The sequence below is a fragment of the Phalacrocorax aristotelis genome, chromosome 7 (assembly GCF_949628215.1).
Source record: "Phalacrocorax aristotelis chromosome 7, bGulAri2.1, whole genome shotgun sequence".
NCBI lineage: Eukaryota > Metazoa > Chordata > Aves > Suliformes > Phalacrocoracidae > Phalacrocorax > Phalacrocorax aristotelis.
Window position 1 is genome coordinate 16,729,548 of NC_134282.1, and position 121,896 is coordinate 16,851,443.

The window sequence follows — 121,896 nt, forward strand, 5'->3', positions numbered from 1 at the left end:
CAGAGTCAGCTCTTTGCACAGTGGCAGGGCTACAGTCAAACCTTGCAGTCTAAGACCTAACAAGTAACAAAAGAGTCCTGCCAGCAGGTAGCACCTATGTGTATGCCGTCAGGATTTCTCCCCGTCGATGTTGTTTGCCCACCACCTTAGCACACACCAGCTGGCAGAGGAGATGGCTGGTGTCGTTCAGAGCAGAGGGGTGCAAGTAGGTTCCCTCCCTCCTTGCTCACAGGAATGGCTGCTGTGAGATAAGACAGAAGACAGCAGACGTTGCCACCCCAGGAACTCCGATCTCTTTACTTGCACCCCCAGAGGGAGCTTATTGCTGCCTGTGACTGCATTTCTGTCTGCTCTTCTTGAGGCTTTTTTATTCCTCCTTCATTAGAGTTTTCATTCCGCCAACCCCACGGGTTCTTCAATTTGCCTGGTGGTTGTTTCCCTGCTTCTAGAAGTCCAGCCTGCAGCAAGGAGCTTGCTCTTCTCTGGCACATTGGTTTTGACCCTGTCTGCAGTTCCTGCAGAAGTCCTGCATGCTGTAGCATCTGCATCACTGAGCAGAAAGGGAAAAACACTCCTTTGTTGAGCCTCATGTGCTCTATTGGAAAACATCCCAACTCCTACAGCTTTTCCAGAAAAGCCCTGCCTGGATTCCTAGCATACTGCATCAGGGACTTGGTGTTTCTAGGGTCTACATTTCCTACAGAGACCTGCCAGAGACAGCAGGAACCTGCGGGTGCTGCTGCTTTGCTTCCACTGGGGTTGTAAGCAGATGCCAGCTGGTGGGTCCTGCCCAGGCTGGGGGCCGAGCACCGGGCAACCCATCTGCTGGGTTTGCCTCAAGGTACAGAAACTGCCCTCTGCTCCTGTCTGGTTCATCAGCGAGGCCCAGGAGGAGGTTTCATGTCAGGAACCTGAATTTTGATGTTGTTTCCCATATTTAGGTATTTTTTGTGTTTGTTTTTCTCTTGCTCTGAAACTGGGCTTTGATCCCCTACTGCCCTTCTTCACTACAGTTGTCCAGGTCCTCCTCCTTGAGGAAGGACTTTTCCAAAGTCCTCGCATCACCAGGTCCATCTGACCATACCAGGCTGTTCCTGACCAGCAGACAGGCTGGGTTAGATGAGCTGGTGACACATTCTATCTGGAATATTGCACAAGTCCTGTTCTTACCACGATATTTTTGTACTTCACCTACCACATCACAAAATACCATACCTGCAAAAGGAACATCACTGGCTCTTGTCCAGGAAAGTGAAGAATGTGATTGACGTAAGAACTGCATTTTCACATCAGGGCTGATAACAAACCATCTCATCACAGTTAAGAACCTCTATCTGCATTCCCAGCAAGGATCGCCAGGACTGAGGGGTGTAAAGACAGCCTTTGCCAATGCCCTATAGTTTGCAGGTGGTTTTCAATGAAAACAAAAAATAGAGAAGTTGAGAAAGACTCTATCCTGCAGGAGGCAGGAACATCATGGACTAGCTAGTGCCAAGGTTTCTTACTTGCCTGCCTCCCAGGAAAGACCAAGCTATGTGACAGCTGCTCAGTGCTAGTGCTAGTGCCTGCCACAGATTCACCTCCTGCTGCAGGCAAGGGCTTTGATTTTTTAATTTGGGAACCACACAACCTTGTTCAGTAGGTGGGAGGGGTGGGATGCTGGTACTCCCGTCCCGGCACTCCTGGCTGCCTTCAGAGCCAGCTCCCCCAGCAGGAAAGCAGCAGGGGAGCCATGAAAACAAGCTCAGCCAAAGGAAAAAAAGCAAGAAACAGCATTCTTATTACAAGGTAAACAGCATTAACTCTCTTGGGGGAGTAGAAACACCAAGACAGTGATAGGCTTTTCTGCCCACAAGCTGTGGAAGGGTGGTGGAACATGCTCCACCCTCCCCTTGTGTAACACTCCCCACACAGCAGCTGTAAATAATCATTTACCTGTGTGTGCTCCTCTTTTGCTGCTTTTTTTAGGGCCTTTCTTCTTTAAAGCTGCTCCTGGAGGGGTGGCTGCACTGAGGTGTGCATGGCACAGCCTCAGTGCCTGAGCTGGCAGAGCTCTGCCACATGCGACTGGAGCTAGGGCCGGTGCACCCAGGGTTACTCCTGTAAGCAAAGCTGCCAGATGCAGTAAGGGGGAGGGGAGAGCGTGGGCTGCATTTGTTGTTTTTCCAGTGAAAAGAGCTCAACGTTTCATTTTAATTATTGTTTTTCCCAGACCTGCAATAGCATTTCTCCATACTTCACAATTTTCTAGAAAAGGTCTGGTAAAAACACATTGGCCGAAATGTATCTGTCAGCAAGCCAGGTCTGCTTGTTTACCTGACTCCAGGATTTCAAAGCAGGTGCTCTGGGGAGTTGTTTGACCCTTAGCTCACTTCAGGTGCTCAGAGACTGGGGACAGCAAGGGGAAGCCAGTCCCTTCCTATGTGCATTTTTTTTTTTTAATCAGTAAAAATGCCCTCCCACCAACCCAGACCTACGGGTTGTCTCTTTTTGTGGAGGTTTACTGGTCACTGGCATAGTGTAACATGCCAAAAGCATCCTTTAGGGACTCTGCATGGGATGGGTGCTCTAAGAACATGAGCAGAAGTGCAATCATGCCCAAGCACACAGCCCTGTGCAAGGAGCAGGGGAGACCGAGGAGTAACAAAACCCTCTGTGCTACACTCCTTAAGGGAGGGACGTGGCCTTGGCCCAGCAAGCAGAGTCTGCACAAGAGGGAGTCTAATTTACAGTGCCCTGTAATTTGCTGATGCCGTAATATGTTTAGCTTGGGGAAAAGGCTCTGTTGATGTTAATGTGTTTGCTCACATTGGAGCTGTGGTATGTTCCATTGACATGAAAAACAATACCACACTGGGCTGTGGCTGGACCATCCTTGTGAAAATAACGGGGCAGTTACTCGGCTGGGGCTGAGCTGCTGGGCCTTCCATGAGGTGAGAACAGCCCCCTGAACCCTCCAGAGCCAATTAGGATGTGCCAGCCTGGCATCTTCAGCAGTAATGCTGGCTCTTCGTTAAGAGCTATTGCCCAGGTTAATTAGACTCTAAGTGTTAGCACTGGATCAAGCAATATTTCCATAAAACTTTGGAACTGGTCCCAAATCACTGGTGACAGTGTCAAAAAACAAAGCTTCACCCCCATCTACAACCGTTTCCCTAACTGCTGCTTTCTGAGTCCAGGAAATGATGGTAAGGATATTGTTGGTAGTACCAACAATGATAGCAGAAATAACGCGAATGATCTCAAGGCACAGAATGGGGTGCCAGGGTGATATACCCTGCATGGACAATAGGCAGACAGACTTGCACCAAGGGCAAATAATTACTGCTCTGTGATCTGGTCCTACCTTTGGATACAATGTTGTCATGGCTCAAACACACCTCCCCATTTGCCTAGCAGATTTGTCATTAATAATTTCTTACACCTATGCAGCACTTGAGCTCATGGGACTGCTCCAGGCTGTCTGCTTCATGTTTCAGGGTAAGTCTGCAGGACTAAGCCCTGCAGACAGAAAAAGTACTTGTCTGAAGGTCAGGCCAACTCCAGAGTGGGGATTTATCTCCAAAGGACTTACATGGCTCTTGACAGTTTTATCTGCACGCCTGAAGTCTTCATCATCTTCAGAGAAGCCTGGTGGGTTAGCACAGTGTGTTCATTCTGCTTACAGATGGGCAGCAGGTAAACTATAGCCCTGAACCTTAAATCCTTGAAATCAAGGGAAGTGCCTACAGATCTATGAGGCTTTGGACTTGAGTCTCCTGTCATCAGTGCTGATGCTCTAACCTTCCTTCTCCTCCTCCACAAATGCACCATGTGCTCAGGGAGCTCCGTGTATCTTGGTTGGGGACTGAACAGCTGGGATGAGTTCTGTGGCTCTGGGCGCAGGCACAGGATAAAGATGGACTTCTTTGTCCTCAAGCTGCCCTGGAAAGGGGGAGGTCTCCCTTGTTCCATCCTCGCTGGCCACGTGCTCTTGCCTCCTTCTTTTTGCCACCTCTGGAGCACACTGAACTGAGAAATAGTTCACTGCCAGGTTTGTCATGTGGTGGTCAGACCAGCAGAAGGCAGGGAGCAGGGCTGAGACCCTCCAGCTCAGAGGTGGGGGACAAAAGCAGAGCAGTGGGCTAGGATCATGCTTTTGGCACTGGTGAGCCGTGGAGCATGGCAGGCCAGCAAAGCTCCTAGGCTTTCTGCAGAATTTCTCAGAAACTGGAACATAACGTGAGTAAAACTCTGGTGTATTATGCTGCAGAGAAATGACCAAGCTTTCCTTGAACACACCTAATTCTACTGAAGGCATGAATTTCTCCTGACGCAGAGCAGCTCTTATCACCACGAGACCATGCTTTAATAGGAATTTCCTTACAATTTCTCCCCAGAATGAGGCTCAGGCCAGCTTTGAAAGGTTATGACATCATGACCCAAATTAGGAGCACATGAAAACCACGCTTATAGAATTGCACTTTGCACGAACCTTTTTCCAAAGAAGGCAGATCAGGTGTTTCAGATCGAGGTAAAAACATTAATTACAGCCATAGCAGTAGTTCAAAATGTGATAGGCCTTTTATAACTTGTTTGTTACTGTAGATCACAATGTCAGTATTGCAAAAGTGTAGTTTCTTTCCACCATAATCAAGTTGTCTAGCACTGAATAATGGAGTAGTGGAGGCTGCCTCTTTTTATCTTGGCATACACAGAGCTCAGCAGTGTGTGTCAACACTGAGAACACTTGAAGGATTGCATTGCTTTGTCTGCTTGGACCCAAAAACACAAGGACTTTGGAGGGAATTCAAGCTGATTCGTAAAGTACCTGCTTTAAGCCAGCTTACCCCCTCCTAATATTGGCAAACTGGCTTATCTATGTCCTGGCTTTCAGAAGGTAGCCCTCCCTTTCCTCCTATTATTCACCTGGGTAATGAAATCCATGCTGTGTGAAAGGGGCAGTGATACACTCTGCATGCGAACTGGCAGAGGTTTCCATCAGCGCTCTGATAACCCTAATTCTTTCAGTATTATATAAATGATACCTCTGAGCAGTGGCTTCAGTTTAGTTGTTACCAAGTGCTGTACAAACAGCTCAGAGCTTGAAAAAATAAATCATGTATTAAGGGTGGGATAGAACTAAATATATACACTTAAATCAACTTGATTATGCATGACTGAAGTGCAGTATTAGCTCTGGTGAAGCAGGCAGTATAGCCTTCGGTGTCCCTGAGCCTACATAGAGAATTGCAGCACCTGGGACCCCCTTCAGGATGTGACTTGGCTGTTTCTACTGATTTTAAAGAAGGGATACCTATGGAAATGATAACACAAATAAAGCACATAGGGTCGTAGGACTGACCACAGTCCCATCCCTGTTTTGGTCAGTTAAGCATTCCTTACAGAATAGCTGCAGATGACACATGAAGTGCAGGGTATGCCCTGCTCCCTTCCTGCCAGAGGGGACATGTGCAAGTAACGCAGCACAAGTATTTCCATTAAGAGATTTAGAGAAAAGCTTGTTTGGGACTCTCTTGTGACATGGGTGATTTTGATTCACATCTCCTGGACGTCTGGTAGCTAAAAGCAGTGATTACAACATCTATGATTTCCCATGGAAGATTCCTGGAGGACATTTGAGTTTTCACTTTTTTGTAGAACTGAAAGAAGTTCAGAAGAAATGCATACAAAAGCTAAACAAACCCTCTTCCTTCTCCTGGAATTAATCTGCAAAACAACTCACAATGCAGCTAATCGAGACCGGAAAGGTTCCTCTCAGAGTTGTGCCTTTTCCACTTGAGAGCAATGAGGTGATTTCCTATGAAAGGCTGTTTCTGTCACCATCTGTAGCGGTGTTTTTCTTCTCAGGATAGGTGGCCACAAGTATTTGTGGAGACCACCAGTGCAGTTGCTGATGGACGTGCCATCAGGGCATGCTTTAGGAGACATGGTAGTGTTAGGCTGACAGTTGGACTCGATGATCCTAGAGGTCTTTTCCAACCTTAATGATTCTACGATTCTATAATGTCCAGCCTGGGATACTACAAGGTGTCCCTCCCCACAAGCACGGCACACAGGTCTGCTCCTAACACCGCTAACTCAGCACTGGCTCCCTTCCTCCCCATGCTCCTCAGAGCCCCCTCAGCAGTGCAATCTCTCCCGTGTCTGAGATTTTTTTTCTTCTGGTGGATATTTCTCATGTGGATCTAATTCTGGCAAAAGACAGCTAACTCAAGCTTGTAGAGGCTGCTGTATGCTCAAACCAGAGGAATGGGGTGGGGGCAGTGTCAGCTTCCCACACGTTATCTCTGGTTGACCAGCGTAGGTGAGGAAGGAAGGCTCTGGGCTCCATCCAGCCCAAAACCTGTGGGACGGCTAAGGATGGTTACTATAATGATGATATCTACTTCCAGAGAAGACCAGAAGAATGTGGTAGGTGCAATCTGGGACACATTCCCACACCCGCCTCTGTATACTTGCATTCATTCAGCTTGAACATCCAATTAAGCTTGATGGTAGCAATTAAAAAAAAGAAGCAGTATCTGTTCCTACTCATCTGTGAAAACCAGTTAGTGAGATTCTGTTACAGATGATCAGTCAAATTTTAAGCTGACTGATGAAGTTAGACTCTCAGGATAATTCTGCGTTTTGGAAACACTGCGCATGTGTGTCAATGTAACATAGCACAGCCCAACGCAGGCAGCCTTCCAGCAGGGTGAAGTTTAACTGCTCAGTAGAGTGGAGAATGGGCATCTGTTCTAGGACCTGCAGGAGTAAAACTGTATTTGTGCGAGTGTACACATGTGTAGGTGACATATGCACATTGGACTAATTTTGCACGAGCGAATGCCAGAATGTTAGAGAAGATCACAGCATCTGCTTGAAAAAGGCTTCTAGCAGCATCACGAGAGTAATGAAATCTTGGGACTGCTGCTCTTTGTGGGGCAATTTCTGTTATTTTTATATGGGGTTGCCACTGGGAAAAAGGCTAAGTCCTTTTGTTTGTTGTAACAACACAGGAAGGGAAGAGGTTTTCCTTTTATCTTGCTATTACAGCTACCTTTGTCATCATATCCCTTTTCTCATCTGGCTGAGGTCTGTATTCAAACTAGATCTGGTCCATAGCTACCATTCAGTAAACAGTAACAAGCTACAGCCAGCTTTTATCTAGATTAAATTAAGCAAGCAGCAAATCAGAGATGTAACATGTTTACCTTTCCTTATGGTAGTGCAGGAAGGGGTATATTGGACCCTGTTAGGAAAGGGTCTCACTTGGTTTTGACGATAGAAACTCCCGGCTTTGAACAGAAAGCTCTTGAGTTCTGAGCTGAAATGTCCTAAATGTGGTTGACGAGCTGCTGACAATGCTAGTGGCGAGACCCGGCTTCATTTGGGTGCTCACACCATGTTCAAATGAAGAAATGATCCCAATCTCTCCAGACTGTTACTATTTGAAATGCCATCAGATTTTCAGATCTGGAAGTGCCCCAAGGCAATCTTCACCTACGGACTCTGGACTCCGATCAGCCACCAAAATTTTGACTAAGCCCTTTCTCTTTTTGGATAAACAAGCCACCCTTTGCCTCCCTGATCCCCATCCAACAGAACAGTCACTCCTGAAAACAAAAGCAAGCTAATTTACTGATCTACTCATTTCCCAACATAATATTCAATGTTGTGAGTCATCCAGAAAGACTCTCCACTTTTCCGTTAAGGTCAGAAGCAGTTTCGGTGGGGAGCAGGCAGGGCATGCTGCCCGGTCACAGCACCAGGCTGAGCTGGCAGCACCATCAGCAGAGTCCAGGTGGAGGAAGTCTTCCCGCGTCTGCCTCTGCCACAGCTCCTCCTGGCACCACTCGGGGAAGTATATTCTTTGCATCGATAAATCTGATTATCAGCCCAATTATACTGTGGCAACGTAGGTATAACTCACTGGAATCAAGTGCCAGAGGAGTGTAAATAAAATCCAAAGTCAGACCGTAATCTTAAAGGAGATCAGGTGAACAAGATCAGTAGCATTGCCTGAACCTCCTTTTTTAATGACTCTTTTTTGGATGCAAATAACGCAGTTTAATAAAGGTAGGTGCTGCCCCAGGACTCAATGTAATTTGGGTGACAAATGAGGGATGGCTGGGAGTCAGGGAGCTCTGCCTAACTTTAGAAACAGATTCATCTCTCTCTTAGAGCTGCAACAGCAAGGACTTTTCTTTGTGTTCCTGTCCTTAGACAAACTTCCTTTGTTCTGGTGCAGTTTCTCCTCCCCTGGAATTTGCTGTCCCAACTGCCTTGCTCAGTCATGCTCAGGCTTGCTCCAATGCCAGCGTCTCAGAAGTCTGATGAAACCTTAATGATCCCCACTCCCCGCATATGCCTGTACCCAGCCACCCAAAAAGAAGCCATGGAGCCGTTTTCCTGTGACAATGTTGGCTCAGCAGCACCAGGTGGGGGTGGGGGAGCAGGAATGGAGGGTTTGTACCCGCTGGAGCTGGGCCTTTGAGTACAAATATTGAGTGACTCAAATGTCCAGAGTGAGACTGACTCACCAGGATCAGAGGAGTCTTGTCCAAGTCCCATCTTTCCTGACTATAGTGTTTTCACACCCAGGCACTCCTTGACCGGAGTGGAGGACAGGGAGCCACCCAGAACAGCCACCAGCCCTAGGTTAGGGTACTCCCCTGGAATGACGTTTGCTGCCTCCAAACTGACCAGAACAGGAACATGAATTAAATCTTCCACCTCTCACGTGGACACCCCAACCGCCAGAACCTGCACAGGCTGCCTTTGCTCAACCTGGCCCTATTTTTGTCTTTGAGCACACCTGGGGCAAAGGCTGGGGAAATGCCCATGAGTTCTCCTTTAGGGAATCCAGTTTGAGCTGCTCCTTTGCAGGCCCTCAGCTCTTGGGCACCTTGGCACAGCTTGGTGAAAGCTTGGGATCCTGCTGGGTACATGGACACCCTTGAGTGAGGAACTATTGCCTGGGAGCCCAGCCCATTCCCACCAGCTGATACCAGTTGATCTGCAGTCTCAGTGGCTGACTCAGCCCAGCTCTTCCATGCAGCTTTATTGAGGAGCACATCTTAAATCATGGCGTGACTTCAGATGCAGGTGAATTAGACACTGGACAAAATAGTCACTCTAGGATTTATGGATTTGGGGGCAAGCTTAACTTCTGCCTTAGGCTGGGGTCATTGTCTAGAGGGCAACACCAAATAAAGTCTAAGGCAGCAAGATGCCTACTTCAAGAGCCTCCTCCATTTCATTGCTGCTCATGGAGATGCACAGCTATTTCTTCATGCAGAATCAGAGTGGTCTGAAATCTCCTGCATCATCCTTAACCCTTAGCATGTTCCTCTACACATAGAAAGACCTTTAGCAACAGACAGAATCAAGCCTAGAGTAAAAAAGCAGCTTTGTGTTCAGTGAGGGAATTGTCTACTGCTAGTGTCAGAGCCGTGTTGCTCAAAGGGCTAGTGTCAGGCCAGGTTTTCCACATTAGATAGGAGGTGGCATCATTAAAGAGAGCAAAGTTTCACTGGGAAGGGTTGTTTCCACCAGTGCTGCCTGCACCTGCCTGTGTGATACCCACTTTGGAGTTACAAGAAGGGTGAGCAGGAAGAGACCAGGCTCTGTCTCTGAGCCTCTATCTACAACCTCACCTTAGCTTCTTGATTTATTCTGTTTTGCTTTTGCTCCTGTGCTTTGTTGGAGCAAAACTCAAGTTTCAGGAAGTATCTGATTAAATTTTCCACATTTTGAAATGGAGTGACTCATTCTTACCGAGCCAGCAGCTGTTTTGTCCTCGCTCTGTGTGCTGAACTGAGCACACAACTCACTTCTGCCCCACGACTGGCCTCAGGAGTCCAGGGAGCCGGGGGGTCCGGTCAGCAGCCAGTGCTCATCACCTTCCCCCTCAAAAAATGTCCCTTTGTGGCTTTTAGACATATACATGAAAGTACATGAAAGGGTGGTGGGTGGGGGCTTGTGCTGAATAATAAAGAGCAGTCAAACAAGTCAAGCAGGTCTGTAGAAGCAGTTCAAGGCAGGCAAGCCAAAAAGATCGGTAAGGTGAGATGTAATTATGATCCCTCTTAGCTGGGACACAGGAGCCGAAAGATCCATGTCACAAACATCAGCCGTGCAGCCGTGTTACACTAAGGGGAATTAGGCCCCAAGTAACAACATGTTTACAACTTCACATTTGTCCATACTGAGCCAGCCCTCTGATGCCGTAACAATGAGTGCGCCGTACCTTGGCCAGGCCAAAATTTTTTTGGGTGTAAGAAGAGAAGGAGAAGAGGGACACAGGGACAGGCAGCGTTGTTTTTTATTCCTTTCTTGTGTCCTATCCAAAAAATATTTAACTGGAAAGTGATTTATTCAGGAATTTTCCCCTTTTTTCCATTGTGTGTCATGTGCTTTGCTGGTGTATTGATGATGAAGGGACTGCAGAGCAAGAGCTCACATCCAACAAAAGTAAAATGAAGGTTCAAACCCCAAGCGAATGGTCCCCAAACCTCTACTACCCTATCAGATACCATAGAGGTCAAAAGGTACCTTGGTTTTCACCAGAAAATAGCCTATGGAAGCATCCTGCTCATTAAGCTATCCCTCACTCTTTCTTTCTTTAGTTGTATGAAGTTTGCAGTCTTGGCTGCTCAGCAGCACAGCATGAAAGGGTGAAGAGGCCATCGTGAGCCAAGTGTCCAACCAAAAGCTAGAAGAACACTCTTATGCTATAACCAAAGACAAAGCTTAACCTAAATGAGCATTATCATCAGAGCAAAATAGTGAAAGCTTAACCCAAATGAGCATCATCAGAGTAAAATAGTGAAAGCGGCAGGTTCAAATTGTCCAGTCACTTCAGATAAGATCTGACTTTCTACAGCTAAAAAAGGAAATAAAGGGGAAAAAAAAGAAAGAAGCTGGGAAAATGCTGAAAGCTTTCAGGCTTTGCTCTTTCATCACAAGAAAGAAAAAAAGAGGGTCACGTTTGCTCCTTTATAAGTTGTGTTTAAGAGCTAGATTCTTCTTCATTTCGAGCCAAGGGAATTTTTGCTTTTGAGTTTGAAAAAAGCAGAATCAGGGTCATGATTTTTAAAAAGCTTAAATCCCAGGCGTGTTTTAGAAACAGATTCAAAAGCACATGCTCGCTGCAATTATCTCGCCTGCGGTGTTTTCGGACATGTGGACTTCAGGAAAACAATAGCCAGCTCTGTTATCAGCACAAAGGAGGATCAGTTTGGAATTACCATACCTGTAACGTCGGCAGCCCTCAGCTCTGAGGGTTTCCATTCCCACTGTTGTTCAGCTGTGAATTTACTTACAACATTCCTGAAATAAAAGAAAAAAGGGGGGGGGCATTCCTGACTGAAGTGTGGAGCAACTGGGAGAGCTGGCACCCTCTAAACAATAATTCTTAGCACAGGTCTTGCCTAAGATGAGGGGGATATTCTGCCAGTGGAAACTGATGGCTTTTGAAGCAGGAAAACAAAATCAGAGGGGCCGGAGGGGTGGGGGGCGCGGTATCTGAGCACTGGGGTGCTCCAGCTGAAACGCAGGCACTGCACAAGGGTAAAGAGGTGATGGGCACGTCCCTGGCTGCAATATTCTCCTGTACAGGAACCAAGACTGTTTCCATTCATTTAAAATACAGGACCATGATGAACCATTGCCAGACCCAGAAGATGGTTTAATAGAAAGGTTTGGTGATGATGGAAAATATCCTGATGCTACCTGGTGTGATCACTCAGAGGCACACACATCTTGGGCAGCTGGGTTGGCCTGGTGAGGAAGCATCTCTTGGAAGCCCTCAGTTTGTTATTTAGGTTAACTACATGTGACTCTCTTACGTATCTAACACTCCCAAGGATAATACTGCTGAACCTCAGAAAGTTAGGTGGGATGCAGCTAGGCATAGGCACTCAGTCCTTAAGGACTGAGGCAGAAAAAAAAAAAGGCAATGGTAGAAGTTTGGTGAGTTTTAGCAGGTTCTGTCTCCCCAGAGCAGGAGCTCCAGAGGAAGCAGTCCCCCTGTGTTGTTTGCACTGCAAACTACGCCATGCAGGTAGCGACGTTGCTTAACCAAAGTGCCAGAAACCTCTTAAAAACTTCTTAGAGATCTTGGGTGTCTGCCCCAAGGGCTGCAGATCCTCGGTGGCCGGGGCCTCTATGGTGCGTCACTGTAGGATGATGGGCCATCCTGTGGGTGGCTGCTGCGGCAGAGCAGAGCCCACGGCAGCCGGGCCAGGGTGTGGGGGGACACAACACTCTGGTATCTGCGGCAGCCATCTCGGCTCCTTTCATAATCGATCCGGAGAAACTGGGAGGAAGGCATGATTCACCCGACCTGCCTGACGCTCAGCCCGAGTGCCATATGGATGGCAGCCCTTCTGCCAGACTCTGCTGCCACTCCCCTGCCTGCATGGCATGTCACCCACACCCGGCACCGGCGTGTTCTCTGCTGCTGGCCCCTGAAACCCAGACCCAGGGCAGGATGCTGCAGCCTCCCTGCTGGCAGCTTGTGCTGTGAGTGCCAGGATGGGGCAGAAGCTGTGCCACAGGGCAGCACCCCTAAACCAGCACCCTGCCTCCTGCACGGGTGACCCCTTGGCACCCTGAAGTGAGAACAAGTTTGTGTCACCCTTATCCACACAACCTCAGCTGTGCATTTTGTTTCTCAATCTGCCTGAGGAGGACCTGAGATCTGTACCAGGTGTGATTCATGGGGACTCCAGCCTATTTGTGCCATTGCTATGGGTAAGCCCCATGTGATGATTAGCAATCACTTAAATAAAACGCCAGGTTTCTAGGATATTGAGTACCCATGAACTATGATAAATTACAGCCAGAGTGCTTGGGAGCTTCTGGACCCCCCCCACCCCCTGCCTCCAGTCTCTGGCAGAGGTACCCAGGGGCTCCCCCTGTCCTGTACTAACCAAAACTGTGATGCTGCATGGCAGGGAGCCAAGGTACAGCCCTTCCAGAGGGCTTTCCCCTGCGTGGGGAGCAGGTGGATAATCATACCTCCCAGGCAGGGTTATATTAAGAGAGAATCAAGCAAGTGAGAAAGGACTTGGGATGGGGAGGAGGTAGAGGGAGGTGATCCTGGAAGGGGCGGGGCAGGATGGGCTGCACTGAAGGGGGATTGGGAGAGGAAGGAGTGCTCAGAGGCTTGGCTGGGAAGGAGAGGCTGGTGAACATGTAGGGTAAGAAGGTGACATAGGAACCTGGGGACACTGGGAACAGCCTTGCTGGGGTGATGGGATGCATCTGGAGGAAGAGCCAGAAAAGGAAGGGAAACGTGGCAGATTGTTTCCCAGCTTTCTGCCACAAATGAACAGAGGTCTGAGAGACTCTGAGGACAGATATGGTGGTCTAGCTAATCAAGTTAGCCCTTCTCTAAAGTCTTGTTGAGCCGGTATCCCATCCATGGTGGTACGTGGGAGCCAGCCCCAATGCCCCATCCTTCTGTGCACGGGGCAAATGCACTGCCCACTGCTAACTTAGCATCTGCAGAGAGACCAAGTGAGTCCAGGCTGATGGCAGCTGGATGGGAGTGCCTGGTGCTGGGCTCACCCCTCCCCAGCTTGATGAAGCCAGATAACGGAGTCTGGGTGAACCGGTCCTGCAGGGAGCCTGGCAGAGCCAAACAGCCAACTTCTCCTCAGCTATGCACTGGTTAAAGTCAGCTCCGTTCTCAGCCAGAAAACCCCTCCGATAAATAAGTCAGCCAGCTGCGTATTTGCCTTCCAATGCTGGCCAACACTGACATGCTTTGCAGAGCCAGGCCCAGCTCCAGCAAGAGGGGGAGAGCCGAGGAATGCTGTGGCAGGGAAGTGGGAGGATTTATAGCTGTTTGCAATGGGGGTCGGGTGGGTCACCTGAGCTGAGGGGGCCTCCCAGGTCCTTTTTCTTCCTTGCCAAGAAAGGGTTTCCTTGGTTGGCCTCCCAGATAGTTGGATCCTGCAGCCCCCTCCCAGGAAGCAGGGTCACTTCAGAGCAGCTGAGCCTGAGAAATGAACCCATGGGTAGGGCTCGCATCTCATGGGGAGCAGGATCCTGCTGGCAATGAAACCCACTCAGGGGGCTGCAGGGAGCTCGGCAGAGAAATGAGCTGGGCTGTGGATACATTCTGTATCACCGAGTGTTTCTCTCTTGCCAGCTGACCACCTTTTTATACGCCCCCACCCTTCCTGGCTGCTCTCACACTAAACAGCAGCAATAAAAAGATATTTTTCAGGTGAAATGGGGCCAATGCCTGACCCAGGAGGGGTGCGTAGGGGTGGCCTGTTTTCTGGGTGCAATGGCTTAGAGTCACTAAATGTTTTACTAGCCAGCAGAGCACTCTGCAGGGACTGTAGCACGCTGATGTTAACCCCCCCAGACTAACAGACACATAGCTGAAGCTGAACATCTCCCACCTCTGCTCACAGCACCATTACTCGCTGATTTTTTTTTTCCCTTGCCAAGAATGCGGGAACCTGCTGCTCCTGGGCAGGTGGGGGCATTGCCTTAGCTGCTGCTCCGGGACAGGCTATGCAGGAGGAGGGCTCATGGTAACAATTTTCCACAAAACTGGAAAACTTTGCAGAGCATTTCATAACAATAGCTGGCATTTAGGTTTTTTCTCTTGGGAAAATGTCTATGGTTTGGGAAGTAGTTTTTGCAGGAAAAGACAGAAATCTAAGGAGAGTCTAGCGGGATCTCCTGTAGCCAGGCCGTGGGGACATGGTCAGTCTTTCTGGGTTAATGAATACTGAATATTTATGCTAACTGAAAAGCCTGGCAAGACGAAGGCTGCCTCTACAGCTCCTTGTGGTGGTAGTCCCACTCCCTGCGCTGGCTGCTGCTGTGCGGGATCTGCTCTCGCAGCTCCACCTGCAGGTGCTCAGCCCAGGCTGTGCCTGCACAGAGCTCAGCTCCCCGCAGCGTGGATTTCCAACCAGATAGCACTGGTCATGCTGGGCTTGCACAGCCTGTTGCTGTCTGGCCCTTTCCTTCGGGTTCCTGCCCTTCATTGCGACACTGGGGTGCCGCTCCACCTAGCTGTCCCACTGTCTGCCCCACCACGTGGCGTGTTCTCACGCTTCACCTTCCAAACTCTTTGAACTAGCCTGTAAGATCCTTCTTATCCTCCTTCAGATCTTCTCTCAAGACAGGATTTCACTGGGATAGTGAGGAGAAATTCATCATGTAGCTATGAGGAGAGGAAGGGTACGTGGTGGTATCTTTAGCTCCAGTCCCTGCTGGGACACGGGCTTCTGGTGTGATGTGAAACATTTGCCAACATCCATATTTTTAAACTTTCCAGCAGTTGTTCTGCTCATGGCTGGGTTTCTGTGGAGAAATGGGAGCACAAAGCCATAGGCAGCAAGTCCTGGGAAGGTGATCTAAGGAGCATGCAGAGGTTCCTGTGTCCATCTGCTCACGTTATCCCCTGCCATGTGCAACTGTCCCTGGAGCAGGCAGGAAGGTGTATTGCCCTCAGTGCAAAATCCATCAACAGTTAAGCCAGAGCCTAAACAACATTTCATCATTCTGGTGTCCCTCTTCACTCAGGACAGGCAGGGGATCTGTGGAAGCCTGCTTCCAGCTCCGTGCAGGGCTGTGGTGGGTCCTTTTTCCCACTGGTGGTCAAAGGGAGAGCCCGCAGCCCATCCAAAGACTGGAGTAGCTCTCACTGCCCCCTTGGTGGCTGCAGTGGTCGCTCTGCACACCTTTGAACCACAACCATTTGGTTACTGCATTGACCCAGGCAGTGTATGATTGACTTAGCACTGTACAAGGAGAGGATAGGTGGATTGGAAAGACCTTAAACATCCTCATCTGCAACTAAAACTGACATCGTGGGAGCAGCCATAACTGAGGAGGGGGCTTCTGGTCTTGCATTATTATTAATAGCAATGCAAAGCTTTTTAACAGCAATCCTACAAAACCTAGTGTGGGGCTTGCATATGCAATTCGTTTCCAGTTTGCTGTGTGTTGTGAAAGGCATCTGCTCTGAGATGTCTGTGGCAGGGCTTGGCAGACTCTCCACAGGTACAAATGTCAAGATACTGAAGCAGACCTTGAAGAAACTGCCCGGGAAGAAAGAGGCTCCTCAGCACAGGTCTGACTCACTGTCAAGTTAGATTTCACAGTGGCTGCTGGCTGCTGTTGCTGTACCAGATTACAAGTTAAAGAGGAGCACTGGCCTACAAGGCTTTTTAACTCAACAATTCTCCTTGGTACATGAAAACAAAGCTGACAAAATGAGCCAAAGATGGTCAGTTCATCAGGCTTCCAGCTCCGTTCAAAGCAAAGCATTCAGGCTGGGCTGTTCATGAGATGTGTATTGATCCCATTCACCTAAGAAAATATGAGCATGGTCCCTCCCGTCAGCCAGATGAGCACTTTGCACCCCATCTGTTTTGCCTACATGCAAGGTCCTTGCTCATTCATCCATCTGGAGAAGATGGCAGCAAGGACAGTTAGGCTGACCACCAGCCCAGAGTCTGGGAACTGCCAGCTCTGAAGTTTAGGCTTGGAGAAATCCCAGCACCTGTGATATATAAAATGGGGGATAATGATGCCTCAGCAAAAGTTGCTTAGAGCTGTTATGGGGATTAACTCGTTAATCCCAGGAAAGTGCTATAGACATCTGAAATGCAATGTTAATATTACTGCCTTCCATGCAGGCAAGCAATGTTCACTCCATTTGAGAACTTAAAGCAGACTACTCTCATAAAGACTCCCAGCCGAGTTTTTGCAACCTTTTGTGTGTATATGACCCTGTCAGGGCTGATGTGAACAGTCTGTGTGAAATAAGCTGCCATGATCCTGTCCATTTTTTTTAGCAGTGAAGCATGGTTCTTTCATCAGCTCATTCTTCTGATGCAGAGACCAATGTGTGAGATTTCAGGCCCCTGGACCAAGCCCGATGACTTTATTGGCACATCTGAGCTGCTGTTGGCTTGACTTCACCTGCAGGTTTGCAAGCTGTCCATTCTGAGTAAGCTGGGAAAAAGTACATGAATAACATCAATACACTTGCACTTTCACACATGGTAAATCCAAGCAGTACAGTCTGATTGCTTCAGAACTAGAAGAGGACAATTAGGAAGATACTATGCAATATCATGTGATGGGAAAAGAGCTGTTGCACATGGCTGGGAAAGTCAGCAGGGTAAAGAGGATCTCTGTCTCTGAGAAACCCCGGGCATGTGTAGCTGCTTACTAGTCCTGGGACAGCTTCTCACAGTTGGTAGGGTGGCTTTCTTGGCATTGCCAAAGAGCCAGGAGGGTGCCTAGGGAGAGGCAGTGAGCAGGGCTGAGCCAGGCTGCAGAGGGACCCGCCAGCACTGCTGCGCGGTGAAGAAAGGCCAGTAGATGGTGGTATGATCTTGGCACCTCTTCGTTATGGTGCTGGTGCAGCGAGGATGGATCATTGTGAGATGAGCAGAAGATATTGCCCGGGTTACCGGGCCCTCAGCCCAAAATCCTGCCATGCTGAGACCTGTCCCCTCAGCTACAAGAAGCTCAGAGTCCCAAAAGTCCACCATATGCCAAACAACCCTGGGTGTGCTGCTTACAGCCAGTCTTTGTTCTGCTGGGTCCCCGGCGTTTGTTACCCAGTCTCTAACCGAGTGACCTAGTGACCGTGCGGAGGAAGGAGGGAGGAATTCGCCTTCGAGCCAGCTGGTTCTGACCTTCCTACCACTGCCCTTTTCTTCTCTGTTTGAATTCAGGGGTGGCTGCTTACCCGCCTTGCAGGGAATGAAAGGCCGGTGAGTGAATCAGAAGGGAGGCATTGTACCCTGCTAATCCCCTTGAGCTGACACTTGTCAATAAAAAAAGGCGTGACTTTGGTCTCAAAGCATGTTTTCTGCCTCCTCAGTACAGCCAGGCATCTTTGTCCCCAAAAGGCTGACTGGCCTTTTTGAGAGACTGCAAACTATAACTTCAGATATCATAATAGGATGGCTCAACCCCTCTCTGTCTCGCCTGTGCTACCTCTCCTCTTTTCATTGGCTTTTGTTTGTCTTATACAGCGTCTAGCTCTGTTATGCAAGAATTATGCAAACTTAATCCTTATCTTTCCACCAAATTAATTTTCCTTTTTATGTTTCCCCATTACAGTGAGATGCTTCCCATGTGGCAAGGAGTCATCTTACTCCTCCAAGAGGGGATGAATTCAGTGCCCAGGCACCACTGTGTTTCTGTGGGAGTGGATGAGATACCAGAGAGCAGGGGAATTCGAGGGGCAGCAGCATGTCTTCTGGGCATGTTACCACTCTGGTAGGATGGGGCAGTGCTGGGTGGGGCAAATGCATGGGAAGGGAAAGGGAGAGACTTCATACCATGGGCTGCTATTTTTTGATCTTGTATTTTAATGCCTTAAATTCTGCCAGCATGGGAGCCTGGCTAAGCACCCCCACACCTAGGAGTGGGGAGGTCTCCCTTGTGTTCATCTCCTGCCTGTGACACCCTAGGTTTTCTGTGTACCCTTGGGGTGGCCTGCACCCAGGACAACCCTCACACCTTCCTCTTGGCCATACTTGTCCCTCCTCTGCTCTGGCATCAGTTTTCATCAATCGTCCCTTGCACTCCAGCCCCGGAGAATGAGCTGGGAGGAGGGCAGCAGCGTGGGGAGACAAGGAGCTGGGGCAGGAGTTAGAGAAAAGAAAGATCAGGGAGTTCATTCTCCTACCATGCCCTCCACAATCACTGCATCCCAAATTTCTTCTGTAATACAGACCGCTTGCTTGCTTGCTACCCTCCATGTCCTCCAGCAACATCCCAAAGACTCCCAATATACTCCTATGCTCTCTCTGCAATATGCCTATACTCTCCTTCTTGCCCTACTCCCCATTCCAAGGAGAGAAGGGAAGCCACCCTCACTGCTTCAGTTTACAGGGTGCTGTATCCTCCTTCTTCCCCCTGCACCCATTGTTCCCACGTGGCTGAGGACAAGGTGAGTGGGAAGCATTCAAACTTCCTGGGCAACTACAGAAATCATAACATTGAATAATACCCTCCCATGCACCCCAAGCCATGGGCTGCTTCTTACGCATGCAACATGCCTTAGTTTTCAGTGCACTTGAGGCCAAATCCTGCTTTATTTATGGCAGTTTTCCAATCAACTGGAGTAGACTAGGACTTAGACTGAGACACACACTCTCATTAATGTTTCACATAGCTGTACTTATTCTTGCAACATGATGGTCTTGTTAGTAGTTGGAAGGCTTCAGAAATGTGCAGAACAGATGCAGGTAATTTGGGGTTTCCAGTCTTGGGAATATTTTGTGCCCATTGAAGTCAGTGGGAAAGCTACCACGACTTCCAGTGGGTACTGGAATGCCTCTGAGCTATTTGGCAGAATAAATGTGACTGCCTTAATGAGTAAAGGAAGGCCGAGGTTTTCCACTTGATAAAAGAATCAGCAGCAGCGAGCTCTGGAAATGGTTATGTTATCACTTAGGTGTCTTTCACGCAAAAAAAAAAAAAAAAAAAAAGAAGTCCTGAATGTAGGAAAACTGGAGCATGTTCCTTACGAGGAAAGGCTGAGAGACTTGGGTTTGTTCAGCCCAGAGAAGACTGAGGGGGGATTGCATAAATACCTATAGATATCTAAAGGGTAGGTGTCAGGATGATGGGACTAGGCTCTTTTCAATAGTGCCCAATGACAGGACATGGGACAATGGGAACAAGCTGGAACACAGGAAGTTCTACCTAAATATGAGAAAAAACTTCTTTCCTGTGAGGGTGATGGAGCAGTGGAACAGGCTGCCCAGAGAGGTTATGGAGTCTCCTTCCCTGGAGACATTCAAAACCTGCCTGGATGCGTTCCAGTGCCCTCTGCTCTGGGTGTGCCACCTCAAGCAGAGGGGATGGACAAGATGATCTCCAGAGATGCCTTCCAACCCCCACCATTCTGTGATTCTGTGAAAAAAAAAAGAGGAAAAAAGATTTTTTGTTAAAAGCTCTGGGCATTGAGAGCACTGTGAGTCACCTTAGAGCACTGACTAGTTTGGAAATCAGGGTGTTTCTTAACTCCGTTTGTTATGGGAACATGCAGCCCAGGTCAGTCAAGCTGGTCTTTCTGTTCTGAGCAGAGAGCTTATTTGGCAAACTACCCAAAAGGCCCATGTTTATCATACTGTTATGGCACAACAAGGCCCAAGTCCCACCTCACGGGCTAATGCAGCTGTGTATGCAGCAGCGCTCATTTCGGGAGGACCTTTGAGATGCAGATTTCCAAGAGCTCCACTCTGCCCAAGGGGTGCTTCTTTCACACATCGTGGATGTTTCCATGCCACCAGCTCACATGTCAGACTCACAGAGGCTGTGCCTCTACTCCACTACCCAGAGAAGGCTGCAACCTCAGGGTCAAAGGCTGAGATTCAAACCTTTGCTGCACCTTTTCTCCTTCTGGTCTGTTGTGACATGCTTTCCCTTCCTCCAGTAAGGAGGTAACTTTTTCCCCTCTGAAAATGGGTTGAGAAGAGGGAATAAGAGTCTTCCATGCAAGAGCCAAACTTCTTGCATGGTGTGAAGCCAATTTGCCACCTCCAGTTACACTGATAGGCAACAAGGGTGCCACCTGCATGATGGGGGGGCTATTCCCAGGAGAGCTTAGGAATCTTGGCCAAGATACAGAAATAGCTTCGTATGGAAATTTTGTTCATTCATGAGACATTAGGGGCTTTTTAAAGAAGTCATGAAAGAAACAGCCCTTTGAGCTTGTTGCTCAGGGAACTGCATGTTTTCCTAATGCAGGAATAGGTGATGGAAAAGCCCCCTTCCATTATCAAATCCTTATAACTGGTCCCAGCCAGGGGTGTGTTTTCCCCGTAGTGTGTTTTCCATTTTTATTGTGTTATTTCATCACTTTAATATCCCTTGCTTGTATTTCTTCAGTTCATAGCTACAGAAAGTAACTTCAGCTGTAACTACCCTGCAGCCAAACTGATGTGCTCCATGTAGGAGGCAGTATCCTGTGAGTGACCTTACAATGACTTCACTTGGTGCCTCATAGTAACCTATAGATACTGATGCTGTAAAAATGGTTTTGTGAGAGGTATAAATACAAACACCATGAGATCACATATTCCAAACTATAACTGAATGCAGACTCTTGGAAAAAAATCGACTCAAAGACCTCTTGGAAAAAGCTGTCAAGCACAGCACACTTCATAAATTTTTCCACATCCCCAAATGTACCATGCATCAAACAGGCTTCTTTTAGAAAGTGGTGCTGTGAACCCCACAATGCCTGGACATTAGTTAGATTACTGGTAATCCATCTAGGATGGGGAAAGGGAAGGGCTATCTCAAGTCCTCTGTCCTTATGGTGTCCTGAGATGCCTGTCCTCGGGGACCTCCATGGGAACCATTGTGCAAGACTGTCAGGAAGGAGTCAAGTGCTTGCTCTGCAAAATGAGCCTGATGGCTTCAATCTTGTGCCAAGCAGCAGCTCTCCCTGCCCAGGGAATAATGAACCTGGCTGCTTGAGGACAGTCCCAACAGTAAAGCCAGTGACTGAGGGGATCAGAAGATGGGCCCACACAACCCAGTGTTGACCCTGGGTAATGAAGACACATACTGTGCAGGGAACTGTGCCAAAACTCTGTCTTTCTGGACTCAAGTGCACTCAACAGATCTGAAATTTATACACACACACGCACACCAGTTTAGTTTTTGCTCTCTTTTCTCTGTACTTCTAGGCAAGCCAGAGCAAGGACAGTCCAAGCAGGACTCCTAACATCTTAAAACCCTTGCTCTGGAGCTATCATCCTTCAGATTTCATTGGAGGAGATTAACCATCCTGGCAGATGCATCTGCTTGCAGTCAGAATAGCCAACATCTGCTGTGCAAATGATTTAGTGACAGTTAACCTGGTTGTAAAAGGTACCATAGCAATGACAATTACAGCATGGCCACAGGGATCTCAGAGCTCTTTACATCCCATCTCACACTTGTCTATTGGTGTCTGGTGATGCTGCATAAAAGCCTGGAGAGGGTAATCAAAAAGAATTATGAGCTTAATTAAAAAATACCATAACCATTTAACTAGGCATAATGATGCTATCCGACCTGGAATTTGCCCAGCACTCAAACACTCACTATTTCAAATGAGTAAAAATAGCCAGAAGTTGTTTTACGTTTTGGGGGAAAATGGTACGTCCAGTCCTACAGCCCCTCTAAATCCATGCCAAGGTCTTGGTCCAGCACAATCTTTCGTGCATCTCCCATCATACAGTAGCTGGGCACCAGGCCACCCTAGCACAGCCCCTGCCAGAAGCAGTGGCCCCAGCTCAGCATGCTGTACCCCAGCCTCTGCTGTACTGCATTTTTCTCCCTTTTCCCAGCTGTTGCTCCTTCATTATTCACTGGAGCAGGGACTGGACGCTGTGACAACAAAATTGGTGCTGCAATTCTGCAGAGTCCCTCCCAGACCAGTAAATAATTGTTGCTCTTGAAAATAATCTACCCAGGCTTCTGTTCAGCATCAGAGGAGGAGAAAACAGAGGCTGTACAGGGCCTCCACTGCTTTTAATGAGGTTTAGCCATGCTTGTTGAGGCTCTGTCTCAGCAAGGGGCAGCAGTTCAGGAACATCTGGCTTGGGAGGGATGCCAGAGCTTAGCCATGATGCAGGACCCCATCCCTCAGTGGGGTCAGCCCTGGTGGCCACCGCAGCATTGCCCCTATACGCACCATAGGCACAGAGCATGTGCTGGGTGCCCACTTGCACTTCTGGGCAGCACCTCCCAGCAGAATACCTTCCTCTACAACTCTGTCAAACACTCTGAGCTAAAGGTTTCCATGTGGTCTGTCCACCTCAGTCATTTCCATGTTTCGGGAAAGTTTCACCTATAATTGTCCTCCTCTATGTGGCTAAGATTTGGGACACATTCTTATCTCTGGTTTGTTGAGAAAACAAAGTACTGCCCAAGCCTGGAGGTTTGGCAGGAGGTGCCCACCTTGAGTGAGAGGTTTGCTGCTTTGCCCAGATTGGCCGAGTTACAGGTGTTGGAAAACCTGGTAGAACTTGCTGAGGATGCTTGTGGATGCTCACTGATGTGGCTTATGTCAATAGAAATTGTCCTAGATACATTAAATATTCCATACCCTGAAAACTCAGCATATTGATGCCTCAGAACCAAAATTTGTTGCTATATTTCATCTTCATTTTGTGTGGATTAATTTTGTACAGCTAACATAGAGCTAATAGTATTTCCTTCTTGCGCAAAGAAATTAATGAATGGCAGAGCAGCATTTAGGAACAGCATAAAGCAGTCAGAGAAAAGCTTAAAGTGAAGTTGTATCCTCAGAGCAAAATTTAAATGCTCACACTGAATAAGACCTGAAGCTGCATGCTGAAAAATTAGGAGAATACAAAACACAAAATTATTTCATATGACATGAACATCTACTCTGTGGTCTGGGCAAACCACAATGCTAAGGGGGAAGGAGGCAGAAAGAGTAAATAATGAACAATATGTCCTGGAGGCCTCCTGTTGTGCATTCATCTTATTGGTATAGCAGGAAGCAAAATGAAGCAACCTTAGCTCTGATGCCCCCTAATTTCAGAATGTTGGGCAGTACAACTGTCACAGTCTCATAATATTTTCCTCTTTTATTAATAAAATCATAGAATCACAGAGTTGTTTAGGTTGGAAAAGACCTTTAAGATCAAGTCCAACCGTTAAGCTGGCACTGCCAAGACCACCACAAATCCATGTCCCTAAGCACCATGTCTACACATCTTTTAAATATCTCTGGAGATGGTGACCCAACCACCTTCCTGGGCAGCCTGTTCCAATGCTTGACAGCCCTTTTAGTCAAGAAATTTTTCCTAGTATCCAATCTAAACCTGCCTTGGCGCAGCTTGAGGCTATCTCCTCTTGTCCTATCGCTTGTTACTTGGGAGAAGAGACCGACCCCCACCTCGCTACAACCTCCTTTCAGGCAGTTGTAGAGAGGAATAAGGTCTCCCCTCAGCCTCCTCTTCTCCAGACTGAACAACCCCAGCTCCCTCAGCCACGCCTCATCAGACCTGCTCTTTAGACCCTTCACCACCTTTGTTGCCCTTCTCTGGACACGCTCCAGCACCTCAATGTCCTTCTTGTAGTGAGGGGCCCAAACTGCACACAGCGCTCAAGGTGTGGCCTCACCAGAGCCGAGCACATCACTGCCCTGCTCCTGCTGGCCACACTATTCCTGATACAAGCCAGGATGCTGTTGGCTCTCTTGCCTACCCAGGCACGCTGCTGGCTTATGTTCAGCCGGCTGAAGACCAGCAACCCCAGGTCCTTTTCCGCTGGGCAGTTCTCCAGCCACTCCTCCCCAGTCCTGTAGCATTTCATGGGGTTGTTGTGACCCAGGTGCATGACCTGGCACTTGGCCTTATTGAACCTCATATGACTGGCCTTGGCTCATTGCTCAATTCAGTGAATATACACAGTCAACATTTTTTGCTTATGCCTCCCAAAAATATTTGTTTGTCTGGAGATGTATAAATCCCATTATTCTTCCATTAGTATATTCACCTTAAAAGTCCACTCTAGGTGTGTGTCTGCAAAGTGGAGACTCCTTTCTGTTTCTCCTCTGCTCATGACAGTCCTGACTAGGTCTCTCCCACAAAGAAGCCACTTCTGCACAACATTAAGCTTATTTTCATAATAAATTACTCTCAGGATTTTGGATTACTGTGGAATGGAGAAAAATTATCCTTCATTGTGCTTTACCAATTTAGGAACAGAGAACTTCCTTGCATGACAGGATAAAGCCATTTATTTGTGGTTTGCCTTCAGTATCCTCAGCTCTGACCTCCCTTGGGCTTTCATTAATTCTGTGGATCTCTGAGGTTCTATGCCACTTTCAGAAACCTGTCCAGGCTCAACCCTGATGTCTTTTCAGCTTTCTAGTATACTGGGTGAATGTCAAACTCACCTAATTTAAAACTCACTGTGGGATTCATTTCTCTCCCCCCATTCCGAAATGCCAGGTTGGGACCAAGGGGAGGGAAGGCAGCTGGAGGCTGGGACCTTTCTCCATTACTCAGGATTGGGTGGGGTGATGGGAAGGGGAGGTTCCCCTTTGCTTGTTTGTCATCATGAATCTATGACTCTGGATTGCAAACCTTTCACCCATCTTCTCCAAAGGCAGGCCAAGTTTTGAGTATGATCCCATTAAGCTCCCAAAAAGCCTGGGCTGATTTACAGGATAGCGTGGAAGTCATGCAAATCCCTATGCCTTTTGGCACAAATGCAGGCAATATCACACCTATTGGCTTCCAAATAGAAAGAGAATTTATGTAGAAGCTGCAGCCTTCAAAGTGCTGCTCAAACATTACCAGAGTCCTGGGAATGTGGCTCCAGACAGGTAAGCAGCTTGTGCAGAGGCTTGGCCCTGAGTCTGTGCTCTCCATCTGCCAGTTCAGATGCACATAGCAGACTTTTCCATATAACCATGAGCTTCCTCTTCCCAGCTCATGCCAGACTGCCTAATCACAGCAGGTGTGGCACAAAGAGCAGCAGCCTTCAGGTAGCAGCCACTAATCTAGTCAGCCCCGTTGCAATAGCTTTATTTGTTCTTCAAAAGTCTGGAAGATCTTTGTTTCCTTTTGTGGTAAAACCCTATAGAAAATCACTTGTTTAAGACTTGACATCTGATGGCTACACTAATAAGTCAGGTCTCATCCTAAAAATATTCCTAAAAAGATTTTGCTCTCTACCCTTCTGTGTCCCTAGTCTGCTCATTTAAACACCCTGAGGCCAGGCCCTACACAACGCTCTTAACTAAAACCCCTGCTCTCACCAGCTAGCAGTTGTCCTGTGAAAATAGGCCTGACTGCAGACACAAAGGAAATGGTTGCCAATCAACATAGTGTGTAAATCAGATGAATCTTGGTGTGGGTTTTTAGGCATCATAAGTTTCTTTTTTGTCTACTTTTCTCTGTGTCTAGCTGCTTTCTGGTTTTATGTTGCTAGAACCTGAGGGGACTGGGGTTTTTATTCTGCATTGGTACGGCACTTTGCACCCGTCCTGAGTGCTGCCATAACACATCTATTCTAAGATTTCCTGTGTATATAATAGGTTATGTGCCTTCCTGGTGTCATGATGAGGTGCATGATTAACCTATACATCTAATGCTTGGACCAGCTCCATAGCTGGTGTAAACCAGCACAGCTGCCTGGTTCTTGTCCTGTGATATCAGGATTACTATATTTAACCTGACAGTCACTGGAATACTACATGTGGCAAGAGATTTCTGTCTGAATTTTCTCATATGCACCTGTTATTGTGAGATCATTTGGTAGCAGGGAGAGCTGGTTCTGTCTTACCAGCTCTCAGTCCTTCAGGGAGAATGGTCCCCCCATGGACTCAACAGTGGCTCTGTGCTTCACTGACCTTACAGACTGTGCTGGAAATCAGCAGAAACCTCTTTGAAATAAATAGGTAGCACGGATGTATAATAAAAATCTGGCTCAATATATGTTTAGGGGAAGGATACCTCGATCTTTTCTCTCCTAGCTGTTCGGATAAAGGAGGATTAAAAAATAGCTAAACCAAATAGGATGGTTGGAGGCATAGGGGTAGAAGAGGGCAGTCTGTATTCATGGGTGCTTGCCCAGGCACTTCCCCTGTGATGTGAGGAGAGGCAGCATCTTAGTTCCCAAATGCAAGGGTTTATTGTCTCAGTGTCAGATTGCTGAATGTCACTGAAATGTCTCAGTCTCTAGTTTTGCTGTGCTAAACAGCAGAAATCTTCATGGCCAAACCACTGCAGAGAGACGAAGCGTTCCTGGCACTGGTAGCTGACTTCCATTGTATTTAGGGCTAACTCTGCTCACTTCTGCATTGGCTCTGCTCTGTGTTCAGGTCAGAGGGAACTCAGCCTTGACATAGCTTTTAGGCTGGACACACACAAACCTCAAGTAATGCTTTCTTGAGCACAGAAGCTCACTATTCACACAGAAATGTTTCTGTGCATGCAAAGCTGGGGGTGCAGTGCAGGGAAGAATGAGTTGCTGTGATGTTTTGTAATGAAAAAGTGGACACACAGTTAAAGAAAAAAGGTCCCATTTTCTCCTGGCCAAGCCTCATTGGGGAAACTCCAACAAAATCAGTGATGTTTGGCCCAGAAAGTGAGCATGTTGGCATAAGCATAAAACGAAGCATCCAAACGCTCACAGATGATTGATGAGAATTCCTAATGCCTTTACTGCCATTTCCTCCAGCTGCCTGAACTCCTTCCACACCGTCCTCCCATCTGAGAGCAGAAATTAGTCCCCTTTTCCCTAAATGCTAAATCTGGGGAAGACATGTGGCTGAGCAGGCACTCTCTGCAGATGCCCATGGGGATGGGTTCAAATATCAAGGGGCTTCTCTTAAAATAAACACGCTAGCTCAAGCGCCCCAGGAAAGCAAAACACCTCCCTTGGGCTCCCTTAGCAGGCAGTGTTTCCCCTCATGGAAGCACAAAGTGTGTGTATAATGGATACAGCATCAGTTAGGGAAAACCTTGCAACAGCAGATAGGCTGTGTGATTTGATATCTTCCCCACTGTAACACGAGCGTGTTATTTTGCCTCAGGTTCTCTACTTGCTTGTTCATCTCTTCCTGTCAATCTGATGCTCAGTTTGTCCTGGAGCTGAAGTATGCTTTTACATAGGTCCTTCTTCATCCTCCATCTACATCTTCTGTTCTTAGGGCAGGGGACCTCTGGGGCCTCTGCAAAGCCATGGTTAATGCCCTGCAGAGACCTGTCACAATTTATGAGGGAGGAAGAGGTCATGAGAGAGTCTGTTATGGATAGACAGGGTTATGAGAGAGACCATTGGTGTTCCTGTCAACCTAACTATCATGAGCTTGAAAAACTGAGGCAGCATCTCATTTCAGCTGAGGCGCTGGGCTCCTGGATTTGCTTACTGACTCCTCATTTCTGGCGAACGATTCTCAAAACAAGCTTCTTGGCTTCCATGTAACCCCTGGCTGGAGATGTGCTGTGCTGAGGACTGGAGCCAAAGGTGGTGGCAGTTTTTAAGCAGCTGGGGAGGTGACAGTGGCTCACCAAGACCACAGGCCTAGGGAGATGCCCTTTCTCATTGCTAGCAGGCACTGACCCTAATGTCAATGGCAACCCTCAGCACTGTCATCGCAGCTGGATTTTTCTGTCTTCTCTCCGCGGGCTCTGCCTCTAGTTGCTGTGCTGTCCATAAGCCATCCCACCTGGCCTAGGGACTCATCCTTGCATCTCTAACCGTGATGCTGCTCTTTGGGGAGAGAGAGGCGGAAGAAAAAGCTGTGGGTACAGCGTCTCCGTGTGCCAATGATATGCAGGATCCTGACTGGCAAGTAGCTTTCATGGCAAGTCAGAGAATATCCCCTGAAGCCCTACCTGGCAGCCAAGCTCTGGCCAATGCGGTATGAGCTGTTCTGCTCAGACGGTTAGTGCAGAGGGAGAAAAGTTTCCCAGGGTGACTCACAAATTCCTGGTGATGAATGTGCTGAGGTTAGTCTGAGATGAGGTCAGTTTTCACGAAGCAGGAATGCTGCAGAAGGGGGTTAGCTGTTGACTTGGTCTCCATCCCATGTATGTATGACGAGGCACCAGCAACAGCCCCTGTGCAGAGTCCAGCACTGGCATGCATCCCTCTCCAAGGGCCAGGCAAGTATAAGAAGCTTTGCCAGCTTCTCATTTGCCATCTTTCCCTACTGGATTTATATCTGCAAAATTGTCTGGAAGCAGAAGTATTAGCAGTCCCTCGGGATTTGGTCAGCGCTAATAACCAGCAATGTAGCGTGCTTATAGGCAGAGACAGAAGCAGAAAGAATAACAAGGAGCAGGCAACACTAACATCAGACTTGCTTTTATTTTAGCTTTCAAGGTGGTTTTCCAGATTTAATTGTGTTCAGTAGCCAAAAAGTACATTCATTTCTTTGTTACCTGCAGCATACTGGACGTCCCTGTAACTAAGTTGTTTTGATTTCTAGGTATTTGAGAGTTTAATAAGGTTTTGTGTTTGTTTAAGGAATTATTGCTCACCCAATTGAAAGATAATGAGACACTGTGGCCTTGCCAAGTGTTTTTATGCTTCAATAAAACAACAAGCAATTTACACAAGGCAATAAAATGGTACCCTGCGTCCCAATGAAGAAACACAAAGCAATGGTTGAAATGATGTCTAGCTCAGAAAACAAATCCACCCATACTCAATGCACTCGATAAAATTAACTAAGGACAAAATCTCCCGTATACTCTCCTTTTCCCAGAAGTTTGGAAAATTAGCACAAGATGTGCTTGAAAATCCTGTAACATATCAGCATAATTTGTCCCAAGGTATGTTGCTGTCTGCAAAACAGGAGACTGACCACTCATTAAGGTTTGATCACATACTCCATTGCCCCGATTTCTTTTCTGTTTGGGCTCTGTCACTTTTAGAGCCTTGCCTGGTTGTGTGAAATGCTGAAGGACCCCATCCAATTTAATGGTTTGCCTCTTTACCTACTCTCTTGCAGGTCTCAGGCATTTGATGGCATTTTCTACACTGGCATTCAGAAAATTTTGGAGGCTGTGCTGTCCTTCTGCCCTCTGAATGGCTCTTCTGCCACCTCTATCCAAGGACTGAGAGCATCCTTGACCCCTCAGAGTGACGTCTTGTTGCCTTGCATGCTTCTTGCAGAGTGTCAAAGGAGGATTTTGGAGTCCCATGTCACAGTGAGCACTCACGTCCCATGGAGACTGATGCTAGCAGAGAAATAAGAGCCCTGTTCCCTCAGAAGTGTGCTGTCATGTGTCTTGCCTCAGTTTGAGTCTTGAGTTTCAAAAGCCTGCCCGGAGCTCCATCTAAAAGACCTCCTGGCCATGAGGAGGCTCTGTCCTGTCCCTTCAGGGACTGCCATAGAGAAGAGGTTTCAAGTTCTCTCTTGACTAAAGCAGCAAGAGGAGGTCTGAGCCCAAAATGGGGTACAGACCCCCTTTTTTCTCTTACATCCCACTTACTCTTGGCAGAAAAGGGTTTCTGCTGGCTGTTCCAGTGGGAAATGCCACAATGAAGCCTGAGCATTATATTTTGCCTATACACAGCGATTCGCACCATCAGTGTTGCTGTTGGTAGTGTAGCAGGGGCATCACTGATGAATAAAGGCTCAATTCTGCCTTTTCAGATGCTAGCTGAACTGAGGCCCTGTAGCACAGGATGGCAAAAAGCATGGTAGAAATTCACAGCAATGCTGCCTTTGATTACTGCTGTGAGCCAGTGGGGAAACACAGTCTCAGGGGCTGTTCATGCAGCCTCTTTCAAAAACCATCAAACACAGCATTTCCAAGCATGCATTGTTTCAAAAGCTTGTAGTCATTTGTAACAGCTCTACTGGCACGAGACACCCCCAGATCAGCATCCAGCTGCAGCCAAGGACCTTCTGAGATACTTTTTAGGACTTCATCTCCACCCAGCCGGCTGCTAATCCCTTGGAAATGCCCTACACCCTGCTTGTAAATGCTCTGCTGACCTTTGCTTCAGGGCGCCCGCCAGCCTCTTCAGCAGCTGCTGCTCCGAGTGACCCTCATGGCTTATAACAACGGAGGCTGTTTAAAGAAATAAGTATCCAGTCCAGCCAGTTGCAAAGCCAGCTTCACAGCAATCTTTTCTGACAAATGATACAGTCAGAATCTTCTTAAACAGAAACATACCCTGGCACAAAGATTACAGCTTTCACATATCTTTTTTGTGATTAAAATCCCACTTCTCATAAGAAACGTCCCTCCTCCTTCTGTAAAGGATCCAGCTCACTTGAGCCATCCACTTGTCAAACTATGATGGATTAATACGGCAAGAGCTTGCTGAAGCTTTTAGCTCTCCTGTTCTGGGCATATGCTTCAAAAAGCACCCTTGGCCTGGCACACTGAGCAAATTTCACTCCTAGCCCTGAAGGCTTGGCCAGGGGGATGCTTGTGAGACCAGATCACTGTTCTCTGCAGAAATTACAGGGGTCAAAGAAGTAACCGCACTCTAATTTCTAACAGCTGAGATCTTTGATGTAAGGATACAAAAGCAGCACTGTCTGTGGATTACTTATTTTTCACTAGAAGCTGTATTACAGAAACTAGAAAATTTAGGAAAACAGAGTCCTTGCTACCGTATTCAGAGATCTTCTCTTGGCTAACCACCTAAATCTTTTTTTGGACAAGTCCCAAAGTTAATGCAATCTAAGAGAGATGGAGTGAATGCACACTAGGGTCTATTTTTAGTGATTACAGTAAGGCTGAGATCTGCTCCCCCCCAGTCCATCCTCAGCCAAAAAAGGCCCTGGAGAAACTGCTGAAGCTGTAGTGAACAGCCTGTGCCAGTGACACCCTCTCTGCTGGGACACTCGCCTTTGGTGCCTGACCTAGCAAATGGTGTCCCCATGCGAGGTCTCAGGGAGGAGAGTCAGGAGAACTGGTTCTTCTGTCATGAGTGATTTCAAGCTGTTTGCTTCCCTGCCTGGGTGCACAGCACCTTGTGTGTTGGGAATCTGTTCCCTCCAAAGACGACTTCTCCTCCCCTTGGCGAAACAGCCATTAATCACAGCAACATCAGCTTTCACAGAGCACTACACCACAGGGAACATAGAGGCAATTTCCCTTCCCATTCTTCAGCAGTGTTTCTCTTCTGCAATTTCTCTAATTATAGGGAGCACTTCAATGAGACAGGATATTTGCTCCTCTCCACTTCATTACTTCATTATCACCATCTGGATTTGCTGCTCTTGCCATATGTTCCCCAGCTGATGTTACAGTCACCCTCTGCAGTGCTGCCACCAGCTGGCGCGCAGCTGGCATCCCTGGCACTTGGCATGCCTTAGAAGGGAAGGAGAGGTTGGCACAGGGGAGATCAAGGCAGATTCTGATCTCACAGGTTTCAGTGTTGATCTTGAGCAAACAGTAGTCACTCTGCATCCTTACACCACTGCTCCACCATATTGTACAGTTTCAATACCCAACTTTTCTATAATTTATACCTCTGTGAAGCCAGAGTAAATATGATGCTGCAGAGGAATTCATCCAGCTTAATTCAGCTTTAATGAAGCCTAAAAATTGGCCATGGGGGAAGAGAAGGAAAGAGAAAAGGGAATGAGGGAACATGTCATTGCTTGGATTGGCAGAATTGTTCCCCAACTGAATGTTTTCCGCTGGCCTGCAGCAGCTTTGCAAATGATGGGGCTATTCAGCCACCTATTCCAGTCTCCTTCCTCTGCTCACCCCTTCCAGCTCTCCCAGACATTCCTCCAGCAGGAAGGGCTCTGCGTAGTACCTGTGCAGTGTCCAGCTTTCCCCAGTTATTGATACAGGTGCAAAGGATGGTGTGAGAGGAGGAATGATGGTGCAATCTCCTGCATGCCGTGTCTGGCCACAGACCCTCAATCTCCTGATTCCTTTTGGCTGGTGTTCTGGTTTCAGCTGGGATAGAGTCAATTTTCTTCCTAGTAGCTGGTATAGTGCTGTGTTTTGGATTTAGCATGAGAATAATGTTGATAGCACACTGCTGTTTTAGTTGTTGCTAAGTAGCGCTTACACTGGTCAGTGACTTTTTCAGCTTCCCATGCTCTGCCGGGTGCACAAGAAGCTGGGAGGAAGCACAGCCAGGACAGCTGACCCAAACTGGCCAAAGGGACATTCCATACCATATGGCATCATGTGTGGGCATCAGTTGTGGGGTGGTGAATGGTTGTATCACTTGTTTTTCCTGGGTTTTGTTCCTTTCTCTCTTTTTATGTTGTTTTCCTTTTCACCACCACCACCACCACCACTACGACTACTACTACTTATTATATAATAATATTATATTATTATAATAATTATTATTAGTAGTATTAGTATTATCAAATTATTAATCTGTTATTATTTCTACCCACGAGTTTCTTACTTTTGCCTTTCTGACTCTCCCCCCATCCCACCGAGGCAGGGGAGGGTGAGCAAGTGGCTGTGTTGTGCCTAGTTGCCAACTGGGGTTAAACCCTGACAGCCGGGCTTCTTGGTTGGGGCTGATCAAGTGTTGGGAAGTTTCTTGTGGGCTGGGAGCCAGGACGTACCCCCGCTGCTATGTGTTACCAACCTGGTACTAAGGAACGCAGAGTAACTGCTATGGACCTGCCCCCAGTTGAATCCAGGCTTGGTCTGTTGCACACACACAGTCCAACTCTGAAATCCTGGGTTTTCCTCTCATTTGCCCTAGGGTTGCACAGTTGGCTTCAGTACTCCACCTCCAGAATTACATCTGTGAGGAGAGACCAGGACCCCCACAGGTCTGCATGTTACATGAAATGTTAAGAATCCAAGCTCTGCTTCCTTTCCCAGGGGTAATTTCCCTTAAGACAGGATTTTGCTGAGATGTGCTGGGTTGGTTATTCCCTTCCCACATTCTGGGTGGGAAGCAGTGTGCCAGCAACCTGTCTGCCTAGCAGCTGTACTGAAGTGAGTTTTATGTGGATAGCATTAGCAGAGCATTTTGGAATTCTCTAGGATGAAAACTGCTGCCATATAAACCTAGCACCTTGCAGTAAAAATGATTCTGCCAAATGCACTTTGGAGTATATTTAGTTTTAACTACCTCTGGGCCTCTATCTTTGCATGTATAGATCTGCCCCAACATCACTTTGTCCTCATGAAGATTTTTGATTTTTAACCAGGGCAGGTCTTTGAGGAGATCAGGGGGCAGGCACAGAGCTACACTGACTTATACTTAACTGCACACCATTTCTTCCAGTTTCCCTTGGGTTGCAGATGACTGGGCTGTGGATGTTTATTTATACCTTTTGGTCAGATTAGTCAGAACTGCATTAATGTACAAGAAAGATGGACCGTGAAAGGGGAGCCACAGGGAACCCGTTATCTGTGAAAGAAGTGAGTTCAATATTTTTTATAGTCTCTCAGCCCCCCCCACCTTTTCATTGAATCATAAAAATTAAAATTGTGAAAGACTGGCAACACAAGAGCCTCTCCCTCTGCCTCTGCCATGCCGCCAGCAGTGAGAGCTGCCAGTCCCGCCAAAGGCTGCTCCTGGTTATCACTGCTGGTGCTTAGCTGTGCCTCTTCCAGGGACCTCCTCCCTGCAGTGCGTGTCCTACCACTACAGAATTTGTTTTTAATTTCCTCAGTGGACTTTCCCCTTCTCTGATTTCATGAGCAGGACATTGGGTTTCCCCCTGCCACAACTCTCCTTTCTGTCCCGTCGGGTTGCCCTCCTAGAGGGCCTCTTCCCTCTGCCTGACATTTCCTTCTTTCTTCCTGCAGTAAGTTGGGGTCTGGCTCACGTGGAGAGCTCTGTGGGGAAAGGAAATATTTACTCTTGGAGACCCAGTCTCTCACTGCTGGGCAACTCAGGGAGAAAGGTCTGTGGATAAAACCTTGCTGTTTGCAGGTTATGTTTTGACAGCATCTACCTGAGCTGGCTCAGCAGCCCCGTGGCTTTCACATAATATTATTTTTAAATGTTTTCTAAGTGCTGAATAATATTTTGAGACCTGACAAGAGCTTATAAAGGGAATGACAAAACTAATAAATGCACCAAGTTGCTCAGATTATGAGTTAATATGTAGGAAAAATAATCATGAGGTCGTGCAGAGGAAAATATAGCCACACTGGATTTGGGGGTAGTTAGTTTGATTTTAATGGGGGTTCATTTGGCATTTCCACTAAAAGATACAATCTGCTTCAGACAGCTCATGAGGGATCCTTGAATATTTTCCCAAACTGTGATCCTCCCATGTTGCTCAACAGCAGCTCAGTCACAGAATCACCTCACACTTTCATCACGAACAGCCCTGTTGCAGGCAGCAGAGCTGCCAGCACAAGGAAACCTGGGAGTCAAATCCACCAGATGTTTCCCCCAAAGGTTTTCATGGTCATAGTTTTCATGGGGAGCTCTTCCCTGGAGAGGTGGTGGGTTGACAAACATCCACACCAGCCACACAGGAGCCTGGGCCACTCTATCCACATGCTCTCACCTCCACCAACTACCTCATTTTGGGCAGAAATGGAGGTTAGCTATGTGTGGCCTGTCTCTTCCATCTGCTGTCTTTCTTCTCCCTTCATGCACCACCACAGGATACTGTAGTCATGTTGGAGAGAAGCGTCACATGTGGCTCTGCCCCTCCTAGATGAATTTCATGTCCTTCAAGCCTTACTCAGACAGGGCACTTCATCTAGCCTGTCCCACCCCCATCCCTTCACCGTGTGTGGGACCTCCCAGAGCTACAGCCAGACTCCGGCTGTGCGTGTACACGCTCTACACTTGACCCATCATTTTGGCAATGTCACAGACTTTGGTCCAATTACAGTAGTCATGAATTGGACCCTGTTCACCCTCTGAAACTGAAACTGCCACAGCTTACAGCTAAAGTTCAGACTGTTGTACAATGAAACCATTCACACGTCTCATTAACTCTAGACTTTGCATTGAAAATAAGTGTGTCATATGAGTCTACGATTAAATTTTCTCAGTTTATATAATTTATAGGTACCTTCCTGTTTATAACAGCAACTCTCTTTAAATATGTAAAACTTTTTGTGCTGTCAGTGTAGGAAAAGTTTTATGTAGAGCACAATATAATAGTTCCTTAGTGTTATTAATTGTTGTAATCTTAAATAATATAGGCCATGGAGGTATTTTAAACCCAAGCTCAAAGATACAGGCATGTGGCCAACCCTTCCAAGACACCAGTGCGCCTGTAGTTTTGTATTTTGTACTTTTTGAACTTTATTTTTATTAGGTTTTAATTTATAACAGCAGTAAAGTGCAGTCCAAGTTTCCAAGTAAGCAAAGTGTACAGGCACTTAAATTTAATAAGGTTATACTGTTGCCTACACATGGGAAGACACAAGAATCTTCTGCTTATGTGATTTATATGATTGTATTTCTCTGCTGAGTGTCAACAGCGAGCCTTGTGTTCTACTTGTCTGTGCTCTTGTATTAAGGTTTTATAACAGATCCATCACAGGGGTTTCTGTGTATCACAAAGCGCCTGCAAACTAAAGCACATGTTCAAAGCCTTGAGAGGCACAACGCAGGGGTCATGGCAGAGATGGCTTTGGGGAGTTAGTTTTGGTTTATACCGCAGAAGAGAAGCAATGGCCAATTCTAGAGCATAAAACCTTGCCCAAAACAGGCAGAGATATAATAAGTCCCAAGAAACGAAGCAAAGAGACAGGCCAGACCAGGACAAAGAAAAGAATAAGCTGTCAAGGCTGTCATTAATAATGGAGTGTAGCAGAGAGAGATGTAGGCAAGCACATGTCTTCTGCCTGGGCCAAGTCAACTTCACTGGATGCTGCAAAGGAGGTTATGAGATGACCTTGACAGCGTGTGTGAGGAAGGTTATGCAATTGGGTGATGCACTTAGGGCAACATTGTAAGCAAAGCTTTGCTGACAATCATTTTGCAGTCCATCTGCAGAGGTGATGTCTCTGCAGATGTCAAGAGGAAGTAATAAAAAAAGAGGCTGCCATCAGCAAGATATGAGATGGACATGCCTTGGAGAAATGTCAGGATAGAGGCCTGCTAGGACAGAGGACATCCCAGATTCTTGCGATTGTAGGGTATGGAAGAAGAACATACAGCATTTGATCATAGGTCAGATGTCTGATGGGAGAAAACAATACAGTCAGCTGCTCCTAGGTCCTGAACCTACAGAAATATTGCTAGAAGGAGGTAAAAGTGAAAAGGTTTAGGACGAAAAATTAAAGACCCCCTGTTCACCAGTGCTGACCTCAAGTTGTCAGCGACCCATCCGGAGCAATGTGTCAGAGGCAGGCTCAAATGTACAGTGGAACAGCTGTGGGGAAGCAGATTTGTAAGTCAGCAACAAAGAAACAACAGGTACAACCTGGAGGGGATGGGGTAGCATCCCCAGCATGCACGTTGTATTCTCTCCATCCCTATCCTGCTCTGTTGCAATGTGCTACATCTTGCTATAACGAGAATAATAATTTACAGAGAAAATTCCTCCTTGGTCATTCATCCTTTCATCCCTCCCATTTTATGTGACACTGATGATGGATTTTTCCTAGAAGGAGAGTCCCAAAATGCGACAAAGAGTTATTATTGCAGCACATCTATTTATTTGGTATTAATCTCCTGTCATCCACTGACATTCACAATCACTCCCACCCCTCCTTGAATAAAAAACATGATGGGTAGATGGAGGCATTCTATAGAATTCAGGTCTGGATTCACATCTAAATCATGAAGTACTTCAGTCATGGTTTTGATATATTCAGTAAACTTGCAGTTTTGTACATGAGGAAGGAGCAAGGCCCTTCAGTGTGGCTATGTTGTACTTTTCCATCTGATTCAAAGCTCCCTCTCTCACTAAGGTACAAGGCTGAAGAGGTCACCTGTGTTTGATTTGGGAATTATAGAGTTTGTCCACGAATTAAATATGAAGGCAAGCCTACAAATGAAACAAAGAGGACTTGAAACTTAGGTCTGCTTGTAAAGTGCATGTTGAAAAGCCATTTTGAAAGGCATTCTAAAATTCGCTCTTATCTTGTTGCCAAATTATCAGTGGTTTGACCCACATATCAGAGTTTTCCTCAAGAAAAAAAAAAGCTTCAGATGGATCTATTTACGTAGGAAAAGGTCTTTCAAAACAACTGCACAGGGGCCAGGATCAACATCCAAACACGGGCTGAGTTGTTACATTTTTAGAATTATTCCTTTCATTGGAGGCATGAGGGATATCTCAGGCATCCTGGGGCCTGATTCAGAGTTGTAACATCCTAAACTAACAATTATTCTCCTGGGTAAAATTCTGCCTTTACGCATGCAAGGCTTATAACCCAGCTTCCTTCCAACTCTAGGAAGGCAAGCTCACCTTGCCTACCGTGCTGTTGGCTGTACCACCTGCATTGCTGAATTGTTACAGTTCAGATCTTCTGCAAGAACAAGGCCCCCAATCAGAGGACCAGCAAACTTCTTTCCATTTGGTGGTTGCCTTTTCATTTAGGCAGTGAGCAGGGGCATAGAAAGAAGGGTGGTTGATCAATCAATTGCACTGGAATGACCCAGAGACATCCTTGACTGAGATCCTTGTATGTGGTGACTCTCTTTGAACTCTTTGCCACAGTTAGGTAGCAATGAAGTGTCAGGGTGAGGGAAAGCACAGATTATTGTGAACAAAGAAAGCATGACCCTAAGCAGGAGAACTGCAAAGAGGGGGTGGTGGCAGCCTGGTCCCGGAGTGAGTGGGTTCCTACAGAGAAACCCCTGGAGGAAGTGCAGCAGAATTGGGCTGCAGGCTGTCAGAGCTAAGAACCTTTTCTTTACTGTTTCAAAAAGGATTTTTAATGAAAGAAACATCTGGATGAGAAAATGCAGCTGTCTGAAATAAAACATTTTGGTTTACTTCATTCTCTCTCCAGTCATTCATGTACTTTGCATTCTTTCCTACGCAGGGCCTCAATGTTATCACTGCACGCGCAGAGATGTCGCTGACTTGGAAACAATACAGAATTACATAGAGTACTTCTGCAACTAGGTCATCTGAGGTCCTTCCTTCGGAAAGTGCACCCAAGGAGTCGGGTGCTTTATCACTGTAATTTGTGGCAGAGGTGACTCCCACTCTAAACTTGTGCAGTCATTAGTGGCATCTCTGTCATAGATCTAGGCAGCAAATCCTCAAGTGACCCTTGAGAAGGTTGAAGTAGCCCTCTCATAACATCACCTCCGTTTCCCAGGAGTGATGATAACCCTTTCCTTGCAAAAGGATTTATCTGGACCTGAGAACTTGTATCACATGGGCAAGTGGTTACAGCTTGTACCTCTCCCACTGGAGATCTCCCTTCAGCATGTTTGGTTCCTCCATTGTGAGACCCTCCCCAGCGGGCAGCCTACCAGGGCAGAAGGATGGAGGGACACCTTTAAAACATTTTGTGCCAATTCACAAGAAAGCAACAAGGAAGACTGATATTAAATCTTTGCCAGATCGGAAAGCTCTTCACCAAGAACTCTAGTAATCTCCAGCCATGTGGGAGAAAAACTTCCCTTATGTGAAACTGTTGTAAACCAGACTCCATAATCTGATCACGTGCCCAAACGGAGGGCATTGAGCCCTGTTTCTGATCCTGGACATAGCAGCAAAAACAAGGCACAATTTGATCAAAGCCACTAAAGCAGCAGTGGGGAAAGCCCAGCATGACCGTGAGGAACATCTGGCTTGATGCAATAACAAAATCTGGACCAAATGGGTTTCAAGCATCTCCCATTTGCAGCTATTTTGGTCTATGAAAAGATAGCTAACAGCTATAGAGTTATTCCTGAAATGTCTGAAATAACTGAGGCTACAGTCCCTGGTGAGACACCCCACTGAACACAATGCTGTATGCACAGACTTTGGAGTACTTGAGTCAAGAGCAGCTTGCAGTAAAGCATCTAACAGGATCCAGAATTTGCCCATTCCCTCTCACTCAGGAACAGCTCATTTCAGCCAAATTAACTGTATTAGTATGAAAAACTTCTTGCTGACAGGTGTTCAACACTGAGATTATTTAAAATGCCAGCTAAGATTTTTTTCTATGTGTCACTAGGGTGCATTGCCAAACATCTCGTCACAAGAATGCCTTAAATTAGCGAAAAAAAAATGAGTAACATTTTTGGCAGGTCAGGGCTTTGCAGCATTGGAAGAGAGAAACCTTGGAGGAAGTGAGACAAACACACAGCTGGGAGCTGAAAAGGCTTCACCAGCCACTCACTGTGCCCATTCCAGCCGATTTATTTGCAGAATTCCCAGCGGCGGGAGGCTGCCGGGGCAAGAGGGGCTAGGGGTGCAGAACCCAGCGAAAAACGGCTCCAAGCAACAGCCTCACAGCGGGGCAAAAAAAGCGTCCTGCGCAGAATGGCGCCAGCCGCGGGGATGTGGGGCAGCAGGGGGAGGAATGGGGCACGGAAGGGAGAAGAGGCAGGAGATGCTGCTGCTGCTGCCCTATAAACCACCCCGGGGACAATTTAAATTTCACGACGTCATCTAAAAACCCCTGCAGCCACGGGGCGAGCCGCGGAGCGGGGATACTCCTCCGCTGCGGGGGGGGGCCGGGGGCGCGGGCGGGGGCGGGGCGGGGCCGGGCCGGGCCGGCGGCGCGGGGCCCTTTAAGAGGTGCCGGCGGCGCGGGAGGGCGGTCCAGGGCCGGGCGTGCGGGGAGTCGAGCTGCGGTCCCGCAACCGCCTAGCGCAGCGCAGGGCAGCAGCGGAGCCCCTCGGACCCCGCCGCGCCGCGATCCGTTGCGGGGTGCCTGGGCTCCCATCGCACGGACCCCCGCGTTCTGCCGCACCGCGTCCCGCTGCTCGGACCCCGGATCCCACTACACCGACACCCATTGTACGGTGCCCGGCTCCTGTTGCACGGACCCCACCGCTGCGGGACCCCACCGCACAGTCTCCTATCGCAGCCCGCCTGCGGACCCCGTCGCACCGAGCCCCGCTACACGGTGCCCGGACCCCGCCGTTGCGGGGACCCCATCGCACGGACCGCCGGTGCGGCGGGCATGGCAACCGGGAGCCGGCCCTGGGGGGCACTGCCGCTGCTGCCGCTGCTGCTGCTGCTGCCGGCGGGGTGCCGGGCGGGCGGCGGGTGCGCGGCGGAGGGCGGCCCGCTGCTGGAGCCCTTCGACGCGCTGTACGCCGGCGGCGTGGAGGCGTACTACGGCGGCGACTTCGCGGGCGCGGCGCGGTGCCTGGAGCGGGCGCTGCGGAGCCGGCGGGAGCTGCGGGACGCGCGGTTGCGGTGCCGCCGGCGCTGCCGCGGGCAGGTGCGGTTGGCGGCGCCGGGGCCGGGAGCCGGGGGCGACCTGCCCTTCTTCGGCTCGGTGCTGCGGCGTGCCGGCTGCCTGCGGCGCTGCGAGGAACCGCGCCTGGGGGCCGCCTCCCGCCACCGCGCCGCCGAGGAGGTGCGCGCCGACTTCCAGCGCAGGGTGCCCTACAGCTACCTGCAGCGCGCCTACATCCAGGTACGCACCGCCCGCCCCCCCGGGCAGGGCTGACCCCCGCCCCGTCCTTCCTAACACCCCCCCGCCCCCTTCCCCCCCCCCCCCCAAAAAAAAAAAAAAAAAGGTTATTCTCTCTTCCATTCTCCCAAAACATCCCAGGTGTGGTCCCCCGCTTCCATCTCCCGCCAGCCGTCCAGGTATGGTCCCCCAATTCATTCTCAGTGATGTGCACGGTCAGTGGTCGTGGCTTGTTCCCAACACGCAGCATCCTGGATGACAGCTCAGACTCTGTCCAGCCTCGGCTTACCTGTCCTTCTCCCGATTTGTTTTTCTGGTTTGTGGGAGGGATGTTCTTGTTTGTCTTTTAGTGTAACGCAGCGTAATTCTGGAAATGATCTGTGTTCGGTGGAGAGTTTGCAGAGAAAAGCCCCCCCAGATCCTCTCCCCCCCAGTACCACCCTGATGCTCTCTGCCAGAGGTGTTTCTCTTTAAGGCAAACTGAACTGATGCTCTGTTCCAGGAGCACAGTGTGCGCAAGAAGCTGAGGCATATATAACCTTTGCTAATGGGATCTGATGATGTTACATGAAATACTATGCATAACACTACACAGTATTTAACAGCCGCTGACATCTTGAGTATTTGTCCTCTTTTCCCAGTAACTTCTGTCTTGTAGCTGTTACCTTCCCAGAGGAAGACAGTGTTATTCTTTGAACTTCTTTGCCAAAAAGAAGAAGAGGGGGGGAAAACCCAAACCAAAAAGAAACCCATGCCAGGATTGTTGAGGGTATTCTTCTTTTAGTTCAAGACTTGTGCCTTGTCAAGCCAGGCACCTTTATTGAGTCTTCCTGTTCATGACTAGTAAGGACAGAAACCGTGGGAATTCTATTTTATGCCAAACTGAGTGTTTAAAACATTTATGGAACATTTCCCGCTGGATTTCTACTTTATTTGAGCACATTCATAACCTTTTAGTTGCTACAGGGAACTTAATAGGTGAAGACCTGAACAGCGGAGCACGGGGAGGGTGATTCTGCTGAAATCCAGTTCCAGTTGGAGAAGCAAACATCTGTCCTAGGCAGTGCCAGTGCCTCTGGTGTAGTGCCTCTGGTGCAATGCCTACACAGCAGCAGAACAAGGAGGCAAAATCAGCTACTGCGTTTTAAAACCTTTTGTAAAATCATAGCTATGTTGTCTTCTCCGTACTTCCTTTTCTGTCATTGGCTTATTGTAATTTTTACAAGTCAGGGACTAGAACTTCATTGGCTTAAACTCTAGTGTCCATGTGCTGCATAGAGTTCCTGAAAGAAATCCTGGGAGTGAACTGGTACTATAATTTGGCTTGTACGCAATCCCAGTCAAATTGGCAGAATTTTCCTGTGGCCCTTACCCTGAAAGATGCACTGTTTAATGTCACCATCAGTGGGAAGTAACACTAAATTTGCCATGCTAAAAAATGGATTTCTTCTTCTGAATTCAAAGTCTTTCCCAGAGTCACAAAGGTTTGCTCACATTAAGTTCACCGAAAAACTTTCCTCAGAATTAGGGAATGGGTTTTTTTGTCTCTCTCATATCAATGTACAAAACTCATGATTATTTGGGAATATAGTATATTTTCCCATTTCTGCTTCTGCTGGGTCTGAGATTTTTATTTTCCTCATTTAAAAATGCATTGTAATCTTATCAGTGCAATGTGGTTAAAACAGCTTTGTTATGTGTGACTCATCTTAATTTGCTTTTGCAGTGTCTGGAGATCTTTTATTCATTCTAATGCATTGATTTTCCTGCTCTCGTATGGAGTAGTGGATGTTCTTGCTATCTGCATGGATGCCCAGGTGTTGGGCACTCTAGCCAAGGGAAGGTACTCTTTGAATAGAGCTGTTTGTTTTTAGTACCTTTTTTTGTTAACCCTTTCTAATACTCTTGGGTTTTGTAAGAAGGACTCTGATCAGCTTTGTCCCACAGAGCAACCTGCAGCGGTTTGTCCACATCCTCACCCTGCTGCTGCCTGCATGTGTGTTCTGTTTCCAGGATTGCTCTTTTGATCTGGCCCAACAAGTCTGTGTGCAGAAGAAAATGCCCCACACTGGATTTGCCTGCACTTGCACAAAACACGAGGTCTAATGCACTTACATGCACTCGGATGTGAACCATCTCCTCCTGCCAAGGCTGAGTGCCAAGGCTTTGGCATGTTCCCTAAAGGTTGGGGTGCATCGGCACGTGCACCCTCCAGGAAGAGCTGGGCTGCAGCATCTGCTCAGCTTTTCATCTGAGAAGGGGAGCTGCAAAGCGGGACTCGTGCAGCCCCCACCCCCAGCCTTGCTGGGGACATGTGGGCAGGCTTCATGGCTCCAGGGGTGGCTGTTTGACCCCTGTGTTTTGCTCCTTGAAACAAAAAAGGAAATGAGATGAGGTTAGACATCCTGCTGCATGTCCTGTCTGGCCCCTCCCAGACTGCGTGGGGAGCCCTGGATGATGGGCACTTGAGTGGGTGCCGGGCTGGACAGACCATAGAGGTTGGTGGCATTTGTGGTTTGAGAGAGGAGGAGCAGCCTGGAATGTGCTTCCCACCTCCCATTCCTGCTGACCATGCGCTTGTTTGTTCCTCAGGAGGGGAGAAACACAAGCCTTTGGGAGAGAGTAACAGAGCAAGGAATAGAATAAAAAAAATCGAAGGGTTTGGCTCTTGTGCTTTGCTTTGAAAAATGGTGCTTATTAAACATGAACTAATCCTTGCAACACCCCTATGGGGTATGAAAAGCAAATGCTTTTAGTCCTGCTGGACAGATGCACAGACCAAATGTTGGCCAGTACCGTGTGTGCTCTGCTGCTTTTGGGGCAGCAGAGCCACCCCGTGCACCCTGGGGGCAGGCACAGCGATGCCCACTTACGATGACATGAATTAGTCTCTGCAGTGAATTGTTGGGAAACTGATGTTAGAATTGGAAGTTTGGGACTTTCTTTGCTGCAGAGCAGACTGTAGCGGCTGCTGCATTGCTCCTGCTTCTGAGCAGATGCTCAAGATACTCCTGCACAGACCACAGTAGAGGTGCATGGAGGTGACCATGTAGTTAGGTTAAATACCGGTAGTATCGCTCTGTAAGAACATGTCCCAACAACATCTAAATCCATGTCATCCTATCAGTTCCCTAAATTATTTCCTAATTTTATTTTTTTCTCTGTATTTTTCTGAAATAGAAACAGTAGCTGTCTGAAGACCACTGTTCTGTTTCACAGATGTGATCTGAGTGGGCTTTTTTTGTAACTAGCATAATGTGAAGGGAGACTGTGGTGCACTGTGGGACTGGGACAGCTTGTGGGTTCAGCGGAAGATTTCTGTGGACTTTGGGCTCTGGATCAGGCCTCTGAGGTTGACTGCAGTCTCTATAGAGACTATAGACAAATATTTTTGAACAAGCAGCCCAAGTCCAAATGTGCTCACAAGTCTTCTTTGCAACTCCCAAATATGTATTTTAGGCAGGAAGACTCCTCCCTTTCCTAGGATAGCTGATATTTTCAGGTAATTTAGAAATACACTGGGTACAGCTAGCTGAGGCAGTTAGTGTGGGATGGGTTCTGAGAAGATGTGGAAACAGATGAGAACATTGGATTTAACTCTTGTAGTGTGTGTAGTGGGCTCTCCAGCCCACAGAGAAAAGGTCCTTCAGTGGGTTTCTGATGTCATGTCAGAAACATGACAGAAGGGCAGTTTGACTTATGCTGTTGGCTTTCTGCTGTGTGCTGGCTGCTTGGCCTTTGTCAGTGAAATACCCTCTAGGCTTGGCAGGTGTGTGTGTGTGTGGGATCTCTTTGCTGTCTTAAATATTTTATTAATCATGTCCTCCTTGCTTTGCCACCTGAGTCATCTTGTTTCTGTTAAAACCTAGCCTGCAGGCCATGATGTTTCTAATACACACACACACACCCACACACACACACACCCACATCCTTTTTTGGGAGTTTTCTAGCTCTGAGAACGGGTGGAGGAGGAGGGAACAATGTGTGCTGCACAAGTGTTTGCTGGCTGAGAGCTGCTGATTCAGTAGCTGTGTTGGAGCTTGCTGCGGATGGTCTGCCATGAACCCTGTGTCAGAGCATCGCTTCCACTCCTGGTGCTGACTCCTGCAAGTCAGTCTGGTCCAAAAATAACAAGTAACCTGGAAAAGTTGGTCACTGTATCAATTACAAAACCAGGTTTTGCCTCTTTTCTACCCTGCTAACCCATCCCTCAAAGTTTCTTTCCCTCATCTCATCTTGTTCCCAGCCACAGCATCGCCTGGCCTGTTTGCTGGGTAATTACTATAGCCAGTTTTCATTTTCTCTGTATATTGGTGTGCTGCTCCTGAGCAGTTGTTCCGATTTTGTAAATGCTGACTCACAATGGTCTCATCTTCCCGCTTGCCTGTATGCCCTGCTGCACATCAGTGAAGCACAGCAGGAATCGTATGTATGTAGTCTGTAACCACCAGCCTTGGATCTAGAGGGGGAAAGGCCTTCTGGTCTGTGCTTGCATTTAAAACAATAAATAAAACAATTTTCCAGTGCATAGGAGACTGCTCCTCTCTTAGTAATGTGAGATCATAAATAGAACAAGAGGTGCAAGAGTCCAATTCAGTCTTGCTTATTCTGTCTTTGTCTTGAGTTCCCCCTTGCCATGCCTGAGTTGTGCTTCGGTTCAGTTATCACCAGGATTTCATGTGTTGCAAGCATAAAACAACAATGTTTAGGTTTTTCAGGTTGTAGGAGAGGCCGTATATTTGTTGTTTCTTTAAAAAAAAACCCCAACCTTTTTTGGTCATACAAACTTTATACAGGCAGCATAATCTTTCTAGTTGTCTTGTTTGAGGAGAACATTGGCTTCGCACTGTTTTCTCTGCTGGCTTTTCCACACTGCAGCTGATGGGGCAGTGCTGGAGGATCTGCTGGGAGCATATCCTTGGGTCACGCTGTGCTCTTCTGCACACCCACACCACCAAGATTTCTGAAATGCAATGCAGACATAAAAATAACTTGATAAAAGACCATAGGAGAAAAAAAAGAAAACAGAATGGGAGCCCAAACTCACAGAAACCTTTGTGATATAGATTATTGCCCTGCTCCATTTCTGCCTTTGAAAACTCCCTATTTATGGGAATCCAAACTCAAGGAAGCAGACTTGTGTATATAAAACCAGGCCGCTAACCTCTCCAGACTGATCATTCTGTCTTCTCCCAGTGCTTATGTGAGCCTTATCGCCAGCCATGCTTGGGCATCTGTCTCTGAGCGCCTGTAGCAAGCCTCAGGATGGTTGATAAGGTATCTCCACCAAATTCTTTCCACCTCGAGGAACTACTCACTGCTGCCCATCTCTGTGCTGTTTCACAGAGCCAGAGTATTTTGTCTCCATGGCAGACATCTGGATTACCTGCCTAGGGATCATGGAGTAACTCTGGATTCACGGCAATGTAGTTGCTTTGGGATTTGTTTTGTTTCATTCAAGGGCTGATACTTTTCATGAATGTTTTGTTGTTTTCCTTCATGCTGTAATGCTGCATGGACTTAAGCAGATAATAGTGTCCTGTCCTGGGGTGAACCACAGCCTTTGGGGGAAAGGTGGTGTTTTCACTTATGGCCTCTCATGGGTAGTGACACAGAATAATGTGCAAATTCACGCTAATAAAAAGTCTTTGCAGGAGCAGCCTACTGAGGCTATTTCTCACCACAGCTACCACCTGTCCCGTGAGGTCTGCCCAGTCAGTCGGTCTTGTTTTTGTAGGATTTATATGACACACTCCAAAGACCTATAGTAGAACTGTCAGATACTCATTATTTGGATTATTACTATTAGCAGTGTTTGTTTATCTTTAATCTTGAGAACTGGTGTTACTCAATGCAGGATAAATAAATAGATCCCAGAACTAAACTCTTGGAACGTCTCTTTATTTAGATTTTCTGAGAAAGCATTCCTAGTCTTCACCAGAGGGTAAATGTTAGTGCTCATAAAGTTAAAATTATGTAGACAAAAATAAACTCAGTTTATGGGATGGAACACTCAGAGTCTTCATGGTCGGGTCGGTGTCCTGGGTTTAGGGCAGAACTAAATATCCTGCCCGAAACCCGGGTCACTGACCCAACTGCCCCTGCCCCTGTTCTTGAGGCCACTTCAAATGAAATATTTCTGAAATGTTTCATTCTGAGTTGAAAGTATGATCAGAGAGGGAAAGAGGTGACCCAGTGGTTCAATGCTGACACTAGCAAATGAATGTGTTTTTGTGGTGAAGGTGAGCTAGCAGTACCAAGGTACCAAGAATTACACTGGATTCCCTCACTGTCTTCACAGGAGACTCAGTCTTGTCTTTTTGGACTTGAGTCCAGGCTGGTAATATACTAAAATGTAGACTAATGCTTGTAGTGACTTTCTGCTGGGTTTTTGTCGTTGTTTTGTGTTTTTGTTTTTTTTTTTTTTTTTTAATAGAGCAAATCCAAAAGCAAAGCTACAGCTTTTGCAGATTTTCACATCATTTCAACTAATAGCAAATTAGCACAGCCCTGCTCAGGACTGCTGTGAATCAGGACACAATGAGTTAGCACAAACTCGTCTTAGACCTACTAAACTCATTTCATACAGGCTAGTAATCAGCAATTTTGAAGGCCAGGGCTACGTTTTTTTCTTGTCAAATTCTTCATAGCTATGCAGTCATGCCAGGGGTCCAAAAAATACTGGCAGCAGGTCCCAGCCTGCAAAGTTTCTCATCTTTTAGAGAAAAAAGGTAAGCCTAGATTCCTCTTATTTCTTGGCAATCCCTGGTGCTGTGGGTTAGATGATGGAGACGATAGTACTGTGACTCACATGGTTTCAGTGGATCTTTTAAGGTCTTGATCTAAAGGCACCCCAATGCATGAGCTAGGTTAACATCCCAACTCAGGAAAAACTGGGCACCGATAGCACAGGAGAGCCTATTGGCTTTGGAGAACAGGCTCCTGCTGCTGTGCTGTAACCTGGGAACTTGCCCTTTCCCTGTTCTTTTATCTCCTTAATTTTCTGTGGTTTTTTGCACCGTGCTCATAACTCATCTCATGACAGCTTCATCCACTGGCTGCTTCTTGGCAGAGCCTTGCTGCTGAACTGCCCTGTCCATGTGCTGTGTTGCACTGGGATTTGTTAAATGGCTTTTGCGCTGCCTGTTAATTCTGATACATATGTCCTAGCGAGCACTGCTCTGGCTTCTGCCGAGTCCTTTTGTTGTCCTTGGCCACAGGAATAACTAATGGCAGCTGATAATGAACTGCATGTGAATGAGCAATGCAATTTAGCCCTGCTAAACGAACTTATGCCTAGTACTCACTAGCTGTGCCTGAGGTTTCAACAAGGATTATTCCCATTTCCTCGTACACCTGGTGATTTCATCGTGGATGGCACGGGCAGTTATAAGAAACCACCATGTCAGTAACTGAGCCATTTGCTGCCAACCTCCTGACAGTTGCAGGAGCCTTGCTAGTGGGACTCTGGGCTTGGGGCAGTGCTTGATATCTGGAGCAATGGATTCAGCAGTTATTTGTCTTAGTTTTTTTCCTTTGGTCATTTGGACTGATGAATTAGTCATTGTGATTGGGTTTGTTCCTGAGGAGTAGATACCCCTGTACTCTGCGCATGGCATATTTCCATGTGTATATTCTAGACCGAAGCTGGGCTGAGTTTGGATGCATTGATGTGAACCCAGGGTGACCCAGCTGAGGGCCATGGAGTTTCTCTGCCTTTCCACTGGGGAAACCGAGATCAGGATTTGGCTTGTGCTTTTTAACAGTAACTGATGGCAGGAAGGAGGGTGCAAAGTTCCCTGGATGCTTTTGTTTCAAGCCAATATATCGGCAATAAGGTATTGACATTTTTATTTCTTGGCCATGAGCTGGGGATGACTAATGAAGGCAGGGGGTCTGCCCGTGTGTGGGTTCAGGCAGCAAAGAGCTGTTCCTCATCAGCCTGTGCCTCCCAACCAGTCCTTCTCCTTTCCATGACAACTGGTCAGTTAAACAGACCCTCCAGAGCTGACGTCAAGGGTCAGGGATTTGGCCACCGAATAATTACAGCAGCAAAAATAGCATCCCCTCCCCACCCCTTCCTTCCCACATGCTCCTGCTGAATCCCAGCTCATAAACGTCCTTTTTTACCTTTCTTGGATGGGAAGCAAAGGCCACATGTATTAGCTGGAACATATGGCAGAGTTTGGCTGCAGCCCATTGGTTATGAAGGCCAAATGCTTGTAGCTTCTTGTTCACTTAAAAAAAAAAAAGAGAGAGAAAAAACATTCTTTCAGTGTTGGATGAAAGGCTGAGTCTGTGCTCATGCTGAGACGAGAAGCAGATAGGGCGCACGCCAGCATGCTGACCATGCTGTCGCGCCGAGGAACGCGTCCCCTTGCAGCATGGAGGTCACAAGCTGGCCATTGAGAGGTGGTCTGGTGGCAGCTGCCACCGCCCTCTGCTTCCTGCCCTGATGCTGGTTCTTGGGTCAGGCAGAGCTTGCAGGCAGGGTGCCTGGGAGGATGTCATTAGTACCAGGGGCACAGGGCAGCTGGGAGGTTTTACATGTGAGGTAGCCACACAGGAGAAATTTCTGTCTTTGTAGCACTAGAAGTTTTATTAAGGGTGGGAGGAACACCTGGGAGGTGGCAGAAAACACGTGAAGGAGCAGAACATGAAGGGACGTTTTCAGAAATGGACTGTCTGCACCACCAAAACGTACCTCTGTCCCAAGAGCTTCATGCCAAGGCACTAACATTGGATTTGTGCAGTGAACAGTTTCCCTGAACATGCTGAATGACAGGGGCTCCGATGACAGATGTGTTCAGTGCTCCAAAAACTGGGATTTAGGTCCAAAGCCAAGCTCACATTTGTGTCTTTAAAAAAAAATATCTTGTTTCCACTATAATAAATTGCACACTTATGATATGGAGTTAAAATCTGGTAGCAGATCAGAAGCATGTTTTGGGGATGCTGTTGGCTCCAGGGAGTAGTATGGGGTGCTCACCTGCTTCTATCGCCTCACTGGGTTTGTTCAGGGTGATACCACACTGTGTGCTGTTGCTCTCTGGCATGTGTGTCAGAGCTATTTATAGCATTGTGAGTGTGCATACCACAGCATAGAGCTGGTGTAAGTGGGGTTGGACTTGACACGGCCATTGGGAATAGGTGTGGCTGCAGTAAATGGCAATTGATGCTAACATGGCTGCTCGCTGACCCACATGAGGCTGTTGGATTTCTATCCTGGCAGAGCCAAGCCTTTGCTTGCCACCTTGCCAAGTGGCATCACTCCTTCCTTTGCATGGAGACACTTTGCCAGGTCCTCTGCTCCTCTTTGGTGCAAAGCTACCCTGAGTCTTGCATGTGCTCCCCTCCCTCACAGTACAAGGGGGCTTTGCAATGGAATTTAAACAAACAAAAAAAAAAAACCAACCCAAACCAGAAAAATCACAGAAATGGGTGTTAGACACCAACATGCTGCTTTTCACTGGGGTTTTTTGAAACCAGCTGCAGTGGTGGCCTTGATATCACATTGTGTCCCTGCAGAAAGATGAGCCCGAGACCGTGCTGTGTCCTGTCAAGGTTAGAGGCAGGAGCACTTGGAGCCTTCTGCCTGCAGCTTTGCTGCAAAAACAAAGGGTGGGCAAATCATGTGTGAGAGTATTGCAGGTAGGGCACTGCCTAAACCCACAGCTCTTAGAGGTCGGGGCTGGACTCCCTGAGGGTGTGATGGGGAGATGTGCTGAAGTTCATAGCCCAGGGCTGTGGGTGCAACTTCTTTTGAAGACAGAGCCAACCGTATCCCTTCCCAGAAAAGATCAGTGTGGTACAGAAGGAAAGAGCTTGGAAAACATCCTTCAAAATATTTGCTGAAGGTGTTGCTGTGACCGTGCAGGGACTAAAGCAGAGTCTGTTGGTTCCCTTGCTTAAAAAGCTGTTTTTAAAGTGTTTTTTTTTGCCAAGGCACTGCCTGTTCTAAGGCTTATATATATTCTGGGCTATCTGTGTCCTGAGTTACTCTGTCTCTTTGGAAGCAGATGAGAAACTGCAGTTTCATTGAAACAGTCTGAAAGGAAGAGCACTGACCTGTGGTATGTTGCACTGCGCTGCTGCTGGAAAACACTTCCCCATCCAGGGCTGCCAGCCTCACCCAAAGGATCTGTGATTGAGCAAAATATTTTTAGTGGTGGGGAAGAAAATGCATTGTGTCTTATCCCCATTTTTCTTATTACAGAACTGTGTAATAAGTGGATTTTTTTAATGCACTGGTACTCCTGAGATGCTTCACTGAACAAAACATTTCATTTTGTTCTTGAGTCTTTCTAGGGATAGTCTTGGAGACGTGTAGGTAGGTTGTAAGGGATTGCTTTCTTATTTTAAGGACTTTATCAAACATTATTCTATTCTAAGGAAGCTAGAATTAGTTAAAAAGCATTATTTTCAGAGAGTTCGCATCACCCATGTCCCTTTCAGGTGTGTTGCAAAGCATCCTACCTACCGGGACTGCAGGTGTCTGTGTTGCAGGGGCTGAGAAGCAGCAGGAGTTGTCCCACATGTGGGCAGCACTGATCCCAGGGAAGTGTTTGCAGGCTGTTAAACAGGAGTTGAGATGCACTGATCTCTGCAGGTGGGTGAGGGAACACCATTTGTTTAGAGGGGACTCACGTTGCTTTTGGGAAGGGCTTTTATTGCTTGGTGGTGTTTTTGAGTCCTGCTGATCTCTCCTGCTGAGAGCAGGAGGTGGGGCAGGGTTTGCTGCAGCCTGAGCGAGTGGTGCTGGTGCATCTTGTGCTGTGAATTATGTGGTGTGGAGTCAGCACGCTGTGCGTAGGCACTTCAAGGTGCTGCAGTGACTGCAAATCCCTGTTGTAGACTGCTGGGGAAGCTAGTCTGCAGCCTTGCAGGGACTGCTTCCGCACTCCTACCCCTGGGGCAGACAGAGGGTACCCATTTCACGAAGTTCTGTGCAGCTGTGAGGCTGGTTGGTGTGGTGCAGAAGGGGTTAAGTCCCCCCAGGTTGTCTCCAAATGGGCCCAGCTGGGGGATGAAAGGGCCAAAATACAGCCCCCAGTACCAGCATCACTGGCATGGGTGTGGACCAGGGTACCTGACAGCAAGCACAGCCTTCTCAAGGGGACACCATGGCGGGAGTTGAATTTCTCTCATGTTTGGTCACTTCTGTTCCCTTTGCTTTAGATGCTAATGTCTTTTGGCAGCTGGTAGTTCCCCTCATCCCTTGGTTGGCAGTCTCACTCTGTTTCCTTTAACATAAGCGTTGCATCCCGGTATCCACATGCTGGTGACTCTGCTGCTTCTCTGGAGTCGGCACTCCGGGGTCAGTCGTGCACTCACTGCTGTGACTGCCTGTTTGAGTTTGTCTCTTCCTCCATCCGGCCACCTTGGCTCACTAGGATGCTGCTAATAAAACTTGATTTCAGACTGGATCCTTTTATAAGGCAGGCAAATAGCAAATAAAACAGCAGTGCGCTGCTTTAGGAAGCAGAGTTTGTCCACTCAGCAGCTGTCAACTGTGTGTCCCTTCTGTACAGCTCAAGCTGTGCTGCAAGCTTCTGGTAGCTCTCTGCAAGCATGTTCTGTGTGTTGTGAGGATGCAAAGAACGTCCTCAGCCTCCCACCTCACTTAATTCAGGCAGTCAGCTTCAGCAGTGCCTATACAGCTTTGCCTTTCCAAATTGCCTGGGTCTAATCTGCCAGTGCATCCTGCAGTCCCTCTGCCCGGCTGCTGTGGCAGACCAACAGTGTCCTGTTTAATGAGTGTGTGCCTCCGCTGGGCAGTTATTCAGCTCTAGGCTGATAACACTGTTTGCTGCAGAGCTCCTTCCCCAGATAATGTCCTTGCCTGGCCTGTAGCCTTCAGCTGGGTTACAGCTGAAGCCTAGCTCAGGCAGGCTTCATGCAGCACTTGTGCCTGCATGGGGGAGCTGAAGGTGTTGCACCCCTGGCTCCCATCAGCATGAGCCTTACACTCTCTTGCCACTTCTGCTTCTGTGTGTTGTGCTTTCCCAGCTGTCCTTCCTGCTGCTCAGGTTTGATCTCCATCACCCACTGGCTGAATCTTTCTTGCTGTGACCTGAGCATCCCTAGACCTGACTCACGCCCGTATAAAGGGGCAGACCCTATACGTACTCAGTGCTTTAATGATGGATTAGGGTCTCATTCCAGTAGCCTCAGTGACTTGGGTGTAACTAAGGCACAACATGTGACATCAGTGCCTGGTTCCCCAGTGCCCAGTTCCTGAGTGGGTACTTTCAGCCTGGATGATGGGAAGGCTGAAGTGAGCAGCATGAGAGGGGGTGCCTGGGGGAGGCAGCTCTGCCTGGAAGAGGTTTGTAGAGCACAAGGCTGTAGGTCCCTGGCTGCCTGGGATGTGCAGCAGAGTTTCACCAGTGTTAGCAGCTGGCCTCTCCAGTGTGACAGCTAAAGTTCTGGGAGTTGAACTATTTAATGATTCTATGATTCTTTGAATGTTCCCAAGCTCAGGTCTGAGCTTAACAAAAGAGATTTCTCCATCTTGGGGGACTCATTCCAGTCTGATTTCTGTTTGGGTTTTAGATGTTCAACAAAACAGTCCCTGGAAAATGTCTTTTGTGCTGTAGCACAAGGCTTCCTGCAGGAGCATTTTTAACTCCAAATCACTGTTATTTTAATCTGTGTACTTCTGTTTTCCAAATCTATTTTTGGATCCTTGCTGTGAAATCTAGTTAGATTATAGACTCCTAAATAAACCATTTTTATCCTCCAATGTTTTTTGAATCAAACCAAACCAGGTACAGACCTGAGTAATCATTTTCCTGGACTTTTTCTTTGAAAGTTACATCACTTAATGCTGTCACTGACCTGCTGGTAATCAGTGTGCTCAGTTAACTTGGAAAACACAGTGTAGAAACATCCTTCATGATGGTTTTGAGAAGTATTACATAGGAAAGGTTTGCACATTTCAGGTTATTGTTTACATTCCTATTCCTTTGCTGTTATTTTACACGGTGGATGTTACAGTTCAGCCGCCAAGTTGAATTGTCAGTGGAGTCAGGCAGTGGAGCTGTGCTCGGAAAGGGCTCCAGGTCCTTAGGGATCTTCTGTGCTGCTCTTTAGGGTTGCTTTGGTGTTGCAGCCAGCCTGTGCTGAATAGCAAAGTCCTGCTAAGTAGGATTGCCAGTTGTGCTCTTGCATGCTCTAGGCGTGCATCATAGCTTCTTCTCACAAGTGCAGATATGTTTGGCACTGGGGTGATGAACCAGAAATCCCTACTGGTGTTTGCCTGTGCTGCACACCTGAGATGGGAGGGACTGCTCAGGTGTAAGAGCCAGCAATGCTTGGCCCCATGAGTAAGGGATTATTTCACCGGGGTAAGAATGTACTCAGGCCTAGAAAGAAGCGTCTTTGGGAAGTGATCAGGATTACTGTGCCAAGTGAAGCAATATGTTGGTGTAGCTATCTATGCTTTCCTGTGCCATGGTACAGCTGGGTCAATAGTGTATTATATGAACCACTTCACTATCTATTTCATTTAAGCTACTTAATGCCAAGTCTGGAGGCTATCCTCTACTATTGAGGGAGGAGAGCTAAGCCCAGACAGCTGAGCTCTCAACCATATTTATTTTTGCTCTGTTTGCTTTTGGGGAAGGTACAGTTTGGAGAAAGACAAAGAAGGGAGAAGCTGCTTCTCTTTTCTGTGTGTTTTCTGTGTGTCAGGAGGCCCATCAGGCCTTTTGGATGTTATCATTGTAGATTATCCTGTTGCAAAACTGCAGTAGATTTAGGTTGTGCTACACTCTCCCTTTTATGTGCCAGCAAGCTTTGCCCTCTGCTTTTATATACACTTAGTGCTTTCGCAGTCCTGAGCATGGAGAACTAGATTTGCTTTTAATTAGTAAAGCGGTGCTCAGCTATCTCTTGTATCAGAGCCAGGATGCTGCTCAATGCAAGCAGAGACTTTGTCCTGCCAGTGACCGGTGACAACAGAAGCATGTCAGCGCTAGAGAGTTTCAGGCAGAGGTATGTAGCAAATGCTGCTGGAAACAGCAGGGTTTGGAGCCTCCTGAGTTGCATACTTTGTTCTTGGTCCATCCAGAGGACAACTGCTCTGATTGCCAGACTACACTGTAAGTTGGTGATGGATTTAGCAGAGTGGCCTCGCAGGTGTCTGGATTTGAAATCTGGTGATAAAACTAGAAGTTTTGTACTGCATAATGGCATAGGTGTATCTGTCCTTTAATCTGAAATCACTGAGCTGGAGGTTGTTAGTATAAATGGAAGGGAGTGTGACTCACCCCTGCCAGAGTGGAGGGAATGAGCAAGTGGCCGTGTGGTGCTTAGTTGTTGACCAGGTCGAAACCATGACACTTATGCAGAAAGAAGAAGAGTTAGCTTAGTTGGTACCTATACTTGCTGTGGATTTACTCACATCAGTTCTAATGGCTTGGGTTGATGCCTGATGACTTACTAAAGCACAGCTACTGCATTGCGCATTGTACCATGCATTTTGAATGCAGTGTGTTGGGTTTTCATTCTGCACAGTGCTCAGGTGCAATCTGGCAGACCTCATGCCTGTATGTAGCAACTGCCTGAGGATCCCAACTGTGTTTTATCTGGGAGTGTGCGAGCCAGGCAAGTGCTGCTGTGGCCACCAGCAACCGTTTGTGAGGCAGAACAGAAATGGCTGGGTTTGGTCCAGCACAGCACTCCATGTCATGATTTGCCCATCTGTGGAATGAGTTTAATGTGCAGTAATTATATACCAGGCACTCAGCATTGTAAAGCACAAGTGACATCACATGTTTGGAGAGTGTCAGATGCACCGCATGATGTCTGTGCACTGCGAGTGAGCTCTGACTGGAATAGCATGCATAAACAGTGGCAGATTAATTAAAGATGTCTCGTACTGCAAGAGAAAAGCCCAATTATAGAAGCGGTTTGCTCGGAGTCAATAGTGCTGTCTGGCTTATTAAGCAGAGCATGAGCTAACTGTCATCTCAGTGGAAACCAGTCATGCATCAGTATGGGCAGTCACAACTGTCCTACATATGAAAGAGGAGACACACATGACAGCCATGCAGGACAGGTCAGCTTCAGACATGACCGTTTTTTAAAGCTGCTTTGCAGGGAGCAGCACAGTGTCTGTGTTTCAGCTGCACTGGTTTCCATACAGCGAACATTTGTGGTTAGGTATTCCTTATTACCTTTGCAGAGATCTTTTTGACTTTGGGACCTTCAGTATATTTAATTCCAGATGTTTTTCCCTGAGCTGCTGCTGCTGTTTAAAGGGCCCTCAAAACCTGATGATATCCCTGCGATCTGGGGGAAATTGAGCATCCAGATGAGTGGGAGCCCTAAATTATTACCAGGCTGCAGAATAATGGTTCATCTTGTTTCAGGCCTTTAAAGCCTGATAGGATCACTGTAGGAAGCGTGACCCAAGAGGTTTTTTTGGAGTGGTTCCTGAGTTACAAACACTTTCTGACTGGGACCTGGACTGAATCTGGAAAGCCAGCTGCCCTGTCCAGGAGCAAGAGCTTTCATTTCACAGAGCAGGATGCACCTGACCAAGAGCGAAAGGTGAAGTAGGGGTCCTCAATGTCCTGAACCCAATCCCACCCCTTGTTGCATCACCACACCATGCCATAAATCCCATCCCATCATCACACCATAAATTCCCCTGGGAATCTGCTCTGTACAGCTTTGTATTTCTTTCTGCTGAACCTCATCAGCAAAACCCCTACAATCAGCATGAGCTAGTGCAAGGAGGATCAGACTCATCTTCATAGCCCAACTAGCCATGGGGCTGAGCACAGCTGACAGCTCGTCCTGTCTGCAGCTGTTCTGCTTAAGGAGAGATGCTGAGAGTGACTCTTCTTATGCAGCAAGACTTTATCTATTTTTCATATTGCTTTGCTTTAAAAGAAAAAAAAGTCACTGCTGGAAAAATAATTATTTCAACATCCACTGAGATTTTTTTTGGAAGTTGATATTCTGCTTAATTTCACATCCATTGAGTGAACTGTAATTTCAGCTCTGGAGCATGTTTCAGTTCGTCTTCCTCCCATGGGAGAGTAAAAAGAGAAATATAAATGCAAAAAGTGGGGCAGGGAACAGCAATGGCAGAGGAATGAAGGGAAACGAGTCACAGCATCAAATGTGCTTAGCAGACTCCTGTGCCAAACTGGAGGAGGTCATGGGGATGCTGTTGTGTTGCAGGGCACTCACCTGTAGCAAGTTTTGAGGAGGATGAGTAGTGATGAGTTCATTTGGTTTTGAAAGGAGGAATTTGCAAAAAGGTTGGATTTGAATTCTTTGTGCAGAAAACTGGAGCAAGAGTTTGTGCTGGGACCGAAGCAGCCAGGCAGGCTCCGCTGCAGCTGGGAAAGACAGAGCTGAGGGTAATACCTCGCAGGGTCTCGACCCTGCACAAAGCAAACGGCTGTCGTTCATACCTTTTAACTTGTCAGGCATCTAGTCTGCATCACAGTTTTGAAGGCTGTGTAGCTTTGCTTCCACACCTGTAAAGCCTGTCTGCCAGGTGTCTGGCAAAGCCAGCATGGTCACATGGGGGATTTGGCCCTTCCCACAGGAGGGGCAGGTCCTCCAGGCGAGGTAGCCGGAGAGGTTTATCTGTGGTTGCTCTCAGGTAGTGTGCATCAGGTTTTCCCATCACTGAAGCATGTCCAAAATTTGATTTTTTTTTTCTAGATCCCACTAGAAGATTTCATATTTATAATATAACCTTTCTCTTGTAGGGTATTGATGTTCAGTAGCAAGCATAGTCACACTTGTTTTCTGAACTGCAGTCACATGTGTTGTTACAGAAGAAAATTCGCAATGGAACTGATTGGTCTTCTGATGGCTCCCAGGTTAGCAGTTGGGAGCATCTTAGCCTGTTCATAAATACCCTTTCTACTACAAAGTGAGGATCTCCAGGAGCTTTAGGCCTTTGCTTTAGCAAAAGAGATACGCTTACCTGGCATTGTGATGCAGTACCCAAAATTCTTCTTTACCTGAGACATATGTCTTTGTATCCAATTACACAAGTGTTAGTATATTAAACTGCTCTGCAGTGTTTTCTGCAGAGCTGTGCAGGGGGTCTTGTGGATTTGGGAGATCTCAGAGCTTGCTTTTGTATACACGCTTGTGTCCACCCATGACCGCAGAGCTTTAGGAGAGAAGATAACAGTTGTATTCCCTGAATCCTTCCAGTTCCTTACTGGAAGAAAACTTGGCAAAAAATATGGCATCCTGAATTTCTAAATGTTTGCTTCTTTGTTCGCATTTGCTCATATCCCCAGAGGAATGAAGTCATTTATTTGATTTGCCCTGCTGCTTCACACTCCTACTTATGAATGGTAGGGAACAAGACTGGGAGTATGAATAGCCTGGCCACATGTGGTTTTGAAAGACGTGTTCACTTGCACATTAGCGTCCGAATAGAGTAGCTGGCTCTGAAATCCTACCAGTAAGGCTTTTGAGTAACTTAAAACCTTTCTAGTAGATGCTTAAAATTTCTTCCACTCTGATATTGTGTAAGCCCCTGTTGAAGTTTCATTACCTCAGTAACCGCAGAAAAGCAGCCAGCCCTTTCACTGAAACCTTTTCCACAAAGGTCTGGATTAATTTTTTTTTCCTTTTTCCTTGAATGCAGAGCACAACTTATTGTGGTTTAAATACAGGGTAGAAGGCCAATATCACATATGGATCTGGGTGGCAGTTGTGCTAAAGATTAAGTATGAATGTATCTCGTCCCTTGGCTACCTCTGTGCAACTCTGCACTAAATATGGAAGATGACCTGTATAATTTTCAACATAAGTAGGATATTCAGTGCTTTCTTTAGAGTAGCTTATAAAAGATCAGTCCCAAACAGCTGCCATTTCCTGGGCTGTTCTTGGTATTTTCCATGCTTGAAATAACTCCAGAGCTTCATGTCGTGCTCTGGTGGGACCTTTTCCCACTTTCTTTCTAGAATTTGTTCCAGAGGCTCATGTTTCTTCAGTGATTCACCACTGGGTTAGCAGGGCATCATGGCGCAGGCAGTCACAAGATTTCTCTGTCACTCCTTCTCCCAGATGCATGTTTCCCAGCAGAAGGACTTCAGCCTTCCCCAGAATGGCACATGTCCTCCTCGGCACGAGGGTCCCCTTCCCACGTTCACCACTGAGCCCCATCAAGGTTGCTTCCAACCTGACTCCTCCCGCTACTTGTAACATAGACCAGAAGAGTTACTCAGGGGGGAAAAAAAAAAATTTTCCCCAGTGTTTCATCCCGGCTGGTTTCACACCAGGAGACAGTGGCAGTGCATGCCACTGCTATGTAGAGAGCCTAAAATCTCCTCTTAAAAATTTTAGGCAAAACTCTGCCAGCAGTCAATACGTGGAGGTGCTGAGGACTTTTTCTTGCTGTGGGATACTGCTAGGACTCTTCAGTACTGAGAAATATTTTAATTTTTTCCTTTTTTTCCCTTTGTTTTTTGAGTGGCCTGACACCAAAGAACAGATATCAATGGAAAACTGAATATCAAGTGAAAAGGTTTTTGATTTGAACCCCCTGAACTCTCAGTATAAATCTGGTCAAGTCCCACTTGCTGATGCTTGGAGAAAGGCAAAGGAAAAGACCTTTTTAAACACCAGGCAATGCATTATATGTGTCTCCCCAGACACTCTCATTTTCAGGTTTTTTTTATTTTTATTCATACACTATAAAATTAAAGGATTGTTTTCTTTGGCACGAGATCATGCCTATTTTCAGAAGCATCCAGAGCTGCTTCAAATACTGCAGTTACTACTGCCGAGGGAATCAGTGCCAGGCGGCTGCTCTTCATTTTTAGGGAACTTAAGAAAAGTTCATAGTGCTTAGCTGATGTTTTACATTTAGTAAAGCCTCTGTTTTCTTCATCAGAGGTTCATTAATCACCTTATTTGTTGCTTGAGCAGCAAGGTAGCAACCAGACAGAAATGATTGATGTTATTTGCTCATAACCCACACAAAGTTGTTGGAGTATGAAGAAAAGATGAGAAGAATTCTCGGTCCTGAGAAAGAAAAGCTGTTACTTCTGTCTGTGTTGTGGGGGGTCCAAGGCAAGAAGCTTACCTTAGCCCAGCAAATAATCACACAAAGCTCATCTAACAGCTTTCCTCTTTCATGGTGGTGATGGCTTTTTTCCCTCCAGCTAATGATTTTTTTCATGTGTAATCTGCACAGAGCCAGTGTGTGGATCTGCTCTGTGCTAGCGGATGGGATGCTTGGAGCCAGTAACAGGCATACAAACTTCTGGAGTTGACGGATTTTCATCTCAAGGAGCCTGCAGTACTTGCACTGATGTGGTAGGTGAATTACTGAGAGTGTACAGGTTCAGCAAGGTGAAAGGTGGAATGAGATTTCCCTGTTCTCAGTTTGTGACTGTGAGCAGAACCTGCTGGGCATCAGACACCCATCACCTCAATAAAATGAAGAGGTATGAAGAAGCTAGAAGTTTGGTCATGTGCTTTGCCACAGATCACACTACAACTTGTCAGAATTATTCAATTTAGAAGACTAAAAGACCCAATAAATTGCCTTCCATAGAAAATGCAAAAAAAAACCCAAACAACCAAAACAATGTATGACAGAAGGGTAGCAATGGCAAATGGACCTACTCTGTGCCCTGTTCCGGACAGTATGGGTCTCTCTAATGACCTGAAGTCCATCCCTCTTTCTTAATTTTTAAATTAATTTCAGTCATATATATACGACTGTTCCCACCTGCACATGAGTTTGAAGTTTTGCTTTATACATTTTCATTGCAGATTAACTGCAGAAGGAAGAAGCCTTCATGGCACCATGGGGATTGGGCTGAACCGTGTGCATTGGCAGGCAGGCAAGAATTATCTCTTCATTAGCAAGGTGTAAATGTTTGATCTAAACTTGTTGTGGAGCAGCTGGTGTGAATTGCGACCTGCAAGTCATGTTGCATTTCTTCTGTGTCTCCTTCCTGCACCAGATGCTATCTGGTTCATCAGTGCAGCCACTTATTTCCACCCTGTGCTTCTGGTTAGACCTAACCAAATCCACAAGTGGGGTGAAAGGGGGACACAACTCTTGGTCTTTCCTTAATATTCCCAAGGCGGAGGTTTGCCACATCTTTCAGTGGATGCCGATATTGTCACTGGGCCTCTCTCTGGCCGTGTCAAATGTGGTATGCAATAGACAGGGCAATGAAATCATTTCACCATAAAAGCTGTAGTGTTAGAGCTGCTTCCCCTAGCCAGCTGACATTTCACACTCCCTGCTGAGAAAGTCTTGCTGTAATCTGGTAGATAAGGAAAGTATTTTTATTGCACCTCCTTTTCACCTCTGAATACACTGCTTGCTAAGAATCTGGCTGTGCCACAACCGCACATTTTTGCAAGGGGAGGAGGAGGCTCTCGGTTACTGCAGATGCTGGTCTTACCCCCTCAGAGCTTGCTGAGTCAAGCAGATGCAGTTCAGAGATGAGGTAGGCTGCATCTTATACTTTCCAGGTTTTTCCACCCTTGCAGACCTCCCCGTTGGTCATTGTGGTTTCAGCCAAAAATAGAATTTAAGGGACGTGATTCATTCTTCAGCAAAATAGCAGAGGAAGGACCTGGATTTTTATATCTTTTCCATTCAGAAAGCCTGATTGGTCCTATGGCTTCAGGAGCTCATCACCTGAAGCCCTGCGATGTATGGAATCTGGGAACTGCTACCAACTCTTAGCCCCTCACTGGGATATGGGCACTGCTGTACTGACACTGTCAATGCAAGCAGCACTGAATAGATCAGAGTAGAAATACCAATGTGGCTTTGGTAAGTCGCAGAATGGACCAAACCCTAAGTGAGAACCTTTTGGTCCCATCGTTTTGAAACCAAGAGCCTGCAGTTTGGTATCTCATCCTGTAGGAGAGCAACTAAGTTAGTTTTCAGAAGCACTGAGCACTGACAGCTGCCATGAGCCTCACAATGAAGTTCCAGAGGCAAAGGCTGGCATTGGCCTCTTAGAGAGCAGATCGCCTTCTTGCTTCAGCAGTTGGGAGTTAGGAATCTTTCTGGCTGCGATGTTTCAGGCTGTGACGCTGGCTGCAGCACGTGGAGCTGGGAAACCTTGCTGGGCTGGGAAGTTACTGTGGTGCTGATTCAGAAAGGCAGATTCTGGGGAAGATGCTAGAAGATGCCTATATTGTGACACTTGTCCAAAAGAGATTGTTTCCGGGAAAAGAGTTGCTGTACTTCTTTCACAACTTCAGTTATAAACAACCAGCCTGGAATGGAGCCTGGAAAATGTAGAGACTCATGGGCTTTTTCATTCTTGGTTGTGCGCAGCCTCTTCATCTTCGCCCTAGAGAAAGAGCAGAGCTCTTCCCAGCTCACAGCCAAGGCAGACTAGTCTCATGGAAACTGGATCCTTGCAGAAGAAGAATGTAGAGGGTGTTGATTTGTTTTCTTTGCCATTTATCTTGCTGGAGAGAGGAGGTGAAGGATTGGAAATGAGGCAGGTGTATCATCCCCTGATTAATGTGAATTGTCTGGTGTGTTTTGGGATGAATCCCAGTTTCCTTTGGTTATTTTTATCCTAAAAGGTGTGAAGTGCTAATCTGAATTTCATCAAGTGACTTGTTGATGCTTCTCATGCAATAGATGCTTTAGCTGAAATATCCCAGCATGAAGAAACAATCAGAGGCTTTACAGGTGCTCTGGGGGAGAGCAGTAAATTAGGCTGAAGCTTGACGTACCAGCCAAGGAGAAGGCTGATGAAGGCAGTGGTGCACGAGTGGCTGTCTGCCTGTGCCTGATGCACTGATCTTGGCATTACAGATTGATTTTCTGCTCCAGTGTTTTCAAAGATACCCATGACATCAGTCAAGCAACTTATTTTCATCTATCTCTTTCCCAGGTCTATACTTTTGGGTTCAGTAGGGTGCCAAGGAGCAGCATGAAATCAGAGGTCACCTGCTGCCTCACCAGCACAGGGCTTCTTTGACTTCTGGATTCAGGAGGAGGCCAAGTTGGAAGAGAAGCAGTTTCCCACCTGGAATTTCTTGTCTGGGTGTTGGGAAGGTTGTTAGGGATTCCAATCTTAATTAGGATTTTTCTGTTTCAATTAACTTCCCTTCCAGATAAACTCGAGCCCTGTACTGGGTGTGTTATAACCTCTTCCCTGCAATTCTGCTCCTTTGAATCTCCCTGCAATAACAGACTATGGACATAGAGTGTGGAAACCACATTGGATTTTCTAGTGAGAAAACCTATTTGTCCCAGGCTTTTTGTTATTGCTGTTGTTACTCTCAGTAACATTGTGTGCACTAGAAAACAGATGATTAATGGTATGGTGAGAGGGGAAGGTTTCTTTTTAGTTTTAGGCAACTAAGACAAGAGCAGCTGTATCTAGTTAAAATAAAGGTCCCTAAGAGTGGCCAGCACTGGGCACTCAAGACAGAAGAACAGCGAAAATGATGTGATGCTTGCCTCAAATGCTCATCCAGCCTCCAGAACTGGTGGCTGTGGGGCAGCCTGGATCTGAGGTTGGTGTCTGTGTCTGTGAGAGCCTCCGCTGGATTTTTCCTCTATGAATTTGTCTGGTTGCTTTTGAACTTTCATAAAGGATTTGCATCTACCGCTCCTTCAAAGTGTAATGATGCACTGCATAAAGATTTGCCACCTTGCCTTTGGTCTGGAATTGTCACTTCCTCCTTCCTCTTGCTGCCCCTGATTGTAATGTGTCTATCAGTGACTCAGTCAACTCCTTCAGAACTTGAAAAGTTCTTGAAAAAAACCAAAAAAAAGGGGGGGTGTGTGTGGCACCGCTGTGTAGGTGATGCTATTTAAATTGTCCTTTCATGCAGATGATTGACATAGAGGTTTCTGTGCCGTATTAATAAATGTGCATGTGTATTTGTGTGTGTGGAGGTGGCAGGATGGGGAGGTTGGTGGGGTGGAGGGGTCACAGGGCAGTGTGGGAAAATCGAAATGCCAGGAGAAGGCTCTGTGGTCCACCTGACAAACCTGCAACTGGCTCTGCTGGGAGCTGGAACTGGGTGAGTTCAGAGCATAAGTAGGATGCTTATTTCTAATATTAAGGGCAGTTAGGAATTGCAGTGATTCATTAAGAACTAGGGCAAATCATCTGTCCTGGGAAATTTTCTGAACTAAAAGCGCTCAAGATCTTTCAGAAATTGAAATTCTGCAGAGTCATAGATTTGTGCGAATGTTGGGTTGGGACGCACTTAAAAAACTTACCTAGTCCTACCACCTGCTGTGAGTATGTATTTTTAAAATCCTCCTGAGAAGGAGAATTCCAAATGCCCAAGGAAAATGTCCCCAGGATTGCCTGTTCTTCAAGTTGGGATTTTTTTTCCTGATAGCAAGATAAGCATTATTGCACACTACAGACTAAGCACGTGCATAGACCCTTATCACCTTTCTTTTTATATATCAGGTTTTTAGACATTTGAAGGCTGTTTTCAGCCCCCCCCCCCGTTTTTTTCAATTCTATATTGAGAAAACCCTGCTTTCAGCCCTCCCTCTTGAGTCAGACCTTATACAGCTGTTTTTTATTTTTTCTTTTTTGTTTTCTCCTCATTTTTCTTTTCCCCAACTCTGCTGGACTCTGTTTAGCTTGTGTTCACTTTTCCCAAAGCATAGACTTTGCATTTCTTGCTGCTCATGTCCTGCCACGGGACTGTTAAGACTGAGGCTATTGTGAGATACGCTGTTTGCAAGAGCAGCCTGTGTTCTTCAAGTTATTCTAGCACTCATATTTCTGCAGAAATCCGATTAATTGCAGTGCAGGTGTATCCTCTGTGTTTGTAAGTTGAAGGCTGGGTTAAAACTATGTCGGGCTAAAGAGGTATTTTTTCCTGAAACTTGTAGAAAGGGCTCTTCCTACTGAGAGACGTGTCACAGATACAGACCAAGGGGGGATGACGCCTGCTTGAGAATGCTGACGGTATGTACAGCTGAGCAGATGTTTCAGAGGCAATAGGATGGATAAAGGCAGCATTTCCTGTTACAGATGGTTAATTTACTGAGGAAGTTGCATTCAGGGCCAAAAGAGCAAGAGCAGAATAGTCCCGTGGGTGGTTCCCTGTGGTATTTTTCCAGAGGAGATGCTGATTTAATACTTCCTGTTGTTCAGTGTTTCAGTGGGATTCTCTGATTCCCAGGGAAAGAGAGTTCATGGTGCTGAGCCCTTGCTTAATGGTGTGCAGTGCAATGGCTGTGCGTGCTCTGCTATGCCAGGAGACAGGAGATGCTAGATGCTGCTGCCTGTCAATGAAATTGGAAAACACTGCTGAATTCATAAGGAAGGGTGTAGAGAGCAGGGCCAGAGCTGTGGGGTATTGCTGTGGAAGAAGATGCCATTTGGGGAGCCTCTTGCCTTGCAGGGAGCTGGTTAACAGGATAAGGTCATAGCACGGAGTCTGAGCCAGCTATGCAGCACCATGAAGCTGCAACTAGTGTTGAAGACAGTGAGTTCTGTAGCGTTTTACTGAGTTGCCTGTGGTCACTGTTACAAGCAAATTCCCCTCCACTGGATAATGAATTATCAGATCCAGACAGAGGAAGTCTCTCATCGTTCTCCTCCTCTGAGGTAACTCAGATTCTTTGTCAATTAACTTGTTTTACAAACTGGAAGCGCAGGATACAAAAACAGTGGTTAAGAATCTCTTCCAAGTAGTACTTAAGTGGATGGAAACTTAATACAGGTCAGATTGCTATGCCAAATTCCAACTATCCAAATTGGGTAGCTAACTTTCAGCTTTCCTAAATCCCTTCTCAGATGTAAGCATCACTAAGCAGCTCAACCCATGCATCTCTGTTACAACCATGTCTGTGGATAAAGCCACCCAGAATACATGCTCCTTCAGGCTACAGCTCTTAGATGAGCTCTCTTCAGAAAACTGGAGATGTGTTTTCCACCTTTCCCCCCTCACTCTGTTTTCTCTGACTGCAAAGAGAGCTGATAACTTGTCTTCCCCTTATCCTGGCTTCATACTTACCATAACCTACTGATAGACCAGTCAGTAAGTGTGCTGTCACTCTGCAGCAGGGTCATCATCGTTTGCCATTGCAAAACGGCAAAAGTGATAGGTGTCTGATACCCTTTACTCTTAATACAGCTACCACCTTGTAGTATAGATTTCAAACAGCTTTATATATACCCTTTTTATTATTTTGTTTTTGATTTTACCAGAGTTAAAAAGGTCCAGTTAAAAAGTATAGAATTTTATCTTTCCTTCCCCCTTCTCCCTCTCCCTTCTTTCCACTTTCCCTTTCCTTTCTTTCCCCTTTCCCTTCCCCTCTGTTCCTGTCCTGTGGTGGGGTTAAAGCTCATTTGTTTATGGCTGATCACATTTTGTCAGCCTTCCAAGCAGCAAGTAGTGCTTGGCAGGATAATGCTGAGACTGCATGGGCCAAAATTATAAATACCTTGAAATTAAGGTTGTGTGTTCCCAATTTCAGTTTTTATAGGGGAAAAAGTATTGCTTCATGTTACAGAAGGAAAGTGGAAGAAGTGGAGAAAATCCAGTATTTCAAGCAAGGTTTGATCCAAGAAAGGAATTCAAAGGAGTGCTGTCAGCTTGTGGCCTCTACAGACAGAAGCAATTCTGTAAGAGGACGTGAGCTCTGCAACGTACTCCTGTGTCCAGGGACTTGGCTCTGCTGATGCTGGAGTATGGGAGAAGGGACCAGCGATAACTTGAAGATACTGTTTCCAAAATGAGGAAGCCTAGCCTTGAAGAGGGATTAGATGACAAGGGCCCTTCACACTGATTAGGTAAAGACTTGGAGAGGAGATGGACAGGAATTGGTGTTCTCCATAGATGTCCTCCAAGAATGGTGACAAGTCATGGAGAGGAGGGTGCATGTAGGAGGTCCAGTCTGAAGGGTGATTTTCCCATAAATCCTAGTTTACAATGAAACCTAGTGGGAAAAGGGCACTTGTGAGTGAGACATTTCGCCTGCGAAGTTTTGAGACACTCCAGGGTCAAGCAGGAGTGTTGACTACCTGGGTTTATCCCTTGGATGTAAACCACCAAGCACACACCTGCGCTCCATGGTGTCTCAGTGCCTTGTAAATGAGGCTTGTAGCCATAGATAAATTCATTATATCTGGGAAGTCTCATGATACATACCTATTAAAAAAGGGCAGATACAAACCTGCATAAAATTCTGGGTGAGAACTGTTGGAAAGCATTCTTAGTAGGAGATGAGCAGTGATTTAGGGGAGAGATGGTAGTAGGGATTATGGAAGAGTTGAACTGCTATACTTTGTTAATTGAAAAAGGATCCAATAAATTTCTATCAGGATCTGGCCAGAAATGTTTCAATACCCGCTTTGGTTTTGCCCTATGGTGGGAGATAGCAACCCCATTCAGCAATATGTCCTAATTAATGTGTCAGTTCCCTCTTCTGGAGCACAGAGATCAAAGGTTTTTAGAAAATGCTTCCTTCCCACATGGAGGGCTATTCCTAGTATTATTTTTGGAACTGGGGTTAGCAGAAGTTTTCCAGGAAGAAAATTGCAAATCTCAGTGCTCTGCAGGCCATCTGCTTAATTTCTCCTTTTTTTTTTTTTTTTTTTTAATACATGAGACATTTTGGAGCCTGTATGTAATCGGACAGTTGTGTTGACTGATTCTGGCGTGTTGCAGAACAAACACCTTGTAGCCTGGACCAGATGTGGGGAGGTTAATGAGGTGTCTGTAACCAGGCTGTGAAAACCTGAAGCTACAGCAAAGGTTTGGAATTTGATACCTCTTGAGGTAATGGAAATTAGTGCTTTAGGCAGAAGAGAGAGTGCAGATTTGGGGGAAAGTGCTGTTAAAGGCAATGAAGCAGTACATGAATTAGGACTGAGGGATGTTACTTTGAGAGTTGAAGGTTGGCTAGAAAGGGAGGTCCCTGGAGAAGCTCTCGTGGTGCTTCTTTATATTTGATAATTTTGACTGCTGAGAAAACACAGCTTGCAAACACGTAATTTAAATCCATAGTCTGCTTTCCCCTGGAGGATGATTTCATATCTTGCACCAAGAGCCTGAGCAATGCTTGTGGGCATTGTGATCTGAGCCTCTGTGCAGGCTCTGGAGCAATGAAGTGGATGCTGGTTAAGGGCCATGAGAGGTGACACACAGCCACTTCCCCCCTGCTGGTCACATGTAGATGGCAATGGGAATGGTTAGAAAAAGAGGCTCTTTTGGAAGCTACCAATGGGTGCTGGATTTTTTTCTGCCGTGGCAGGAGCAAAAAACCTCAACTTTCCAGCTGTGTGCAGTCCCCTCAGACCACTATTACTCATTTTGATGTACTTTGTCCTCCAGCCCCATAACTCATGTGTAGAACTGTTGGTGACTATTTTTCTCATCACTTGATCTTTTAACATCTCCCTTGGAGTGTGACAGCCTGTTGGGCAGTACACAGCAAGGGCAGAACTAGCTGGTCTCACAGCTGGAGATGTGGCTCTGCCTTTGCCTTGCTGACACTGGATCCTTGAAATGTGTATGGTGGGGCATGTCCCACCCGTCCCTGGGTAGCTGGGAGTGTTCACGCCATCATCTCAGAGCTAAGGCAGGTCCTCTATGCTCCCAGAGCCCATCACCTCCTTGGGAACTGTACCCAAGGAGCGGTAGCAGATGTGTACCAGATGGGGCAACCTATGGAGCACAGGACACACAGTTCATGCTGTTGCCCATGATCATGGAAACAGGACTATCCAGTGAAGTGACTCTTAATCTCGAACTTGCTATTTGGTGTTTTTAGTAATTTCAGGCTGTAAAGCCCTCCCCATCCCCAGGGTGGGTTTCCTGTCCTAGCAGCTGTGCTCTCAGCATAACATGGTGTTGTGGGCCGGACTGGGGAGAAGCCTCTTGGCACTGTCCTGGGGCTGCCAAACTCCCTTCAGATGTGCAAAACCGCGTTTAATTTTGAATGCAAAATTTTTATGGTGGCATTCTCCCAAAATAGCAAGGAATGTTTTACCACCTCTTGGAAATACAGGGAAAACCCATATAGTCTGAGGTATCTTGCTAGCACCCAGGAATTGTGTGTGTTGCCACTATCCAGACAGATAGGAATAACTATTTTAAGTTATCTTTCTTAGTATAGGGCTTTTGCTTTCCTTTGGGACAGGGCTCTTCATTCATCTTCCTTTTGGAAACTCCATACGTTTGTTTTCCTCTTGCCTGTTTGGCATATTGAAGCAAAATGATGTGATTGACCTTCAGGGTTATGGATGAAGCCTAGTTTCCGATCTTCATTAATTTAGGGTAGCTGCAGAAAATCTCAGAAGCACTATAGATATTACAGATGCAAGCAGAAGCTGAATGGCTTGAGGAGGTTCAGCACTTCAGAAATTTGTAAATATTCAGCTTAGAGAGAAGTGGAGCATGTGTGTGTGATAGATTTACTGGGTGTCCTTGGCCACCTTTGCACTTATTGAAGCAGAGGAGGAATGGCCATTACTTTTTTTAATAAGAAAAAACACAAAACAGGAAATCTTTTTAAATTTTGCTTGCTGCCTCCCTGAACACAGATTAGATGGCCTTGCTCTTACATCCCAGTGAAAGCCAAAGGCACGGAGAGGAGTCATAGGGCGGTGGTGCTGCCTGGCGACCTGTGCTGCTTCCCAGAGTGTCACAGCCAGAGCCATGGTGCCTCAGACACCATCCTCCAGGCACTGCTTACTTTGCAGCTGCTGAATGCTGTCTGTGAGAGAGTCGTTCAGCATTTTTCTCAGGGCTTTTGGAACATGCTTTCAGCACCACATGGATCACATGAAGTCCCTGGTTCCCGCTGGAGCAAGGAGGAAAGCTGGGTGCAATTCCCTACTAGTTGGTGGAGTCCTCCCCTTCCCCGATCTGCTATGTCACCCCCCTAAGGAATTTCTGAGGAGGGGACAGCAATCTCTGGATTCCACTCCAAAGTACTTGGGAAAGAAACCCCCTCTCCTATGCAATCTGCTGTGATAAATGTCAGCCCAGAGCCTGTGGAACAGACAAGTAAATCCTCCAGGCCCATGCTGAGAGGGACCACTCCATGTAACTGGCTTCTGGCAGCTAGGTTTGTACAACAGTGCATATTCAGCAAGGCTGTTCCTGTTATGTCTCCCAGGCTCTGGTTTAACCGTCAGACAAATTCCTGCTTCTTGCAGCATCCCTGCCTGCTCCCCCTGCCCCTGAGGAAGTTGAGGCTCTAATGGAGCAAAGCCGTTGCATTTCACTCAAAAGAATGGGGTAATTAGTGACAAGGCTGTTTACATATCAAGCTTCCTCTTTCTGACCCAGTGATTTGGCACTTTGAACACAGCTGCTGGTTGAATACTAAAGCCAGCCCTTTCCCAAGGAACAGCAAGCTCGGCTGCAACAGAACTGCTTAAAAATGTGTTGCCTAATTGCTGTTGCTTAATTAAATGAAAGAGCATGCCAGCTCTGCATTCTGGCTGTGCTAGGGAAGGGAGGCAAGAAAAGCTGGGAGGGTGAAAGCTTCCTCTGAAGCCTGGAGCAAAGTGATTTTGTCCAGGTCTTAATGGTCTGCCAAATGCTGCAGAACTTTTCACTGGGCTGCAAAAACTGTTACAAATTTTTTTTTCCTGTCCCTTCTTTTCTTCCCCACACAAAGCCAACTCTGAGAGCCAGCAGCTTTGTGTGGTATGGATTGGAAGGGAAGGCGTTGGCTTAACAAGTCCTGGAGTCTTGTTTCTAGCTATGCCCCTGGTTTCTTTGAGCACAAGGGAAGTTGGTGTCCTGTGCAGTCAGCATCTGGGCCAGCAAGTCAGCGTGGAGCAGTGCGGCACCATGCAGAGTTACCTGCATGGGTCTGGAAACAGTTCGGTTGTGTTTGCATACTGCTGTGGCCTCCGCTGAGAAATGCTCCAGGCACAACTTAACTCGTTTCAGCACAGCATCCTGGAAATATGCTTATTTTGTCCCAGCTGCATTGCCCTGATACCTGGGCTGTACAGTCCCAGTGCTTCCAGGTCTGTGGTTAATGTGTGTTATGTACAGTCAGATGTCTCTGCACCCCTGGCATGGATGTACCAGGTACTTCGCCATTTTGACTCTTTGGCTCTGATTTCATAGGACTTTTTTGTTTGCTTGTTTGTTGTGGTTTTGGTTTTTAGTTTTTGGTTTTTTTTAGCATTTTACTGCCTTGCGTGACTGGAATTTGATGTCTAGAGGTAGGAAAGGCTTGCACTGCCTCCGGAGGGTTCCTCTCCTAGGAAGCTGGAAGCTGAGCAGCGCTGGCCTGGCTATGCTTACCAGTAGGAAGTGCAAACAGGAGGGTGTTGATGTTCAAACTCAGTAGCCAGCTACCAGCCAGCTTGTTTATAGCATTAACCATCTGCTGTGATGGAAAGGCCGTGTTCAAGCAGATTATCCATATGTGGGTCTTGGATGACAGTGAAGTGATCAAGGGTATGAATGAGTGGGTGTACTCTTTTGCTGCCTGGAGATGAATATGTGCAGCTCCTACCCTTGCAAGTTCAGAGAGGAGTTTAGATCTGTTGCAGAAATGTACTGAGCCTCTCCAGTGGTTAAATGATTGTTTAGACTTGGAAGGAAGGACTAGAACATAAGATCAAAGGTAGATGGATGAGGCTGTGGGTCTCTGCCATCTGCTAAATGCATCACAGGTAGCAGGGCTGGCTGTGCTGCAGATCTTAAATTCCCAATACCTCTTGCAGGGGATTGCATTTCTGAATTACCTGGGTAACTGCAGAATGCATTTTGCATTACCCATTGCCTGAATTACGTTGCAGTCCAAGTATGCTGTCTGCAGTGTGCTGCAATAGGGTTTAAATATTTTTCCAGACCAGCTTTTAATCCACTTATTTTTCAGGAGGCCTGTTTGAACATAAATGAATGTAATTAAATGTGTGTTTCCCAGTTGGACAAAGACAAAGGAGGGGAAGGCAGCTGGCCTGGAAGGAGGCACAAAGGCTTTGAAACAAGCTGCTGTGAGGTGCTGTGATGCTCTTTCTGGAGTTAGTGAGTATCCAGTGAGGAAGATGCCAGGGAAAATGTGGCTTATACCCATGTGAATTGCCTTAATCAGAATCCTCCTGTTTGTTGCGGAAGTGTGTGGGACTCGGCGGGGAAGGGGTGAGAAAATTAATGTCTCTGGGATCTCAGTTATTGCTATTGCACGCACATGGGGGCGTGTACATGTGCTGTTGCTGTAGATGTGCTGCAGTTGTATCACCTGATGAAGTGCTGAGCAAAGAACTCTTAAGGTCAAGGGGTATTGGTGTCATTTAGTGTTTTGATGCTGTGAAAAGATGAAATCAGGACTCAATAGTCTGAATTACTATTAATTTCACAGGATTTGACCCACATGAGTAAGCTAATGAGATACCTCAGTGTATGTGTGGTATACCCCAATACTCCAGGACACTGATTACTTATGAAAAATGGTCACCAAACTCCTAAAGGACACTGCCAGGTCACAGAGACACAATGAGCAGAAAAAGACCAAGTCAGAAGTGTAGGTTTCTTCTCAAGTATTTCCTTACCCCATTTTTTTTGCAATTCCAGTTCAACAACATCTGAGCTTTCCGATTAGAGGGTTGTAGTACAATCGTGTTCCTTGGTGCATGCAAGAATGGGTCTGCACCTGCGTCTGAGCACAAGAGGCATAGTCCTACCCTGGCCTTTTCCAAGAACCCAGCCATTAGCAGATTTGCAGGACAGAGGAAAATTTGCCATGGCCAAAAATAATTACTTCTCTGTGACCAACTGGGAGTGGGTATCTGGCTGGCCATCACATCATCATTCACTCTCCACTTTGGCTTGAAACCTGGAAGGAGGATATGCTATCAGGCATTTTAAGGTACTTTTTGAAACATGAAAGTACTTTCTTTATCCTACCAGTGGGCTCAGCCTAAGCTGAACATCACTTTACCTGCTCTCTCCTTTAGGATGTGCTGGGGAATATGACTTTTCGTAATGCAGAAGTTGCACGCCATGCAAGGTCCTCCTCTGTATTTCCTCAGAAGTTTTCAGGGGTGTGAGAGAAAGGAGCTGTGGTTATATCTTCCCAGGCAATGTGTTTTGGGTCTGTTCTTAGGTGCTAGTTATTACAAAATAGTTAAATCTGCTTGCTTCCATCAAGAAAAGGAAACTTATTGAAAGTGCTGCTTCCCAACTGCTGCTTGCCTTCATGGGGGGGGGGTGGGATTGAAAGAATTGTTGGGTAGGTTGCGAGTTTGTTATTGATGTGGGATGCAGGAGGACCCAATCAAGATGTGAAAGGGAGCATCTAGGTATGAACACTGGTCAATTTTAATTCTCATGCTGCCTTGAAGGAAATTCTTCTTTTCTTGTTGAAGTGTGGGGTAGTTTGAACAGGACCACTGGCAATTCCCTTGAGTCCTTTGAGTGATGTGACAGTCGAGTCCTGTGCCTGTGATCAGATATAAACCTGAAGCCCACTATATGGACCTCCTTTGCTAGGAGTCCCACATCTGCCCATGCAGCTGGAGATCCTGGAGCTGAATCTGTGGTTTACTTGCCCATCATTATGGGAGGTGAAGTGGGATGTAGTTTCAGTGCCTGAGTTTAGTACTTTCAGAATAAGACTGTGAAGATTTGTTGATGAAAATCCTCTGGAAGATTTAAAGGAAAAAAAGCCAAAATTTGCCTTCAAATCTTCTCCCCAGAGCTAGGTTCCTCCCTGCAGTGTTCTCCAGCATGCTCCCGCCCAGGTTGGCACCAGATCAGTTTGACGCTGGGGGAGCTCAGGGTGCTGCTGGGAGCAGGTTAGTGGCCAGGCTGTGCATGGGGAACGTGGCATGGGCTCAGGTTCAGCTACTACAAGGGAAGGTGGCCTGAAGGTTAAGAGATAAATAAGCTGTTGATGCCCCTAGAGTTGTTGACCAGTGTTGGCTGGTGTAAGATGATGCATGTGTCTTAAGCTGTGGATTTCTTTCTCGTCTCATGCAGCCAACACTAAAACATTCATGCACACTGGAGAAGCCGTGTAAGGGTCATTTCTCAGGCTGCAGAGGACAAGTTTGTTTCAGCTGGCAGCCGGCAACTCCTAGGGTCTCTAGCATCTCTCATCAGTGGAGCTGGGTGAAGGGTTAAAAGCAATGTTTCTGGGTTTTTGGTGATGTGGGGTGTAGCTGGCTTGCTCTATCCCTCCGTGCAGCAGCTCAGTGGGGACAGAAGCTGCACTCGAGGCAGTTTGCTCACCCCTATGGTGATAGCAGCCACATCTGCTTGCAGAGATGGAGCACAGCTGCTCTGAGCGGGTGAAAGATGAGAAAGCTCCTGCTGCAGCCTCCCCAGGCCTCTCGGCATAAATCCCAAAGCCACTGCCTCAAAGCAGCAAGGGGGATGAGGGCAAGGGACGGGAGGTGTGGGGAAGACATGGGCCCACGAGCCAGGGCGGGGTGAGCTCAGAGCCGTCCTGTTCCCTCAGTGGGAGCAGTGGGACAGAGAAGGGGAGTCAATATTTCCAGTCTTGGCTTTTATGCTTTATTACTGCTGCTTTCAGCAGACTTGTTTGTCGGGAGGAGCTGTAGGGGGGCTGCAAACAATGGCTGCTCACATTTTCCAGCTGTCAGATACTTAATGACATTAACTCCCCAGCCCCCTATTCTTTTTTTCTCTTTAGCACAGCCAGCTGAAGTGCTGCCAGCAGCCATCTCGACCTAAATCGTGGCCCCAGTTGCTGCCCTTCACCTCCCCGGGGACCCTGCTCTGCTGGGCTGCCCTCCAGCAGCAAAAGGGCTGTTTTCTTGTAGGAAGCAAAGTGCAGAGCAACCGAGGTGGGATGGCGGTCGTTGGTATTTCCCTCCCCTTGAGGAGCTGTAAATGTACATTAACTAGATGGACATGTGGGAGGGAAGTGTATCCTTGAGAGCAAGAAGATAATTTGTTTCATGTACGGAAAAGGCATCCATTCTCTGCACAGACTACTGAAAGCAGCAAAAGCCATCTGGTCTTAGCATCCCAGAGAAGGGGAGGGCTCAGAAGTTTGCCAACTCCATCATCCTGCTCACCCACAGCCACCAGTGTCCCTGCCTTTTACCCTTTATAGCCCCCTTCCTGCAAAGGCTGGGAGATTCACACTGTTCACGCACGGAGCCTTTTGCACCATCTCAGCCCTGCATGGGTCACTGGGCTGCAGGTTCAATAGAGCTCTGAGCAGGCTGAGGTTTGAGCCTCACAACCTGGGTGTTTCCAGTCACTTTCTTGTTGGTGCTAGTTTTAGGTTGAAGGACAGCTGAGCTTGGGAGAGTGCTAAGCCCTGCTGTGGCCCAGTTTGTTCCATTATTCTTGTGAACTAGCAGACAATTTATATTCAGCCTTTCCTGGGAGTAAGGGTGATATGGAAGGAGACACTCGCCACAGAGAAGAAAAAAGAAAAGTACCTTTGGCCTCTAGCCGTACTCTTTGAATTCTGGAACTGAGGTGCATCACACCACCTCTAAACTGATCATTTCTGCCTAGCTCTGACTCCAGGCATACAGTTTGCCCTTCTTATGGTATGTGCATTATATATAAGTGCATGTAGGTCTGTACAAACATTGTACACAGTTTGCATGCTGTTACAACATGCCAGCTGCTGTGTATGAGCATGCTTGTGTGTTTAGATGATAAGAGCTCTAATGCTTTCAGGAACTGTGGGCTGGAAACATCATCCCGAAGATTTACAGCACCCTTATCCCCCACTACAGGGTACCTGCTAGATACGTGCTGTCATATGCATGCTGCTTCCCTCCCATTGTGTGCTCTGGGATTTGCACAGGATCTGCAGTAAAAAAAAAAAAAAGGAAGTTAATTTAGGAACACTCTAGAGGGTTCCAATAAGTTGCTTCAATTAATTCTTTGGTATTCCTGCTTTTATTTATTTTTGCTGCCATAGCAGCGGGGAGTCAGAAAAGGTCAGTGCTTTAGTTTGTTAATCAGTGTCCAGGGTCCAGCCATGTTGCCAAACCCTCCCTGCCCCAGAGAGCCTAGGCTCTGTCTGGTCTGTGAGGCAGGTGGGGTGCAACAGACCCAGTGGGGGAGATCCAAGGCATCAAAGTCTGGCAAAGTCTAAGCTGTCATTCTGTGTAGCAGCAAGGAGATGTCCTTGGCAGGTTTTGGTTTAAGAGCTGAGAGCCTACGAGTCAGGCTTCTGACCTACAATTCATTATTGGGGTTAAATGCCAGACAAAAGCATTTTTGCTCCCCTTTGCACTGAAAAAAAGTGCAATTTAATGGCTCTCAGAGGTGGAAAATGAGGATGTCCTTCCTCCAGTGCACCAGAGTGGGCGAGAGGACCATCCGGCTCCTGTTTCCCAAGGGCTTGCTGTAGCTTGGAGGAGACACTTGCCAATTTACCAGCAATGCAAAGGCAGGAGCGTGGGAGGATTCCCATGGGGTGGGGAGTAAGAGTTGATAGCTTGTACCTCACAGACCTCCCAATGTGCAAGAGAAGAACTCGAGTATTAAGGGCACTTGAAGGCTGTTGTTTCTGTAGACACCACATTATTCCAGTCCACTTCACCTGTGGCTTCTCCTTTTTGCACCGTTTCATTTTCTGCTTGACTGCCAATGAAAGCAATATGCTATTTTGATATTATTAGTGGTAGAAAGGCCTAATCAGACCTTTTCTTTCCTTGACAATATCTTCCCTGCCTGCCTGGGAGCTGATCCAGCCTGCCCGGCCAGTCATGCAGTGGGATTTCCCAAGGGCCATGGCCCAGCATCCTTCTCCTGTTCCTGATGCTTGTCTCTCTTACTAGGCACAGAGGGCTGTGGGGAAAAGTGACCCTGACTTTTTCATCTTCCTTGCTCTGAACTGAGACCTCCCCTGGTTATTAACTGAGCTATCAAATCTCAGCCATGGGCTGAAACTTGACAAAGAAGGTGTTTGGGCAAAAGTGTGTGTGTATGTGAGAGGATATAATGGATTTTCCTGTAGGAAGCGTCCTGGATCAGGGACATAAGCACAGGAAGAGGCGTCAGGTTTGCCTTGGTTGTAACTGCTCTGGGATGCGTATCCTGTAATAACTGTGAACCCCAACCATCAGCCTAGAGCTGGTCCAGGCCCATTCCCATGGCCAAGCCCACTTTCTCCTTGGCTTGCAGACTCAACCCAAATGACTTGTCTCTGTTTCTCAGCAGTCCCAGTGACAGCTTTTTACCTTAAAAGTTGGCTGGGAGAATTAGTAGAGGTTCTGTGCTGGGAACTCTGGGTGCTGATGCTTAGAGGTGTAATTAATTGTTGTGGTTTGTTTTGCACGTTAAACTAGAAGTTATGCTGGCAAATGCTGGAGCTGTAACATCTCAGTTTATGTTGGGGGCTGGGGCAGGTGAGGAGATGTGGCACTTCCCTGACCGAGGCTATGCTTACTCTGCACACTGACCTCACTGGTGTGGAGCTGATGTGACCAGACCCTGCTGGAAGAGCTCCTAGGACTTAGCAGGAAACATCCTGGCATGTGGGCTGGCATCATGCTCAGTGCTGACTGCAGCCATGGGCACCACTCTCAGCTCCATCTACACTGAGCCTGTGGACGTGGCTGGGTCGGTCCTAGCACAGTGGTCTCTCGGGTCAGTGTGATGGTTGTAGGTCCAAGTCACTGCACTCATATTTTTTTCTAATCTTTGTTAACAGCACATTATATGTTTAATTTGCCTAAGCAGACCCAGTCCTGAGGGGCTAGAAAAATGGGGTCTGCATTAAATGAACACAGAGCAGGAGATTATCTTACAAGTCTAACGCTAGCCTGAGCCATAATCACCATGCCTCCAGCCTTCTTCACAGCAATGTGATTTATGGGCAGGCACTTGTCCTAGTTTCAGATTTCTTCAGTCAGTATTTCTGGGCTATGCTTCAGGCTGATCTAATGTACCACCAACCTCTTCTTGCCACTATATGCATGGCTGACCCTTGTCAGGGTCATTCATTATGGTGCTCAAAGTGTAGTAAGAAAAATATGGATTTCTCCCTGGGAAACATAAAAAGTTCCCCTGTCCCCATCTGCAGATTTGATATAAGCGTCAAAGTAAGCAGTGGAGTTAACCCTTGGCCACAGAGGGCAGAAGGTGTGTAGGGGCCCCTGCAACCCAGCCTGTCTGTAGTGATGCTCAGCAGCAGCGGTGTCTTTCTTGGGAGGGTCCCCAGAGCAAAGAAGGGAGAAGTGTGAACCAGAGGGGAGCAAAGCCATTGGGTGAGCACCACCCTGTCTGCTTCTGTGTGCTCGTGTCGTGCTCCTGTGGGACTGCCAGCCCAGCTAGCACTGCAGCTAACTATGTAATTGGTATATAAGAAAGAGCTGGATTTAATGTGCCAAACTGAGAGAGGGCTTGGGACGTGGCTTTGAAGAGATAGGCAAACCTGGAGCATCTGTTTTTTTGGCCCACATTACCTGTGGTTGTATTTTGAGCCCCTTTAATGTTAGGAGATTTGCCATTGACTGCAGTGGTTCTAGGTCTTAATGCTTCCCTGCACCTGTATGTGGACGTAGAAGCATTCAGCCTTATATGTAGTGGTGGGGAAAACATTCAGGGTTTGTTTTACTTCTTCCAACGTTCTATGGCAGAGGGTCATGAAGGAAACCCGACCAGCACCGGCGTGGTTGGCAGCACCCTATAGAGCATGTTGACATGCCTGTACAGCTCATTGGCTCGCATGCTGTATGCCAAACAGCAGCATGGACATAGTCATTGCCTCACTAGGGCGGGTGGCGAAACGCTGAAAAGGGCGTTGCACTGATGTAGAAGAAAAGGTTGCTTGGCCAGAGCCTGTCTCTGTATTGGTGCAGCACCACGCCATGCTCGGACACCTCTCATGCTCTGCACACCCTTTCCCTTTCCCCTTTTCCGTGCTGACCCCAAGGAAGGAGCTGAAGAGGATTTTCTTTCATTTGTTTCACCAGCTTTCTAATTTAAATCTCCCTGTCACTTCCTTGCTCCAAAACTACTTCTTTGGCAGGGCCAGGAGAGTGAGTCACAGCCATGGCTCAGGATCCTGCCTCCTGCTTTGGCTAGCAGCGCTGCAGCTGGTTCAGCGCAGACCTGCTGAGGATGCTCTTGTGCACTCGCTTGCTGTAGGGGATGGAGGCACTAACCTGGGGCAGGGGGGGAGGCTTTGCTGGTGGGAGTAAATGAATAGGTTAATGAGCAAAAAACTTACTCTGATGTATGAGCCCAGACCATTTCCTAATGTGTTGCTTTCAGGGGAGAGGGTTGTGTGTGCTCACTTGGTAACTCCGGCAAACTTCTCCCAAAGGCAGGATCACTCTGAAGAGCAAAACCATGTGGGAGGCACATCTATGCAGAGGCTGTCTCTAACATCGTGGTCCGGCAAACAAAACCAGATTGTAAACAAAGCTGTTCCTTAGAGATTGAATGCGTTTTGCAGAATTTGTGCTGAATAGGGGTAGTCTTTTCGTGAGGCTCATAGGGAACTTAGGGTTTGTTCTTTCTGCTGATATCTGAGTATGTGCCTTTTGACGAATCCGCTGCTGGAAGCAGAAATGCAAGGCCAGTTGGCAGCGCTAAGAAATCCATGATTTCCTGGAAATATCCCTCTTGGTTTCCAGCATGGCAGGACCCTGTGGGCCAGTCCTCAAGGACTTGCCTCCTGCATCCCACTGCTGAAAAAAAGCAGAGAAAGTAAATACGCAGACCTTTAGAAAAACAGCTGGGCGATCGTGTTGGTGAAAATCTGAGTGGCTGCTTCTGATAAGAAAGAAAAAGAGAGCAGCAGGAGGGAGGAATGTTTTGTTTCTTGTGCCTAACGTTAAAAGCAAACAAAAAGCCCCTCTTAAGGATAAAGGAGACTCTCAGAAGTGCTGTAGCCTGCTGGAGACATGCAGAACTTTGTCCACAACCTTGAGGACTTCCAGGCTAGCTTCAAGCATCTCATGTGCTGGCCAGACAACAATGAACCCTTTGAACACAATTTGGGTCAGAGTACTGTTTTACTGGAGGGGGGAAGGGAAGGGAGGCTGGTGCTTTGGTCTTGTATCAGTAACTGTCTGCGGTGAACCCCAGATGCTTTCTGTGGATGGCAGGGCTGGCTGCAGCCCCACAGCACAGGCTGGTTGCTGAAGGACTGGGGTCTCCCACAGCAGCGGATCTTCTGCAGAGCCGTTGCTCTGCAAGGCTTGAGGCTCCTCTGCCCTAGCTCTGCAACTTCAGAGGGCTTTTAAAATAATGTGGGACTCCATGCAATTATCCTGCTGTGTTGTGTCAGCTGTTGACACAGCAACATGACAGCATGTCATCACTTATTTCCTGCTTAAGGGATATTAAAGACTTCTTGCATGATTTGGACCCATCTGCTTTCTAAAAACTAAGCTTTATTGTATCACTCTCGTCTTCACTCTTCTCCTTGTCCAGACTTGGTCTCTGGTGCCTTCCCTTAATTGTGTTCATGAGCTCTCTGGGTTGAGGGCTTCTTAAATCCTTCAGTTGACTTGGGCATGGGAGAAGGAGTTCCCACCTTCTTGTACATGTTGGGGCTGCACTGGCCAGCTGGCATAGAGGGCCCTGCTCTGAGCTGGCTCTTTGGACCACTGTTATCAGTATATACATAAGTAACAACCTTTCCTTGGGAGGGTGATGAAGAGGACAATTCTTCTGTGTGATTAATGTGCATGTAAGTCTGACCTCTTTCCCTTCATAGCCTGGGACCAGAAGTGTTTGCAACCCAGCTGATCTGTTGGACACAAGAGAAAAGTTCATGATATGACATGGAAGTGAGATATAGCAATTGCCTTGCAGCCCTGGTTTGAGGTGTCCAGGCAGGTTGGCAGCCCTCAGCCCATGCCTGAAGAAGAGTTTGAATATCAAGCTGCAGTAAGAAGCCCACCCGTCCTGCCCATGTGCCTGGGCAAACCAAGGTGTGCAGGCTGAGAAGCTGAGCTGCAGGTCTGGCCATTCCTGGTGCTTCACTCAAAGCATCTCTGTTTTCCAGGGGAGTCAAAAGCTGCTGCTGCTGCTGTTGGTCTGGTGTAAAATCTAGCCTGGGGTTGCTGGAATATCAGAAGTCACTGTTATCCCTCCTGACCCATCACAAGACAGTGCTTTTGCTGCTGCCATTGACCCTTAAATCTGAGGTTTTTTACCTTGCCAGTGCAAGGACAGGTCTGTGTGCAAGCGGCATTCAGACATATGGACAGTCTCATACTAAACCCATTGGAGAGCTGCTTAAGAAGGAGTTTGGCTCAGGTCTCATGTCAAGTAGGATGAGGGAGGGAAACGTCTCCAGCTTGTTTGTGGTCTGGCAGCCAGAGACCTTTCTGCTGCTGTCACTGGAAACCAGTTTTTTTTTTTTTATATTTGTGTCATTCCTGGGGTATTTCTGCTGTGTGCCTGTGCGACAGCCTGGCAGCGTGAGCTGAGCGCACTCTGCCAGACCTTGAGGGCTTGCGGGTACAGCCCTGGCCCTGAAACAGGCTCCGGGCTGAGCCCTGCCATGCCACGCTTTGCTGGGCTTTGCAGTGCAACTGAGAGACCTGTGCCCTGATCCCTGCTGCGTGGGCTTGCGGAATGGCTTCAGCTCAGGGAGCCACGCTTCTCCATGCAGGGAGAGGCTCAGGTGCATCCTGTGCCGGGGAAGCACCCCAAAGAGCAAGAGGGGAGGGATGCTGTTGTCATAGGGAGCATCTGTAAATAATACCCTGGAGGGCTGAATGCAGTACTGGTGCTAGCCATGCAAGTCTGCCCATGCCTCCGTTTGCCAACTAAGTTACCATTTAGGTCATGCAGATTTTATTCTGTGGCCCAGATTTATTTTGGATGGAAAGCTGTGTGTTTCCCGTGAATTTACACCTGTGGCAACTGATGTTTTGAATTAGCCTCAGCAATGATGAAAACACATTTGTCAAAAGTTCTTCATATTTGTACTTTTAAAAGCTTTTTATTATTTTAGAAGTATGCTCTGCTTTTTTAACAGTAGTCTGGGCTGGGAGCACATGAATGTTTTTCCAACAGCTTCTTGAAATGAACAGCTTTTGTGCACTAAATCAAAGAGAAGGGCTTTGTGGAAGTAAGTCCAAAGCGATTCTTTTTAAAAACAAAACCAAAATTGAATGCAATAGGTGCATATGCCAGGAGGCTAAGTGAGTAAATGAGACAATAGACTTGTGTTTTGGTCTCCCCTTTCATATTTAATCCATCAATAGCTGGCTGTAAATTTATGTTTAGAACAGAAATGTTGGAAAGTGGTGCAGCTCCCACTCTCTGCAGCATGGAATGCTCTTCGATGTTGTTAGCAGTGCTTGCTGGTGTGCAGGGCCTGGGAAACCCTGTTTGCCGCATGGTCTGTGGCGTGCTGTCGCCTGCTGTGTCCAGAACATAGGCTTAGGTTTTTTGGGAGGCCACAGCTACTGGTTAGGCTCTAGGTTTTGCAGATTACTCAGGCTGAGCAAGTGTGCTTTGGATCTTATGAGAGATGAGACATGAAGTTACAGGTGATTTCCTAAGTGGTGGCTTTTTGAAGTTAATACTGGAATAACCCCGGAGCTGTTTCTAAGGGGCTGCTCTTCTGGAGACGGTGTCTTTGGACTGAGATGCAAAATACAGATGCTTCTCACTGGTTGTTATGGGATTTCTTAGGACTTGTGATTTCCACTCAGGTGTTTGGGGTGAGTCTCACAGGATGTTATTACATCCTAGCTACCTTGCTGCCTTCTGTGGCTTCTATTTCAGTCTGTGACCCTTTTGGTTGTGGCCCTGGATCACCTTTAAGCAAGTTAAAAGCCCTTTGTGAACCAGATGGTGATTAGGATCATTACCTATAAAGTTTATTAATATAGTTAGCTGCATTTTCTTTTAAGAATCCCTGCACTGACATATCTGTTTCTTTAAGCATTCTCTTCTCCATGCTTGGGAAAACCCAGACTTGGTACCAGGCAGTGATAGGGCGACTGGTATGGTTCTGCTGCTGCAGGCTAGGGAAAAGTTAGCAGCATGAAGTCTGCTAGATGGCAGAGTTCCTCTGCCTTCATCCACATCATGTGCTGTCATTGGAGCGCTTGCAGGTTTCATTCTCTAAAAAAACCCATAAATTCCTTTTTGAGGGTTCCTGGGTTTGCAACAAAATGGAAACATTTGCAGAAAGCAAGGGTGAATCAACATCTGGCAATTTCCTCAGCCACCAGGTTTGGTTTGTTTTTTTTTCTTTCTTGTGGGTAAATGCAAAAAAGAATTTAAGCGAAGTCTTCATGCACATAAAACCCTCACTGTCCAAGTGTGACTGATTAGGGATGCTTGCTATTTTCCTAATTCTCTTACTCTCCGCCTTTTCCATCTTAACTATTTCCACTGGAGATGAAACGGTTCTTTGCAAAGGGGCAGGAGACACCCACCCACGTCGGAGGCTTCCTGGACAGAGGAGCTGCTGTTCCCCATGGATCGCAGGGGGAGCAGGAAGGCACCCGTCCCTGGCCACAGCTCAGGACAGCAAAGCTGTAGTGAGCCTGACCCTATTTGACTTCTCCTTTCTAGCCCTCAGTCTCTATAAACAGCCTTTTATGGTATTTGCCTTTCAAAGAGGAACCAGGGTGTGGATGGGAACAGTGACAAAGAGCCACTTATAAGGATTGAGTGAGCTCTTACAGGAGACCGGTGCATAATTTTAATATCAACAGAAAAATCTTGCAATGTCTTAAGCCCTGAATCGTCATCTGAGGTATTTAAATGCTGTCGTTTGTACTCCTGTTTAACAGGGAAACTGAGTCATGGAGATGCCTAGTGACTGGTAGAAGAATTTCCAGTGCATCAGAACCAGAGCCAGGAATTAAAAGCAGAAATCCAGACTCCCCCCCGAAGTACTTGGAAAACACTGGCTTCTGGCAGGAGTATGACTTGAGCTGTGTCCTCAGCAAGGGCAGACAGCTTCTCATTTTTTGCATACTAGAAAACAGTTTTGCCCCAGACAGCGGGTAACGCCTCTCAGCCCGCCAGGGTGACATCAGTGGTGGGGCTGCAGCTGGCAGCCAGGATGCAGAACGTGTCAGTGCTGTGAGTAATAACAGCCTGTGCTCGGGGGGTATCCCTGCCAGCATCCCTCCGAGACACGCGACTGCCTGTGTACGCTGCAGCACGATACTCCTGTCCAGCTCCCCGCAGGCTCCAGGCTGCAGTTCTGTTCATCCCGCAGTTGCTGGTGGGGCTCCCTCTCCAGAGGGCTGCCATCCTTCACTGGAGCTGCACCAAGCAGTTGCTTTCCCTGTCTCGGACAGGCAGAGCAAAGCAAACAGTAACAGAATAAACACCTGCATTGTGCCCAAAAGTGACACATCCTTTAGGATTTTGCTTCCTGGTGCTGGTGAGAACTGAGAAACTGAGGAGCCAGCACCTGGATGGGAGACCAGTGAAGATCATCCACCACTGTGGATGCTTTTAAGCCCCTGATGTGAAGAAGGTTGTGGAGGAATGTGTCTCTACAGGGTTCCCAGCAAGTAGGGCCACAAGGGTGTCAGAAGTTGGAGTTGAACATTGTATCTGTTTAAGTTTGTCCAAGTTGTGGGTGTCATCCAGCCTGGCTCTATCCATATCTTCCCTCAGTACAGGAATCTGACCAAGTGTTTATCTGCTCAGAGGTAGATATCGGTGTATTTTGTCTCTGTGTTTGTTCCAGCAGTGAACACAAGTCTTTTCTCTGAAGTCCTGTTCTGCAGGCAGCTGTTGTAGATGTCCCTGTTACAGAGCAGCAGCCTATGTGGGACACAGTGTCGGGGCTCAGCATCCTCCTTGCCCAAGCACTGCGCTCCCCAAAGTGCTGTCTACCAGCCTGACATGGGAAGACCCACATTGCCGAAGGGCCACAGAAGTTGCTACAGGGCTGGCGGAGCTGCAGGGTCAGGGCTTAATGTGTGTTGGGGTAAGAGGTGCTTTGCCAAAGCACCCTGAGCCTGCAGTACTTCCCTGATGTGCTGGATCTGCAGGGAGAGTCCAGGCAGGCATGAGAAGGAAATAGAGGCAAAGGCTTCCAATCTCCAAGCCATGTCATGCATTATGTACTGTGGCTTATAAATAAACTGGCAACATGTTTGTGGGAGAGGCCAGGAAGGATCGTGATACAAAAAAAAGTCAGCTCTATTTTATTCAGGCTGTTTGGTGCTTCTGGCTTGGAGCTTGGTCACCAATGCTGGAGTGATCAATAGGAAGTTCTGGCTCTGATGCTCTGGCCTCCCTTCTGGTTATGCCAGTCCCCAGGAGTACAGTCTGTGGACTGCTCTTGGTCAGGGTAATAAGTCTGTGTCTTATTTCCCACTTTTGGCTGGGAGGAAGAAGACAGGTGAAGGTACATACCTGTAGTAGAGCAACCCAGAGTCAGAAATATGGGATGTGCTGCTGATCAGCCCTCTGCAAAGGGCACATCTCGTGGCTGCTCTCAAGGAGAGACACATGCCCACTTCCTCCTGGGTCACCCCATTGGCCGCATGTGCACTGGCCAAACTGGGAGCTGACACATCCCACCCATGCCATTCCACCAACTCTTGTGAAGGGAAAACTGAAGCACTGTGAGGACCTACAGCTCTGTTCTGCCTTTCTGTAGGCTCTTCCCCAAGCCAGGATAATAAGATTAGTGAGACTGCCTGGAAACCTTGGTCAGAAGAAGCACAACCCCATAGCACAAGTCTTCCTCACCTTTCTTCCCTGAGCAGGTTCACTGTAGGTGGCTCCTACCAGATGTGGGCACCCGCAGCCCCTGCTTGGCTGTCCACTGGGATGGGCAGCAGCTCCTGGGCAGCTCACAGGGTAAAACCAATGCCACTGCAGCAGCAGATCTTGCGATTTGGTGCTATGGACATTATCACTCCATTACTGGGCATTCGTAGTTTTTTTTTTCATACACTAATTAGCCAACAGTTTGATTTGATGGAGATATTCTGAGCTCTGTTACAAGCAGGCGATTGTAACTCAACATCCCAGGTGGCCCCACGGCACAATAGATGGATTTGAAAGTGCTGCTCTGTGTGCAGTGCTTTTGGAAAAGGGTCCTTCATCCCACTGCGGGATCAAATGTCCTGATAAAGAAATGGAGCTGAGGGGGTTTGTTTCACTCCTTCGAGGAATGGTGTTAGGAGCTGGCAACCCCAGGATCTGGTTCTGATTTGCCGTGAGACATCGGACTCCTTACCTGCAAGCTGGGGAAAATGATACTTCTTTGCAGGGGCCTCGCAGGGCCCAGCTAAGATTAATAAGGGAGGGAGGGGAGATGGAAGAGCTGTGACATTTTATTATTATTATTAATGATGTAGAGTGAAGCCAGGGCATCTCTGTGAATAATCACTGCAGTTTGCCTTTTGAGATTTGGCTGCATTTTTCCCCTCCCCTCCCCTCTACTAATCAGAGCAAAGTTTGACTTTGTAGGAGGAGGGCTCAGAAACCAACACTGCTCGGTATCTGAAGAAAAAGCAGAGCTTTTCCTGGTGTAATTAGGTCCAGGCTTTCAGGAAATGAAAGCCGTCTAGTTGATAAGTGTTTAGTAATGATTACCAAGCTACAGTTGGGGAAAGCGAGCAAAGTGTTTTCATTTCAGAAGCAGCAAATCCAGCTGAGACTTGTGGTGTGTGTCATGTATGGAGGCAATTGTCCAAAGGTATGCGGCCTCGCTCGCTGAAGCATGAGCCAAGTTCACCCTGTTGTAACTCCACAGGAGACACTGGAGCTGCAACAAAAGCCTGAGCAGCAGTGGATGGTGTCAGTAACATGCCCCTGGGCTCAGTGTTGGAGGTGTTATTCTGGAGACTGGTATTACTCTTCTCTCAAAGCCAGTAATTCCCCTCTCAAATTAGCAACAGTGCTCATCAAAGCTTGGGGAGCTGGAGTGTTACTGTAAAAGTCAGTGAAAGAAACTCTGTAAGACTCATTCTTTAGAGTTTTAGAAAGTGGGCATTTATTGTGGCACCGGGTGCACACGGGATCGCTCCACCTAATGTGCACGCCGGGCTATCGTACTACAGAAATTATATACAGATGAAATTTGCATATTCATCAGATTTCCAGGAAATTATTTTAATATTCATGCTATTCTTAGAACTCATTAATATATGCAAATGTCCTAGATGCATGCACATTCACATTCATTGGTAGTCTTCTAAAGTCCTCTGGTGGTTGTCAATAGTCTTCCTCACTGTGTTTGCTAGTTGAAATTGGTCTTCAGGCATGCTCGGTTCCTTTTGGCTTGTTTGCAAGGTACTTCCATGCGCTTACTTTGCAAAGTCAACTAATTAAGGATATACTGTTCAAAGATGCGACGCTAAACCATGTTAAGGATATACTCTTCAAGGACGCAATGCTAAATCATGTTCAAACTCTTCCTGTTGTCTAAATATAATGAATCCCTAAACTTACCTTGCTTGTAACTATATAATTTACTTAGGTTATTTTAATTAGACAGAGACCAAATGTTCCATCTGGTATCAGGAGTAGGGTAAGAGTCAGATCTGCAAGGGTAGAATTACATCCTTTCCAAATGAAATATATGTTTCTTCAGTAGTGCTGGATAAACTGAAGGTGAAAGTGCATGAAAGTGGGTTCTTCAGCGTGCTTGTGTTTCATGTGTCAGCCTCAGCTGCAGCAGTCAGAAACTCTGAAGAACGAGGACCTCTCCTCCAGAATTTGCAGTGTCAGATTTTCCTGAGAACATATCTGGCAGTTGCTCCACTGTAAAATCAACACAGTCCATCTCATGCCAGCATACGCATCCTGCTCACCAAGAGAGCACCCTTGAGACCTGGAGTGCTCTTACTGTTCTGGATGAGAGGGTGGGTTGCGGGCCCCCCTCCCCTGCCCTGTTTCATTTCAGAAGATGCTATTTTGTGGGAAAACCCATTCCTGTTTTACTCAGATGAGTTTGAGTTTTAGTGGAACGAATGTTGGAGGAACCTGAGGAAGTTTGCAGTGCTGCTGCAAAGACTCTTGCCTTCCAGGCATGTAAATGTGCAGGTGTATTTTCAAGCAACCCCCAGGTCTGCCGAAAACTCTATCGAAGCCTAGTGGTAGGTCTTTCTCAGCCACACATCTACTGTGGTGAAAATAATATACTGATGTCTTTAAAATCTTCCAAATCCCTCATTTACTGCAGCTTGTATAAATGTGTTCCAGAAAGGATTACACAGCTCCCTGGAGCTGTGCCCATCATTGGTTATTAAGTACAGTGGTCCAGAGGCAAATCCTGATTCAAGAAGCCTGTAAACTGCTGCTTTCGCTGATGATACCCTGTGTGTGAGGGTGTACCCACCATGTCCTTACTCTCTGCTCACATGGGTCTACCCCTGGCCACTGCTGGGCTAAGGTTCCTGGGATACATGACCCTTTGGCCTGAACAAGCTGAGCAGCCCATACAGGTAGTGCCCCTTGCAAGACATTTCCTTTGCTTTCCAGACCAACTGAGATTATACAGCAGAACTATGGATATATTTTTCACTTCCCTCTCTTTCTCTACAAGCATTGTTTCCTTCCAGAAGGTAAATGCAATGCCTCGATGCTGGCCTAGATCAACATAGTAGTTCCTTTTCAAAGATGGCAGTTTTCTCCAAAGTCACCTAAGGCATAAGCTCAGTATGTTTTCCCTTTGGCATCAGTCCATTCCCCTCATGGTGAACAGAGCCCACCCTGATTCGTAGATCTTTAGTCTTTGCATAATGCTGATGATTTATATAATCAAGTCTGCAGTGCCCTAATGCCCATCACCGTCATGATGGTTTCCAAGCATTCAGCAGTTGTGAGTAATGATCCATTGGTTTATGACTTGAGCCCTGGAAAAGGTATTCCAGAAATATTGTGTCTGGGAAACATCCATGGTAATTAAAACCATTTCCTTGAAAACTGTCAAGGATTTTGTATGAGGGGACAATGCATAGATATGCTATGAGTCTGTTCTCTCCTTGGGATTTGAGGTTTGTTTCCTTTCCTTTTGCTGTTTAATTTGTTTTGTCCCATTTGTCCCTTTGCTGGCTTAGGGCAGAGGGAGAGAACATCTTTCTGAGATAGTGCAGTCCTGTTTGCAACCCACCCTCAAGGCTATGCGCTCTGCTTTTCAAACAAACAGCTGTGGTGTTAATAAACTGACTATAATCACTGTTAGGGTCAGTTGGTACCTTCTGTAGGAGATGGCCTATCTATTGCACAGGGAAAAGGTAGGGAGAGGCAGTCTTCAGGCTTGGGACAGGGTTTAGATAAGCCATTTGACAAAATTCTATTTACATCAGAAAAGGGCTGCAAATAAGGGCTATCATTTTATCACCAGTTCAGCGTGGCTTCCTGGCTCCAGGATGGTCGTGAGTAATCCACGTGTCTTCTCAGAAGGGCGTTTTCTAGGGGCATGTGTAGCTATTTGGATGATGTTGAGTAATAGCATACAAGCACATGCAGTTTCACAGCAAACTTTGGCTCCCAAAGGGCATTCAATAGCTCATCATGTCTGACTCTTTTAAAAGGTGCTGAGCCATTGCTAAACCCTGGAAAGGGAGGAAAGTTTCTGCTGTAAGAATTTTTCTGTTTGTCTCAGAGTTTTCCGTTGTGTTTTTCTTAAGTGTTTTAGTAATTATTTCTATAGAGATATCAATGTGGAGACAGCTTGGTTAGGAGTCTGCCCCAGTGCCTGATGTCATCAACCAGAGCAGCTCAACTAATTGCAATATCCAGAGAGGCAGGATGCTAGAGAAAATTCACATCTAAAATGTAAAGCTTGTGCTTTAAGGGTCTCAGAGAGGGGAAGATACATAAAAGCAGAATCTGGAAAATAGAATATGTGACAGTTCTGCTAATTTTGGGTCTAGTCTCCGACTTGAGTTGCTGCATTCTTGCAAACATACCAGAGAAATGCCATTGAACCTTTCCAGGTAGAAGTACTGATGTCCAAAAGTTTGCTGGAATAAGCTGCTTTGCCCTATTCTTGTAGGCACATGGATGGCATCAGCCTGCCATGCACAGGCGCCAGGTTATTCACCGTTGCTTGTGTAGTATTTGTTAATCAGTTTAGTCATCACAAGAGTATAACTCTCATCCTCTCATTGGGAGAGGATGCTGTGTGTCACCATTGTTTTAATGAAATCCCTTACTGATGGGAATTCTTTTGATAGAGGCATGCTGTAGCATGCTTTGGCCTTCATCCTCCTTAGACTAAACACTGTTAAGTTTGTTTCCATGCTGATGACTCTGTGTTGTGGATTATACTACTGTTGGGATCTTAGACACTTCATAAGACTGTCTGCAAAAGCACCATCCGTGATCCTCTCCCAAGCACCTCCCATTCTATCTCTGTGTCATAATTTCTTTCATCACAGATGAGTTGGCTTTGTTTCTAGCCCAAATCAAATGCCTTTGGATTCCTGAGGTTGGAAGGCTTTCTGGAAATGCAGAATATTGCTATGTTCCCGTGGCATCTGCTGATGGAGAGAGTGCCCTGTCTGCTTCCTCCTGTGACTCACACTTACATGATGCACCCCCCAGCCCTTTTAATTGCCTGCCAAGTTTGTTTTGTTCTGTTTTTCCCCTAAAAGCACACGATCAGTTTTAGCCTTAATCAGATTGAAGCATTCCAGCCTTGACCTTCCTCCCTTCGTGGAGAACAGGCTCCTTCGCTCCTTGCTGGCAGGGTTAGTGAGCTTCACCTCTCTTTTCTCAGGTATTTCGAAGACACTCTGCAGGGGATCACCTGCCGCTCTGTCTATTATCAGTCAGTATATCAGATGAAAGCCTATTATTTGTCTAACAGGTTGTGGCCCACAGGACTCTTGCTGGTGGTCTGTGAGGAGGGGATAGTCATGTACCACTTGTTTCCAGCTGCTTGATTTCATGAGCTTAAAACGCACAGGCAAGGATATTTTGCACCACTGACTGCAGCGTGGCCGTCGTGTGTTGCCAGTGTGGTTGTATGTTTGTATCTGGAGGGAGGGGGACAACTGGCCAGGTATACGCTGATAGAAGGGACTTTTTTTTGTACAAAGTAGTGTGCTGAAATCCATTTACTGCCAGCTCCTGTCTGCGATCTCAGCTGTTGTGTACTGTCACAGAGGGCAGAATCCCATCTACAAGGGGTTTCTTGCCCAAGCTTTAAAAATCCAGTTCTAGGGATTTGTTTTGTGCCAGGAGAGCCCACACTACATATTCTAGGAATTTTTCCTTGTTGAACATGCTGTTTCACATACAACTTAGATGTCATCAGAGTACGTTAGACAGAACTAAGTTTTTACATGCAGTACAACATCTGGCTCAGAGTGTTTTTCACAGTCAGATCGAAGGTTCAGTGAGCACAAACATATTTCCCACTGACTACTTTGGGGATGAATCCTGCAATGCTTCAGCGTGTTTGAGGTTTATGTGGGAAGGGACCTTCCTGCTGGGAAGTGGTTTTGCAAGTCACCTGCTGTGAGTGCTCCTTGTGCAGTATTTGCTACACTAAGTGTGCACTGAAGCATATAATGCACAGCCAGAAACGTGTGAAAATCTTCGTCCTTACCTGCCTGGGAGCAGTTTCAGAAGAGCATGTCAGGGAGGAAAGGAAGGAATGAAGTGTCTCAATCTAATTTGCTTTCTCAATGCAAAATGGCCTTTTCAGGTGGAGGGATGCAGTCAGTCTGCTCGGCACATACATAAAATACTGCCAGTATGGCCCAAGTGAGAGATTCGTTAGGAATTGGATTTCTCTCTTGATTAATTGAAAGAATTTGTTCCAAGAAGAATACTGAAGTGGTTTGTTCAGTTTAGTTTTAAATTTCCAAGTATCTGCCACTTTCTGGAGACATTCAACATGTAGTTGAATATGTTTGTGTACTGAAAAATTGCTTGTTGGAATAATAAAAAAACCCCAAATCCTTCCTAAGTTTCCTTTCTCATGAGAAGTTTTCCCTGTGCCAATTCCCCAGATTTCTTCTTTTTTGGATTTGGGTCTGCCAGAGCGACTGGTGAGTAGCAGCACACAGCGAGGTGTGCTGGGGTGGTCTGAGAGGAACCATCCAAAGCACATTGGAGGTTATCTGCATTTTCAAAATGGAGAAGACCTCTGAAAAAGATGCATGTGGAGCCTCCAGGAAAGCATCACTACTGCCTTCCATCACAGTAGTAACAAGAAGGGGGACCAATACTACTTACCTTCAGTTGGAAGGAACTGGTAGACTCTTTGGAGAGCAGGGGATGGTGTGTTAATGAACTCAAAGGCTGCTTCACCCCTTTGTCCCTTAGTACCTATTCCTTACACTTGGCTAAGGCCCTTTTCTGCCATAAGCTTGCCTTGCTCTCTGATTTTAGTGTTTCTGAGGGGTCAGTGGGTGCTGTTGTGGGTTGCAGACAGCTCAAGCATCTTTCTGTGAATGTGAGATCCCATTAGCAGAGGGAAAATTTCCTGATTAACTTCTCTGGAGAATTTCTTCTCTATTTGCAGTAATAAAATAGTTGAGGTCACAGGCTATTTATAGCCATCTCACTGCTACTTGCTTCTACTCGTCCAGGCAGTAAGCTCTGCATAGACACAATGAAATTAATCCTTCGTGACACTGAACCTTTTATTTCCCTTGTTATCTGTGCTTACTGACTCCAGAGCCTCCCTCCTCTGCAGAGCCCAGTGCCCTAAGCCTTTGATACAACACAGCAGCAGCAGAGCTACAGAAAAGTTTAAAAAAACAGTATCTCTTCAACAAAACAAGAGTTGTCTGAAGGTCTGAGACTTCAGCTTATAGGTCAGCCAAATGGTTTGAAATTTTTTCTCACAAGCTCCAAGCTCATGCGCTCATCAATTAATAGAGGCTATGTGCAGGTAGGTCCAGTCTTGGCACGGCAGGAAATGCTGGGGTTTTGAGGGGTCTGACATATTTTCCAGTGTATAAGCCTTTATTCTCTTCCCCTCCCAAAAAAGAACTTTTAATTCAAACTATGTCTTATGTGCTGAAGATACCTTAATACAGAAGCAGGCTGGATTATCACAGTTACACAGAATGCATGACAGTTGCCAATATCTGATAATATGTTCAATGAAATGAGAGCTCATCATCAGTAACAGTCTGAGGTCTTGGCTATATCATGCCCTGTGACCCCTTGTCTCAGGCAGTCAGAATTGATATTGCTTTGGCTACATACTCTAAAATCCTCTGACTTTTGCCCTTCTTCTGTCCTTGTTTTTGCCATGAAAACTGCAGGATGAGCTGGGAGCACTTGTGCACCTGTAGATATTCTGGCTACAGCTGCTTCCCCCCCCATAAACAGCACTATGTCAATGTTCAACATAAGCAAAGTGGTTGTCGTATGGCACACTGTGCCCCTGGCTGCAAGAGCACACTGTAAAGCTATGCAATGCTCGTCTCACAGACCTGGCACAACGCCTGTTCCACTTCATTATCCCCACTGCCAAGCACCAGAGAGCAAACTTTAAGGACTGCAAGTTTAGAGCCTTTGTAGCCAAAGCCGTGATGCTGTTGTGTGGCGTATCCCCCGGGGAAGGCGCTAGGGGTTTATGCAAGCCTGCTGAACATCTTGGCATGAGAGAGGCTTTGGTCAGAATTCATTCGTCTGCAAATAGTGAGGGCAAATGTGAATTCAGAGCATGTGCCTGCACATGGAGCTGAGCCAGCCTGAGCTGCTTTCAGGTAGGCATTAGCAAAGAGGTGAATCCTCTGTTCTTCTCTTTGAGGGATGCAGCAGCCCAAGTGACAACAAAAGCAAACAGCAAGTTAGACATATTCCAGCAAGACAGTTTATTTCCTAACTATGGCAGGTTGGTTACAGTGGCCTTACAGGTACAAATTAGGTTGCTTGACGTGGAGTTCACTGGCTAATATGTAGTTTGACAAGTACAAGAATGACGATGAACTATTAAGGAACTGTTAACATTACATGGTTCATCATGCAGCCCATGAGAGCTCCATAAAGGATTTTCTCAACTGTTATCAATGAGAATTGGCATTGATTGTATAGTGATGCTCAAGATGTTCACTCAAGGTCATTTCTCCAGCCTGTGTTTGGTCCTGTCTAATGATCAGGATAAAACAGCCTTCCTAATCCAAGCCACTACTGCAGGTTGGAAGATGCAGGCCCCTTGAAGTCCAGGCCAGCAATGTCCCTGATGGGCATGAAACCGAGCATCTGCAATTTACTGAAATGCTTTAATCTGAGGTTGTGCTGCTTAAAATAATTTTCCTGTTTTTCTGTAAAATGCAACACTCCTAACATTTGAATGAGGAAAAAAAATATTTTTCAGCATCAAAATACAGAAGCACTTAAATGCTGTGTTTTCCCCTTCTCAGCTCTAGCTGTTGGCATGATAAGATCAAAATGGACAGGGTGTTCCTGGGGCACTCTCAGTGCTGGTGTTGTGATTTCGTGTGTCCTCTCTGGCCAAAATACATAGAGTTTGGTGCAAAGCTGCAGTGATAGTCCAGCAATCATATTCCAGTGGGATGAACAAGCAGATCTTAGACCACATACTAAGATTGTGATTCTACAGTTGTCATTTTTTCCTTGCCGATTTTCATTCAGTGATCGTTGTACAAAGATCAAAATCCCCTTGTGTTACATGCTTGCATATGCACATGGTCCCTGAGTTGCTTGCCATCTAAATAAACAAAATGATTACTCTGTGGGAGGAATGCTATTATTTTTATTGTTATTCGCTTAAAACAATGGAAAATCAGGCACAAAGAAAACAAAATGTTTTTTCCAGTGGCTGCACAGTGAGATTGTGACAGGGCCAGGAACTGAGTCCAGGTGTCCTGAGTCCCAGCCCAGACCTTTAAACACCAAAATATCCTGCTCCTTGTGAATTCAGAATGTTTTGGCAAAAGTTACCCTGGAGTGTTTCATAATTAATGTCAGTGCTAGTCTCTGAACGTGTCTTAGCAGTTAGGAATTTGCTTTTATATACACACATCCACTCAAAAACTCCCCAAAACTTAGCAACTGTTGGCTTCTTTGTGTTACTTGAATGTTTCTAAGGCAAATATGGGACATGATAAATTGAAAAGTGTTGAGTTGAAATGTTCTGCTTTGAGTCCACTTAGCAAAATCCAAAGGTCATCTCTGCTGTGAAGAGCCAGCAGGACTAGACCCAGTACGAGCCGTGTTTCAAGGGTGGGAAAGGGATATTCTGTTGTGTCTGGAAATCAGACTTTTCCCATCTCACAGGTGGATTTTATTCAGGAAGAACTAAGCCCATCCTAGGATCTGTGACAGTTTTTGACAGCTTTCTGAAAAGGAGCTGGAACCAAAGGAAAAAAGAACATCCCACAACAGACTATTGCAGCTTGTGTCTCGAGGGACCAGGTACCTGGCTGAGAGCATTTGGTCCCTTTGAAGTCTGCACAAGCAGGATGCTGTCTGTGAACAGAAATCTGTGGTGTGGCATGGAAGAATGCAATTCTCCTGAGCAGTTCAAGTAGTGGCTTAATAGCAGTCCTCTGGATCAGGTCAGCAGCTTACCTCTTGCCCCATCTTGACCTCTCTAATTACCGGCTGCAGCGGCAGTCCTACCTACACTCAGCATGACCTGAAAATTCCCATCGTGAGATGCTCTGGTCAGTCCTTTATTCTGTATCAGATGCTGCCCAGCTATGATGAGCTTTTTCAATATGGGATGTATGTTTCTGAATAGGAATGTCTCTTTAAAAAAAAAAGTACTTCTACACTGAAGGGGTTTGGGATTTTTTTTTTGTGTCTGTCCTGGATAAAAAATTCTTAGAGTCATTTTGCACACTTGCTGGGAAGCCAAGGGGTTATGCTGGAGAGTATGTCCTTAGGAAAACTCCGAGTGAAGGACTGGAATAGATCTTGTTTTTGCAGTAAAAGCTGGCTTCCCTGCGTAGGTTGTCAGCACAGAATTAATCTTGAAACACTTCAAAAGTTTACACAAGGCAATTTTTTTGTGTTTCTCTGGGCATTGCCGCACAGTGGTGCTTTGGTGTTCAAAGGGCATATCTGGGGAGTGAGATGAGATGCTGCCTGACCGGAGCTTTCATCTTTCTTTTGGAGGTATTAATACATGCTTCTTTGGCCAGCTCTGCCCTGGCCTTTCTGGGAACTGGACAAGCAATTTTGGCTGTGCTGGAGCAGCATAGCAGCAGACAGGGTTTAGGAGAATGCCTGCCTCGCATGGGTCTGGTCCCACAGCGATGGCTCAGCTTTTCCACCAAAAGATCTTCAAGTATCTGGGCATCTGCTTTCAAAATGTCTCCATGCCCCAAAGCGACATAAGAGCATGTCTGGAGTGGCTCGTCTGATATAAAAGTGCCAGTTTCACAAATCCCCTGGTAGACTTGGGCGTCTGCTGTCATTCAGTGTCTCCCTGTCAGAATCACCCTGACAAGCTCAGCTAGCAATTTCCAACAGCTGTGATGTCTCCAGTTGCCACCAGTTTGACTCATGGTAGCTCCCCTGTTTGCTCTGCACACTAAATAGCCCAGGTGAAAGCACTGGGCACTTCTATTGGGTTTTGCTGTGTGCCAGGAGGCTCAGTGTGTGTTCTGCTGTGCTCTGCGTCTTCCCTGCTTCCCTCGCCTTTAAGCTGGGGTCCCAATCACCATTATCTATCTGTCTGTCTGTCTGTCTATCTATCTATCTGTCTGTCTATCTATCTACTTTTTTTAATGCAAAAATTGTATTCAGCAGCTTGCCACACTTTCTAATTCCACCTTGTTTTGAAGAAAAGCCGAAGGAAACCTGTTATGGTAATTCTTTTAATATTTGCCACTTAGAAATTGTGTTTGAGAGTGGAGATTCAAAGGGCACTGGCTGCTTCCTTGACAGCCAAAAGACGTTCCCTTCACACCGTTAGGGAAGGTTACTTTGCAAAAACAATGCATGTCTTCACCCTGTATTTTCCCAAGCCTTGCCAAGCTTGATGTGCAGTAGGAAAGGAGGCATCATTCTGCCAGTTTTACAACTGGAGTATTTTATTAATGCTGGCAGACAGCTCCACTTTCCAAATAGGAACAGATTTGATAAGTGACTTGGTGTGGGGTCGATGCTTCCAGGGGGACTCTCCTTGTCCAGCTGAATCAAAGCTGTTGCTCTTGCCCCACTCCACCTATTCTGGATCAGAGCAGTGTTTGGCATAAAAAAGGACTTTTTGCCATGCTGTTGCTGCAACTGAGTGGCCTGAGCAAACCCTTCACATTTTTTTCCCTTAGTATTTCACCACAAATCTTTCACAAGCCATGCATGCAAAATTGCCATAGGGTATACATATGCAGGGGCATCCCTCAAGGAGAAGGCCCCATGAATTCACCCAGATGTCAATCTCACTTCATTCAACAGGAGTTCATGGGTTATCAGATGTGTATTTTAATTTTAAAGATGGTTGCAAACACTTCTGCAGAGGTAACAAACAACCTGCTGACAAGGTAGCTGCTCAGAAAATTAAAAGTTCAGCCACATCTCTGAAGATAATAATATGTCAGAGATTAAACTAGTTGTTACATGCCTGGCTGGTGATGAGTGTTTTTATGACTCCTCTGAGCCCCCAAGAAATGCAGGGTACTAGGCAGTTCACGGGGCTCACTGAAAGAGGTTTTGGGTGTTTGTCATGGCTTGGCTGAAAGGCAAGCTATGGTTGATGCACATTAAGTGCATGCAAGTGTCACCGAAATCGGGAATAAACCTTGTAACACTAATGTAGTGTTAAAAGGCAGGCATTCTTTATTTACAGTGCTGGATACATGGGGATATCGCTCCTCCTAATGTGCATACCGTCAGATCTTATTGTGCCAGTTAAGTACATGCTTCATATACATATTCATTAGCTTTCATATAAAAGATATACATATTCATTATCTGCAGACATCATTTGCGCATGCCTGTTGGTGTCTCCAGGTGGTCGTCAGGGGTCTTTGGATGAAGGACATACTCTTCCTCCCTGTGTCCGCTAGTTAACCCTTGTTTTCGTGCAGACTCACTTCTGAGAATATGTATGTACTGCCCTTGAGGCTTGGTCTGTTCTTGGTTTAGTGTCTGCTCTGCAGTTCCTTATCTTTATGGCACTGTACGTCTGCTTTTCTTAAGGCCAAATGTCACTGTGACTTTGTTTAGGTACTTCAAATCTTGAGGCCTCTCTGACTCCCCTAAAGCAACAAGATTTAGTCATCATGTAGGCCGTTCTTGTTTCGGCTACCTCATTATCTTGGCTAAGTTTTGCCTTCTGGTCCCAGCATTAGTTGAGCTATGCTAGATTGTATTAGTAACTCCCAACCATTTATACCCTGAATCATTGCTACCTAAAAGTGAGACTTTAATTTAATCCTTAAAACAGAGGTTTGGACCCTAAGCACTAGGAGTGAGGGTTTTGGGATCTAAAAATTAGGCTTTGAGTCTGAAAGGAGAGGGGTTCTGACAGAAACACATTATCTATTGCATTAATGATTAACTAATGACTAAAATACAGATTAATGAATACACTGATTGTCCCCAGACTTAATGTTCAGTTGGATGGTATAGCAGCATCCATGCTTCATTAACTTCATCACCCTGGTTACACAAGTATTAATCCAGTGTTAAGGAGCCCCAAAGAAGCTGCCATTGTCTCCCTGGGATGATCAGGATCTTGAGGGCATCCATGGCCTCACCTCACCTCACATGGCCTCTCTGCCCTGCTCCAGGAGTAGAATAACAGGGTGTGAAGCTCATTCTTCTCTGCAGGTCCCTTTTTCAGTTCCCGCCATTTTGCCAGTCGGGTTGTCCTATGGGTACGTGTGCAGGTTTCTTCAGGTGAGCTGCCATGCCATGACATCAGTGTAGTACAGACATGCTTGAGCTCACTGGCTCCGGTGCCTCAGGAGGGGCCTAGCAGCAATGACATGGGGCTCTGTGTGGGTTTTGCTATCAAGGAGAACACTTGGACACAGCCTTGCCAGGGATAACATCAGCCTGGTCCTTGACAACAAACTTGGGTGAGCATGCTCAGCCTGCAGGTGTATCCCAGGGGCCTGACTCTGCACCTTGCTGATACTCACTGGTGTTGGCTTTGTTTCAGGAGCAAGTGTGTTAGCCATGAAAGTGACCTCTCTCCTTCTAGGTCATACAGATGTTTTACCTGAACATCTGTCCTGCTCCCTGCACTCCTGGTAGCTGCTGTGGGTGTGTTTAGAATTAGTATTTCTGTTTGTTTAGGAGGAGGCTTTCTCCATGGTGAAACTAATGTCTTGTCTCGGTTCAGAATCTCTAAATCCAAATTAACTTTGTATACCAAGATAAGCTCTTTGTCTATCACTATCAGCAGAATCTGGCTATACAGAGCTGAGCTTGATAAATGGTCCCAAGTGCCCATTTACAAACAGAAGCCCTTAGCCTGGACATATCTTAGCCTCCAAGGCTTGTGGAGAGAGCAGTCTCAGCAGCTGCTTTCCTCTCCTCTCTCCATCACATATCTCATGTGAGCATCTCTCCACCCAGGACCATGCAGAGGGTTGGACTAGTTGAGTTGAGAGGGTGGTACAGCTGGAAAAGAGACTGGACCCCATCGCTGACAGACCACATTGCAGACATATAAGCAACCTGTCTGGCTCTCGGGAACTCCAGCTCTTCTGATTTCCCTTGCACTGAGCTTTCCTCTCATTTCAGCTGTTTTCCTTAGCCTGTGTTCAGGTTTTCCTTGGTTATCCCATCACTGCCCAGCTCAGTGTCAAAAGGGTGTCAGAGGTATGGGTGTCAGGTAGTGCCACGTAAACTGCTATGTTTGCTGTCCTACATCACCAGCTCAGGTGGTCTTTCTTGTCTTGTTACAGCTGAACAAGCTGGAGGAGGCAGCAAACGCAGCTCATACCTTCTTCATGGCAAACCCTGAGCACATGGAGATACAGCAGGACATCGAGAACTACAAGACCATGGCAGGGAAGGTCAGCTTGATTGACTGGGAGGCCAAGCAGCACATGGTGAGTCTGAGCTAAAGGGGTGCCTGGGTTAAATGTCAGGCAGTCTGGAGAGAAGAGATATAGCAGGCCATAAGAGCATCATCTATGAATGGGCAGATTCTTGCCAAGGTCCATATTACAATACAGCAAAACAAACTCTCCCTTTCAGCACTCTCCTTTAAGGCAAGCCAGCTCCTGCTTTTTCAAGTCACTCTCTGCTTCAACATGGTTCCTCTCTTCAGAGGACTCTGGGGAAATCTGTGGCTGTGAACATGCACCAGCAGGAAGCTTTGATGGATGCCTCCATGGGCACTGAAGGACGGATCTTAGCTCACACATATTTTTTTTGAGCTGGGTTCTCCCACCTGGGCAGGGTACATGCACATGAGTAACTGTGCTGGTGAGGGAGCAGTGTGGCAGGCAGGAGAGTGACAGCTCTCTCCACCTCCCCAAAGTGAAAGGCCAACACAAATGCCAGGGCCACCCCAACTTTCTGATTTCACAAGACACAAGGAAGGAGAAGTGGTCGTTTGGTGTAATTAATGGAGTTTCTAAGACAGATCTGCCTGGATCAAGTGCAGTCTTTTCCCTCGACATTCAGCATTGTTGGGTAGGAGGGTTAGAACAGAGAAAAGGAGTGGTTTTTCACATAATCCAGCAGTGGCACTGAGGATGCCCTAAGTATGGAGATGTTAAGAAGATAATTTAGGCAGGTTTATGAGGTTCCAGTGGTCCAAAAGTCCATTGATGGCTTAAACGTGCTTTGGTACAACAATTTACATCTGGTAGGTGCCAGGGGAGATTGTTCTGCCCCTGCCTGCTTGTACCTTCTTTTGAAAATGACCTGCAGTTGGCAAGGGCAGGAAGCTGTTGTCTGAGCAGCGTAGCCTGCTCACGGTCTTGTCTTCTGCCTACCTACTTTGCAGGAGGACTATAGTGCTGGGGTACGGCACTATGACAAAGAGGAGTATGAGCTGGCCATTGACTTCTTGGAGCGTGCACTGAAAGGGTACTACTCTGAGGATGAAGACTGCCAGATCATGTGTGAGGGACCGCAGAGATTTGAGGAGCATGAGTACCTGGAATATAAGGCTGGCCTCTATGAAGCTATTGCAGGTGAGATCTTTCTGCATCTTCAGGGTTCTCACTGTTGGCCCTGCAATGTTTTAATTATTGAGTTTGGGCCTTCAGCTGGATTTGGTGAAGAGTCTTCCCTTCCATCACTGCTGCTGCTGAGTAATGCTGCAGGAGGCACTTGTAAGGCCAGAAGGTGTAAATACAGAGGCAGGGAACTACAATATCTCATTTTGGACAGGAACAGAAGCTGGGCTGGAAGAATTTCATTTCCAGATGTGTGGAGCATTTGCAGCTTTCTGTAAGAGCTGGAAGTATAGGTGCTTTAACATAAACTGCCTCAGTTTTCCCCTATACAGTCTCACATCCCTCACTGGAATCTAGACATTGCTGGCCCCTGTTTGTATTTTCTCTGTTTTTTCATTGCATATGAAGAGAGCAGCAGAGTCCTCTTGGCCACACTTCAGATGGCCAGGAAAGTTGCCAAAAAGGCTCAGAAGATAGATTTCCTCCCTGTTCAAAGGGATGGATTTGTCATTAGCAGACGCCCACCTAATTATGATCTTCACTGAAATCTCTGGAGAGAACTGAATATCGCTGTGTAATCTTCAGATTTGCATGTGTGGCTCTGAGCCAGAGGGGATTAAAATGGTTCATTCTCAGTAGAAATGAGATTACATTTAATTAATTGTAAGGGAAAGAAGAGCAATAAATTAAGGTTTGTTTTGTGACAGAAATCTTATTTATTTGCTCTTGCTCTTGGAGTTGCGTCAAGCTCTGGAGTTTTACTTTTTCTGTAGAAAATATTTCGCTCAGATGCAGATTATTTTTTGTTTTGCGTAATTTTTTTTGTGTTGAGACAGGAAATCTTACTGAAATGACCAAGATGAGAAGCCACCAACATACCAGATGGGAAGCTGCCTTTGTCGGGTTTATTTACCCATGCAAAAAATATGAGGAGTGTTGTAAGGGATGACTTGGTACCAGTAGAACTGTCGGTTGATATGGCCTGAGGGCCATATTAAGCCCTCCAGGAGAGCAGCCTTCAGTGGCAAAGGAAGCCCACCTTCTTACTGAAAGCTGCTGCTCTTCGAGAAGTTTTAGTCTCTGTTAAATTGTTCCTGTGCTGTGCAAGTCGAATGGAGCCCCAGTGAGCAGAGGTGTTTCTGTGCTGGACCATGCGGAGCGCAGACATAGTCATGGCATGAGGGTCCTCAGCCCAGCACATCACCTGGGAATGAGAACAAGCCAAATGGTCTCTGCAAGCGTGGTGACTTGGCTTGGCCAGATACGCCTGGGAATAACAACTCCAAAACCCAGGGCTGTTCAGGCACCCAAAAAAACAGGGAAGTGAGGGCACAGGGAGGGAAATAAGCTAGTGCAACTGCTTTCCTATAGGGAACCGAGTGGTCATTGTGGGACAGCCTAATCCAGTGTTTACACTGGGACCAAGGGCGCTCAGCCCCAGGTGTTTCAGCAGGGAGTGGGAACACCAATACACCAAGAAAAGAGTTTAAGTTTCTTCAGAACTCTTTTTTCAGTCCGAGGCTGGTTTGCTGTGCTGCCATGTGAGGTTGAAATGCTCTCACCTCTGCACCCCAGGAACAGATGCAATTCAGTGAATTGATTCCAGTCTATATAGCTGTTTCTAGGGCACCTTGACAGTACTAAGAAAAAGCAGTGTTTCTCAGTGATGGATTATTCCAGGTCTATAATGCCTAAATAGGTTTAAATTACAACAAAATTATTTATGTCCTTTTCTTTCTTGCTTTCCTTAATGTAATACCCTGGATGTGTATGGTAAATCAGGTAACTACTCAGACTACCTGCCCAGAGCAAATGGGGACTGTTTTTAGTTTCCACTTGATTTCATTGCAAATCCCTCAGGCTGGTTTTTTGGCAGCTCTGAGAAATACTTTGGTAGCTGAGCACATGGGTTTTTTCAAGCCTGTGTTTGTTTCTTAGGGTTTTTAATGGTATACAGAGACAGAGCAAGCAAAGTTGATTCGTAAGTACATTGCAGCAAAGGCTCCAAACAAGAATCAGATGTCAGCATTGGCTTAAAAATTGTACAGCTGATACAACACCTATATTGTGGACTCCCACCAATTAAGAAACCTTGCTAATGGCAGATGTTTACCAAGTGCTTGGGTTTCCCTGGGAGATATCGCCTCTTTGAGAAGCAGCAAACACAGGGATTTTGCTGCCAATATTTGCACCTTAGACCTTTCAGACTCACGTCACAGGTGCCTTGCTCAGCCATGCTTGAGGAGTTGCAGTGACCCCCTTATGTAAACCTCCCTGTGCCCTCGGGAGCTTTCTTGCTGCAGAAAGGAGAGGATTAAAGATGAGCTGAAGGAAGGGTATGCGGAGATGGCTTTTGTGTGGCAGCACATGTGGCCACCCTGTCTTCACACCTCCACTTGCTTTGTGGGTGTCCTTGCCTTTGATTTGGCTCTTGAAGTTGAAGAGCTACTTGTCACCTGCATGTCCCTGCACCCATACAGCTTTCCTGGGCAGAAGCAGCAGCTCCCAGCACACAAAAGAGGTGCTCAAGCTCCCTCTACAGTTAACAGAAAGAGAAAGGCGTTTCTCAAGAGGGGGCAAAAATGTGACTACAGCTCTCCATCGGCTTTGGGAAGGAGCCTGAGCTCTTTCTCTAGGTGTGCAGTCGCTTGCTGGACCACAGTAGCGTAAGTTGCATGTTCTTCAGCTGGGGAGATCTACTCTCTGTCCTAATCTCAGCACCGTCCCCATCCCCATCCTTCTCAGTTCAGACTGTCTTCTTTTCTTGGCAGATCACTACATGCAAATTCTGGCCTGCAAACATGACTGTGTCCGAGAACTTGCCACACGTTCAGGCCGTATCTCACCCATTGAAAATTTCCTTCCCCTCCATTACGACTACTTGCAGTTTGCCTATTACAGAGGTAAAGGCTGTCTTTCTGTTCCTTGTAGTGCTTGCTGAGTTTTGTTGCATTTTGTACAAGTTTGAATTGCTTCATGTGGTAATCAGGATATTCTCCCATGATGTCTCTGCTATGGCTATGTGGTGGCATGGTCTGAGAGCAAAGGACATTGGAAATTGTCTCTTTGAAAGTCCTTTTCCTTTCAGGTTGATTGAAATGCACTGTTAAGTATTTTTGTAAAAGTTTTCAATCATCGGACAGGTTTTAAAAGCCCAACCTTTAGCTTAAACATTATTATTCTTAAAATAAATCATGCTTTTTTAGGGTTCTTTCATTCACCTTTGATATTAGAGTTCTAGGGTTTTATATGTTTCACATTTTGTGAACCAATTGATACATTTTCTAAGTTGATATATAACATCTATACAAGTTACCCCAAGCTTATCCCAAGATGCCAATTTTTGCTAATTACAAAATGTTTTAAGATTCACAGTAAAGTAGTAGGAGTTGGCAACATTGCAAAATATCAGGAGTTGTCAGTGCTATAAAATGTTGCCAGTTGTGTGGTCCTGTATGGCATTTTCTTATGTTCTGTTGCATCAAAGAAAAAAACGAGGCAGAATTCTGTTATCTCCGGCTTGTGCAAGGAGCTCTCTCCTGAAAAGGGCAGAATGAGGGAGGGTCAAAATTGCTACTCAGACCTAACACTTCTTCATTCATCAATGCAATGGGAAGAAAGCTGGAGGAGTCAGCAGCCTTTCGTGCATGGTGTACAGGCTTTTTTTATTCCTCTGCCCAGCTAGAAGTTTAATGTAGTGGGTAAAAACCTCTGGAGGCTTGAGAGATGCTGCGTATGAGAAAGGCAGTTTGCTGCCAGACAGCATCCTCATCCTGCTCATCAAGTTGGATCCAGTTTGGATACTATCCCCAACCTGTGCATGACCACAGAGAAATGGTGTCTGTGTTATCTTGGTTTCCCCGCCGATGAACTGGATCAGTTAAGACAAAGTTGCAACGAATGAGCCTTGTAAAGTGTTGGGCTTGTCCTTCAGCTGATGGAGAGCTCAGGCTGTGCCCCCAGCACCACTGGCCGGTGGAGCTGTGCCCCCTCTGACCTTCCTGACAACTGTTGTGTTGCCTCCCAGTTGGTGACTATGTAAAAGCCCTGGAGTGTGCCAAGTCCTACCTACTCTTCCACCCAGATGATGAAGATGTTTTGGAGAATGCAGGTTATTATGAGGGCCTCTTGGAAGGTACAATGGATCCAGACACTGTCAAACCCAGAAAGGTGAGAGTGAGTGTCACCTAAGAGCCCTTGGTGGGAGGCTTTATCAAAAGTATCAGCTGGAAATAAAAGCAGTTTGGCAGCTTTCCAACAGGAGGGCAACTTTGAAAACAGATATGGAGATGCTGGACTAGTGGGTGATGCTAATTGTCAGGATGGAAGTACAGAGTCACTGGTGGGGGGGAGAAGCTGGAGGGCCGTGTCTTCTTTAGATGGGGACTTCAGCTTAGCAAAGCCCAAGGAAGGGCAGGCAGGGTGATGGCTGCCTCAACAATGTAAACCCTGCCCTTGTTCAGTGCTCTGGAGGAGATGCGGAGGAGGAAAGCAATGAAGCACTAGCAGAGGGTACCTCCGTTATGAGAGGGCTGAGAAATATTTTCCCATGGGGAGGCTGGGATGTCAGTGTTACTCTAAAGTCACTGAGCTTGGAGTTCAGTGCTCAGCCTGTGATGCGGGGAGTAGCTTTGCTATCACAAAGTGAGGCTGGGGTCAAACAACCAAACAGTACGTGTTCAGTCACCCAGCAGGACAGGCTTCCTCTCCAGTCTGGGCAGCCTTTATCTGCAGCCCTGGGCTGCCTTTCTCTCAATGCAGAAGAGAAGAAGTTCTTCCCACCCCATCACAGCCCTGCTGAGGCTCATTCCCCTTAAGCTGTAAGCAGAAGAGGGGCAAGAAATGGATTTTCCATTTCCTTGGGAATTCCTTGATTTCCAGTAAAATCAAGGTGAATTTGGTGAAATGCTAAAAAAGAAAAAGGGAAATTATAAAAAAGAAAACGAGAACAATCATCATTTCTCCTAACAAACTGAATCCAGCGAAAAACCTGAAGTTGACAAAAACATTACAGCATTTCCAGTGTTTTGAAGTTTTCTGTAAAAAAATTTTTTGCTTCGTAGAAAAGTAATTTTCTACGAGAAATGCCAGTGTTTTGTTTACATATTTTTCATGAAAAAAAAAAACCTTTGGTGGACGATTTCCAGCTGGCTATGCTTTGTAGTCCACATCCCAGTGCACTGAGTGTGTCCCACGCTGTGATGCTGCAGCCCGCCCACTGGCGGGCTATGGGCTCGGTGTTGGAGGTGGGGAACAGCGGCACAGCCCAGCCGGGGTCCCTGTTCCACCAGCCTGAACCAGCCTGCCTCACGCCCTGCAGCTGGGGTTTCTCCAGTCAGCCTCTTGCCCAGATGTTTAGAAGCTTTCCAAGGTGCTCAGCACTCTCTGCCACCTATGCACATGTATTTTGGGGATTCAGGCTTCCTGAATGAACTGCTGAACAACCCCCTTCTGTAACATAGCAAGTGGCTCATCCCTGTGTCCAGGGTTGCTCTAAGGCATGACTCAAGCATCCTTCAACCCATAGGAGTCTATGGTGTTGTGTGAAAAGCAAAACCCTGTTGAAGCAGACATGCACTGACTGTGCCTTGTGAAAGCTACACATGCAACTATTCCCCTTCTCCTCTTCTTTTCAGGAAGCAAAAACACTGCTGCGGCGCCATAAGCTGGAGTCTCACCTCTTGCAGGTGGCTGCAGCTGGCCTCGGATACACCTACACAGAACCGGTAATGCCTGGGTCTGCTATGGCAAGGACCTTTAGGAGTTCACAGCTATAGGACCAGCTCGCCCTGCACCGCCCCCCTCCCCCTTCTGTAAAGCGAGTCCCATGTAGGTGACTCAGGAGCTGGGTCTTCGCCTGGTTTGTTCCCTGTGGGAAACAGGTGATGGCAAAGCAATGGAGGCAGCTGTTCCCAGGGTGAAGGAGAAGCAGACATAGCCTAGTCCAGCTCTCCTGCTGTGGTATCTGGCTGTGCCTCAGTCATTGCCATGGTGATGGGTTAGGACAGAGAAGGCTGGACAAACTGGCCTCCTTCTGTACTCATCATATTATGCCAGTTTGGGTTTGGGGTAAATTTTCCATTTGGTCACCCCAGGCAATTGCCCAAAGTTGTGTGGGATGGATCCACACCAGAGAGGCAGACTGGTGTCCCCATGTGTGAGGCAGAACCTCACTTCTTGGCTTTGGTAGGAGCATTAAATTAAGAAGCACAACCTCTCTCTTTTCCTGCAGAACTACTGGAACAGGTATGGTGCCCGCCAGGATGAGCACAGGTGAGCTACTGCCACCCCGCCTGCGCCTGCAGCTTCGCCGGTCCCCACAGTGGGTGAAGGGGATGGAGTACCAGTCTGCTACTCAGGGGGCACTGCCCATCCACCCCAGCACACCATCATGGCTGAATTAGTGTCCTTTGCCCCTTACCACTACAAACATTCCCACAGCACCTTATTCTAGCTGAATGCCTCAAAACCGGCAATTGTCTAGAGTGAACTTTGTCAATGAGGCAAGTGGTGCTATTCAGGTTCGTTGGTGTCTGTGCTTTGCTGGTGGAAAATGTTGTTCCCATTACCAGAAAAACATGGTTTTCCATGGGGTAGGGTGAAGGCTTCTATTTGCGCAGTTGTGGTATTTGTACAAAATATCAATTTGCCCATTTTTTTTCATGTATTGGTTTCCAAAGGGTGCAAAACAGCACAATTCCCAGAACTTGAGACCTGTGGCCAAAGTCGTGATGTTCCTCTTCTCCCTTGCTCCTCAGTGTCCCATCAAGTATTAGCAGTGAACCAGAAGATGGGCCCAGGCTGTCCCTGGCAAAGAAACCCATGCCAAAACCGGATCGAGAGTTGAAGGAGGGTAAGTCTAATGAAGAGGTTTCAACAGAATCAGAAGGCTTTTCCTATTGCTGAGACCGCAGACTGCAAAGGTTGGCAGCTGAGCAATGAGGGCCAATTCAACATTGAGGGCCTGAAGTTTTGCTTAAGAGCCGGAGAAGTCTTTGATGCTGCCACAGCATTTCTAGGTCTGTGGATCCCACCAGTGCTGCTCTGCTCTTGGACCTGCTTTTCCCACCTGCTGAGCTGCTCAGTGCAGAGACTTGAAATGCAGAGCTGGGAGGCTGGGTCCTACTTACCGTGGGGAAGGTGGCACCAACAAACAGCAGTCTTTCCCCTAGGAGCTTTTAAGAATGAAATGTTCTTTGTTGTCCAGGCTGCAGAAGGATGGATGCTGGCGACAATAAGTTTTGGGAACTCCGATCCTGATGCTTTGCTAAGTGCACTGGATCACACCATTTTAGCAACTATTTCCGTTTGCAGACTAGCTTGTGAGTGCACGGCTTGGCTTATATAAAATCACTTGGTTTTAAGGCCTGTTAGCAGACATTCCAACACATTTTCGGCAACCACAGAAAAATATCATAACATCTTCTACTAAAGATAAGATTTTCCCCATAACGCTTTTGAAAAACTATATTGTGGCCAAAACCCAAAGCGTGCTCCTCACTGCAAAACAACGGAATCTCAAGCCAGCTAGTGTCCAGTGTCTCTAGTGGGCCAGCTCCTCAGCAGCAGACAATTAAACCTCCCTGTAATGCAATGGTTGGTCATGGGGAATTTCACAGCTTTCCATGGCCCAGGTTGCCTCCAGCTGCTCAGTGTCTTGTTCAGAGTATTGTTATCCCTTCTCTAGCCATACAAAAAAATAGACGAATACCACAGGAACATCCTGAAGAACAGACTTTCGCCAAGAGCTGGTGGCTTTATATTTATTGGCCTGTTTGCATTGTATAACCAAATAATTTCAGAGCACACCTTTCTGTTTTTTCTTTTCTCTATGCTTTTATCCTGGTTTAGTTGCAGAATGTTTTCAAGTTTACAAAGAAAACTGAAAATATTCAAAAAGAAAATGTTTTTTTTGTCCATCCAGCTATTTCCTCTCTCTGTTGTCTCTTTTCCTTTCTCTCTTTTTGCTTGGAAAAAGAAGAGAAAAGGCCAAAAGAGAAAAAGAAAAGTCCATTTTAATTTTGTACTCCTCTGTACTTCTCTCCTTCCCCTCTTTCTTCTTTGCACCAATTCCTTCACTCCCCAAAGTCCAAAGAATTCCCCAATTTCTTTGGGGTGTTTTTCACAGAGCATACACACAGGAAACAAGTTTCTCTCTGCTGATACTTAGAGGAAGTGGGGCAAGGAAGACAGCCAGTAGCGCACTGCCGGTGTGGGACAAGGGTTCAGTGTTCATGGCACAGGGCAGCCCCAACTAGTTCCCCAAGAAGAACAGAAGAAGCTGGGGAAGTGGTGAGTGATGCCTTCCAGGTTCATCCCTTATGTGCCTATGGCTGGGGAAGAGCAGCATCCAAACTGGAAAACTCAGCCCTGAATTGGAGTGTGCCAGGAGTTTGGATTTCAGAGTCCTGGTTCTGATCCAGCTGCATGTATAATAAATGCTATTATCAAGCAACAAGAACAGCAAAGTGAACATGAGAAACATCCCATCTTTTCCATTTCCACGAAACCTAACTCTTCAGAAATAAAGTCGTGGGCTAGTGGTGGGGCTCAGCCCTCAGGGTTGTGTCCCCTCCGTAGGCCAAGGAGACCTCCCAAAAACACACTGTGTGCCTCAACAGACAGGAAAAGCAATAATTATCAATGCAGTGTAGCAGAGGTTTGCTTGTGCCACATGGTGAAAGAAGCTCTACAGCTATGTTTCCTCTGTTTTATTGTGGCTCTGTGACAGCAGACAATTTTTCCCATAATTTAGATGCATTTCACCTTCTTCCTGGAGAAACATCTGGCTTAGGTTTTTGTTGTTGTCATTTCTTTCTTTCTCTCTCTTTGAGGAGATGAGGGGAAGAGGCTGCAGAAGATTGTGATTTAGTGGCCTCGCCATATTTTTCTGATTAGGCAAATTCGATGGGGATGGATGCAAACTTCTTGTAAAGAGCTAAACTCTCTTTCTCCTGTCCCCTTTACTCAGCATGTGGCAAGGCTCAGTCGTCCCATACCAGGCGGAAGCCCAGCAGTGTGCAAGGCCAGCCACAGTTGTAATCTAATCCCAGGAATGCTACCTGGGACCTCCAAAACACAGCCAAGCCATTGGCTTCTGGAGGGCAGAGGGAAGCAGCTCAGAGGTGGGGAGTGAGGGACGGCAGGGGTTGCCATATCAGTTCTTTGCCTCTGAAGAGGAGGATTGTCCTCAGGGTCCTCCAGCTGGCCTACTCAAAGCCCTTCTGCTTGGTGGAGAACAAGTGATGCTTGCTGCAAGCCTAGCACTGCATTAGGTTTTCTATGTGTGTAAAAGACAAAAAAACAACCCCACTGGTGATGATTGCAGAGAATGGCTGTGCATGCCAAGCTGGCAAGATCCACACAGCACAAATGAAGTGGAAACTTATGGCCTCCATTGATGTTGGCTGCTGGGCAGGAGAGCCACGTTAGGTGGTGTCTATGTATCTCATCGTGTCCCATTGGGTTTTCGCATTTTCAGGCTGTGGTCCCTCCATTTGCAAAGCAGCTAATGAGAAGGTGGAAAATGCTGATGCACTTGCAGCAAATTTACTTAATCTCCAGGTGTTTACCATTGCTTCTCTTTCTTTTGTTGCTTATGTGAGGCCAAACTCTGCTCTCTGTAAAGTTCTTGCCCTGGCAGGGCACCCGAGTGATTTCATCTGGCCCTCAGCCATGGTACAAGACATTAATGAGGCCAGGGCATGGTCAGCAGAGTCGTTTTGTGTCTCTCTTTCCATTAGGGGGTCCACTTCTCTACAGTGATGTGAAGTTTGTCTACAACTCGCAGCAGCTAAATGGCACCCAGCGAGTACTACTGGATAATGTCATCTCAGAGGAGCAGTGCCGAGAGCTTCACAGGGTGGCCAGTGTGAGTAGACAATGCCCCTGGTGGGGAAGTGACTGCCACCTGGTCTGAGTGCCTGATGGGCTCCCTAGCATCCTGCTTATGAGACCTGAGTGTGTGATCAGCCCCTGGAGAGGCTCTGGGTTCTTGCCTCTCTCTTGAGTATTGCAACTGATGCCAGGGTGCCTGTGGAGAGCAGTCAGATGCTTGTCCCCATAATACAGCCAAAACTGCAGCACAGGAGCTGCTGCTCCATCTTGGGCCATTCTTAGAAACATGCCGCAAGACAGAGCCTGTGCAGAAATAGCCCTTTGCCCCGTGTTATATGCATCCCCAAAGGATGCTCATCCACAAGCCTGGCTGAGCCTTCTCATTCACCATCAACTGAGCCTGGGAAGGGACTGAGTGTGCCTGAATATCACCAGTCGGGAGGTGGGTGGCTATTTTCCACCATCTCAGAATGGACCATGCTCATGGAGAGCTGCAACACCTCCCCACCCAACCCATCTGTGCCGGTAGATGCAGCCCTGGGGTATTTGGGGAAAAGGGTCCCAGATGCTTCCATTTCAGCTCCCCCCTCTCCTGGGAAGCCAGTTCCCTACTCACCCGTGTTCATGTCTTTCAGGGGATCATGTTGGCTGGAGATGGTTACAGGGGCAAAACCTCCCCCCACACCCCAAACGAGAGATTTGAAGGAGCCACCGTCCTCAAAGCCCTCAAGGTACAGCTGCCTTCTTCTCTCCCATGTTCTCCTTCCCAGCCAGTACACAGCACTGACCCTCTTTCGACCATTCTCTTTGCCCAGTATGGCTATGAGGGCCGTGTCCCGCTGAAGAGTGCCCGGCTCTTCTACGACATCAGTGAGAAGGCTCGCAGGATCGTTGAGTCCTACTTCATGCTGAACTCCACACTCTACTTCTCCTACACCCACCTGGTGTGCCGCACCGCCCTCTCCGGTGAGGGTTTGGGGGAGCCGGTGGCAGGGCAGGGCTGGGAGGACAGGAGAGGTTCAGCCCCCCATGGGGGCTTTACAGGTGGGGATGCATGCCTGAGAGTAGCTCTGTTTTGCCTGATGCTTAAATTGGTGGTCAAGGGCTGGGCAAAGTCACCGTCCCCACAGCAGCAAAGGGTGGACACTGCTGTCCCAAAGAAGCTAATTTCTGGGGTGTCTCTTGTTTTTCATGTCTCCAACTCTTTCTTTTTTCTCCTCCCTCTTCTCTTGCCTCTTCTCACTGTCTCTTCTTTCTATGCCCCACCCCAGCTCTCCATCTCACTTCCCTGCAGTGAGGAACAAGCAGAGCTATGCAAATCTGAGTCCTCAGATGTTCCCTTTTCTCCCCAGCCTTTTCTTTCCTTCTCTCACCTGTGAACACCACCAGAGTGGGGTTGGGGCAAGCTCCCTACCATGATGGACCCCACAGAGCATGGCATTTCCATCTCATCCACCCCTTCTTCTCCCCCCTTCCTCCACATGCTCTTGCCTAGGCCAGCAGGAGAGGAGGAATGACCTAAGCCACCCCATCCATGCTGACAACTGCCTCTTGGACCCTGAGGCCAATGAGTGCTGGAAGGAGCCTCCTGCCTACACCTTTCGGGATTACAGGTAGGACAAAAGGGGGGCTGCCCCCAAGGGCTCCCGGGGACCCTCTCCGAGGCAGGGCATCCTGCTCCACAGACCTAAAGCTGGTGCATCCCAGCCATGGCAGAAGTGAGATTCAGCATGTAGTTTCTGGTCACAGCAAGCATTGTGGCTAAGCTTTAAGCCAGAATGTGATATTTTAGGGTTGAGAGATCCCAGCTGTGGCCCACAGGGCTGTGTCTCTGTCAGGTGGTTTTGGTGCAGAATGGGAGGGTGAGAGCTGGTGGGACCTAGGGGACATTTTGAGAATTGTTTCCTAGCCAGGAAGAGAATTGCTGTTTCTCAGCTATGGCTCCAAAATGAGGGCAGTTTGGGTGGCCCCGATCAGCCCCACAGGAGAATCTCCACTGCCTGGCAGCACCCCAAACAAATCTTGGTGAAACAATGCAGGCTCTGCTCGGGAGGTGGGGGTCAGCCTTGAGCCCTCCCTGCTGCTCCCCTCAGAGGATCTTCTGCTCCCTCCCCCAGTGCCCTCCTGTACATGAATGCAGATTTTGAAGGTGGCGAGTTCATTTTCACTGAGATGGATGCCAAAACTGTAACGGTAAGTCGGTGCTGTGAACCAAACACCGTTCCTCAGTAGCCTGTGCTGGGGCTCTGAGCTTTCCCAAGAAGCCTGCGGCTGCTACCTTGCAAAGAGCCGATACAAAATCCTGCTGGCAGAGGTGCACGGACCTTCTGTGCCCTGTCCTGAGGCCGCACTGAGCAGGAAACCTGCAGATCAGCGGGATGGCTAAGAGTCGTCCCTCCCACCCCACCTCGTGGCCAAACATGAAGCGATGCCTCTGTATATATGCAGTGCGTGGGCCAGGGCAGGTCACGGTGGTGGGCATCAGTTCCTGAGAGAGATGGGGCTCAGGCACAAGTCTCTACCTCTGCACGGGGCCATTTGGGAGGCTGGGCACCCCCTCTGTGGTTGGACAGAGCATCTGGGCACCATGCTGGGGCTCTGAAGCTCAGTAGATGCTGGAGGGTAGGTTGCAACTACCTAAGATCAGTGCCAGCAGGTTGATTTGGCTGGCACTTCTGCCCCTGCGGTCCTGCAGGATTCCTGTTGTGGACTCAGCAGACAGGAGAAAGAGGTGTTTCACAGTCCATGCCAGGTTTAGCCTGAACATCCCTAGAGTTATGCCATGGCCCTGTTTTGCCATAAGTGGTCACCTGCAGGGTTTGCAAGGCCTCCATGCCGCCATTTCCTTCTGCATGATGTCTGCACAGCTGGACCAAGCCTCACACCTCCCAGTTTACCCCACACAGCTTTACAGCTGTGCCTAGAGCTCTGCATGTCTTCCAGAGCAACTGGGGTCCTGGCGCAATGCAGAGAGACGGCAGTAAGAACCCAGGCCGTGGACCGTGACAAGCCCAGAAATGGCCAGTGCGTGCAGCCATGCTGCTCCTTGTCACCCTGGTGTCGCTTGTTTTCCCTCAGGCCTCCATCAAGCCCAAGTGCGGGCGAATGATCAGCTTCTCCTCAGGCGGTGAGAACCCCCATGGGGTGAAGGCAGTTACCAAAGGCCAGCGGTGCGCCGTGGCTCTCTGGTTCACCTTGGACCCACTTTACAGGGAGCTGGTGAGTCCCTCCATCATGATGTGAGTGGAGCTGGGGGCTACTCAGCATCCCAGAGGAACTTGGACCTTCTTCAGCCTCTAGTCCCAGTACATCTAGTTCCCCCCCCTCATTGCACACCTGCAGCAGTGTTCCCATCTCCTGCACCACAGAGACATGAGCTGGTGGCCTTGGGACCTAATGGTTTTTCCTGCCGGTCATGCTCCTGGGCATCTATCACCCTGGGCCCGTGGGGTGCAGGGCCAGGCTGGGGTGCAGGACTGGGCTGGGGTGCTGAGCAGGGTGCAGGAGGGCTCTGCGCAGGGCTGGACTGGCCATTTCTGACACCTAGTGGCAATAACCTGATGAACGGGGAAGTCCTCCACAGCCATCCACAGTTCAGAGACAGAGTGCTGTGTGGCTGTTGTCAGGTCCTCAAAGGTGGTTTGGCAGCCTGAAGACCGTTGGTCTGGGCACCCAGAGGCCTTGGGCGATCTGGGCTGTGGTGCCTTTCAACAGGCAATCTCCAAATTCTGTTTTAAAAGCCTGCTGGACCAGCCCTGACTCCCTTTGATAACAATTCTGGTCTATAAGAGCAAAAGATAAAAGACCAAGCAAAACTAAATGCAGGGAGAGAGCAAAACCCTTGTGCCTTTGCCTTGTGAAGCAGGTGGACTGTGAGGTTTAGGGAGAAGCTTATTTTCAGACATGCACTTTACTGTCTCTCTGCTTTTTGGTGCTAGCTGAAATTCCTCCATGCTTGGTGCCTGTGTGGAAGGAGATCAGCCCTGCCCATGGAGCTGGAAATCCATGTCCAGCAGAGGGGCAGGAGGAAGGTACACTGTGGCAGAGGCTGCTAGTGAGGTGTGATAAGGGAACAGCAATACACGAGCTCTGCCCCAAGGACTGCAGACCATGGAGGGAGGAAGGAATTAGGTATTGAAGTTCAAAATTATTTGATTAATTTTGCCCAGAAATTCCCCATCACAAGTCGCAGGCTGTCCCCTGCCCTCTCAAATACGCTGCTGGTCCTAGGCTGAACTGCTTGCTGTGGGTCCTCCCAGCAGTCTGAGCTGCACTGAATAAGCTGAGAGCAGGTACTGAAGCTCTGCTGTTACAGTTTCTTCCCTTCCCCTCTTGCAGGAGCGAATCCAGGCAGATGAAGTGATCGCAATGTTGGACCAGGAGCATCTAGGACCCAGTGAAATGAATATCAACCCGAAGGATGAGCTATGAACTAGGCCAAAGACTTTTTCTATTAAATATTTATTTAATATTGTTAAACTTATTAGAACCCTTCTATTTTTGTACAGAGCCACTGTATAAATTAACAGGTTAATATGATTGTGGAGTTTCAGGAGTACCTCTTCTGTGTTTAGCACAGTTCTTGCTGGGACCCCTCATCTCTGCGCCAGCATCTCCTGCTGGGACTGACTCTGCCTCTGGGATTCCCTGTCCCTCCCTAGCACTTCTCAGGACTTGTTCAGGCCCACTGTACCCCCTTGGAGAACCTCTTTTTTTCTTTCTCAGCCAGAAATAGCTGCTTCTCTTTAGCCTGTGCTAGAGAAATGCCTCAGGTGTGATAATGGACCAGTCCAGTCTTCCTGCTACGTGCTGGCTGAAGACCCGGGCGGTGCTGCCCTGGTGGAAACGGGAGCACCAAGTCAGTTATTTCCATCTCAGAGCCCTTCACCATTTGAAATATGCTTTTTAGGGAAAAAAAAAACCAAAGGAAAGCCCAGGTCCTAGCAAAATGGATATCTCTCTGTAGCCATGCAAAGCTTGTGTTGGGTATTAATTCCAAGTAGAGCTTCCAGAAATCATCTGCTGGGCAGGGGCTTGAGCTGTGCCCAAGTGAGAAGGGGTTTGCTTTGCAGCTGACTGTGGTGAAATAGGGTCTATCACTCATGTTCAGTTCCTGCTCTTACTAATGGCCTGGGATGCATGAAAGTAACTGCTTCATACCACATCCTTTGAGCTTCCAACCCAGTGCTGCTGCTGGTAAAACCCAAGGTTAAAAGTCCTCATTTCCAGGTCTGTGTTGGAAAGCAGCAGAAAGGCTCAGGGATGTTACAGTGCCATTTTGTTGGATGATTACAGTGTAGCTTTGTACTTCAGATGTCCTAGCTGCATCCTCCCATCCTGACAGTGCAGAAGCAGTGGATGTTCACGGTGTGGTAGCACCTATTTGCTCAGGAGTATGTCTGACCCAGTCTGAGGGTGTTGCATTGAAAGCACATGTTGCTTATCACAAGAGATTTACTATGCCAGCAACTATTGCTGAGTTAATAAATCATCCCTCTACCACCATTAAATTAACTCTTGTGCATGAGACCAGAGCAGCCTCTACCTCAATCAGAATGAGCACTGAATTCACAGAATTGCCCACATCCCAGACATGCGAACAGCTTTTATTTTGATCCAACAGCTGCTGCTGCTGCTAGAAAGCAGTTCCTAAAAGGCAGGTTGCAGCAATCTTTACTGTTGAATTTACTGCAAGGCTACTGTCTCTCCAGAAAGCATTGCAGGGCTCTTGGCTGGAGTCTGCATTCCTGAGCAGCTTTGCTCAGCTCCCTGCTGCATTGGCACTTTCTCAGTCCTTTTCTGCTCCCTTCTGCCAGCTTTGGCATTCCCAGGCCTTAAGATCTGCAGTAGGGAACTGTCTTTTCTCTTTGTTTATGCACCTTGTGCCTATCTAACTCTTCCAGGCTCAGCAGCACCCTTCTCATTCAGTCACTGGCTGCAAAGGCCAGAGACAAGGATGGGTCTTCTGCAGAGACCTCCTCAAAAGCTGGTCCTGGACAAGATAAAGGGGCACTCAGTTCATCTAGAAAAATGCCCAGACTGTGAAGGGGGCACTATTACCACCTAGGAGATGATGGGTCATTTGCTGCACATCCTCCAATGTTGAATCTGGAGAGGGGAAAGCTCTGAGTGTTTCTGAGCCACCAGCGTGGCTTGTTTCTTTGAGGTTATTCCCCTTCCTCATAGACTGTTGAAAAGATTCATTGTATTGGCTCCCCAAGGAACTGCCCACAGTTTACCCTGCAGAGACCCTTCCTTGCTTAAATACCTCCCCTGTAAACGTTTAACCCTTCTTTTTTAAAAAATAACCAGAGGAAAAGCTGGAGGGACAAAGGGGAGAACAGCCAGAGAGCCAAAACACAGGTTGTGTTGTCCCCCAACCTGCACCACACTACTGCATCCAAGGCTTGATGCCTACATGCTGCACCTTCAGTGTGAATTTGTGCTGCCACCCCACAACAACCACAGCCCGAGCGCATTCTGCAGAGCTGCCCTCTCCAAGAAGCTGCGTGCAGCCCCTGCCTTCCTGGGGCTGCAGGATCCCACCAGCTGGTCCTTCTTCATGGAGATGGGGGGGGCTGGCACCGGTTGTTGTTTGTTTGCTGCTGTGATGGTTAGCCAGAGCTGTGTCTAAGTCCAAGGGAAATAAACTAAACACAACCTCTGCGCCTGTCTTTTTCTTTCACCAAATACTGGAAGGGGAGGCTGGAGGTGTGGGGGATATGCAGTTTGTCTCATTAATGTGCCTCTCCCTTTGGGGTTTCCTGCCCCAGTCCCTAGAGCGCACACACACATCTGCCACGTTGGAAGAGCGTTAGAGACACTGGTGTGGACAGGAGTAAGAAAACGTGTCTGTGTGCATTTACCTGCCTGTCCATCTCCTTTGTTCTGTATCCAGCCACCTGATAACTTAAGTACCAGGCACACTTCAGGCAATCTGGAGAGCAGGAGGAGGGTGTCGCAGCCCCTGTGCAATGTTGGGGTGTGCAGCAGGCTGGAGAGTGAAGCAGGGCACTGGCTGGCTCCTGCTGAAGCAACAGCTTTGGTGGGGAATGGTGGAGCCGCCTCAGAAGGATGCGACATTTTGGGCTTAGTTGCAAACACAAACCCCAAATCCCCAAGAAGGGGAAAGGCTCCAGGCTGCCTGGGCGATGCCGCTTGCTGCACTGCTCTGCCACCGAGACCTGCCTGTGGTCTGTGCCAGGGTGAAGCCAGGAAACGGGAATGCGATCACTCAAAAGTACTTTTTCTGTTTGTTTGTTTGTTTTTCTAGCTCTCTGCTTTGGCAAAAAACGTAACTCAGAAGTGGATTTGTATTTCTGCTGCAACAGCAGAGGTGGTTTTGAAGCTTATTAACACACTGTAGCCTCACAGGAGCAAGTTACAGAGCAGTGTAGGCTTTTGGGTCTCTTTTGTATCTGAGTGGGATGAGTTACCACCAAGGTGGCTTGGCCTCTGAGAAATGAATTTGAACTCTTAGATTTGATGTAGGGGGCCTGACATCTGCCAGAGCTGTCAGGGTCACATTCAGACTGCCCACAGGGCACCCACATCCCTGGAAAGAGAAAGCTAACAACGAACACCAAATTTATACATTCCTCCTTGGTCAAATACACCCCAGGGACAACCTGGTGCACTAACATTTTGCTTCCTGCTACATTGGCTCATGCTGGTTATTCCCCTTACCCTGCCAGCCTGGTAACTGCTGCTTCCCAAAGCCCCTACATGAAACAGCTCATCAAGGTGGCATTGCCTGAAGTCACGCCACTGAGAATAAAGCTGATGTGCATTCCAGAGCAAGGTTCCTAGCTCAGAGGCCAGCTCTGAGTGCCTCTAGGCAAGGCTTGGCCACCGAAGGGAACCATAACCTACTTACACGTTGGCCAGTTTTTATAGATGCCCCGGTTTGGGTCTATCACCGGCAATGGGAGCAGTTTGGAGATGGAGGTGCTTGACCTGTGTCTTAGTTCTTTGTTAACTCTGCCGTGCCCCGCCTAATACTAATAATACATGCAGAGTGGGATTAGCAGGGTTGATTTATAACGTTCAATGAGAAAAAAAAGAAAACAACTCATAAGGGAAATATAATAGAATTAAGAAGCATTTCAAAGAACAACTGAAGTGGCTCTGTGTGTGTGTGCGCGCACGTGTGCGTGTGTGCGTGCCCGCACGTGGGTGCGGCAGCTGCTCTGAAGTGAAGCCCTGCATGGTATTACTCAATGCCAGGGGATCCTTACTAGAAAGGAGATTTGGTTTTGTTTTGACATTCAAGTGGGCCCAAGCCAAGTTTGGTTGCCCCTTGCAAAAGGCTGCTGCTAGAGGTTGAGGGTGGGGCTGGAGGAGGCCAGTCTGTGCCACAGATATGCTGTCAGCAACATGGAGTCAGTAACGTTTCAGGAAAAGGTACAGGTGAAATGGATGCCCTCGTTAAGGAGAATATGAATCCTTGCACTTTGCAATCAGGGACGTAGCAGCAGAGCATGCAGAGCTGAGGGCAGTGAAACCACGGAGGTGTGAGGAGAGTAGCTAGCAGGGGTCATGGGTAGCCCAGCAAGGCACCTGCTGCCTTGCGCACAGAGTAGGAGCATGGAAAACACGTTTTACAAGCAAAGAACCACCAACAGGGGCCAGCAGAAAGTCTGTGGCTGAGCCCCTTCTGGTCTGTAAATGCCTTGCTGCAAGTGGCTGCTGGAAGTTTCCCACCAGCCAAAAGCTTGCCCCTGAAACCTCACCTGGAAATAAGACTTGTGGGTATTTACAAATTCCTGAACACACAGTCAAGACTGAAATACCTAAAGCTCTTTATGTCCAGTGGCTACAGTCTAAAAAAACCTGGGCATGTCCATAGGCATTAGCCTGCAAAACTTTTTGATGAGTTAATTTTAAGCAACTGAACGTCACTGATACTGCTGTGAAGTCTTAGGGCCATGTGCAAGTCAGTCTCCAGCAGCTCCACTAGATGATGACTAATCCCCATTGATTCCAAGCTGGGGCATGGTAAGCTTATAAAATATTGCATATTTGGACCTTTTTTATGTCCCTTTTATTTCCCAGGAACTAGACTGACAGCCCAAGATACAGCAGCTTTGATGACCTTTGGAGTCTCAGCAATAATCCCTGCAAGCTGCCAGCCTGGCTGAAACCCCTCTTCTGCTGCCACTCCATCCCACCCTGCAGTTGTGTCCCTCTTGCCATCTCCCCATCAATGCTGCTTGGTCTGTGCCCCGGTGATGGGCAATTTGGGTGGTATCATCCTCGCCAGCTGCTGTACATAAGGTTGGCCAGCCCCTGTGCAAGGGTCTTCCCACCTCGGAGGCAGCTGCTGCTGCTGGTTGTGGGTGGGAGAGGAGCCTGGACTGGTTTGTCAGCTTTGCATTACAGATGCTGGCTGCCTGCAAGCTGCAGTGATTTCACCAGGGGAAAGATGTGAACAGAGGAAGAAGACAGTGTTTGCACTGAGCAGTGCTCAGCCCTCCTGGTTAAACCTGGGCAAAGCAAAGCTTAGCACTCGCAGGCAGCCAAACATCTTCCCATGAAAACCTGTCATTAAAAAAAAAAAAAAAAAAAGTTGTTTCCTCCTTTCCACACCCTTGCCCAACCTGGGTGAAAAAAAAAAACAAAATAGCTGGCTCTAATAGTGCTGGCAGTGAGATAAAAATGGGCTAGTCCTGCTTTGAGGAAGAACTATATTAAAAAAGGAAAGAAGCATGCATGTTTCTACTTTCCGCAACTGCTGCTACACCCACGCCCCACCAGAAGAGCCACCTTTTCCTGAGGGAAATGTTGCTGCTTGTCTGTGCTTTGGGGTATGACCATGCATGGGTGCCTTGACATTGTGCTCTTCCACAGGTGTGGATAGGCACTATATATGTGTGCTGCTTCTCCCACGAATGCATTTACACAGCGGGCACCCAAACCCAGTGCATAAGGTGCCTTGGTGCCAGCAACAGCACCATCACCCCAGAATCAACGGCGTGCAGCCATGCACAAGGCCAGATCCTGCACTGTGCATGTCCCCCCAGGCACAGCCCTGCCTTCACTTTGGGCTCTCATGGATGAGTGCAATAGATGCCACTGGGAACAGCAGGGGCCGCCAGCATCCTCCCAGCGCGCAGCATAGCGTGCATGGGGCACTTGTTTGTCCCCAGAGCACATACTGCACCAGCAAACTGCTGTCTCCACAGGTCTAGTGGATGCCACAGCCAGCCCAGAATTACTTTTATCTTGTTTTAAACACATGGTGAAAGCTGGCACTGAGTTTGTTTCCTTCTCATTTAGCAAAACTTTGTTATGCAAAAAAAAAAAAAAAAAAAAAAAGAAAATCATAAATGTCAACAAGACCCAACCCCTGGCCACCATCCACCTCTGCCAAAAATAAGTCAAGCACATTACAAAAGCTTCATAAAGCAAAAAAAGGCAACTCAGATAGCTCCCTGGCCACCCTCACCTTGTTTCTGGAGCAAGGCAGAGAGCTGGTGAGCCGCAGGGGAGCCGGGTTCAGCCTTGGTCTGGCTGGGCGGCAGCGGGCAGCGTGCGAGGCCATGGCAGGAGAGCACGGCTGCAGGCAACCACAGTGCATGCTGTGGCAGGAGCAGGCATTGCGAGGGCCCTGTGGGCAAACAGAGCCAGGCTGGCGAGTGGACATGCTTGGCAAAGGAGCAAGTCAGCTAATGATCGTTTCCAGGGGTGGTTTGGATAACAAGAATGGCAGTTCAACTAGGTATTTCCTGAGGTTGAGCAGGGCAGGGCAGGGGGAATTAATATGAGCTCAGTTTAGCTTCTACCCCTCCTTTATTTGTAATGAGATTAACAGCAGAGATGGTAGCGGCACCATCAGTCTGCTGCCACGATGGGGTGAGCTGATAAGCAGCTCCTGTGCTGCCTCGCATGCAAGCCCAACGGCTCTGGCACATGGGGAAAAACATCGGAAAAAACACCCCTTTTAACACACATGGTTTTTTGCAATTGCCTTAGGGTGGCTTTGCTCCCTATTTTGGGGGAAACATGATGCATTGGACTGGCCTGGCTGCTTCTAGCAGTACCAGCAGTGTGGCTGACCTCCCAGCACAGCTTGGCATCACCATTCCCTCCTTGCAGTGCTTCTGCACCTGACGCTGGATGAAAGTGCTAAGCTAAAGGCTGGTGCCTGCTTTGCCAGTGAGAAATGAGGCCACCACTTGCCACCAATGTGCTTCGGGCAGCTCCAGTGCAAGAAATGAAACTGGTTGGTT

The 121,896-nt window shown here is 47.3% G+C and overlaps 1 protein-coding gene across 2 annotated transcripts; it reads left to right on the top strand.

Annotated features, from left to right (window-relative positions):
• Positions 1–40,178: 40,178 nt before the first annotated feature.
• P3H2 (prolyl 3-hydroxylase 2) lies at positions 40,179–117,331 on the top strand. 2 transcript variants are annotated; one of them, XM_075098967.1, is made up of 15 exons: positions 40,179–40,955; positions 99,602–99,748; positions 100,654–100,843; positions 103,600–103,731; positions 104,856–104,998; positions 106,465–106,554; positions 107,061–107,101; positions 107,587–107,681; positions 110,572–110,699; positions 111,301–111,396; positions 111,481–111,631; positions 112,161–112,278; positions 112,783–112,858; positions 113,744–113,884; positions 115,004–117,331. In XM_075098967.1, the coding sequence occupies exons 1-15, from the start codon at positions 40,494–40,496 to the stop codon at positions 115,094–115,096; spliced, it is 2,103 nt and encodes a 700-aa protein (XP_074955068.1). In that variant the 5' UTR covers positions 40,179–40,493; the 3' UTR covers positions 115,097–117,331. The 2 variants fall into 2 exon arrangements, with proteins under 2 accessions (XP_074955068.1, XP_074955069.1); XM_075098968.1 differs by lacking the exons at positions 112,161–112,278; positions 112,783–112,858; positions 113,744–113,884; positions 115,004–117,331 and adding an exon at positions 111,937–112,061 and having other exon boundaries at positions 40,358–40,955.
• The last annotated feature ends 4,565 nt before the right edge of the window (positions 117,332–121,896 follow it).

Coding starts and splice junctions, on each gene's coding strand:
- P3H2 (XM_075098967.1), top strand. CDS start 40,494: ATGGCAACCGGGAGCCGGCCCTGGGGGGCACTGCCGCTGCTGCCGCTG. Junction 99,749..100,653: donor GGGAGGCCAAGCAGCACATG/GTGAGTCTGAGC, acceptor CCTACTTTGCAG/GAGGACTATAGTGCTGGGGT. Junction 111,632..112,160: donor GTGCCGCACCGCCCTCTCCG/GTGAGGGTTTGG, acceptor GCTCTTGCCTAG/GCCAGCAGGAGAGGAGGAAT.